Genomic DNA, 144,179 nt, shown 5'->3' with positions numbered 1-144,179 from the left:
CCTCTATCTGTTTGCTCTGTTCCTACTGGGAACAGGACATCACACACACACACACACACACACACACACACTGTTACTTTTGTTAGCAACTGTCTATGTGTGTGAGAGAGAGACTGTGACTGTGTAAACCTGTGTAAACACACGGCCACAGTTTTGGAGGGAGGCTCTCTGCCTCATCAGAATGCACACACACAGATTCCATTCCCTCATCACTGGACGCCCCACCACCACCACCACCACCACCACCTCCGCCGCTGCCGTCGTCACTCCTCACCCCCTCTGTGATTTACAGTTCTCAGCCCCTCCCAACACCTCGGCAGCACATTAAGAGCATTTAAACTGTGGCCATTACTAAACAGGGGTCTTTATGGAGCCAGTCCACACATCTAAAGCCCATTACAGCTACATCAAAGCCGGATAACAATGACTAATGAACAATAGATATCATGAGAGACTGTGCCAAATTGGTATTCACTGTTACACACACACACACACAACAGTGTGTGTTTCTCTGTGTGTGTGAGGCAATCATAGCTCCACATTTGACCTTTTTTCGCTCACTAAATGTGTCTGTCTGTATGACACGTAAATAAAATCATGTATGGATGGATCATTTTATTTTTGACACACCGTCCGCTCAAAAAACCCAACCTCCAACTCCACAATCTACCTGTTGAGCTCACAGGACCTCTGTCATCCCCTCTGTTCTCTGGGATTTGAGCGTGTCTGAGTGTGCAGGTACTCTGTAGGCTTCGGCCGTGCACCGAACGGTGCTGAATGGAGAAAGTGGAAGTGGCATCTGTAATCCCATAATGGCAGCGACATGATGTTAGGGGGAACCTGTGTAATCCTCTTTTAGATGCAGCTATCATTGTCCTTAGCCCTGCCACTTTCCCTACTAATCTCTCTCTCACACACACACATACACACCCTCAGAGAGACTCAGTTGTCATCATGCCATGCATTTATATAACCCAAAATCCACTTATTTATACATATTATGTGCTCCTGCATTGTCTAGTTGCTGTATAATAGTTTTTGTTTCATTTTCGTAGTGTTTCAAAAAGTCATGTAAAATAACATGGTCGCGGGCAGCTGGAAGTCCCCCCTCCTCTCTCTCCGCTTCGTCTGCTACGGCCGCGGTAGCTCGCCCTCTCCCTCGCCGGCTTCTGACAGCTCTACCGCGGCCACAAAGAGCTGTCCCTCGTCCTCACCCTCTCGTTGTCTGAATAAATACACAAACCTCATCTGCTGACACGGAGAAAGACGACGAGGACGACATTTGACCGGCTGAGGATACCATAGCGCTCAGGAAAGGGAGGGGGTGAGCAGAGGAGCAGTTTGTTGTTGTAAATGTCAGCCTCTCCTCTAGATGTCACTATAAACTACTTACTTCACCTTTAAGACTACTTAATACTCCTTCTGCTCTCTACCACAACTCAACTGACTTTTGTGTTTAACTACTGTGACTATGAATATAATGCACCTGATTTATCACAGCCCGGACCGTATTTTAGCAACACTCTTGCCAAATTCACTGTGTTTCACGTATATGTGGTCGTTATCCTGTCCTATAAATGCCTTAGTGTTACACTGAATGGGGAGCTATTACAGAGGAAAGACGCAGGGAGCTAAAACAAAAAAAAAAAAAAAAAAGGTAATCGGTAATGTTGTAAATCAGCTGAATATTCGCTGTCACAAGCTAGGTTTACATGTGCAAAAGTCCAAAACGTTAAGGAATTTAGGATTCCATGGTTTACATGGACACAAAATGAAATGATCCAACTGTGGTGTGCGTACATGTGCACTTAGCGTTCAGTCAGAATGAACTATTTTGAAATGTGCAATGTTGTCTAACTCTCCGGAAGTAGAAGCAAAAAGGAACTATCCATTATTCTATTTTGGAATGGAAATACAGAAATGTGTAATGTTAATGTGAATCGCATCAAATCAGGAAGCCATCGGGTCGGCTGTTTGTATGAACACCAATCCGAATGATGATCAGCATATACCAGCCCTCTGGTGCAGTCTAATCTGCTGATCTGCAGTAGTGTTTGCAACTGCATAGTCTAAAAATACACCAAAACTGATGTATCTTTCAAAGCAGAGATCGTAGTTCGTATAATAGAAATGTCTTCTTTGTGAGTCACATGCACGTTAAAAGTCCAATTTTAGTCTGACTAAGAAAATTATTTGGTTTTCTTAATGTCACGTAAACAAGTTAGTCTGACTAAAATTGAGCTAGTCGGACTAACATACCTGAATAATGCGATTCATAGTCCTATTACTCCTGCATGGATACTGTACACTTAGTTAGACTTGAGACGGACAAAATTTCCTCCCTGGTCTTTGACCTGGAAGTAGAAGGGGACAACATATGAACTGCGGCTTTTCTGGACAACACAGCAACCATAAGAGTCATACTCGATCTAATTTGTATTACAATTAACATGTATTGAAGCACAGCCCGATCCATCTCACTGTTCGCTGTTTGTTTTTCTGTGACATAAAGGTCAGCAGGAAACTGATTCAATTAGCTTATACAGAGAAACAGCGCCACCTACGGAGGCAGAGCCCATAACTAGTATATCGGTTTATTGGCTTCTGCAAGTTGTCCGATTGCCTGTCTTAGTCAGACAATGGTCGTAGCTCGATTCAACTGTGCATGTAAATGTATTGAGTGTCACAAGGCTTGGCCCAAAACACTGATTTATAGGTTTGAAGAGAGTTAAAAGAAATGGCTGCCTTTGGTGTTTTTGCATAAGTGTGGGAGAAGTCAGTTTTTAAGTCACTTTGTATGAAAGTGAGCAAATTTGTCAACGTTCATGCATAAAATCGTGTGTGGAAAGTGAAATTTGTGAGCTGGAGATCTTTTAATTCTTTTATTTGTTGCCTCTCTCCACTCTAGTCTGTGATGTCATCTACCCTAAAAGTGAACCTTTGACACAATACACAGCAATGTGAGACTCCAGAATGAACTGTCACTGTGTAAAGTCTGTGAGGTTCATGAAAGAGATGGATTTTTTTTGTTCATGATGTTTGAATGAAATTTCTACATTACACGAGTGCGTCTGAATGTTTCTGAAAATATGTCATTTCCCAAACTTCTGAATGGACTGAATGATTCTGTTCTGTTGGAGCGGAACATTTTAATGTTCGAATGAAGGTTTAAGTATGTTTAAGTATGCGGAGCTTTGTTTACTAACAGAAAAAATATGAATTGTTGGATTCTTTTATCATTTCCAAAATACTTGCAGTTTGAACAAAGCGTCTATGTTGAAGTGTGTGGAACTATAGGTAACAGATTGAAAAAGAATAAGAAAAGCATACAACTGCACTGAAGAAATGGTGAACTCCAACATGGCAATGACATTTTATTATTAACTAAAACATAATTAGTATTGTACTCTTCTAATATTGTATATTGGTAAACAAAAGTGTACAAAGATTTAACCCTTTAAGGTACGACTCAATCATTTGGATGACCACACTTTAAGTCACTATATCTCATTGAAAAATGCATCAAGCTGAACTCACAAACACTAAATTATTGTTCTGAATGTTGTACTTTATGAATTATACAAACCAGGTTTATTATGAACAGACGTCTCAACCGTTTGGTAGAGGCCTGTATCTGAAATACTGTCGGGTCTAATTTCATGTTATTTTTATCATATGTAAATAAAATAATAACAAATTATTTTGTTTTTTTCTTGGTGCATACCTTAAAGGGTTAAAGAAAAATAGGTATTTTATATATCGTACCATGTTGACCTAATGAGAGGAGGTTCTCTTCTTCTACAGCCTCGTTTGGCATAAAGATGTTTTACCTGCACTTGAAGTTTCAAAGATTGAACTCAAAAACGCCTTAACTCAAGTATTTTTCCTTCCGACTGAAACAGAAATACAAGTTTTGAACACATTGCCGAGCCACACACACACACACACACACACACACGTTCACAAGTAGAGGACAGTCTCTTGTTGACATAAAATATATAATCCTTCCTTCTTTCTGAAATATAGATTTTCAGACACAAGTAAAGGACGGCAATCCTTGACCTAACTACTGACTGCCTTGTTAAATCGGTACACACTGTGTACACACACACACACATTACTTTTAACAGGTGAAACCTGGTTATTCGATATGACATTTCCCCGTCGTGAAAGTGGCTGAGAGGATCTTAACTGATCAAGAGGGACATGGACTGTTCACACCATTATAGAAGTTTAAACAGGGATAAGACTGAGCTTTGCAGAGTCTCTCTCTGTCCGGACAGAAGCTTGTGCACAAGCAGAGAAACTTCGGTCGCTTAAATGAAATCTGTCAACTCAATCATCTCTGTGCCAAAGAAAAAAACCAAAGAATTATCCACAACGTAAATGAATGCTTTTATAATCCCATCCCCTGTGTGTGTATCTGCCAGCATATACTGACCACAGGCTTAGGGATCACTGACCCCTCACCTCTGACCCCCCTCAGCTGGTCAAACTAACCCGGGGACAGATGGATAACGGACTCAGTGTGTTATCTCTTCACGACCACACTCTCCTTCTCTCTCTCTCTCTGCACTTATGCTATAGTCTTTCCTTCCTCTCTTTTCCTTGATCTCCACTGATCTCCTCCTGCTTTAACTGGGCTCCACTTTCTGTGTTTTACATCAGTCTTTTCCCTTCTCTCCTATAACCTGTGCTTACATGTATTTTTTTTTATTATTATTATTTAAAGCATATGGCTGTATACTAGTGATGATTATTTACCATTTAAGGTTTGAAAATGAGTTTCTGTGTCTGTGGTTTGAAGGATTTAATGTTGAAATGAGCTATTTAATTTTCGTCTTCAGTTAAAACTATATGTGCATGCATTTAGATTAGATATTAAATATTAAAATGATCATAGAAGTAGTTTGATGCTGCCCTGTGGGTTGAATTCACCCGTTTGAAAAGTGCTGAGCTAAGTAAATGTGCCTCCGTCATCCACGTTTTATTTGTATTTAAACCTATTTTAAATAATGTTTTCTCTGTCTTTCTCTGTGTGTGTGTGTGTGTGTGTGTGCGCGTGCAGTCTTTAATACACGGGGATCATTATAAACATTTATGCAGCGCGAGGGAGCCTCTCGTGCCAAAGGGGCTGACGCTCAGGCGGATCGAACCTTTCGATTGATACTGAAACAATTTGCATACTGATTCTCTTTCAGTGCGCGCGGATCCATAACGACGCCGGCCAGCGATTCAAATGCGCCTGCATCGCCAAAAGCACGGGGAGACGCTCGGTACCGGAGCAGGAAAATAGTGGCTTTCTTTTTTTCTTTTTTTTCTGGACGGATCATCGTTTGCCTGAGGATTGGGATCGCGCGGAGACGCATGCGGATGTTTACCTCGGTGTAGGATTTGGGGACTCGTGCAGCTCTGGAGGAAAACTGGAAGCCTGGAGGATTGAGGGAGAGGGAGGATGGCGCAGCGGGGGTGTGGGGGGTGGGGGGAGAGAGAGACGCGCGGAGGAGAGAGCGCATCCTCTGCTTTTTTTTCCGGTGTTGGAGTTAAAAGAGTTGATGCAAATTGACGATCAACCGCTGTTGTTTGCATGTGCGGGGATCCTGCGGTAAAGTGGAGGACTACATTGTGTGTGTGCGTGAGAGAGAGGGGAAGAGAGCGTGTGTGTGTGCGCGCGTATGTTGGGGCGTGTGCGTGTTTGTGCGCGGCGCAGGAGAAGAGGAGTTTGAATGTAGACCGTGTTTCTCACCGTGACACCGTGTCGAGAAGAGACCCGGACCCAGACCCGGACCCTCGTCTCTCGAGAAGAGACCCGGACCCGGAGTGTCGTCTGGTTCTGAAGCTGCAGACATGTTTCTCTGCGTCCTGATCCCTGCACGCGCGCACACATTGCACATGTTCCGTCCACGCACTGCTTCACACTTTATGGCCCAACAGTGTTGTCTGGAGAACAGTGTTCTTTAATGAAAGGCCCGACTTCATTACGTGTTGCTGTAATAATGCATTGTCAGTCCCGCAGTGGGCCATTTATAACGAATTACTGATTGATTTTCTGCATAATGCAGCGATCTGTGAGTCTGCCTCAAACTCTGGTGTTTTTTTTTTTTTGTTTTTAATAATGAGGCCTTTGACAGACATCAAATAAGACATTAATATTCGTAATATGTTTGATAAACATGCGAGCAAATTTGTGCGCACACAGAATTTAGAGCTTTTTTTTTGTTGTTGTTAAATGTAAATAAATTGTTTTTTTCCTGACACTGTGGAGAGAAGCCTAAGTGTAGCTCTATATGTGCAAATATGAGATTAGTATTATGTGCACTGAGATTAATGATTATATGCCAGGAAACATGTCAGTCGCCTTATTAGAAACCAGCCCCGCCCTGGTAATGTTTTTCTGTGGGGGGGAAACATGTTGATCTAACTTCATACAAGGTAAAAACAAAGTCAATATTATTATTATTGTTGTAAAATATTATACATTAGGGAGTAGTTATACAGGGTGATTTGCATTTGAGTTCCACTGAAATAATGCGCATTGAGAAGCTAAAACAAATAAAATATACAATATAGTGTAAATAATCAAATGTTTTGTCCACTTGCAAATTATAAAAGAAAGAAAAAGGTATAAACATTTTAGAGCAACAATTATAAAGCCAACTAAACTCTTACCAGATGTTTATTAAAAATAAACAGAAATGGAAGAGTTCAGTGATGTGGACTGAACATTGGGAGCGTGGTTCGACGTGGATCGTTGACACGGTTCTGTTGGAGTCATCACTGGAGTCTCACCAACATTGACGTGCGGTAATTGGGCGCCATATGGACTTTAATGTAAAGTGATGCGTTATTAATTTCACACTCGGGGCGAGTGACGTGGAATAATATTATTAACACGAGGGGAGAAGAGACAGTTGATTTTACCCGTGAGCAAGGCAGCAGGTCTGTGGCACCATGATGGCACGTGTTTATGGATTACTTAAAAATATTATATATGTATTTATATTTATACGTGTGTGTATATATGCATATATACATACACATATTTATATGTGTATATATATATATATATATATGTATAAAACACAGGAGCAAATATAACTTCAGAGTTATATATATGAGAAAATGTAGGGTTCTTTTGCTCTAATACGAGATTATTTTAAAGAGATTATCACTCTGAATATAATATTGGCAGGTTAGTGAGGTCCAAATATATATATATATATATATATTATTTTTATTTTTTTTAAATGACCGTTTATCATTTTTATAAACGTGCTTTTCACCCTCACAGTAAAGTAAAACCCGTCAAAACTTCACTATTTGTGCAGATTTAATTGCGCATAATCAGGCGTGTGTGTGTGTGTTTTCTTTTAAGATTTATATAATATACTTTCAAATAAAAGAACAGCTGTAAGATATGTTAAGTGTGCATAGTATACGACTATAAAATGCCCTACAGTGCATATATATTTTTTTTTTTTTTTTTATTTATATTTTTTTACGTGTATTTCTATGTATTTCTAGCTGTGTTTATCTCACAAATCAAAGCCCTCAGTCTGAGCTCGTCCAAGAATTATAATTGTATTCATTATCGATTGGTGCGGTGTGGTATGTTTTCAAGGCCCATACTTCAAATACACTGGAAAGGCCAGGCAACAACACTGCAATGCACTTTTTTATTTTTTTTATTTTTTTACAAAAGAGCGAAGAGCTGTTCTTATCCTCTCGAATAATTTTAGACACCACATCTGTATTTCTCCTCCTATAATATATGTTTTTATCATTAGCAGACCAGCTGTATTTATTGAACTCCGGAGTAAAAAAAAAAAAAAAAAAGGTGAACCACTGGATTAGTTTACTGATTCAAAAAAATAAAAGCCACACAAAAACAATGCCATTCATTTTCAAAAGGCTAATTCAGTTTCCACGCAATATGATGTGCCCTCGTGCCATCCGCCATAAACGACAAATACAGGCCCAACTAAAAAAAAAAAAAAATCAAGTAACCTCGTTTATAAAAGTTTAGTTTCAGCAGATGTCATTTAGCGGAGGACTCGTGCTTAAACAAGCTGTAATTGTCATTTTGAGCATCTATAAAGCAGAGCAACGCTGTGTCACTTTGCAGAGCTGCAGAAATATTGATCTGCGCCAGGCTTGTGCATTGTTTGTGCCTGGATTTGCTGCGGTGGGCTTCACGGGAATGAAGCCCCCCCACCTCACCCCCCCCCAGATTATTATATAGTCGGTGTTAAATCTGGAAGGAGTTGCATTTCAGCTCTCCATGACCTACAATTTGAAAAAAATATATAAAGAAAGAATACTTCAATTTCACCCAACAAAAAAAATAATCACATCAATATGAACATGTGTGTGTGTGAGGATTTATATTTCTTATTCTCTGCTTCAGAAATGCATCCTCATTTACGCGCGTCACTTATTATTATTAATAATAATAATAATAATAATAATAATAACATTAATTAATCTCTGCAGAGCAAAATGTCACCGCGAGCTCGTGCATGTGTTAAGGGCCCCATGTAGCAGGCCTGTCACATACACACACACATTAACACACGCACACACACACAGCTCATGGTCGTGCAGTCATGGCAGCAGCTTATCGATCCGCATGAGAATGTGTAGATGAGGTTTGCTAAGGCCAAACCTGGGCTTTCCATTTCCCCCTCTCTCTTTCTGCACCTCATCTTTGTCTATAATATAATATAATATAACATAAGTGCAACCACATATATGTAATAACTGATAAAATGCACTTATTAAAAAAGTGGGGGGAAAAAATATGTATGTCATAAGAAATAATTATTTTTATTACCACTAAGCGGATTTGAGATGATAAATTAAAAGGACTCTGTGGTTGAAGTATCACAGTCTGATGAACCTGTTTGAACCATGTAATCACGCTGTTATTGTTGCCCTGTTGCCTGCATCTCAACTCCATTATGTCCACAGCAGTGCACGCTTGGACACACACACTTCGTGGAATTAGTGTCCCCCCCCCCCAATCCACCCCTCTTTTGTCTCGACACACGTCACACACACGCCGTTGACATTGACTTCACATCAGAGACAGTTTAACTTCTTCTTCTTTTCTTTCTTTCCCTTTGCTTTTATTTAACTCGTTCAGCCGAGCGTTGGCTCTATTGTGGGTGGTGGGGCTTCAAGGGGGAAGGTGGTGGTGGTGGTGGTGGGGGGGGGGGGGGGGGGCGCACACCCTGACAGATGCGGGGGCCCTAGCAGGTCCAGGACAGGGAAAAGTCTGAAAGGTTAATCTGTCCCCACCGCAGATGTTGGCTTTGGGAGTCTTGAAGCGTCACCTTTGACATGTGCCTCATTCAGCGGGGGGTCCAGCAGGACACTGACCGCCGCAAGCTGTCACCAAGGCCGGCGGAGGACGCCCTGCGCCACCGCTCTTGTGTTTTAGGCTAAACGGCCTTTTGACAAGTGAGTAAGTATAGAGGGAATGTTTACATTTGGATTACACTGGATTATGTTATTTTTTGTTTGGGATCATTTGAAATGTTTGTCAACAAAAATAAAACTGCATATAAACAATCCATATGTCCCCATATATTTGTTTTCCTTCTAAATCCATACACCACAGAGTTACATGTTTACTCTTAAATGATTTCCTGAACTTGCAGGATTAAATGTGCGCGTGTCCATGTCCAAATAGGACATGCGTGTGCACACACACACACATAGAGTAGTGCTGGGCTTGGTTCGTTAAGCCTAATGGTTGAACAATAGACACATCTGCTCATCCTTTTCGGTCAAAGGAGAAGGTGCCACAGTCTCCTTCGTTTGGTTAAACCGCCACTTACTTGTTGAAGGGTGTGTTTGTGTATAAGGGGGGGGGGGGCTGCAGATGAAATAGCCTAATAATGACAGAATGGCTCTATATGAGGTGTGTGAATACAACACCTATAAGTCAATGAACTAAGTTAAGTCATTACACTCAGCAGCAGCAGCTCCTGGGGCCCTATGCCCCCCCCCCCCTCTCCCTCTTCTTCACAACATTAGACGCTTCTTTGTATCAGACTTCAAAAATCAACTCCAAATGAACCCGGAAGTTTACTTCATTTGCACCTGGTCATTTAAGGAGGACTGAAGTCAGAGCCTCATTATGGATTTAATAAAAAAAAAAAAATAGCAACTAGAATTTGACTGCAGACTGTGTGTTGTTATTATAACACAACATAATTCCCCTTGTTATTATTCTGTGATAAGTCTATGTGACGTTCTGCATATGTTTTGAAGCATTTCAGATGAATATGGCAGAACAGCTATTAGCAGGTGGTTTGATGCCTCCCTTCCTTAATAGGATGGCTGACGTCACAGGAGTGGTGTGTGTGTGTGTGTGTGTGTGTGTGTGTGTGTGTGTGTGTGTGTGTGTGTGTGTGTGTGTGTGTGTGTGTGTGTGTGTGTGTGTGTGTGTGTGTGTGTGTGTGTGTGTGTGTGTGTGTGTGTGTGTGTGTGGAGAGAGAGAGAGAGAGAGAAGTAGAGTACGGGAGGAGACTGCAGTGCGCATGTGCAGACGGGGAGCTGTGCTGCGGTGGAAGAGGGCTGGAGACATACAACCAAAGAGATGGCGCGGCACCCGACAGGAGCGCAAGGACAGCTGGTTAGCGGTGGGGGGGCTTGAATCACAAAATCCAGAAAGAAAGGGGAAAAAAAATACATATATATAAAAAAAATAGATATAAATGTTTGAAAATACGAGGAAAAAGAAGGAAAGGGACTTTGAACTCTGCAGAACAGTGTCAGTATAATCAAATATAGGTGACAGAGCGGAGGAAAAACAGAGGAGGCTGCTGCTGCAAGAAGAAGAGGAAACAAGCAACAAAAGAAAAAATTGAACTTTCGTGGACGCGGGCACTTCTGGACATCTGCTAACGGCGGCAGGTCAGATAGATGGTTTGTCCACAGCGCTGCTCGGACCATGAACGCACAGCTGTCGATGGAGAATATTGGCGACCTGCACGGAATCAGCCATGAGTCTTTGACCAGTCACGGGGAGCTGCTCAGTGGCCACAGTCCACACTCCCGTCCGAGCCCGCGGGGTCTGAGCCACCGCGCTATGGGCATGGCGACCCTCCTGGACAGCGGAGACTATCACCCCAGCCACCCGGGACACCTGCACCCGGCCATCAGCATGTGTGAAGTCCCCCCAGGCATGAGTGCGAGCAGCACCTACACCACCCTGACACCCTTACAGCCCTTACCCCCCATCTCCACCGTCTCCGACAAGTTTCCTCCCCATCACCATCACCACCACCACCACCATCATCCCCACCATCCGCACCCGCACCCGCACCCGCATCCGCACCAAAGGATCCCCGGGAACGTCAGCGGCAGCTTCACCTTAATGCGAGAGGACCGGAGTCTGGCGCCTATGAACAGTCTGTATCCCGCGTACCATCACAAGGATCCGTGCATGGGCCAGAGTTTGTCCCCGCTGTCTGGTTCCGGTCTGGCCAGCATACACACGTCGCAGGCCGGCATCCCTCCCTATGCTCATCCCGGTGCCGCCATGCCCGGGGAGAAGATGCTCACTCCCAGCGGGTTCGAGGCTCACCACCCGGCCATGCTCGGCAGACACACCGAGCAGCACATGAGCTCCTCGGCGGGTATGGTACAAATCAACGGCCTCCACCACCACCCGCACGCCCACCTGAGCGCGCAGGGGCACGGCCAGGGGCTGGGGAACAGCCGGGAGCAGGCCTCCGGGCCCGGGCAGCAAGGGGGCGGAGGAGGTGGTGTTTCTGGGGGACAGATGGAGGAGGTGAATACCAAAGAAGTGGCGCAGAGGATCACAACAGAGCTGAAGCGCTACAGCATCCCTCAGGCCATCTTTGCCCAGCGGGTCCTGTGCAGGTCCCAGGGGACACTGTCCGACCTGCTGAGGAACCCCAAACCCTGGTCCAAGCTCAAGTCCGGCAGAGAGACTTTCCGCCGCATGTGGAAATGGCTGCAGGAGCCTGAGTTCCAACGCATGAGTGCGCTCAGGCTCGCAGGTGAGCGAAGCCTCGGTAAATCCCCCTTTTTTTGCTTTCATTTTGTGCTGAATGTGTTACTTAAAAATAACAAACAATGATAATAATAATAAGTGGGCTGGGAAGAAAGTGATGGTTGCTGTTTTTACCACAACAAACCTAAGTCTGAAACATGTCAAATCATAGTATTTTGGATAAATGTCCAACCATAGACTGGCAAATTCTTCATCATCCTTATATATAAATATAATAAAGTGTCCCCTCTTGTCTCAAGAAAATCTTAAATTACATTAGTTTAAAGGGTTTGGTGAACCTTCATAAATCTATAAACTGCATTAATAGTCAAATTAATGTTTACACTCTGTGTTAAACAACCTTTGAAGCTAACAAGTGTTTCCAGACGAGTTTTCTGTTTGTACACTGATTTTTGGCCGGGCACTCATGTCATTTTACCTCAAAATATCGACCCATCGATGGAGTGTGTGTGTGTGTCTGTGTGTGTGTAAGATGATCCTTCACCCAGGAATCGTTAGGAGTGTGTTTATTTTGGTGAAAATACAACTGGATCAGCCTTTTCTGGTGTTGTAAACAGACAGAGAGCCATGAGTGTGTTCTGTGTGCACGTGTTTCTGTGTGAGTGTGTGCCAAACTTAATGTAGATGTCAAGTGAAGCTGGGGGTCATTTACAGGCCTTCACAACAGAATACAATAATATATAATCTAACCCATTGACACTGAGGTTCCTTAAATGAACTAACAGTAAGATCAAGGGGTCATTAGGGCGCGCATATGCGGCCCAAATCGCGCGTGCGTGCGCCTCCACAGATGACCACTGGATATTTGTAAAAAACGTTTCCAGAGGCTGCATTGTTGGAAAGTGCGCGTACATCTGCGCGTGTGTTTTTGCGTGCATTGCTCGTACGTGAGAAGCCTATAAACGTAATTGATTATTTTTCAGTTTTCCCATCTGCTGCTGCTGCTGTTGTGTGTGTGTGTGTGTGTGTGTGTGTGTGTGTGTGTGTGTGTGTGTGTGTGTGTGTGTGTGTGTGTGTGTGTGTGTGTGTGTGTGTGTGTGTGTGTGTGGGTGGTGGGTATGGGGAGGGGTGGGGGGGGGGGTGTTTGGTTGGTTGAAGGTGAGATGTTATCTGACTTTTTGAAAGCTGGGTTATTTCATCAACATTTAATCATCGTTAATTAAAAGTTCAACTCAATGTTGTTTCAGCGAGATGTACAAGGAAAATACAGTTAGAAATACAGTTAGGGTAGTATTAGGTTTGCCAAATACTGTAAATTCAGCCGTGTAAAATAACTATATATGTGTATATATACCAAATGACATACTTATAATTATTGTTTTATTGATATCTACTTGCGTTTGTTGTAAAAAAAAAAAATTAATTTGAAGGGAATTTTATTGATCCATTCGTTCCGTTGAACTCGATGTGATCGTGTGCTGAAGTAGATGTGATACACCTATTGATTTTGGGCTTCTGAAATTAATCTTGGGCCTATCCTCCCTTTTTCCCACGTATTCAATTACCCCACCTGCATTTTCTAGAATACAATAATAGAAATAGAATATAGGGACATGGCAGGCAGAGTGGGTTCGGCTGGAATAAATTGAGTTTATGAAACGCTGGACTGTCGTCACACTGTGTGGAGTGTGTGGAGTTATCTGTGTGTGTGTGTGTGTTTGTAATGATTAGCTGTGTGTGTGTGTGCGTGTGTGATTCACCTGATAACGAGGCCGCCGCCGTGTCCTCTGGTCCTGGGAAAAGTAGCCCTCTCTGCCCGGGGTCTCCTATGCCGAGGCCCGGCCGCTTTGTGGAGGGAGGCTCCTGCTGTCTGAGTGGCCTTCACTCTTGCTGATTTATAGCCGCCTTTACACGAGGAGCTCTGGCTCTCTGTTAATATTTACCAGCACTGGAGACACCTGGCTGCTCGTACTCACAATTGTGTTTAAGTTTATGCGTTTTATGGCGGTGCAGAAGCCAGCTGCAAACTGTACTCAAGCTCACATGTGGAAGACGAGTTTAATTAATCAGATTAAATCACTATCGTGATTATTTTTGATCTCTTTAATTAAAAAAGAAAAGAAAAAAGCTACACGTGGAAGAACTAAAGATCAATATAAAATGTGAAGACATTTTAAATACACTGGCATATCGAATAATTACGTTTTTATTTGCTGGGAAATTGTATTTGGATTTTTTTTCTACATTTGACTGATGATCAAACCGTTTTTCTGCAAAACAAAAAAAAAATCATCAGGCCAAAGAGTTGTTTTGTGGTCTGGATATTTCATTATTCTCCTCTGACAGTCCATGATGGGCCTTGCTCAAGCAGCTCACGTCTGCCCCCTCCTGGCGTCTTCTTGCCGATTAAGCTCAGATTTGTCTGGCTGGGGAAAAAAACAACAACAACAAACAACAACGATTTAATCAAGATCAGTCGAGCCGAGGTTTTAGATACATGAACAGATTCACCTCGACAATAGTAGATGTGTGTGTCTGTGAATGTTTCTCACAGACGCACAGGTGGTTTTATTGTTGCTTTTCAGCACCATGGACAGCGCATGTTGGCTGACTGGTTCATCTGTTGTTGTACAGCAGGGTTGGGAGATGATTCTGAAGCTCTGAACAAACACGTGAAAGACTTTCATTTTGCTGTTACTTCCCATGCTTACTCCCCAATGGTTTGCACAATAAGATTGTGTCTTGTTGTTGAGAGGAAGTAGGTCTATTATACAACAACAGCAGGCTGCTTAATCGGTTCGGTCTTAGAAGAATTAAAAGGCAGACTCCTATGTCTGGTCATTATGGGTTTTGTGTTAAATGTGATCCTTTTCAATACCAATTCCATTAATATAGTATCTGAGAAGTGAATGTGCTTTGTCCTGTGATGAGCATTCACTTGTTTTTATCAACACTTATCAGCCACATCAACAAATACTGTAGGTGACTGGCTTGAATGATCACTGCCAAGTCATGAAGTCAATACTGAAAGTTCAAAATATGGATTTAAATGGCATTGTTTCAGAACATATAATATTATTCATACCAACTCTTGCATTTATTTGTTTACTGGAATGGAGACGTGCATCAGATGCATATTATTATCACTGTCAGATAATATTGACTTTTTCCTGAAAGAGTGCAGAAGTAAGGCAGAACATTAAAATGCCAAATACCTGTTTCGATAATATGATTCCAGTGGAGCATAATGACAATTTGCAAAACAATTTAGGCGTGAGAAACACAATTATTGTTCAGATATCAGGAAATGTTCCGATTCTGTTGTTATGAAGGTTCAGTAAATATAGAAAGTATATCAATGTAGTGAATTTAAGATGTGATGGAGTGAGGATTCTAGCACCAGTTTGCTGTCAATACACGAGCATCTCCAGCTTCCTATATTGAACGACCCCTTTCTCTGTCTGACTTCTCCACAGCATGTAAGCGCAAGGAACAGGACCATGGCCGAAGCGAGCGGGGGAGCGCGAGCAAGAAGCCACGGCTGGTGTTCACGGATGTGCAGCGACGGACACTTCACGCCATCTTCAAGGAGAACAAGCGTCCATCAAAGGAGCTGCAGCTCACCATCGCCCAGCAGCTGGGCCTGGAGCTGACCACAGTCAGCAACTTCTTTATGAATGCACGCCGCCGGAGCCTCGATAAGTGGGTGGACGACGGATCCGGTCACTCAGCCAACTCTGGCCCTAACTCCTGCACCAAAGCCTGAAGACGGACTGATTTTACCAACTCATGGACTGACTCAATCTCGGTGGAAAAGCTTTAAAACTTAAGAGAAACAAAGAGAAACTTAAAAAAAAGACCTTGAAGCAACATTTTGCCCTTAAACCTGTACTATATTGATATTTATAGTATCCAAAGATGAAAAAACAAACCAAAGACTTATTGTTTGACCTGCTTTAAAATGTTTGTTTCAGCAACACATTTATGTGTAACATACTGCAAAAAGACTATGATTTCACACACAGCCCCTCACACACACTCACTGTCATTGGTCTATAGCTTTACTACGCCCCTCCCCACCTCCCCGCTCAGTATCAATCTATCATTCGCCATCCTTATCTTTAATCTGATTGGTTGGATTTAATGATGGGTCCCCAAATGGAGGTTTAATCAGCCTATTGACAGTGTGATCTGCAGCTGTCCACAGCCTTGAAAAACAGCCAGAAAGTGGAGCTCCGGGTGGGATTGGCCAATCAACTTTAAAGAAACATAATCCTACAGGAGCGACTGGATTGTTGTACAACTGTGTTTGGATTGGTGGTGGTGGACTGTCTTTCTGTCCAGCTGTCTGTCTTTCTATCAAGCATTCCAGACAGACCCGGGGTGGAACGATCACGTGTAGACTGCTAACCCAAAACCAGAATCCCAACCTTGAACCAAACCAAACCAAGTTCCTCAGCCCTCATGGTAGTGCTTTCTTCCAACATGCTGAAGCGTTGAATAAAGAGACATTTAGAAACCAAAGCCTTCTACACCCTGACCCTGTCATACATCCTAGACACAAACCCACTAAAAATGCTATGAAGTTAACTGACCAAAGAGTGCATTTTATAGTGGATAATCTTAATCACTTTTTCCTCTTCAAACAGACTGTTAGTAAAGAGGAGAATTGTGCTGCTCGTGTCCATCTAACTATCTTCATTCATACTTGAATTAATAATATATATGATAATACATGAAAAGTAAGTCTTGAAGTTTGTCTTATAGATGCCTTTTTAAATCAAACTGAAACAGAAATCCTGTTTAATCATTGCAAGTACAACCTTTGTTGTGAGGCTACTGTGCAGGTTTAGATTTCAGTGCCAGCACTCGCACACAAAGACAAATCCACACTGTTGGATCTTTTCTCTGCAAAGGTGAAAACACAAACAGCTGGCACTTCATGTGGTCTTGACACCTTTTTTTGGGGGGGGGATAGAGTGCATCACCACTCTTATAATAAGCGTTAAGCTTCACCGATGTAACTTCATACATATTTGATTTTATCCCCTCGTCATCTACCTCCTCGTGTTGGAGCGAGAGGATGATATCAGCGATCAAATCAATTTCAGGTGCTCGCACACAGCAATGTCAGCTCCTCACCTGAATACGAAAGCACCCCCCATCCCTGCCTGTCGTCAGTGCCCACACACCCCCCCCCACACACCCTCCTTTATCCTGCTTCCACTCCCCCGTGGTAAACTATGCATTTCAGCACTAGGAGGAAAGCACTACACAGGGCTGGCTCAGGGCAGCGTAGCATTAGATATATTAAGCTGGCCCCTCGCCATCATCCTCCTCATGGCCAGGGTTAGCAGCACTACATTCATCAGAGCAAGCGCTGAAGGAGAGGCGAGAGAGAGAGAGAGAGAGAGAGAGCTGCTTCATCATCTTGGAGAGAATAACCAAACACATGACAAGAAACAAAAGGCTTGTGTCAAGACCTTGCTGATGTTTCACAGTGTGAACCAAAGATGCTACCTCACTCAAGTTCCATGTACGTGATTTCTATCACTTCGATGATACCAAAGATAACCAAAGATTTTTTCTCATTGCACGGCCTTTATGAGTGGTGTTAAAACGATGTTATGTCTCCCCCTTCCCCCCCTCATCTCCTTTCCCTTCCCATCTCTTCCTTCTCTTTCTCTCCCCCCCCGCACTCAGCCCATGCCCTAGTGCTATGTGCTCCTGCTTCATCTGTGCTCGGATTACAGCGTCGTAGACAGTCATGCTGATGTATGATGTAGCTAAAGACAGATATGCTGATCGAGCCATAGATACACACAACTGATGGTGCAGGGTACAGAGAATCTCTAATATGATCCGTCTTTGTGTTGCTTATTAGCGACAGGAATGAAGACATTTAACCCTTTAAGGTACGCACCAAGAAAAAAGCAAAATATTTTAATTATTATTTTATTTACTTATGAAAACAATAACATTAAATTAGACCCTACATTATTTCAGATACAGGCCTCTACCAAACGGGTGAGACATCTGTTCATAATAAACCTGGTTTGAATAATTCATAAAGTACAACATTCAGAACAAGTGACATTAAGTGCTTCAGTTTGATGCATTTTTTAATGAGATATAGTGACTTAAAGTGTGGTCGACCAAATGGTTGAGTCGTACCTTAAAGGGTTCAAATGAAAAACGCTACAAAAACATATCATCCCATTGTTTTTAATCAAATCAAAAAATTTGTTTTAAAAGATTTAATTTCATGATTTAACCCTGCTAGAGTGCCATCATTTGGGGCTTTATTCCCACTTGGCCTCAGTGTGTGTATCTATAGTTTGATATTGTTGATCTAACACATCAGACATTTTCAATGGGCAGATGAGCTGAAATAGCCATGGGCGACTCAACTATAGGCAGACATGTCTCTGAAAGTAGAAGCAGACATGTTGCAATCTTTCTTTTTAAAAAGAAAAATATAATAAAAACGCCCAGGACGAGTGCCTTGCTTGAACCAAAGTGTTAAACCGCTGTTGACCTCTCACTTTTGACTCTGTGAATACCTCAGCCTGTAGAAAGGCCACTACTGAAGAAACTAGAAAAAGGTTGTCTTTCTGTTGTTGTTGTTGTTGTTGTTTTTGTTTTGTTTTTTAAATCACAACGTGGCGCTTTGCCAGCGCAACCATGCAATGAAAACATACCAAAGGAATTTCTGTTGTCCACTTTTTACAGATTAAACCAAAGGTCTTTGTTTGTCCTTCTCCTCTGTCCCCCCCTTGAACCCATCCATCCTCCCCCCCCCCCCCAACCGTCCCCATCTCTCTACTATGTGTAGTAAGGTCCAGCACTCTGGCCGTGCATGTCTTTACCAATGTCTCTGAATACCTCATAGTAATAATTCCTTTGAGTTCTGCATTGAGACGTCGATCTGCGATCAAGACAGAACTCCACCCGTGTGGTAATTGTTGTTGTTACTTCAAAAATCAGTACGATTATCTATTTTGTCGTTCGGTTTTGTTTTTGCCTCTGTTTTTAGTCACAGAGGACGCATATTTTTTATCAGACATTGTTTGACGCCATTGTTACGATGGTAGACTATTGCTTTTACAGGGTAAAACCAACTGCTGTGATATTGTGTTCATATTTTCCCTTTTGTCTTCTTCCGTGTTGTGATTTAATTTAAATGCATTTTGTATTGTTTTAACCACTGCTTTAATTTATGCATTTGTAGAAACTCTAGATTTGTACATAGTAGGTTTTTTTGAAAAAAAAACAAAAACAAAACACACAAAAAAAAGAAAGAAAAAAAGACAGTTTTATGTTACAGCCTTATTGCCCACGCTTAGATATGAAAGGAAGTAGTTTGTGTTTTTATTCAGCTAAATCCTAGCCGGCATTTCAATGTGTGTTTTAAACACTGCCAGAAATTCAGACGGTTGATTTGCCAACGCAGACAAAGTCATACAGGAGCTACTTTGTCCAACAGTTGGCAAAAAAAAGCAGTGTGTATGTTTGTGTGTGTGTGTGTGTGTGTGTGTGTGTGTGTGTGTGTGTGTGTGTGTGTGTGTGTGTGTGTGTGTGTGTGTGTGTGTGTGTGTGTGTGTGTGTGTGTGTGTGTGTGTGTTTTTTCTATTCCTTTGACTTTTTAAGAACTGTTATTTTATGGGTATTACTGCACATCCAAAGAATTTTAAAAAACAAACCAAAAATCAGAAAAAAAAAGATGTATAAAGTTGAAAAAGCACTGGCATTTGTGAGGTTTAGACTTGTTGAGTTTTGATTTGCCATTCGCACGGGTATAGAATGTAGAAAGGCGTAGGGCTGCGTAGACGAAGCTTACTCGACCATGTGGGGAATCTCCTGTTCTATAATGTACAATCTGAAGCATCTGCGACGAGGGCTGCAAGTCCCCGCTCACTTTGCTGCCTCATACACCGAGTGAGGTGGAGTGGAGGCTGGGCAGCCGGTCTGCCAGGGGCTGTGCCACGGAACTGGGTCTGTTTTTATTGCTGTGGCACTGCCGCCTCGCTCCATCTAGTATCTGTTCTTTTGGTACGTACTCGTGTAATGACTATGAGCAAAGTCTAATAAAACTGCAAAGAACTTTATCAAGGAATCAGTGTGTGAGTGTGTATGTGTGGGGGAACCATTTACTGAATTTTCTGTTTGAATGAGTGTGTGTTTGTGCCACTGTGTGCGTGTGTGTGTGTTCATCTCTTTTCTGTGCATGTGTGAGGCTAAAAACAACAGTAAGACCGACTCCCTGAGGCCATCAGAGGTTTTACTTATTCCTCTCTGTCGTGCTAATCACTGAAGGTCACCAAATTGTCCATGGCAGAGTTATACAGTCATTGTGCAGCAGAATGGAGACTGTGAATGATTCTCCACAAAGTGCAGGTGCTTACAATATATTTACACAAGACTGTACTTCAGAAAGAATGAAATATCTCCCCCCCCACATTTTAATATTTTCTTCCATTTATTTAGTCCATACGGAGTTCCCATATGATGGGTAGCTTAGCTACAAGTCTCATAACTATACTGCAGCGCCTAAGACAATCATCTGGATCTCTTACGCTGGGCGACGAGTGTTCTCACCCACAGAGGGGGTATCCTCCAGCTGTTCATTTACAAAGATGCTTGAAGGGTTTTGATAAAACAGGCGTATTTGTTGTCATTTAGCCATTTAGGAATAGATTGCAGCAGTAGTTCATCTTGCACTTGCATTTCAAACAATGAAATCTCACCGCTCTCGTCGGGCCTTGTGCTCTCGTCAACTTTGACCTTTTCTTTTCGATCTCCTCCATGGCTCACAATGCTTTGTGTGTGAATGTGTGTGTGTGTGCGTGTGAGTGTGTGTGCGTGTGTGAGTGCCAGAGAGGCAGTGCTGTCAGTGTTACTCTCAGATGTATTACTCCATGTCTCATGACTTGATTTTGTCATTGCTGTTTCCAAAGCTTTGCTACTGCTTTCTCAGTGCCGTGCAATATCATCTGTTGTGATTGCTAAGCAAATGAAAAAAAAAAGAAGAAAAAAAAATGGAGAAGTGATGATGTCATCCAGCTTTTTTCAGTGTTCAGATGTTTCAGCATTTCTGTAGTCAACAAAAAGTAGAGAATAAACTGTTGGTATTTCCAGCTTCTGAATCATGGCTCTCTTATTCTTACTATTATAATTAGTGCACACCAGTGTTTATGTGTGAGTGTGTCTGTGTGCATGATAGATAGATAGATAGATAGATAGATAGATAGATAGATAGATAGATAGATAGATAGATAGATAGATAGATAGATAGATAGATAGATAGATAGATAGATAGATAGATAGATAGATAGATAGATAGATAGATAGATAGATAGATAGATAGATAGATAGATAGATAGATAGATAGATAGATAGATAGATAGATAGATAGATAGATGTGTGCCTCATAATGTGCAGCCAACTCTCTGTTGTCTACCACAATTTTATTTGCTGCACTACTGATATCCGGCCACTAGATGACGCTATGACATGGATTTTCCCAAACACAAGGAAACTTGTTGCAGTTATCAACTTTTGTTGTTGCCACATTAAGAGAAGCATTTTAAGATCATGGATAGTAACAACTTAGTGTGTAAAAAATGGGAATTAATTGAACATGCATTGTTGTTTGGTGTATGTACACTGTGGGTGTTAAAATCAGTGAATTACCCGAACTATGTTACAGGCCACAAATCCATCCCTCAGAAATAACATAGGCTGCAGAACCAATTGGATTATAAACATACACCACTAAAACAATACTTGTTTTAATACTAAAACAGCTTCATCACACGAAGTATCTAGTAATGAACATATGCGTATCAGTGGCTACTTCTTTACACTGCATTTCATCTACAGAAGCCATTATGACTATAATGGGCGTAGATAGAATTGTTTTATTTCTTTGACAACAACTTGAAACATGACTCTAGAATAATATCTTTAACCCTTGGTTGCCATTAAACCTCCATTCACTCCTAACAGGAACATGTGCAACGCTGCCTATAAAATAAAAGCTTCACATGTGACTGGTTTTCTCATGTGCGGGACCACAGTCTGTTTGACTTAAGTTTTATAACTGCTGGCTTTACACTAAGACTCACTTTGTAAACTTTGCTCCTTTTTCCAAATAAAAGTCCATAATTAACTGGTAGATGTTTGTATTAATGTGGACTTTATGACCCTCGATGATCTGGGTCACTTGTTTGTATAGGGCAGGCTATAAGAACCAAAGAAGTCAAAGTCCATTTAAAATTCAACAGCCTGGCCACATTGTTTCCTTTCCCCCTGTGGTCTATTCCAAATGATAAGTACAAAGAAAGTAATAATAATTCTAAATATTATGATAAAAGCTCACTCTGTAGATGTATCTGTGTGCAGCAAACAATAGAAACACACAGCAAGTACAGCTGTCAAACAGATTTGTGAAGCAGATTCTGGAGTCCTCATTTTGGCCTTTGTCTTTTGTTCCAAGAGGCCCTTTTTTATTTGTACCAAAATAACAATGGACCACAGGCTGCACTTCTAAGAATAACAAGTGTTCTAGATATATGTATGACCTGACCTTACATCTCACCAGTCAATCCATCGAGTCAATCAGGTGAAACCCTGTGTGACTTATAGTTTAAATAAAACAAACAACAAATATATTTATGTACACACAGTTACCTAGACGCAGGGGTCTCAAACTCAAATGACCTGGGGGCCAATGCGCATCTATTGTGGTTAAGAGGGGGCCGGCCTAGAGAACAAAAGTGGGGGAAAAAAATCAACTGTTCACAATATTGCATCATGATATCACACGTATACTTAATAATACTATTTATGATGATAAAATTATTGTATTAATATCAAAAACGGACATTTCTTTTAAATTACATAAAAAATAGTGTGGACAACTGTAATTAAAATTCGTACCAGGAGCTGTTTCGGCCACTGCCATTCGTGGCTCGGGCCTTAACAAGTGTATTTATATATGTAATTGAATGTTGTATATGATACATTTAAAGGTGCATTATGTAATAAATCTAAAGCAACTGGACATAAAATCCTCCTAATATGTCACAGAGACTCAGGAATAATGTTCATATAACAAACTGAACTCACCAACAACAACAGTACAGCCAAAATATTTGCATCAAAAAAAATATTTTGCAGACTGCGAATCATGTTTATGTTTTGAAATCATGTTTTGGCATGTGGCGCCACCTACCGCCGTCTACCAATCATTGCAGTCAGTAGAGTCTCAGCCACGGGTTGCCAGTTACGTCAGAAAATGAAACCTAAAAGGCCACATTCTTACATATGACACCTTTAATAATGGGATAATTATGACCAAATATCTTATTATTACTGTTATGTGCCTCAGCTACACACTGTGTTTAAAAGACAGTGAGGCCATGTTTTCATTGTAACATGATATTGAGTGGGGGGCCGCATGTAAGCAATTGTGGGCCGCACGTGGCCCCCGGGGCCGCCAGTTTGAGACCCATAACCTAGAGCAACATTGTTCCTGGAGACTGGTAGATTTAACAACCATCCCAGAAAGAACACAGATTGTCTTTGATGTTACTGCCTCGAGTCAAAAAAGAAATAAGAATAATATCTTTAATCAATATTCATTGTGTGGTGTGGGTTTTTTTTGCCAGGGAACTTGTCAGAGCATGTATAAATCTCTCGGCCAGTCAGCAGCGTGGACACACACACACACACACACACACACACACACACACACACACACACACACACACACACACACACACACACACACACACACACACACACACACACACACACACACACACACACACGAGCGAGGACAAAATGTTCGCCACGGAAAAGAACGAAGGCTCACGTGCGCACGTGAGCACGAACCGGATTCCACTGACCAATCGGAGTGGCTCGTGACTTGTTTGTTCCTCTTTCATCCCTCCGAACGAAGACAGACGTGGACACGAGCGCAACTTATTCCGCTTTATTTGCGTGGTCGCGCAATCAGAGCCTACTGCCTTTAGTTCAGCAGCACACGTTGTTGTTGTTGTTGTTGTTGTTGTTGTTGTTGTTGTTTCCACGGGGGCTAAGTTGGCGGTTGGTTGCTATGGCTGCGAGTTCATGCGAGGCTGCTAGAGAGGGAAGTGACGAGCGGGGCTGTTGTTGGGACACGTGACTTGAGCCGCACTGATCTGTTTTGACAAGCAGCAGAGGAGGGGGGACGTGAGGAGGGGAGACAGCAGACTGTAAGCATCGCGTTCGGGAGCACCACGTCTTCCTCTCTCATCCACATTTCGCGTAGTATCGACGCGGTCCTATAGTTCGTGACAGTCGGCTAATCTGTCTCCACGACTCGCTTCAGTAAAACACGTCGTAGTCGGCGTTGGGCACCCAGAGTCAGACTGTGACTGTTGTGAAAAGTTTTTATGAGGCTCACAAAGGAAGTCCGTTCAGGTGGCGTCTGCAGCGTCAACTAGATGGCGACTTTTCGAGCGCCGTTCTTCGACATTTCGCGACAAGAATGACAGAATATGCGGTCGTCGTAGCAGAAAATACCGAGACCGTCCGTCGGCGGCGTCGGTGTTTATAGCTGCGGCTATACCTGCGCAAGCCTGGGGGGTTGGGGGACGTTTTCGAGGTCGTCGTCGTTGTCGTCGTCACCCTTCAGACGTTTACCCAGTAACGACACGGTTAGTTTGGCTGAGTTTGCTACGTAGCTGCTAGCACTGCTGAGTTAGCACTGTTGTGTTGTCGCAACGTAACTATGGCTCAGGTCGCGTGACGTGAGACGGCTTACTAGTTAAATTACGACTTGTCAGGTTGGCTAGTCGCTAGTTAGCGGACTGACAACTCCAGTACCTGACTCCAAGTGTCACTGGCACTCGGCGACCAGCTGTTTGTTCCGTCATTTGGACAACACAGTGCGACTCGATGGAAGCGTACAGTAGCATGCCAACAAAGCAACGCTTTGTTGTTAGTTAGGGGGCCCCGCTGGTACCGATACACGGGCTCCACAGCTGATATAGGCTCCGCTGCTTGGTTAGCTAAGACACAGCAGGTCTCGATCTCAGAAGACATTCAGACATTGTTGTGTTTGCTGTAAAAGCTGAGTGTGGTTAGAGTCAAGTGAGAAGAGCCTGTGAGGAACCCCGAGGACACCCCGATGACACTGGAAAACATGAAGACCGACCGAGGTAGGAAATATCTACACTCACTGATCACTTTACAGAGTAAAAACCTGTTCTGCTGCTTGTTGATATAATTTGCTCGATACTGTTTATTTTGAAACCTGTACCTTGAGTATCTACTGATACCGATATCAATCCGATAAAGTCCTTAACCTTTTAATGTACGCACCAAGAAAAAAGCAAAGGAAAAATGTTTTCTTTGCATTTTTTATTATTTTATTTACATTTAACGACAATCAATATATATTAGACCCTACAGTATACATGCCTCTACCAAATGGTTGAGATGTCCGTTCATAATAAACCTGGTTTGCATAATTCATAAAGTACAACATTCAGAACGAGTCACGTTAATTTAGTGTATATCCCATTTTATTATCTTCTTTTTCCTATATTTCATTCAGCAATTTTAGCCCGGTTCAAAGTGATTATGATACCAAGTGTTGTATTAGCTCGTCCCCACTTTTTAACAAAAATATAAGTAAATATCAAATCAAAAATCATTTCTTTGCATTTTCTATTCACTTATGATTACATTAATGACAATCTATATACATATATATATATATATATATATATATATATATATATATATATATATATATATATATAAGACCCTACAATATTTCAGATACAGTCCTCTACCAAACGATTGAGACGTCTGTTCATAATAAAAGTACAACATTCAGAGAAGTCACATTAAGTGAAATTTCCTTGATCAATAAATTAAACTACCTTTAGCATAAAATGACAAGCCAACTGTTTGGTAGAGCATGTTTTGAAAAAAATCATTTGACCCTTATAAGACTTATTTTTGTTGAACTAAGTTAAATAATTATGTACCACAAGTCCTCTGAAACGATAATATGTCAACAAAATAGTCTTACCTTCGAAAGTCCCGCCGATATGCGTCATCAAAGGATGTGTGAATTTTCGTTGTGTCACTTGCTGTTTGAGGGAATGCTGTAAAGGCATACTGCTCACAGACGCAATGGTAGAGATGGCTCATTCAGGTTGAGTTCAGCTTGATGCATTTTTCAATGAGATATAGTGACTTAAAGTGTGGTTGATCAAATAGTTGAGTAGTACCTGAAAGGGTTAAAGTGACTTATATTGTGTGTGTGCATCATTGTTGGTAACCAGACAGGTTGGGCTGATTATTTTATATACTTAGGTTTTTGCTCAGTCTCTTTACTGATTTGCTGTGTGTGGGACAAGCTGGGCATTTCCAGCATCAACTGACTCCTGAGAGGTGAATCAGGCCAGAGCATTATGTAACAGCTGGCCAGCCTGGTGATGTGAATTAACAAAGCCTGACCTGAGGAAATGAGGACGTGTATGCGCAACACACATTTTCTCCTCTGGTTTCAGATGTTACCGCGAATGTCAGCTGATTTGTGTTTTCTCCATTAGAGTGCAACATCCGAGATTATCTCATGTCATGTACAGTTCATTCTGCCATTTGCTCTTGTTTTGACAGTCTGTGGCACAGGCTTGCTGCAAAAATGTGCCTGACACCCACCCTGTTGTGAAAAATAAGGCTGCTGCCATATGCTTTGCAACCTGTTTACATGTCACTGCATCTACAGCAAGAGGTAAAACAGGGACATGGCACACTCCCTTGTTTGCTTCAGTATGATTAGACAAATTTTATTATTGCATTCATTTGCCAGGGTTATCTTTTCTCCTGCCTCAAGGGACATTAAGTATTGTATAAGCTCTTTTATTGTATAAACTGACTTATTGTATTTGGTTCTTTGTGATCCAGGATAAATGATGTCTCCTTTGTTAACGTAACAGCCACATTAGGCAGTGCTCAAGGATAGGGATGAGCTCATCTGGTGCTAGTATCAGTCCAGTACTGGTCAAGATTACTGAATCAGTTATTGGGAAAAAGAAGTAAAATCGGATAGGATCTGTAGATCCTAATTGTATAAATCCGTCACTGTTGTGACAAATTGGTGTCCAGTCATCCCCACTCAAAGACCAGTGTTCTCAATCATGATGAGATTTGCTTCAGTCAATCAGGGAGAGTCTGTTTGTTTGAGTAGGTTACGAAACTGCTGACAAGCTGCTGAGTGAGGATCCTACTTCAAGCACAATACATTGTGTTGATAATGGGACTCCACAACACACAGTACACGTATGCCCTAAATGGGCCCGAGACTTTTAACCCTAGCCTGGCCTTGCTTGTAGGGTCCTTTATATAGAAGCACTGACACCAGATATCTGTGTGATGTGATTGGGCCAAGGAAAGGGCACATTGGCTGACACTGTACAATGTAATTATAGTCTAATAATGGAACACAGCAACACTACTGTTGTGTGTTCTGGTGCTGGATAGGATTAGAATGATTTCGAACTAGCAAATACCATGTTTGTCCTGCTTAATATGAGCTTAAAAAAAAAAGAGAAATGTTGGTCTGAAGCGTATTGCTACAGTCTGTCTGTTCTTCGCTCCTCTTGTCACAATGTCACGTTGGCTTGCTCAGTGTCACATCCTAATTATGGAGCTTACAAGCTGCTCAGCTGCAGTAGCACTCATGTTTGGCTGGCAGATACTTTTGGTGCTATTGTTATTTGAGGTGTACTGTAGTGGCGGCGATACCAAATGGCTTATACCTTGCCTCTCCCCTCCTCGCACTCAGAATGAGAGACAGCGGTGGTGAGAGGAGCTGTTTAATCAGTAGCTAAAACCATACAAAGGTTAGGTTCAACACAGATCGGCCAGTCGGACTGTTGCAGGAGTGTCGATCGGTGCGTGTCCTGCGTCTCTGGCACGTTAAAATCTAAAAGGACCCATCCTTGACAACAGTACATTGTGCAGACTTTCATCAACTGTTCCTCAACCTGTTGAACACGATACAAGGTGGACTCGAGCTGACATCATGTTATTGATCCTCTGTCTCTCTTCTCTGTCCCGGTGCGCTCTGATGTGCTCACACACATGCATTCATACACCTACGACTGTTGCAGCAGGGGCCTCAAAACATGTGCTAACTCGTAGGGATGCACCGATTTTTCGAGAATTTTGACCTGCCGATACCGATTTTAGCCGATTTCAATTTTTTTAACCACTTTACAGCATACAGAAAGATATATATTTTTGCATATTTTCTTAAATAGAACATTTTAACATAGAAATACAATCAGTTCACATCCAATATCCAACTAAAAATACAAAAACAAATCACTACCTGTATGTGTAGTTTATTTAAGTTTAAACATATTTCACAACATATTACCTACACACAAATAAGTGAATTAACTAATGACCAAGAGCGCAGATCTCTCTCTCTCCCGCCCCGTGCCAACAATGCCTCTCTCTCTCTGCTCACACTGGTTTAAATGACAAACAAACAAATGCTGAGTGCTGATCAAAAGTTTTGTGCAAGTGATTTAAGGTCCTGACTCTTGTCCCAAATATGCCAGGCTTCATTCAGTGATTGAAACAAATATATAAACATTAATGAAACGTTTACATGCAGAGCGCCGGTCGCCGATTGGGGCCGATCACGTGAAAATCGTCCGGTTCTGGTCACTGGCCGATTAATCTGTGCATCCCTACTAACTCGCCAACTTAACAATGTTAGAAAAAAACAAAACGTCTTGGACTTTAGGGTCTAAGTTCTTGTTTGTTCTATCGCCAGTAATTTTCTTCCTTTGATGTGTGTGTGTGTGTAACAGAGGTGATCTTTCCACATGGTTCTGTATTTTATTTCTCCAAAGCGATTTAAACTATCATTCATCTCCCTGCTCTTTCTCTCTCACACACTCATGCGCTTACTGACAGCTGATTAATCAGCCGTTCTTCTACACGCACAGTGCGTGCAGCCTTTATCAAAAGATAACACGAAAAAAAGCAGGATATCTGGTGCACAGAAAATGGCATCAAAGTAGGGCTGAATGATGTTGATTAAAATATCTAATTGCGATTACGATATGATTCGCGACATCAGAGGAAATGGTCAATCCTACGTTATTATTCTCATTTTCATTCGGAAAACATTTACAATGATTACTGTGTGATATTTGTGCAGATTTGTGAGAAACAAAGACAGTCGGTACAATAAGATGTGTATAGTTCAAGACGATAATCTAAAATCATTTTTGACGCACATTCTGGCTTTAACAAATATTGCGCCTCCTACGATTTTAAATTTGAATAAAAGTGCCGATTAATTGTACAGGCCTATGTCAAAATGTCTCGATTTGCGAGTTAGGTAGAAGATTATCTCCCTCACTGCTGTGTGATGATTATCTAACCAGTTAAGCACTGTTGCAAACAGTGAGCGTGTGTGCTTGCAGGTGCACACATAAGGGGTGGCTGGTCATTGGGTGGGAGGGCAGTATACTGACTACAGTAGACTACACCACTTATATGGACCTGTGCTCAATCACAACTGTTCGAAATGAAGATTGACTCAGAAAAGCGTATCGTATGTTATGAACACAATGTGACATGTCCAGAGTATAAGCCCCCCTTTCACCCTCTGTCAGCTGGGATTGGCTTTCCTGAGACCCTCTTAAATTCAGCACAGGCTGCCAGCATCAAACAGTTTATGAGTTTAACAATACAGTTTCTCAAGAAATAACATTTTTTTATTGGGAACCTATTGAATTTCCCAGGGACCCATACATATCAGGTCCTGGGGCTGACTACATTGAAAACCTATGAACATCACTGCTGATGTTATTATGTTTGAGGGCTGAACAAGTCGAGGCATGTTCCTCTAACATCGACACTCCTGCTGCGACACTTCTCCAAGGCTGTGACCTCCTGATCCAGTCAGTCTAAAAAGCCAAGGTACTGATTTTGGGATAGAATCAGGTTGTATAGACTGTCAGTAAGACTGATGCGGTCACCCATGTAAAACCCAGTCCACACTACATGATTGAGTGCCGACATAATCAGTAGTTTGTGTGAACGCTTCAAAAATATGATTAAGTAGTGTTGGTCTAACTTTTTAAAGATGACAAACCATCATGACCCAAAAAAATGAATCACAACTTAATTATATATCCTGAACCCAATCTCTGAGAATGACTGGATTAGAGAGGTTTGCTGATGCATCAGAGATATTCTGCAGTCGGTGTCTGCAGAAGTTACCAAATATATTGAGAGACAAATTATAGGATTTAGCTAAAGTCTTTGCACACAGGGACACACAGCAGTGCTCTACTGACATTTAAATGTCTTTTTTCATTTAAGGCCATGTTGAATCCCTCAGGGCTAACTACTAAAACAACAACAAAAAGAAAATGTAAAAGATTTTCATCGATATTGGAAGTCTTAATTGCTGACGTACCTTACAAAGTCCAAATTTAGCTGGATGGCTTATAATTTAGCGGAAGTTGTGATGCTCCGTGAGCACTGTTCTGAGTCTTGTTAGACCTGAGTTTCTGATTGGAAACAGAAAACACAGACTTAAGATGAGCAGAACTGTCCTCAAACTTAATGCAGTATCTCTTTGTTGCGATTTGTGAACAATGCTTTTGTTAGAAAGTTAGAAGAGGAGCCATTCGGTGTCCTAACCACAATCATCTGACCCCTTGTTTTTTCTGAGTTGAGCCGTGAGTCAGGATTGCATGTGTGTACGTGTCGGTGTGGGTGAGCGTGGAGAGTGTGGCACAGGGTACGCAACAGCTTGCTTTGGCCTTAATAAGCACTGTGCCGTTGCGCCATGTGGTTCAACTGACAGCTTCTACAGGTCCCCTTAAAGAGTAGCTATGGAAAACACTGAACCTATTCACACCAGCTGGGTGAAACATGGCCTCTTGTATCAGCTTTCCAACTGATCGAGCTGGATTGTGTATTAGCTGGTTTTGATTTGTGTCCTCAAAGACCACGTTTTGATACAGGGTGTTGTCTCTGCATGCAGAAGCAAGGGAAATATGATTCAAAAGTCACACTCGGTTCATTTAAACTCTGCGGTCCCATACACACTTTGTATTAGATGACAATATACAATGAAATGTCTGAGCAAAGGGCTAAGAATTGTGACACGCCGCTTCCTCCTTTAATGCCCTCAAAACACAGCTTTCATTCTTCTCCTTTGTGAGACAGAGGTTAAACGCTATACTCAGAGATGATCTCAGAGCTCGTCATGCTGGCAAGCTTCAGCAGTGTGCTCCGGCTCTCTGTTATGTTATTCCGTGTGTTAGTATGGCAGCGCTTCCTGTCCAGACCTATTAGTCCTCTGAGGAAAAATTTGATACAAGTCCACCCCTCAGCACACACACATATGCAAACTCACTCCTGTGTCTGCCTTCTGCCATGTACTCACAGCTGCCCTGAGATGTTTCAGACACGTGCCAGCAGATCAGAGTTTACACGCTCACCGACGAGAGACCCGAGACCAGATAACACACAGTGACATTAACTTGTGTCCTGTACACCTGTCTAGGCCTGTGTTGTCTCTGCCACCTCCTCTGCAGTGATTTACCCCTGTGCTGTTGCGGAAGAAGGTTGCTCTCCTATGTGTGTTACTCTGCTCACAGTTGGTTTCCCATCTCTATCATTCATTGTTAGTTGATTTTTATCAAGTCTCTATTCTTGTGATGTCACAACTTGTGGTGAATAGTAGTCCCCCCCCCCCCCCCACACGTGTATTTGTACTTTGTAGCATTCATTTTCTGTTTTTATGGCCAGAACTCCTATAATTTCTAAAATATTCATGTTTAAGCACACACTTGTACTATTAATTAGCTTTAGTCGATATAAACTTTTCTCTGTAGTGCATTTTTTAAAATGAAAAACCAAGATCATTTGTGAACCCACTTCCATTGAATGTGGATATCGGAGACATTGAGATTCAGCAGCACTGTCTTTGGTAATGAATACAAGAGTGGGTAAGCATTCAGCTGTGAATTACTGTCCTGGCCCCTGGAGTAATCAGCCTAAATCAGTGCTGTTGTGACAGGTTGGACTGTAAGTAGCCTGGCCTGACCTTGCCTGGCCGCTTCATGGAATGGGTACCCAGTGTTCCCAGTCCAGTCCAGCTCATACGTAATGCTGGAACATTTTATTGAGACCATCCAGTCATTTATTAGGACACAAGTACACTTGTACGTGTGTGTGTACATCCATATATGTATATGTACTGTATATAAAGTGCATAATGCTCAGGGTCATGTGAGCTGTGTAGAGATTTTGTCTTGCGGTGTTAAAAAGCTTTACTAACACACAATATTACACCATCCAGTCTTAGTGCAGGACTGGCAGAAACCGAATTTGTTGTATTTCTGCTGCCAGCGTGCCACTGAGCCAGTGATGTCATAGCTTGTGTGTGTGCGTCACATCCTCCCGCTCCTGTAGCTCTTCATAGCCAACTAGCAGCCAGCTCTGCAGGAACAGGAAGAGCCATCTGGACCTGGTGTTTTGTCTTAATGGGCGGGGTGGGGTGGGGTTATTGTCGCGTGAATTTCTCTTTTTATATTTATGTGTTTTTATTTCTTTCCACCTGCTGTTGTTTGGTAGTGTTGCTTCCCTAGATAGTACAGGGATAGGGGTTAGGGGTTCGATAAATGTTGACGCACCCCCCTAGAATTCTGCTATTACACCATTTTCCATAAGGATCCCACAACATTGCACCCAATATTTGTTCAAGTCAAAATATCTTTTAATTAGATGGCCTGTTTATCATTGTAAATTTTTGTCTTTATTAATCCTGATTTGCATCTTTTTGGCTCTCACTTGTGCAAGTTATGACTCGATAATCACTAGTGGCACATAATGATAATGTGAAATTTTTTAGCAGCAGTGCTCAATAAACAAGCAGCGGTCGGTAGCACACCACCACCACTGTTGCGTAAATGTAGGGTAAACAGTATGTGAACATTTGAATGATTAATTCACACTAATCAAGTGGTTCAATAACTTCACTGTAGGGACTTAATCTCTGTGACCAATTTATTCCAAGTGTCTTTTATAGTGCTCCCATCCTTCCACTTGAGTATTAATCCTTGATGTGACATAACTAGGTCTGTGTAAAGCGTTGTGACTCACACCATTTACTCCAAACCCACAAAAAACACCAACATGCCTTACAGATGTTTCTGAACTGTGTTTTTTGTCGTGCTTCTACCATGTCATTTTTCTTTTTAACCGTGCAACCGAAATGACAGCTTTGTGTACACATCTGCAGTGTTAAGATAGGAGGATGTCAAGATATGTGATTATTGTAAATCTGCAGGCTCTGTGAGTTGGGAAATTGACGGACAGGCAATTTTTGTCTCCCTCTGACCTTGTAGTTAATTAACTGTCCCACTCCTTCGCGCTCCTCTGGTCTCCTCATCGCTTTCCCTCTGTCCTCTCACATCACAAAGACTTGAGTTACTGTAACACCTCAGCACCCCTCCACCACCAGTATCTGCTGATGCTATCCAGAAATACGTGTATTGATGGAAACAGACACTCCGTTGACTTGTTATCAAAACCACTAGAATTGCGCGATAGTAAGGCCTGACAGATTTATCAGTGTATTGATCGTGCAGTGAAATATTTTGCTGATATATAGCTGGATCCATTTATCTGTTGAATAAAGGCAGAGTTAGATGTAGTGCATGGTGTTTGTGGTCCTCTTTTCCATGAAATAGATGGTGCTTGCATTTATTTGTTAATTTTAGCCGATAAAACCGTTTTTAACCTTTTTAATAGCGCTGGGCACTAGGTTAACGCACAATGCATTTTCATGACGACTGACCGGAAAAGGACTCGCGTGACGTCATGTTTACGTGCTGCGACACTGGAGTACAGGCACCGTTTACCAGTTGGCTCCATTAGCTGCATAAGCTCGTTTAGCTATGCTAGCGCGCCCACCGTCGAACTGGGGCGTTAAACACATTCGTTATAAACAACAAGATGAGGCAAACGTAATCTGTTTCTTGTTTCTTTTTCCATCGTCTCACCTCGTCTGTTTCAGGCCAACAACTAGCGGCCTTGGTACTGAGTGAGACGTTTCCACTCTCACCCTCACAATATCTTCATCCTCACACCAAAGCAGCTGACAATCCGTCTGCTTGCTTTGCAGCTATGTTCAGACTTTGGTCTTTTTGCTTGCTCGTCCCAAGCGCTTCATTCCAACCAGCAAACCACCTCGACCTTGCCTGAGCCACAACTGACACACTTTCCACTTGGCCCGTGGAGCAACAGTACTCGGGTTACTCAATTCTAACTCACCTTTCTAGAAGTTGGCATCAGCAGCACAGCAGAGGTTATAGGCCGGTGCATTCATTTTGGACTGCATGGCTCTGGTTACAGACAGAATCTGGTTTGTCCTACTGCCCTAGTGTCCTGTATCCACCAGTAGTCAGCTTGCTGAAACTTAAACTGCTGTAGTAAAGATTTAGTGTCTGATCTTGCCAGTGTATGAGATCAGGCTTAGTTTAGGAGATCCCATCTGCAGGTTTCTTATGTTCCTGCACAGCATTTAAGAGGATAAACATGGGTCGATGGTAGCTCAGTGGTAGCATTAGTCGTCTTTCAAACTTGAAGGTTGTGGGATTGTTTCCCAGCTCCGCTAGCTCAGCAGCAGGCTAGCTCAGCAGCAGCCTTTGTTATGCGCACTTAAAAACATGGCACCACAACAAGTAGCTTTTGCGCCAAGATCTTGAGTTGGCCCCAAACACTTGTGGGCCATCGATTCTCGGCCTTTTGCCGATATGTCCTTAACTCCCCACGTTGATCCTGACTGCTGTACAGGCAGTGTGTGAATGGGTATGAAAGATCAGTGATAGAAAATGTGCTGCACATAGATGCGCTGTATAAAAGTATGAGTGAATGACCAAACTGTAGTGTAAAGCAGCTTTGAGTGGTCATCAAGACTAGAAAAGGGCTATATAAATACAAACCATTTACATTAAATGTGTGACCCTCATGGAGACAATGTTGTTTTTGTGCACTTGATATTAGATCACACTGCATACGCTACTTACTGAGCTTGCATCCTTTGACCCACTACAGTTTCATAATAGACTTGCACTTATCTTAATGTAATATTTGTGGTTGCGGTCACTGTAACGTTTTTTTTAGCGAGTTATGTAACGTCTCTCTTTTTTGCACTCACATTGATAAGGAACTTTGGCTAAAAACAAATAAACACCAAACAGAAATGATTCCTGTGTGACATATTTTAACACCAGGTGAAATAGGACACATTTAAATCACTCACACTTTGCCCACCTGTATTCACTCTATTCCGTGTTACACAACAGTTGTTAGTTAGACAATGAGCTTATAAAGGGCCACTCTTGTCTGAATAACAGGAGCTTAAGGCGCCCGAAATGCAATATGTGCAAGTAAGGCCAAAAGGGGTGTTGTGAGTGCACGGTAAACCCAAGGTCAGTGTGTCTGAACATCATTTTTCTGGCATCTAGGGAAGGATGAGAGGGAGATTAGGAGAGAGCTGTGAAGAGCGGTTACGAAACCCTTAAACAACTCTTCATTTCCCTTTTATCCACATGTTTTGCTTTCCCACTGCAGGGTCCATGGGTATATTTTTGGATTTCTGCACATTTTATCCACACACTAGCATTTGTCAGCCACATTTGCCATTATTTTCTGGAAGTTACCTTGTGCAACCAATCAAAATAATCTTTTATCGTGAACGATGTCTTCACACCCTGTGGATTGGATTAAAAAAACCTGGAGAAAATTGTTCACACTCAGTAGTCTTCCTTTTTTTTTAACTGTTCCAGTCTGGGTTTAAAACAGTGCACAGTACTGAATCTTCTCCGTTAAAGGTCTCTAATGATATTCTTCTGGCCACTGACTCTGGTAATATTGTTGGTTGGTATTATAGATTCCGCCTTGGACTGGTTTCGTTCTTATTTGGCTTAGAGTAGCTTCTGTGACAGGATTGGTTATTCTGATTCCTCTATGGGGGCTCATGCCATTTTCATCCCATAAACCTGGCATGTTGTTCCATTTTTATGCAGACAACTGTCATGATACATTCTTTGTCCAACCTTCATATTGATCTTGGTCTTTTGGCTCCTACCAGGACACTGGTTTTAAATGTGACAAGCAGAATAGCTGTGTTTCTTAAAAAAACAAAACAAAAGCCAGCTTCTTATGATTTAAGGCAAAGATTAAATTGATTCTGCCGAGGCATGACCTTGAAAAACTCTTGCTTGCTCGAGTGGATTACTGTAACACTCTTTATGTTGGGGTTAGCCAGGCTTCCATCGCTCGCCTTCAACTTGTTCAGAATGCTGCCGCACACACACTTTTGACATGAACTTGCAGAAGAGCTGAAACAATTACTCGATTATCAATTAATGAAGCTTTTTTCATGATTAAAACAAGATTTGTGATTGTTTCAGCCTTTTAATTGTGAATGTTTTCTGGTTTCTTTGCTCCATATTACAAAGAAATCATTAAAAGTGAATCATTTTGGTTTGTGGACTAAACAAGACATTCAAGAACATCATCATTTTCAGGTCTGAACAAACGATTACTCGATTAATTGTGAAAATTAATCATAACTGGCTCCCAGCACAATTTGAAGTTATTATTGTTATTGTTGTAAAAGTGTCTAAATGACCTTGCTTTTACCTCTTTGACATACTTACTGCGCTACACTCCTCTTCATGGTCCCTAATATCAGCTGAGCTTTGTCATCCATATAGCAAGGCTGAAGCTCCGGGATGATCAGGCCTTCGCGGTCGCTGCTCCCAAATTGTGGAATGATTTGCCACTTCACATTAGGCAGGCCTCATCACTCCCTTTTTTGTGCAGTATATGTCATATGGTTTGCCTCTCGCCTGTTGTGTGTTGAGCTCTATTTGTGTTTTACATTTTAAAATGTTTGCTTTGTTACTGTAAAGCACTTTGGTCAACATTTTTAAGGATTGGATTGGATAAACAATGGGGGTTTAAGTACTCTACTCAGAAGTTGAGAAAGATGAAGAGAACATTCTGTACCTACAGCATTGTAGCATTTTAAGGAGTTTAATTCATAATTTGTGGTCCGTAGCTGCCTGAGAGTATGCAGCTTTTTATCAGGTTTAAATGCTCCATCAACTGATGATGCAAATCCTGACTGCTTAAAATGACTGATCACCAAACTCACATGACCGAGTGTGCGGTTTCCAGTGAAATCCCGCAGACCCCTGGCAATCCTTCATATCCACAGTTACCTAACCGTGATAGGCAAGCACTGTTACCGGAGCTTTCATCTCGCATAATACTGTATGAAAGAAGAGGTTTTAGTAGGATTCCTGTACATGAACTTAACACAAGGTCTCTGCAGTAAGCACGGGTTTAAACTGGATGAGTTATGCTGCAGTTATGTTGTCGAGAAAGCAAGTTTCGGCAGTTCAGCAAAGGTAGCCACTTAAGCTCGTAGCTACTGAATAGAGTCTTCTAACCTTCGGAGTGAAACCAGCCTTTTAAAGATATTTATACAGGATTCAAGGTTGGTAACATTGGCAGTCCTATCACAAAGCCATCCAACAACAAAGTGTGTGGGATAAAAGTTTATACTTCGACGCAGGACTGTGAGCATTGCTTTTTCCCACATCAGCTGAGTTCTTAAATCTCATTGTGAACAGTCTGTCCATCCAGAGCGTGCTTTCTAAACAACAGCTCTGTGTTTGGCTGACAACAATGGGTTTGAGAGACAGAGAGAGGCTAAGGTAGTTTGTCAGTCAGATTGTGTGTGTTTGGCTGTTGGAGAATAATGGCAGCTGAGCTCACAAAACAGAAGAAGAGTTCTCCTCAGCTGGAACTATACTAACACTTCTCGGCCAATAGGGGCTTGTTGCTATGTGTGCTGTGAATCTGCCCCCTTTGTATTGCAGAGTGGGAGAAGAGGGACTTACAAGACACACACGTCATGATCTCAAGCTTAAATCTCTTAATATTTGAACAAATCATCCAAGTACTTTTTAAGAAGGCAACTATTCAAATGAAAATACTAAAGCATACTTACTTTTATTAAGTAGATGAGAAATGTAATTAATTTACCCCTAGAGGGGTTTAATATGATTTGTTTAATTATCACCATACACATGAGAACAAGTTAAGGAAGAAGTTTTGTCTTATTCATCCACATGATCTTCATGAAAACAACACCCGGGTGTTGTATGTGTATACAACCAATGCACACATTGGAAAAACGATGATGTCATAGCTCTTGCACTCACTCTTGCCATTTTTCTTGTCTTCTTATGTTTGCAGATTGTTTGGTCCATTTGCTTTATGTTCACTTTTATTATTCTTTCCTTATTCCTTCTGGCTTGGTTCATTCCGTTTCTGTGATTGTATACACTGTAAAGTTTATTTTATTCAAAGAAAGCTTTATTTAAAAACAAGAGTTTGTACCTATTTACCCTGATGCTCCACATCTTCTCCCAGGGTGGTTGTTGTTTTTGTGTTGCATATATAGTACATCATTTAGAGTTGTTTTGGGGGGTTCGTATTAGGCCTGGGCGATATATCGATTTTATCTATTAATTAGATTAATTCGATTTTTTTGTTCTGACGATTTTAAAAATAAAAAATTTATTATTTTCTCCTCTTACTATGGCGCACTTTTTTAATGTTTGCACTGGGGAAATGTTCCGGGGAGCGCTCATTCGTGGCACCACCAGTGAATCTCCTCACAAACACTCACCCGGCCAGGGTTTCCCCCAATGCATATTGCTTGTTTATTTACTATACACTTTTTTTATACACCACAGATTTTTCTAAACCACGGAACAAGCGCGCTGCGCCCGCATGTAACCGTCGAGCGTCCCCTTGTCCAGGTGCCGATTGAATCTCAAGTGACACTTGAGAGATTCACCGTAATAATGGCGTATGTATATATGGCCCGAGATCAGTCAGAGTCTGTGCTACGGTCATGGAGGATGTATTTAAAATATTTTAATTAACTGACACTGAAACACTGTGTATGTGTGTGTAAAACGTCATGCATTTACACATAGTACATCATATGAATAATTATTTTGTCTTTAGTAGTTTGAAATAAATAAATTAACAAATTGTTTTAAATCGAAAAATCGATTTTTTATTAAATAAATCAGGGATTTTATTTTTGTCTGGGAAAAAAAACAGACCTGTTCTTTGGCAGACTCTGCCTTCCCTTCCAGTGGATTTAACCTTGTAACACACAAGGCAGACAAAAACAGGAAAGGTGAGCTGGCAGGGACTTGCTTCATGTTGCAAAACACAAGGAACACAAATGACCCTGTTATCAAAGTTAAAGGTTAGCACCAGCACTACCCTGTTGTTGCTGTAGGTCAAAAAAAATAAGAATCACATGCTTCATGTGCCTGCCTGTCCTCATCATGACACCGAGGTGTTAATTGTTTTCAAACACTGCAGCTCATTGTCACACACAATAACACTTATTGGTTCAGCTCATTATTCCTCAATCACCATGACAGGAATGTTCAACACAGTGTCTCGGTTGCCTTGACAACCCCCTTCTCCTCTGGTCAGTCGTGATTGTTGTTTACTGTACTCCACTGGTCCCAGGTCAGCCAGCCAAGGGTGAAATGACTGAAGTCATGTATTATATGGGTGCTTCAAAAATGAAGAGTTATACATTTGTTAGTTGATCTAAGGAAGCTCAACCCTGGAGCTAGGTTTCCAAGCACAATTAAATTAATCTCCCAATGATAGATGGGTAAAAATACACTCAACAAAATGGATTATCTGATGATTTTCCATGAACACAGGATTCAGGAAGGTAGGAGGGCAGTTAGCTGAGCTTCTACTACAATGACTACTTCTATTAGTCACTCAGCTGTTATTTGAGGCCCCTGCTTCTCTAAAACAACTGGTCATCATTTTTGGTATGGACGAAACGTAGACATGGAAAGAAACGGAGAGACCCTAACTCCCCAACAAAGTAGTTGACTGGACACATTTCACACTTTAGTTGTTCTTGCAGAACAGCTGTTCTCCAAATATAGTCCTGCAAACGAGAAAAGATGCAGTTCCCACTGTGGCATAGTCAGGTGCTAGAGCTGCTGACCCTTAGAATCTGCCACCTGCTTTGAAACCGCACTGTATCTGAATATTTTGAAACTTGCTGTGTGTTCTCCCAGATTTGTGAATGCTGCATGTTGATACTCACTCGGCATTAAAAAGCCTTACCAAGTGTTATTCATCCAAGTTGATACCTAGCCTTCGAGAATCAGTTTGTGAGAATATGGTGGTCCAAAATGGCGGCCTTTGTAGAGCTTACCCAGCCCTTGATATAAATATAAAAGGCTCATTCATTCAGTTGGTAATGAAACAACAACAATTCATCCAATCCATTTGTAAATAATAATGTATATTTATTTTAGCTTAAATTTCAGCCAAATGGAAATTATTTCAGCTTAATTTTACACACTGGACCGTTAAACGGATAGTCCACTTTGACATGCAGAATTGGAGAGAAAAACAGTGAAATGAAAGCTACTACGTTGTGTCTATATTTATCTCAGCGGGGGCTGCACTAAGGATCAGTGTAATCTTCTAACCCTCTGCCTTTATATACATTATGTGCATTATATTCCATTATATGCAAGCATTATCATAATGTATGCTATGATAATGGACTGGGAACCATGATTATAGTCTGAATATAGTCTATATTTTGGTTGGTGTAACAATGGCTATACAGGCTTCTGTAGGCTGAGAATTAGACCGTCTTTTCAAGTGATGCAGTCATGTCATTTGTTGATGCAACTTGTGGGAAAAAAAGAATGAGCACTTTATAATATTGACATCCCTAAATGTGTGACCGTTGCAAGAGAAGAATAATAATACTGCAAACATTTCTGTCCAAATGTTTAATCTGACTTGCACTCTGGCTCCTTTGCGTACATTCACATTTTCGTGTTTCAAGGTCACGTCGTTACAACACCCTAGTTCTCTGTGCAATTAGAGTTGAATTAATTGTGCGATCTTACGCAGAGCGGCGACTAAAAAAGGTCTACGTGCATGCAAGGCTTTTACTTTTGCATCTTTTCACGTCGACCTTCATGTGGAACCTGTTAAGAACGAGGAACCGTTTTTGTTCCATTCAGAAGGAGAGCGATATTATAATGTGTTAAGCTGACACACCTCAGCAAGCTCAGCAGACTGTTGCCTCTGCTGCATAGAGGCTGCCTAACGCGCACCTTCCCAGCAGACTGGTTATCTGCAGTCTGCAGGTTTCCAACATTAAATCATATTAACTTAAGACACACACACACAAAAAAAACAAACCTGAAGAGCATTTTTAATTATCTGATATCTTATATGCATGCCCTCTAGTGTCTTTCCAGTGTTGATTGTCATTAAGAAAATGGAGCAACTGAGCAACCTCTGTTCTCACAGTTATACACCATCACAGTTCATTCATTTGTGCCGAGAAAATTGGCTCAGCTCCACTGGAGCAGTTTGGTCTTAAGTGGTTTGCTCAAGAGAACCTCAATAAGGAGCTATTTATTTAGGCTCATAGTCGGTCTAAGCGTGAAAACTGGAACAAAGCAGTCAAATGTCTGTTGTATTAATATTTACAATGATTACAACACCCTTTGATTTTCAGAATCTTCCTGCACACAGGTTTGTTTTTATCATTCCTCATCATGTGTCTTCCTGACTCGTCTGTTAAACCTCTGCTGTTTTTGTTGCCATTCTTTAAATAGCAGACAGCAGGTGCAATTTACACCCCTCAAATTGTACTATTTGCAGCAGGGGATGGTGGTGGTGGGGGCTAGTCATCGTGGCTAATGAGACTCAGCTTCCGAGCTTTCTTGAACTACTTGAATGAGGCAAACAAGTGGTGACACAAAGATAACAAATGGTTAGTCTAGTGAAAACTATATTTAAATCCAACTTTAAAAAAAAAAAAATTTACCCAACCACATTTAACCTACCAAACTGTGATTTTTAAAAAGATAACAGATGAGTCGGCTAAAACTGAAAGGAAGTCAGTTACAGCTTGACCCATTTATTCAGCAGACATTGCTGCTCTTTGTATTGCCTCGCCTCACCTCACCCCACCCCCAACAGCACTATATATACACTATATTTAACACTAACTGGTGCATGGCACTTCTCAAAGGGTGCTTTTGCACAATGCTGTTATGTTATTTTTTCCACAAAAACACACCCAGTGATGGCAAGTAAAACAAGGTGCTGAAAGAGCCAGTGTGTTCTGTAGAGGTGTGAATAGCAATATAAATATTCTTAATGTTGTATAGTTTGTTTTAGTAAGGATAACACACAAAGTCATGATATATGTTCAGTTTAATTCTTAAATACTCTGACTTGCCCGTCCTCCACAGTCTTCTGGGTTTATATATATATATTTTTTGATCTTCATAACCTGTCTCATAAGCAAAGCAAAATAAAAATTAACAAAAATAGCATGTTTCGATATGCACAAAGTTCAATTTAACATACATTTAGCTGATGCAAAGGTCAAAAAGTTTAAACATTTGTATGAAATCCACTTGTCAGACTGTTATCTGGAATTAGAAATGCATTTCATTTATTATCCTTTTAACTTTTTTTTTTGCACATTTCCTTACCTGGCCTTTAGACTACTCGGCTGTTTTCTTCCAATATCTGCCTAGACCTTCTGTTTCTCTCCCTCTGAAATGGATCCCATCCCATCTCTCTCTCTCTGGTTGCCGCTGCACAGCATATATTTTCAAATGATGATCTGTAACACTGATGACTGATAACCAGCAGCCGAGCCTCTGATGAGCTCATCTGTGCAGTGTCCTTTGATCTGTGACTGTGTTGTACATCGTCTGCCACCGCACGGCTGTACACACACACACACACACACATCACTGGTGAGCTAAAGCTAACGAGACATGATCAGTGGTTTGTGCTTCAATTTGGATGAAACATGGTGATAAATGAATGACAGCGAGACTGCAGTGCTGGGTGACCAGAGGAGGATGGGAGCAGTCTTTTGCCATATGGCTACTTACACAGCATTCAAATGAGATGAGAGCACATGGGTGCTAATGTGTTTGAATGAGAGAGAGACCAGGTTTTTGCTATAGAAAGAGGGCCACACGTCACAGAATAATGGGTGAGTTGACATGAATTTGAGACTGTTTCGTCCCTCTTGTCTTTCTCCTTCTATCTTCCAAGCAGTGACGCCGTTAAAATAACGATCACTACATTTCCACATGCTGTTAATCCAGGTTAAGACTTTAACTTGTAGCAGTACAAGCACCAGTACGGGAATCCATTTATCGACTGTCATGTGTCTGTCTCCACTGTAGTAGGCTGCAATATGCTACCGTCTCAGCTTCTTAGTATTCCATTTTACCTTTTACATATAGGCACGTAGCAAGTCTTCCTACATCCGTGAATTTCAAAAGTAAAGTGCTTGCAGCCTCCTTGGTCGTCCAAAATTGTACTGGCCCCAGATTCCACCATGTTTTTCTGGCTGTTGTCTTATTTCTTTGTGTATCACTGTTTTCTTTTATTTCTTGAAAAATAGAGTATTCCAGAGTAACAGTAGTTCAACTTCCAGCTGCATTATCTGAGTGTGTTGGTCCAACTTGTGAGAAGTTTGATTAAATACAATTTCATTTGGGCTAGCATTTTAAGTCTGGTTTTAGTTGGAATAACACAATTATTATATATGGACTTGGGCATAACCTCCTGAGACCCTGCATCCTTATATGAGAGGACATTACATTTAGTATTTCCTGCACCTTCTACTTCATTCTAACTAACTTGGATCTGTTGTCCTCATAACGTTATAATTGCTAATATAGTTTTGAAAACTGTGACATTTGTGGAACTAGTGCAGTGCCTGTAGGAAGTATGTAATCCTATAGTCGGAAAAAGATTCTTCGGTTATGGTAATGCATGAGAAGGAACGTAAAGGCTAACATAATACAAACACTGTGCAACCTCATTAGGCACAACGCAAATGTTTTCATTTTTGATTAGCATTAGTGTAGCTAGCTGTTTTGTGACTGTCAGCCACGCCATACCTTTGTGTTGTGCCTAATGAGGTTGCACAGTGTTTGTATTATGTTAGCCCTACGCTAATGAAAACAGGTTCGCCAAGTCAGCTGCAAAATAGTAGCATGCTAATGCAAAATAAATATGTGCTTGTGTTTTGGTGAATGGACACCGACTTCGCAGTTTCATTATCACACCATGTTCTGCGTTGAACTGTGTGAAAATGTCTTGCCCACCGTGAGGACAGCCTCTTCACTCCCACCTCCCTGCTCCAGACAGCGCAGCCGTTGCTGAAAATTCCTCCTGAAAATCAAGGATGCACACCATCGGGCCATGCTCAACCCATATCCAAAGTCTTAGGGCGATCTGACTAACGGTCAGTGAGATATGCCTGTCACACCGACAGACATACAGATGCAACTTGCTTTAAAGATAGATATTAAGGGCCAAAACTGTCTGGACTCCAACAGCAGCAGCAGTCGGTGGCAGGTGATCACAGGTTGTCTAATAAGTCGCCTAAGTTTAAATCTGATCTGTTACATAATTCATGTCACGTTATCATCAGGAGGTGGAGGAGAGGTCACAGAAAATATCAGTGTGAAATGACGTGCCTTTGTGTTTGGGTTTGTATCTGTAAAGTTACTTAAAGGCTGGACCTAAACCCGATTATGTTTTGTGTTTGCGTTTGTTGTTTGCACTACGCCACTTCTCTAACCGAATGTAAAGAAAACAAAAAAGAAAGAACTAAGGGTTACTCTCTCTAAAAGGCTGTTTATGTCGGTCTCCATCCTGATCACAGCGTTGTTTCTTTGTGCTGTGTGTGTGTGTGTGTGTGTGTGTGTGTATTTGTGTAGGCTTTGTAGGAATGTTGTATTCAGACATAGCACTTCGAAGGAATGAGAGCTCTCATCTGTGCGTACACACACTGAGGCCCCTGATTCAAAGTTGCCATTATTAGTCCTTTGTCCTGCAGTGCACATAATATGTGTGCGTGTTAGAGTGTATGTGTTTGTGTGTATTTTCAGTGGGTTTGCGTGTTTTGATGATGGTAAGTGTGTTGCCTGTATTTGTTGTTATCCGTGTGCCTTTAGGAGCAGTTGTTAGTCGATGTATTCCTGGGTTTGTTTTTCCTAGAAAGCAGCAATCTTGAGTCCCACTGTGCACACATGATTGGGGGCTCTGACTGTGCGTGTTTTTAAGGGGGGGCATGGGGTAACACACCATTTCTCAGAGGCTGTTTTTCCTCTGCTCCATTAATCACTCTTTTATCTCCCCCCACCTTTTCATCCATCCATGGCTCCTCCTTAATTTCCTTCTTGCCTCTTTCCATCACAAAGCATAGGCTTACCTTTAGCCCACATCCCCTTACTGCAATGTCCTCTCCCACTACTGGCTGTGTTTATGCTTTAGCCAACCCCCCCCCCCCCCCCACGGCTACAAATCCAGCACATTCAAGCCAATTATGTAAAGTCTCAGGTGATAAACCCTGAGACTTTAAATCTTGACGTTTGTTGTAATTTACTCTCCCATCTCCCAGTTGCTGTTGGTCGCTTTCTCCCTTTTGTTTAAACCTCTCCGATTCCAGCCCATAAAGAGAAGGAGATTGTCTGTGAATATAGCCTCCCTCTCTTTTCTCTCCCATCTTTTTCACCCTGCACTTATTCAGCCTACAGCTGGCTAACAGGCCCCTTTCCACCCCTCCCTCCCTCCTCCATCATGTTTTGTGTTGGAGTGCGCCTCTCTCCACGTGCAGCAGTAGCTCAAAGGCATGTAGGAGGAGTTCCCTGCAAGGAATGTGCGTGACTGGGTTGCTGCAATACACACACACACACACACACACACAGACACACACACACACACACACAGACACACACACACACACACACACACACACACACACACACACACACACACACACACATACACATATATTCTCACAGCAAAAAGCTTACAGCTCACACTTCTACAGAATCAGCTGAGAGGGGCCTCTGTCCTCGACAGCCCTGCTCTGATTGAGTGAGGACATGTTTTAATTTCTTGCTTTTATGTCCTTATGAGGTCCTGGCTTATAGATCAATTTAAGCATGTAATGTTTTCTCAATATTAGCAGGGACAATGCTCGAGTTTGTTGTTGGAACAGGCTGCTTCTGGACGTCCGAGAGTTTGCTTGTGCTTCAAGTCTCGACACTGCTGTGTATCAGCCTAGGTCCTGCGGGATTCTGGGAGTGTTCTCTGGAGAAGTCGAGGAGACGAAGCCAAGACGGGCTCTTCTACCCTCTGCTAAAAATACCTCACTTTAGATCTTGCCATCATTTATAACACAAACAAAGCAGGGTTTTGCTCATGTTTCCATAGCAGGAGACAAAACAACAACTACAAACCACACCTATAGTCAGATAACATTTGACTGGTGTCACAACACACAAGTGCTGCTCCTTGTAAGAATATCAATCAAAATGAATGTCTTGTGAACCGTGAGCTGATTTTAAATGTGATGACTCTTTGTTGTCTGTAGTTCTGCTTGTGTATCTCTTAATTCTGTGGTTGTTCCACCTCTTCCCTTGTGTCGTGTCTAAACCCCGCCCCAGTGAAACTGTTGAAACAGTGGGTGGTGCAGTGTTTTCATTTTTTGGCACAGCTGTTGTTACGTCAGTTTTTGTTGATACATTTTTTGTCAGTGAGTATGGATGATGACATCATTATTGCTGTCTAGAAACCCAGTGAGTTTCCATGCTCAGTTAAATATGCTGTTTAATATCCCAATATTTAAACACCAGTGGGGAACCAGTTTATTGAATGAAGAGTGTCAGCCTCAGCTCTGTGATAGACACCTCCTTTCAACTTGTTAGTTTAAGGTGGTTTCCGGTTTATCATATGGCTAGCTGTTTGCAGTCTTTTAGCTGATAAAGGCTTCTTCTGGGTATAGCTGGGATGGGAACTGTGGTGCTTTCGCGGGAACACCGAGCCAAGCTCAAAAGTCTGGAGTTTGACCTCTGAAATGCATTATCTACATGTCTTAGTCTGACTGTTAGAAATTCATATTAGTCCAATTTCAGTCAGACTCACATGTGTATGTGTATTTTAAAGGTCCTGTTTTAGTCAGACTAAGTAACAGTAATTATATTTTTTCCGAGCGTCATGAAAATGAGTGTGTGCACAGCTGACACAAAGGAGCTAAATAGCTTCCTTTGAAGAAGCCACACTAGAAAAGTTGAGTCATTAGCTGCATTCCCCAACACCCCTTGTCCAAACAAGCTTTTCTAGCCAGAGCTGAACAGCCTCATCCACGAAAGCACAAAATGTAAATACAGGCGTTCGTGTAATGATCATAGCAATACAGGTTATAATTTCCCCAGCAACAGTCACTCACAGAACTAAGTATTACTTTGCCTGTTTTACTGTTTAGGTGTAGCATGATTGAATATAATTATGACCTTTTTTTTTTTCTGTGTTCCGTGTCTTCGCCTTGTCCAGATGCAACCGAGGAGTTTTTCGAGTATGATGCGGAGGAGTTCCTGGTGTTCCTGACCTTGCTCATCACCGAGGGAAGGACGCCAGAGTATTCCGTGAAGGGGAGAACCGAGGGGCTGCACTGTCCGCCAGCCCAGTCGGCCATGCCGCCTCTTCACAAGCACGAATGCAGCGACAAACTGCCCCAGGTAGTACATGTACAATATATACACACATGCTTTGCTTCTGTGGCGTAAACAAAGAACAAGTCTCTTGACATTTTATTGGAGGTTGTTGCTGCTTCATTTGTGTCATTCAAGTCATGACCATGAAGTGAGGCCCACATGTGAAAAACCTCATTGATATAAATGTATTACACACAGGAAAATGGATTCTTAATAATAAGTGTAATCATGTCATTTAACCACACTCTTAAAAACACTGATAATTTGAAGAAAGCAGCAGGCTCAAAACATTTTTGCACGAATGAAAACATGATCGGAAGCTAAAGCTTTCCATATTACCTTGTGATCTCACTTAATGACGTTCAGCTGCTGTAAGCATCATGTGCCGCTGACTCGGTACACACACGACACACAAAAACACACTACTTATTCAGCTTAACCACAGCTCATTTTCCTTCATTTGAAAGCAGCTAGTCATCAACAGGGCTGTAATGATTAATTAGTCATCAGATTATAAATTAATCATAGATTATTGTGATAATAATTACATTTTTTATTTTTTTTTTTTTTTAAATAAAACAAGCTTTCTGATTTTCCAGCTTCTTAAATGTGAATATGTTCTGGTTTCTTTGCTCCATATAACAAAGTAATCATGACAACAAATTAGTTTTGGTTTGTGGAAAACACTTATTACTGTTTTCCAACCTACTCTGACGTTATATGGACCAAACAACTGATCCGTTTATTGAGAAAATAATGATTAATCACACTCCTTATTGTCAAACTGGCCTTAAGTGCTCCAGCAAGAAACGCATCATAGACTCTTGTACCAAGGCTCCTTTTTATGTCTTCACATAAATGTGTCTATCATATTATATTGCTCAATATTTTTTTTCTTCATAACATTTAACAGTACTGATAATAATTAAAAACAATGAAATGGTGGTCACTGGAATCATGATCGATATTAAACTTCCACATATCGATGATATTTCATGTTGTAAATGACGTGAAATTGATCGGAAAGCCACCTTTAAAGTGGGGACCCATCTGTTTCGCCCCTAAAGTTAAGGTCCCTGTGCTGACATTCACTAATGAACACTAACCCTCCACCTTGTGTGTGTGTGTGACCAGTGTCGGCAGGCTAGGCGAACCCGATCAGAGGTGATCCTGCTTTGGCGGAATAGCATCCCCATCATGATCGAGGTCATGCTCCTGCCTGACTGTTGCTATGGTGACGAGTGCTCCCCGAGTGACCCCATCAGTGACCCAGTCATAAAACAGGATGCCCTGCTGCTGGAGAGATGGACCCTGCAAGCGGTTCCAAGACAGTAAGGCTACATCCACACATGTGTGTTTTTAGTTTTAGAGCACATCGTTTCTGCTGCCTTGTACCCACTTAAGTCTGGAGTCTTTGTGTCTGTAGTAGAATTACCCCTGTGCTCCTCTTTAGTCTGGAAGAGAAGAGAGGGAAACTTGGTTTTATAGTAGATTTCTGCTGCTACAAGGCTAAAACGTTTTTTGTTATGAAGTGTTGTTTTAAAATGGAACGGTATCAGTTTGGATGTAAACATGATATTCCACAGCGACTTTATCCTCCCGAGACTCTGCTCACAGATGTTACGTTTAACGTAATATGAAAGAAATTCTCTATTATATCATTTATTTCCTCCACTCAACCATCCCCATATTTTTCTCATTACCTACATAAACATTGCCTCCCACATTGGGAATCTGGTTTATTTTATCAAAACAGGTAAAAACCATGGTAATTGTTTTGTGAAAAGGGAGAGAGGATTAAATAATAATAATTTAAAAAACAAGTAAACGAATAAGTATAATAAACCTTGAATACAAAGCCATGGCACTGCCTGTAAGACCCAGTGTCCTGGTGGCAAACAATTTACTCATTCTTTCTTTGTTCAAAACATTCATTAAAATTCACTGCAGGTTTTGAGTTTCCTACAATTTACAGTGTTGTAAACGTGTAAAATGTAATTATAGAGCTCTTCCCCACAGGTTCAGAAAGTACCTCAAAAATGAATGCTTAAAAAGCCACAACATTTATAATGAAATAAAATATGGATAAAACCATAATCAGAAAAACATTAAAATTAGCTCGGCACTCAGAGGGTGTATTAGCCTTAGACACATTAGCCCACTTTCCTACTTGCATGTTTTGGAACAGTGAACACTGTGTCGATTAAATACGCACTGAGAACTGTGTTCTCATTAACCTGACATACTGGCACAGTTCCACCTCTTATAACTTTCTTTTTTTTTTTCAAATAGGAGCGGCGATCGTTTCATTGAGGAGAAGACCCTGCTGCTAGCTGTTCGCTCCTATGTGTTCTTCTCTCAGCTCAGCGCCTGGCTCAGTGCCTCTCATGGCATTGTCCCCAGAAACATCCTGTACAGGTCAGTCAACATGCACTGAAGACACCTCTTGGCTAAAGGCCTTTTTACTTGGATTGTTTGACCGGATTATTATAGTGATCTAAAGCTAGATTGATTTCCTCTTCATTGATATTTGTACGTTTGTTTTAAAACTCTCTGGTGCTCTCTCTGATGTTAAATTTAAGAAGTTGGCACCGCAGCTTACTTATTCCTTTGTGTTAAACAGGATCAGTGCTGCTGATGAGGAGCTGGAGTGGCAGTTTTCCCAGCCACCTACAGAGCATATATTCCCCATTCCCAATGTATCTCAGAGTGTTGCACTGCAGGTTCACGTCCAGTCACTCCCCCGACAACCCACCTACCCCACCCTGGCGTGCAGCATTCACACCGGCCTACCTCCTCTTTACAGCAAGACCCCCAGCCTTAACCCGAATCACAACAGCCATGGTGGCCTGCCCACCCTCAAAAAGAGCCTGGACCCAAGCAAAGACGACCTCCATCACAACCCTAACACGTTCAGCAAGAGCACCAACTCCATGTCTGGCCGCCTTCTCAACGGATTTCCCATTCCCAATCTCCCCATCAACAACATCCCCATTAAAAGCCTTCCTCACACTGCCGTGCCGCCTCCCTACAGTAAGAAGAGCCAGGAGCCTGCTGAGAGTCACGCATATCAGAACGGAGACCTTCCACAGGTCAACATTCCCCAACGTCAGGGCTCGCCACTGTTCCACAGATCCACCCACTCGCCTACGCCACCTCGATCCCACTCTCCGTCTCCACTCCCGACGAGTAAAGCAGGAAAGTGGCTGTACTCGGCTCTCAATGGTTCCCCTGACTCCACACAAGTGGACGACTATGGGTCTGGCACCAACAGCAGTGAGAGGTCAAAGGGGCCCATCAATGAGCCCCTGAGGGCTTTTAAGAATCTTTCCTTGGCTGAGCCACCCCGCTGCCCCTCCCCAAGACCCACTGCATCTGAAACAAACCCCCTGATTGGCTCCCTGCTGCAGGAGAGACAGGAAGTTATTGCCCGCATCGCACAGAGGCTCAACTTCTGCGACCCCACAGCACCACCACTCCCTCCCGGCCTTTTTGCATCTGACAACCCTCCGAAAGCCATGTGGGGTAGTAACCATGAAGACGTAACTGCCAGTAAGACCAAAGAGCCTGAGCTACCGCTCTATGAATCTGTGGGGTGTGCATGGTCCAGCCCCTTCAACACACCCGTGACCAACACTTCTTTCAGCAAACGAGAGAGCACCTCTCCTAAACCTGCGGCTTGCAGGAAGCTGAAAATGACTGAGACGAGAGAGAGAGAGGAGGAGCGGAATGGAGAGACTGAACGAGACAGAGAGAAGGAAAGAGACAGAGACGGCTCCCTCATCGCACAGGCAGTACAAGACATCACCAGACTCATCCAGGAGAGGCTATCTGTCCCCTCGCTGTCCCCCAGGCACAGCAGAAGCAGCAGCCCTCTGCACCACACACACACGACCACGGTCACACACACGGTTCGCACATACTCACACGTCCCACACATCACACAGGCATCACACACTGCCACCAACGGCTACACCAACGGGCACATACCCAGCCATGAACCTCACAGGGGCAGCGCGCACGCCGCCGCCTCACATGCATCCGTTTGCACAAACGTGACCCAAGTTGATCAGGGGACCGAACGCCATTCTCCCCAGGCCCAAAATGGTGCTCACTTTTCACTTGAAGAACCCTCGTTCAAAGGTCAGTCCCGCACCCTAGCTAGTCAGTGTTTACGAACTCCCCCAAGCCATGAAACCCCACCTGCCTCACCCAGTGTTGAGAACAGCCCGAGGAATGCCCAGTTTTTCAGTTGGACTAATAACGACGGCAGCCCAGCCACGAACTGTAACATAAACCACAACCACAGCAAGCCTCAGCCTCAGTCCCACATACAGATGCAGAACTGTGTGAGAGCCCAGGCATCTGCCCTCCACGATGAGAACCAGGCACCCCCAGAGTCTGGATGCTCCAGCTCTTCCAGTCCTGATACGACTCCCCATCCTACTGTACTGGTAAGTCCCTCTTATCTTTGAAATGAGCTCCAATTCAGTCATCCACAAGTGCATTACTACTAGGGCTGTTGAAGTTAACAAATCTTTAATCGCTGCGATTACTAGAGCCGAGATTAACGCGATAAAATAATTTAACACTGTTAGCGCACAGTTAGCGACAGTCACTTGCCTGCAGTCGGTCAGATAGGAGAGACAGAGATAGTAGCTGAAGAGGTGAGGGATTGTTGGGCAAAAGGTTTAATTTTTGGTTCTGCGGAAAACCAGTAGAAAAAACACTGGGTGTTACCCTTGTGTCACGGCACAAAAAAAAACAACTGGCAAACTAACAACTCTAGGCACTGATAGTGTCTGTAATATGCCGGCAGCTGTACCCAACGTGGCTGACTGTGATTCCATTCTTATAGCCCTGAGTGTATCTTATTTAATAATATAATAATAATATAAACTCCAAAAATAACAAACTCTCCAGCCACAAAATGTCTGGCACATGATGTCTGGAAATTGTGACTTGTTTTTTGTATGTAACACGATGAGGGATGTTTTTTCTTCAGTCATCTTAACTCTCAGTAAAGAAATGACTTGTGTATTCTCGTATATTTAACTAGTGAACTTACTGAATTCTGTTTTCTTGACTAATCATCTCTCTCACCTCCTCGTCTCTGTGCTTCCAGCGCGCTCACAGCCCCTCCCCCCTGCGTCCCTGCAACAGCTGGAAGAAACAAAATCGGCACTCCTTAGACGCCACGGCAACCAAGGCTTTCCACCCCTGCACTGGGCTGCCGCTACTATCAAGCCCTGTAAGACACACACACACGCATGAATCAGTGTCCACGCAGTTTTTGTTGCCATAACACCACGACATCGCAATATTACTCACGTTTCTTTCATTCAGCCTGTGAATGCTTGTCCTCAAAGGACAGCAGCTTTTATTGCTGCTGGGCTACTGAGAAGTTAGCCCAAGTTGATGTACACTCATAAAGCACACACTCACAGGCAGTTGTGACTCATGTGCCTCATCAGAAAACACTGAGTGGTTGCACTGACTTTGCTATGATCACCACTCGCCTCGATCATCCCCGTTTTCTGTTCTCTCGATTGCTCTCACTTACATATAAACAGTGTAATGTTCCTCATGTCACAACATGTCTGTATTCACAAACACACACCTTTTATACTAATATAATCATACATTTTTTTTATTTATTTTGAAGGAATTCTTCTTTGAAACAAATAGACAGTCAGTCCCACCCTTTCAAAATAAAACTACATATTCAAGCGTTAACCCTGAGGGTGTCATGTGTTTGGCTGCAGGTTCCTCAGAGGAGAACTCAAACGGGTTACTTTGACCTGGACACCTCTCTGACTGGCTGTAAGGGTTTGCCTTGGGCTTCTGGAAAAAGGTAATCATGTTGTCACTGTGTGTCAGTTTATCCACTGACTAAATTAAGATTTTACTGCAGAGTAGACGCCATTTTTGTTTTAGTTCTGACCTTAATACCATCAGGAGATATTAACTCTCTCTCCTTTCTGATTTAAAATGGACTTGATTTGCAACATTTTAGCTAAAACTGTAACGTTTGACTCTGATTTTATTGTGTTGTATAAATACATTTTAGGGTTTTCCCACACTGCCATAATTATAGAGGTTCTAAAATAAAGAAGACTAACAATAGGATAAAGAAGTGCTGTCTGTGGTTTTCAAGAGATCAGACAAATATAGTGTTGTTCTTAGTGGTAAGGTGAGGTCACTCCTGTTCTGTGGTGACTTGTTTTTTCTTACGCTGCCACCTGCTGAAGCACTGCTGTACTGTGACTGAGTCCACAATCGCAAAAAATTCTGCATCCACATGAATTTCTGTTTTTAGTATAAAATATTACAGTACAGCAGACACGTATTACTGTTTTTGTGTCTGGTCCTTTTGTGAATTAACATGTTTGATGAAGATTTTTAAATGGACTTATTGACACATTTCAGTCTGAATATCGTTTAAACATGGGGGAAATACGTTTTAGTTTTTTGCCTTTTAAGCACCTCAATAATCTCTTTCACAGAAAACCCTTTGATCAGGTGTTGTGTCTTTTATCTTTTACAGGGTGTGTCCAAAGAGAGAGGGGTACACGGACGAGTCGCAGCAGCTGTTCAGTGCCAGTGCTCCACCTGCCAGTCTCAGTCTGCTGGGAAACTTTGAGGTATAATATACAAACACAATGGCCCACTCATTTATCAAACCGGTGCAGATTCAGGCGAAAATATCACCTTACGCCAACCAAGTCTTGCGTGTGATTCATGAAGCGTGCATATGCCACTCAATCCAGCAGAGAAGAGTATAATATATAAGATTAAAATATTAAAAACTTGTCACAGTCACAAGAAGCTCACATCTGCACAGTTTGGATGTTCTAAAATGTATTAATAGCACACATCCTACATACACCATAGACAATGACATGTATTTATTTTTAATCAGATGTGGGAGTTGTTTCGCACAGAAACCAGTAAGAGTCATCTCATATTTCTGAGAATAACTCGCTTTTTCCTCATTTCGCTAATGAATCCATATTCAGACCGAGTGGTCGCAAAGGGTGGTCCGTTTGGCTGTTGCTGCTGCTTTTCTTTAGTCCGGGATTTCCGAGACAATTTGCATTTGCAAATGAGTCTGGAGCCATTTTCAGCTTCTGCGGGGCGCCGGGCAAAGATGGACTTAAAACTCATTAGAGCAAAGGAAGCGTGCACGGTAGCACAAAAGAGATGAGGTGTAGTGTGCTGTAGCGTCCATACATCTGTGGAAAACGGTTGTTTGATAAAGTTGCAGTAGCATATTTATATTTCTGTAGATCTTCCATGCATGTAAAGTCATTGTTCTGATCTGTGTCGGTACAAATGAAGATTAGGGGAACTGTGAGAGTAATTAAACATGATTAGTTTCCAGAAGGGGCTGCAACCAACTGATTTAAATAGAATCTACGCCATAGATGGTGAAGCAACAAACAAATCGAGGAGAAATAAAGGATTGAATGTGATTAATGGACTATGCTTCTGCAGGAGTGTGTGCTGAACTACCGTCTGGAGCCTTTAGGGACAGTGGGAGGTTTCACTGCAGAGGTCGGAGCCAGTGGGTCCTTCTGCCCCAGTCACCTGACCTTACCTGTTGACGTGTTATTCTACAGCGTCTCCGATGACAACGCTCCATCACCATATATGGTGAGATACCTTTGATTTGACTGTTGTCTTATTTTCCCACCCTGCATAATTTAGGTGTGAAATGAAAGCCCCTTTTTCGGTTTAAGCTGCTGAGTGTTTAACTTTCGTCTGTGCGTTTGTTGTCGTGTTTTTTCCTCGCAGGGTGTGATCAACCTGGAGTCCCTGGGAAAGCGGGGCTACCGAGTACCTCCATCAGGAACCATTCAAGTGGTGAGAGCACGGATGTAGAAAGTGCAGAAAGATTATTTCATGTCATTGAGGACAAACAGCTGAGAACAAAGAGCTGGAGGGACACAGAGCAGCTGCAGTAATGGGAGACCCCTTGTGGCCATAGAGGGAAATGTATTGGGCATATTTGTGTTCATTTGAAGTGATTATATAAAAACAGAGTGTCTTTTCCCTTACATCATCTGAATGTGCAGTATGTGGTTTCTTTTCCTTCACTCAGACCTTATTCAACCCTAACAAGACCGTGGTAAAGATGTTTGTTGTGATGTATGACCTGCGAGCCATGCCAGCTGGACACCAGACCTTCCTACGCCAGAGGACCTTCTCTGTTCCCGTCCGCCGCGACAATAACAATCAGAGCAGCAGGAGGTCCGCTGGTCAGGGACGCACCTTGCGCTACCTCGTTCATCTGAGGTGAGACGGCTGACCTTATTGTCTTCTCTCTAGAGCTGCACCTAACAATTATTTTCGTAATCGATTAATCTGTCGATTATTTTCTCGATTAATCGATCAATCGTTTGGTCCATAAAACGTCAGAAAATGTTAAAAAACGTTGATCAGTGTTTGTCAAACCTGGAAATGACGATGTTCTTGAATGTCTTGTTTTGTTCACAAACCAAAATGATTAAATTTTAATGATTTCTTTGTTATGTGGAGCAAAGAAACCAAGAAAATATTCACATTTAAGAAGCTAAGACAATCAGAAATCTTGTTTTAATCATGAAAAAAGCTTCAAACCGATTATCGATTATCAAAATAGTTGGCGATTAATTTGGTAATCGATTAATAATCGATTAATCGATTAATCGTTTCAGCTCTACTTCTCTCTATCCTGCAGCATCAGCATGATTCTCACATATTCATTGCCCTTTTTTAATTTTTTTTTTATTATTTTGAACAGGTTCCAGAGCTCTAAGTCTGGGAAGATCTACCTCCATAGCGACATCCGCCTGCTCTTTTCCAGGAAGTCCATGGAGGTGGACAGCGGTGCTGCCTACGAGCTCCAGTCCTTCACAGAGTTGCCCATCGACCCGCCGTTCTCTCCTCGCTGCTGAGCCCCGAACCCCCCTTCCCCTCCCTCCTCCACTGGACAGGCCACTACTGAAGCTTAAATCACACGTCAATGCCAGCGATACTCTAACTGTGTGGTTTGTGTCTGAAATAAGGATTTAGGACAACAGCACTCGCCTCCCCGCTGCCCTAAAATCTTAAATTTCACCTCCTCCTTCTGTCACTCAGAAGTGACAAGGGGCGAGGTTATGAACCCGGAAAGCAAAACCTTGCATGATTTTTGGATCAGAGTTACCCTGATTTAGAAGGCCTTATCAAAAGCGGTAAAGAATCCATTAGTCCTGCTGTTGATGTGTTCATTCCCCTCCATCGACCTGGCAGGAAAACCAGTGATTTTGTCGATAAAAAGCAGTTCAACTTAAATGATCTCAGTTCAGTTCAGGCTACCGTTCTCCTGTTTACTCAAATCAAAGATGTTGATTTGACTTTTACTTGACTAATTGAATAAGTGTTAAAAATCTGATTTTTTTTTTTTCCCTTTCATAAATGCAATACCAAGGCCCCTTTTAAAAGTAAAGGGAGTGACCTGAAGGGTGAACTTGACCTTGTGGATCCTGTGATTTTTGTGCTTGTAGCGGAGGAGGAGGAGGATGTGCATGTGGAAGAGGGCGAACAGGAGAGACCGCACTGCAACACCGTCCTTGTCTAAAAGAACAAAAAACACATACCACGGACCATGTAAGAAGTCGAACATGCAATCAAGCTCAATTCATACGAAACGCAGCGAAGCGGAGCGTCAGAAGTGCACTGTGGATTTTTTTTCTCTCATAACTGGAAACGAAAGAAAATAGTAATATTCTAATACTTTTGTACTGTTACAGAACCACTTTATCGGAAGTGTTGCAATAGAAAAAAAGTAACCTTAGTTTTTAGTGTTTACACATTCACCTTCAGTTTTACTCATCATCAGTTTTATTTAATATTTAAATTAATATTTCAGTTACTACTTGTGGCGTCTGTCATGCTCAGATGATGTAGTGCAAACTGTATATCATAGTATGTATTTTTGACATTAATATTCAAATATGGAAAAAAAAAAATATCTATATATATCTTCTAAAGCAAACTGGAACTCTGCTCATCTCTTTTGTGTTTTGAATTTCCCGACTGTGCTTCTTCATCACCACACACACACACGCAAACACACACACACACACACACAGGATCAAGATGTCACAACTGCATGAAAATAATAACCTGTAGCGATTTAAATCTCAAAGACTTGTTAAAGGTTGGAGAAATTAATTAGGCAGCTGGTTTTCTGCTGAGTCCGGCATTGACCAGTAGTTCTAGGTGATGATGTAATACTATTGGTTTTATTTCAGATCCATCACAGACATTCAGACTTACACATTTTGTAGGTGGATATATCAGGTCCATAAATATTGAGACATCAACACAATTATCTTCTTTTTTGGCTCTATACACCGTAGTGGTGTATAGAGCCAAATTCCAGACCTCAGGCCGTAATTGACTGCAGAGGATTTGCAGCCTGCAAGTATTAAACAATGAAAAGTTTGATTTATGATTCTTTAGTTTATCCCTTTACTTTTGGTCCCTTAAAAAGTGGGAGGCACATATAGAAAGTGTTGTAATTCCTACACCGTTCACCTGATTAGGATGTAAATGCCCTCAAATTAAAGCTGTTTGATTCATTTCAAATCCATTGTAGTGGTGTATAGAGCCAAAAAGAAGAGGAATTGTGTCACTGTCCCAATATTTATGGACCTAACCGTATGTATGTAAATGCATCGTGTTGAAGAATGTACAAATTCAGGATTTAAATATTTTTATCAAAAAGGGAAATAGACCATTTAGGTAAAAGCTTTACGATCTGAATGAATGAAGCTTTATTGACCGTGATCAATGCTAAAAATGCCAACAAGCCTAAAAAATGGATTCAGACTACTTGCCAAGCAATCTGGTGCAATGCAGCTCTAACTTGTCCCTTTACACTTCACACTCAAGACTCGGGCATGTGACTATGTTGATTCTCCAGTCACAACTCTTCTGATAATTGTAAAAATATTCAGTACTGGTCTTTTTTTTTTTAATACTATTTTATTTACAGCTTTTGGGACAGCAAATGAGGTGAGCCTACTCTTTCTGAACTGCTCTAGGATCTTATTCGTCTCCTGACATGCTATGGATTTAGTTGGCAGTACATGCGGAGGTGTTCTCTTTCACTGGATTTAGTTATGCTGAGTAATCATTATATACGGAATTGCTGACCAATGATGCAAAAACAAAAGGAAAAAAAAAATCCTGCCCACTATACTGTTATAGCGCTTGACCATGAAATCTAAAATAACTCCATCACATTATGCTACAAAACAAGGACGACGCAGCAGTTAAACATTTGTGCAAAACTATTTTATTTACAAAACAAAATGGCATAGAGTGACAGCAGACCAGCCACATACATGCACAGCTCAGACGGATGTAGCACTAGCTTAGATTTTTCACGTCACAGGTAAACTTTGTCCAGTCGGCAAGATCCCTGGAAAAGCATCTACACGCAGCCCAGGACAATTTTAAGATAAAACTACTTTCACTTACATTTCACCCCCAAATTTGAACACAATTTATTGGACTCTTTGTTCCCAGTGTTACAAGCCGCTCCCAGTAAACATTTTATTTGACAATAGATCTTTTATTTTATTTTACTCGCAGCACCACGACTGGTCCCTACTGACAGCTTTAGCTTTAGCTTTCATGTCCTGTTTACTACCGCCAACAAGCGTGAGGATGCCTCATTCATGGCAACTTGGAACTAGAAACTTTAACCAAAAAGGAGATGACGACTACATCACCCCCCCGAGGCTAAAATACCTGGCACAACACGAACAGTGCAAACTTTTTTTTTTGAACACAAGTTTCAAGATATTTTGAATGAATCATCACTTGCCGTCCCGAGGATTTTTCACTGCATCCAAGCTTTTAAGCATGTTTAAATGTCTGTTCAGTGCGCCGTAATGAAGTCAAATTAAAGCCCAGACACGTTTGCCTTTGGGAACCCTGCAACACACAACACGTCGACCCCCTCCCCCCTCCCATGTTTCACAATCAATGTCACCAAAACTGAGCTTGGCCTCTGGGTTATATACTATACTCAGTCACTCAAGCATATTGACAGCATAATTCAGAATGAGGATATACAGTGAATGATACAAATTTGATGTTCAACGTACTAAAAAGACTGACATCTGCCGCTGTGTCAAACAAAAGCAAAAACAAGCGCGCGCACACAAATGTACACAGTGGAATCCTGACTATACCAAAAGCCCTCCAATCACACCAAGATGCACCTTTTGCGTCATGCCCCCCTCTCTAACACCAGAGTATTGATCGTCCATCACTGCACAGAAGAGACACAGTCTGTTTGTCACATTCACACTTTGATTTCCTGTCTTTCAGTGTATCTTATACAGAAGTAATGAAAAACAAAAACAGTATTTAAAAAGGGACCATGGATGGTTAAGAGGACAGTGACAGACAGACAGAAAGTGGAGTGAATAGTAAAATGAACAAGATTTGAAAAGTATCAGTTCACTGAGCAAAAAGACGTGGGATCTTGTCGAGTTGGGTCGAGGAAGCTGAGAATGGGGCAGAGGCGGGGAACAGGTGGAACTGTGGGAAGAGGGGGCAGAAGAGTTAGTGTTACAGCTCCGGGGACTTGAGGGGACAGGTTTAGGTTTTGGGTTTGGGAGGTGCTGCAGGGAGATGTCACCGTGGCATCAGCCTGCCAGTTTACTGGCCACCAGAGAGGGTTTCCTTTGGGGCAGGTCCTGGGGGGTGGGGATGTGGTCGCCCGTGATCTCGGTCTTCTCTGGTGCAGCAGCTGTTGGCAACTGTTTGTTCTTGATTTTTGCTTTAGCCATGTTGTAGTCGCCAGAGTCAAAATACTTTTGCTGTAGAGAGACAAAGGGAAAATTCAAATGTCACGGTTGCACAAGAAATCCACTGTATCTTCAACACAAGCAGGTTTGCTGATATTTTATCTAGTTTGAAAAGCAATGCATACAATCTAATTATAAGTAATAAGTCTGGTAAGCAGACATTTATTTCCTCAAACAGGATTAACTAAAACTAAACCATGACCATAAAACTGACTTATATCACCACATGGCAATAAAACTGTCCTCTGGTGAAGCCAGACTATGCAGCAGACAAACAAAAGATAACTCACCCCCTTTTGGAGCCGTTTGCGGAGCAGATCAGAGCCTCCAGGTTTATTCCCTAAGTGTGGGTATCGGACTTTCAGTTTAGCCTCCTCTGCCTTTTCAGGACTGATCACCTTGTCCTGAACCTCCTGAAAACAAGCACAAGCAATGAGACACTGAGTGAGAAACTGCACAGATAATGTACATAAGTACTGAAATAATCATCAGAGGCCAGAACGCGGGAGAGAAACGACCTGTTTATGAACTTAGTCATGCATTTCCCACAGTCTTATATACAGAAATAAGATCTACACAACAAAATACTGCCTGTCCAGATATTCAACCATCTGCTCTCTTAAACAGGAAATGTTTTACTGTTTCCAAAAATTGACTAAATCAAAATAGTTGATGATTCATTTAGTTGTTTACTTTTCATGAGCCCAGATAAACAACCAGTGTGCAGCTTTATATCCCGATATGGCCTAAAAATGTCGAGATTATATTTATACACCATGTCACTCAGCCTTAGGGGGTCACTTTTATCGTGATATAACATAAATATTGAATTATATATCGTGACAAGACTTAAATAAAAATATCCAAAAGAGTGGGCATTGATATTGTTTTGATACCAGTGATCAGAGGTGATTGGTTTGAGAAGACAGAAAGGTCAGAAATAACTAAATTAGCCACGCCCAACCAAAACTCTGAACAACATTTACAACATGTCAACTGTATCAACTAGAAATATAGCGGTATCAGCATTTAATGGCTTAATTTGTATTAATGAATATCTGCTGATATGACTACACCAGAAGGCTATATAGGCTGCTATCTGCTTCTATGCTGGTGCCCTCGATAACTATTTTTTTAAACATTTATTTATTTTGCTCAAGATAGAAAAACATATATACATCTGCAGTAACATGAGTATGAAAAATATTATGTTAATTCTACTACAAGAGACTAAATGACCTCTGCAGTTGGATGCAGGGAAATGTATATTGGTATTGGTTATCGGCCCAAGCGCTCCCCATATATCGGCATATCTGCAAAAAGTCCAATGCATCCCTAAAAACAAGAATTTGTGACAACAGTATGTCAGAACATACAATATTGATCACAGAGCACATTCAGTTGCAAATTAGCTTGGCTGTGTGGCTCTAATAGACTCTGGAATCGGCTGAGATTATCTGCAACCAGTCGGTGTGAGCGCTGGCAGCACTAGCATACTGGTACAGTAATAAGGCTTCAGCCTTCAGGGCCACAGTACAGGCATTTACTGCTAACGTTAGCTGCTGAGCTAACAGTCTGCTTAGCACAAATGAATGTGTGAATGTCATGACAGTTAGCTTACAGATGCTGAGCTAACATTAGCACACAGAACCGCTGACAATTCCACCAAACATCCAAAACACGCGATGTCGACAACAAAATCGCCTAAACAGCGAGACCGTTACACAATATTTTACATGTGTTTGAGAAATGAACAAGGCTTTGTGACTGGTATTGGGTGATATGTAAAAAAATAACGAGCGCGGGACGAAGAAGCTAACGCTATTTAGCGTAGCGTTAGCCATAACAAAGTCAATGGTGCCTTCGCACATTTACCTTCTCGTCCACTGAAGTCTCCTCCACCGGCTGCGCTTCGTCGTTGAGCACCGACATTTCTAATGTGTCGTTATCTCCTCAGACCAGAGAATGGTTCACCAGTCGGGACGAACGATCCACAGAAATCCCCAGAATTCTAGCTTTTCCCTTCCCATACGAATGCTGCTGACGCTGCCGTGCGCTCTCTCTCCAGGGTCCCGCACAAGAAATATACGTCACATGCGGAGTCACCACCGGGCGCGCTCACACGCGGGCACTCTCGCCACGCAGGCGCGCGCCCGCTCAGTGCTGAGATTGGATCTTGATTGCGTCATAACTCGATCAGCTGTTGTCCAGCGGTTTTTTTCCCCCTCAGGTGGACGGCCTACTTTCTTCTATAATCCTAACTCCTCACTTTTTAAATACTTTTACTTAAACAACTTAAGTACATTTAGACCAGAAATTTACTTTTGAAAAAGTACTTAAAAAGTACTTTTTAAGTACGGTAAATGTCATATACTTAAAGACTTTTACTTAAGTAATATTATAAAAAAAGTGATTTCAACTTCTACCAAAGTAATTTTCCGGTAAGATACTTTTACTCAAGTATCATGTACTTTACTCAGACTGCAAAATTAAACCTGACTTTAATCTCAGATTCTAGAACTCTGACTTTAATCTCAGAAGTCACGCTATTATATACATACATATATACACACGTATATTTACATATATGTATATATATACATATACGAAGTAATATATATAAAAAAATTTTTCGTATGATATAATGTAGCACAACATTTCAGAAAATTTCAGAATTAATGTCCTGTGTTACGTTTAGGCCTGCGGTTGGGTCTCTGCTACAAACACTGCTTTAAATTGTCTAACATACAACTAAAATTGGATCAGAGTAAATTTTACTAATTTATTTAATTAAACTTGGTAATCTTTGTGCTCAATTTTATTAATTTTAGTCACCTTATTTGTTAATTTTCTTTATTTCTCCCTTCTTTCCTACAGTATGTCCCTGTTGTCTGACACCCAATGCCCAATCTGCTGTATGTTTGCATTGTGTCTGTACATGGAGACAAAACAAACATCCACTTTCACACTCACACCTAATCAATTCAGAGTGTTCAATAGCCTAATCCTTTTTGCAACATGCGTTAGTTAATCTGTCAAAACAGTTAAACAGTTGCTTGGACTGATACCGATCACCCGCTCATCGTTAATTAACTCTGAAGAGTTTTAATTAAGCTTTTTTGGAAACTGGGTCATGTTTCTTTTTTTGTTGAACCCCCCCCCCCCCCCCCCAAAAAAAACTACCCCCTTACAATTTTAAAGCCTCCTCAGTGGTTTGACTCTGGTGAAAATCCTGCCAAATGCACTTTTAAGAAGAACAACAAAAGAAAACACAAACACATTGTTGGTGTATTACTGAGGCATGAGCGCCAGGTGGCGCACTTGCCAATGAGCAGCAGCGGTAGCAGTTTGATTGGCTGCTGAATCATTTCATCCATCGTACCCAGAATGCAAAGTGAGACGCCGAAACCTCGGCAGCAGCAGGAGTAGGAGCAGGAGCAGGAGCCTGGAGCGGTACAGGTTATCATGGCGATAAGATAAAAAAGAGTCACCTCTTCCACTACTAGTCACACAACAATAACAACAACAACAACAACAACACCACAGAGCTCCGGAGCAGAGCCGGGACGTTAAAGCACGTTTGTCCCCACAGTGAGCGGAGAGAACCGGGGACACCGTAGCAATGGCAGCGTCGGAGCTCTTCACAAAGGTAAAAACAAGCGTGTGGTGCTAGCAAGGGAGGCTAAATAAATAAACGTCCCTGTAGCGTTTTTTTTTTACAGAATGTCTTCCTTTCATGTTGTGGCGGTTATTTTGACAACGAACAGGAACAGAGATTATTCGCGAGGGAACGTCTCTCTCTGTGTGTGTGTGTGTAAATGACAGCATGGGTTTGGTGACGCCGGCTGTAAATGAATGAAAACGGCTGTGGAATAATCTGCTGTTGTATATGATATATATATATGTGTGTGTGTGTGTGTGTGTGTGTGTAGACGTAAGGTGGGCGCTGAGATGCTGCAGCTGACACAAAGATTACCTCGGTGTTGTCCTCACATCAGCCCTCCGCATCTCTCTCTCACACTAAGAAATAAACCCAGCGTTATTATTATTATCATTATTATCAGTAGTATTATGAATGTTTTTTTCTGTTGTGTTCTTGTCATCTGTCGTCTTTCCTCTGGCCTTCATGTTTCACATCACCCGTTCACTAGCTCCGGGGTTGGGGGTGATGCAAAGGCGGTGCCAGCCGTCGCGGTTTAACAATAACGCCGCCTTTTAAATCACAATATTTGGCTTCGGCTCAAACCTGCGTGTGCATCTCCACGTCAATGTGTGAATTATTTAATATTGAACAAGGAATCGTTTAAATCAGTTATGTGCGTCGTGGAGCCGAGTCCTTGGGTACCGTTCACAGATGCTGTGTGCAGCATCCGGACAGTGTAGCATCATCACCATCATCATCCCTCCTGTTAACATCCGGGATGTTTGGACCAGCGGAGGCCCTGAAGCCTCAGCTTGTGTGTGTGTGTGTGTGTGTGTGTGTTCCCAGTGCTCACTGAGGAGAATATGACACTGCTGCTGAACAGGCCCACTGTACTGAAGACTTACAAGGTCATCAGTATTCTTGCTGCTGCTGCTATTGTAAAAATGTCTATGGAATATCCACACTCTCTGTATTTATTACCTCATTCTGACATTTTTCTGGCATGAACACTGACCTTGTTGGGACCAGTAGTCCTTACGGAGACTACTAAAGATAGGCAGATGGTTGCGTTTAGGTCTGAGATTTATGATTAGGTTCAAGTTAGGGCTTCCAAATGAATGGAAGTCAATGCAGAGTCCTTTAAATGATAGCTGTGCAAACTGTGTGTGTGTGTGTGGAGGGTGATGAGTCACCCACCATTCAGCTTGAATAACAAAAAATATACGACTTTTTCATCTTCTGTCTGAGCTGCCACTGGGGCTCAAGGATTGGGGGAGTCTGACAGAGACTGTAGGAAAGGGTGATATGACCAAATATATTAATATAACAAAAAAAACTAGAAAAGCACTCGGAGAGTGCAGACCTCCGCCAAGGCAGCTCAGCCCCCCACAAAATAGCGATAAAAAAAGTGATAACGGATCTACGGATCACGCCCAAAATGTAATCACTTGTTGCTGGTTTCATTGCTGACATTTCATGAAATTTTCATCCAAATCCGTCTGCGACTTTTCAAGTTATGTTGCTAACAGACAGACAAACAAACAAACTCCGGCGAAAACAAAGTCGATATCCCTAACTATCACAATAAATATCGTATAGTTAAAAACTGAGTTTTGCACCCAAGTTTAAATTGAAGACAAAGTACATTGTAGTTTTGTGGCTGAACATTGAATAATCTAATATGCAATTATTTTTGACTGAAATAAGATTTGCGATATTTGAGGGAATGGTCATTTTTACATAATTAGGGTCCGAGCACAAGGGAAACTGAAGTAGTTCCTATTCTTCTTCTTATTCCCTCAAATAAATTGCGTTTTTGAGGCCTTTAGGAAAGTTGAAAAACACTTTCATCTGGTGATTTTTTTTTAAATGTTTCATGTATATGAATGAAAGGTGGTACACATGTATCATGTCACGTTGGCCCATAAAGTCAATATGGACTTTGCTGTAAGTCCAACAGGAAGGCTGCCAACTTGGGTTAAACAGCCATTTTTAGTCTCTATTTTAAATGATTACTATGAGATATCTGAGCATCCTTCTGTAGAATATGATGTGTATAGGTCAGGACAATCTTTGATTTAAAATAGTAATTTGACACACATTTTGGCTTCAAGAAATATTGTACTTCCTGTGATTTGAAATTTGCAGTAAGCTAACAATTCAATACAATTAATTGATCAGCCCTAATACACAGTGTGTTATTTCTACCTCTAGGGGTCACTTGAAACAATAACAGAAGATCTAATTTTTATGGTGATGTGAAGCAAGCGTGGATTCAATGGAATTGTTGTCCTTTGAGAGCATTAGTGATGAATCACACAATAAAAAGCTAAAACAAAAGACAACACACTGGCTGACAAGCAGTACATAATTTTTCCTTCCTCTCGCTGATGTGTCATAGGTGCTCTGTCTTTGAAATCTTTGAAGTTGATACACAGGAGCATCATAGAAGAGAACACAGGAGAGTTGAGTGTGTGTCTACAGTGTGACCTTCATCATCTCACAATAACACTGACAGTAAAGTGGATGATGTCATAAAAAAGATGACCAAAATGAAGCAGTCTGGTACCTTGAATATAAATACGACTTTCTATGGGTAAGAGAGCCCGAAAATATTTGGCTGATGTAAGTACTCACATTTAAAAAAACAAAACAAAATAACAATGTCATTAATCTTGGATTTTTTTTATTTTTAATACAGAAATGTTACATATTGGTTTTAAATGTTCATTATCAGAAAGTGACAAACCGAACCATTAATCTGAGGCAAAAAACTTTTATACCAATTATGGGTTCTGTAGCAAAGCATAAATAATTTTGACAATGATTGAACCATTGAAAATTCTATAATGATACAGTATATTGCGATTTAGCTTTTTAAAGTTGAGCATCACTTTAATACTTAGTGTAATAGCATTGAGATTTGTTAGATAATTATCACATGACACTATCAAAATATTAATACTGCATCATCTAATGCAAGGTTGAGAATTAAAATCTATCTATTCAATAAATCTATTGTTTCAAACGTATTTGTATGTTTTTTGTTTTTTTTTAATTGCGACTGGAATTAGGGCTGCAATGATTATTCGATTGTTAATCGATTTCTGAATGGTCAACTATTTCGCCTTTTGAGCTTCTTAAATGTGTATATTTTTTAGTTTTTAATTCTCCATATAACAAAGAAATTATTAAAACGGAATAATTTTGGCTTGTGGACAAAAACGATACATTTGAGAACATCAACTGTTGCCAGGTTTGTTAAACACCGATCAATCATTTTTCTGACATTTTTACAGAACAAACATGTAATCAACAGATTAATCGATTATGAATATAATCCTATTTAATTCTAAATTATCATCTTGGACTTGAGGAACTTATGATCTTCATGGTTTACCAATCAATTAGTGGATCAAACAATACTCCTTTCTGTCAGATATTATCTATCTCTCTATAAAGCGTCTGTGACAGGCATATCTCGCTGTTAGTCAGATCGCCCTAAGACTTTGGATATGGGTTGAACATGGCCTGATGGTGTGCATCCTTGATTTTCACATTTTTTGGAGTAATTTTCATTTTCATTGATTTATCACATTACACCAGGCAGGCAGCAGCTCATCAGCAGCAGCTGTGCTGTCTGTAGCGGGGAGGTGGGAGTGAAGAGGCTGTCCTTACAGTGGGTGAGACATTTTCACACAGTTCACTGCAGAACATGGTGTTATACTGAAACGACGTATTCGGTGTCCATTCACCAATATGCAAGCATAGATTTATTAAGCATTAGCATGCTACTATTTTGTGGCCAACTTAGCAAACCTGTTTCCAAAGGTAAGCTAGCGAGGCTATGATTAGCATTAGTGTAGGGCTAACATAATACAAACACTATGCAACCTCATTAGGCACAACGCAATATTTTAAATTTTTGATTAGCATTAGCGTAGCTAGCTGTTGTGACTCTCAGCCACCTTAGCTTCCTTATCATGCATTACCATAGCTGAAAAATCTTCTTCAGCTCCCACTATAGGAATACATACTTCCTACGGGCACTGCACTAGTGCTACATAAAACAGGTTTCTTTAATTAATTAATTAATTAATTAATGTATTAATTAATTAATGATTAACTTAAATGAATTAAAAATGCTTAAGAAACCACATAAAACAGACTGGACTTACCAGTGTGTATTGTGAAAATAATTAGATTCAGCCCTATATGTTAAAGACAAACAAGGGTTTCTTCCTGCCCTCATTCACGTAAAAACAACAAACAAAATGTATTGAATTTGGCTGGTCTTGCCTCTGCCAGCTGGATTTGGTTTGTTGCCACATATGAATCTGTCCACTTTGTTCTATAGAAGTGTTGTTGTGTGTCATATGGTTTGACTTTCAAAGAAATAATGGTGTATGTGTGTCAGTGTGGCGAGGAAACCCTAAAGTTAGTCCCCACCTTTTGAATGGTAGAGTCTGTTTTAGAAGTCAGCGTCTGATGTCAGACCCCTCTCTGTGACTTATTTTTCCGACACAGTGGTAGAAAACACAGTGTGTCCTTTGTGTGTATGAGTCAGCTTTATAGAAGTGTACTGAGTGGGACTGAGCTGTGTGGTTAACACCAGCAAACGTACACAAATGCACAGAGCAAGACATTCTGCGCCGTTTTGACTTCAAGGCTAAGATAAAGTGGGAGCCAAAAACGATAGTTAGAGGTGGTGATTGAGCAGAAACCAGTGCTGGTGAGAGAAGAAGCAGAGGCAAGGGAGAGGGGAGGATATTCTCCTTGAAATAGAAGTGGGATATTGCTCCATTAGACTCATGACTCAGAGTTGGAAAGGCTTTTCCAGGCTCCAGTTTCAAAAAACATACATGTTTCCTTGAACCACGATTAGAGCATGTGCTGTATTTTAAGTATCACATGACTCAGGGTGAATTCATTGATGAACCTCAGCTGAGAAGAAAATCTGCAGATTATGATGTAGGAGATCGAAAAATCTAATGGCTTGCCTCTAGTTGCACCTCAACATGCCACAATTGGAGAGTTCATCCATTTATTTATTTGGTGAAAACAAGCGTGGACAATAACATTCACACTTACTTTTACTAATATTATTATTTTACTTATTCATAGATTTATACAATTTTATTTATTTTCTTTGTTGCTGATGTTTATGTGAGTTATGCTCATTTAATTCCTTCTGGTTTTAGTTCTTCTTTGTCAAGCAATTTATACACAAATGATCATTACATCATGTTATCCAGGGCTGTTGTTAGTGATATAGTCACTTCTGGTCAATATTTCTGTTTAATGGATTTAAAATATGAAAGAGCATTACCATCATAATGTTAACTTTTATAATGTAATGCTGGGATGAGACTTCAAAGATTTGTTTCTTATGTGAATGTATTACATAAATCGGTGAAGTTGTATGTTGCATCTGAATATCCCTCACCTTTCTATTCCAAGTTGTCTGGTTTCCTCACACATTCCAAAAACCTGCTGGTTTGGGGATTAGGCAAATTGGACACTCTACATTGACTGTAGGTGTGAGTGTGAGCGTAAAGCCCAATTTATACTCCTGCGTAAAGTGCTCTGCGTAGCTACGCAGAGTCCTCTGCGTCGACGCAGAACCTGTCGAAGAGCCTCTGCGTCGTCTCCGGGTGCACGGAATATTTTTTAAGTGTCCGTCACTCCGTCAAGGGACTACGGAGACGGCAAGAGCTGCGATTGGTCCTCAGGACAGGCCGAGCTAAGCTGCTCTGTGCCGGCTCTCAGTGCGCTCCGGGCGTCCTGACAGAGGCGGAGCTGATCCCCGCCGATAACGCCGCTGCCGAACTATAAATACGTCATATCTTAACACACACAGCACATGTTTAGACTCTAAATGGCCAATTTCTCGCCTCAAATTATCTTAAAACTGCGTTCCGTGACACAGAAAAGTGAGAAACGGCCACTTTTTCAACAACAACAGTCTTTCTCTCTCTTTCTTTCTCGGACGCCATTGCTCACTGTAGCCAGAAGCACAACAACCTTGCGCAGCGACCCCTACTGATCGGGCGGGAAATTGCAGCGAGTGTCCGTCACCACGACGCAGAAGTATAAATGCTCGAGGCGTCTCCGTGGTGACGCAGACGGATAACGCATATGCAGTCGGAGAAGTATAATGTGGCCTTGAGAGTGGATGGTTGTTTGTCTCTATATGTGACCCTGTGATGGACTGTTGACCTGTCCAGACTGTCTTCTTTTGTTTCCTTTCCCACCTAACCCTGTTCTCTGTATCCTCCTCTCTCACACCAACTAACTTCATGTCCTCTTTCACTACATCCATAAATGTTCTCTTTTGGTCTTCCTCTAGACCTCCTGCAGTTCCAACCCCAGCATCCTTCTACGAATATATTCAATATCCCTCCTCTGTACATGACCAAACCATCTCATTCTGGCCTCTCTGACCTTATCTCCAAAACATCTAGCATGTGCTGTTCCTCTGATTAACTAATTCCTGATCCTATCCATCTCTGTCACTCCCAAAGAGAACCTCAACATCTTCATCTCTGCTACCTCCGGCTCTGCTTAACTGTCTTTTCCTCAGTGCCACTGTCTCTAGAGTACCATACAGCTGGTCTCAGCACTGTCTTGTATATCTTTCCTTTCATTCTGGCTGATACTCTTTTATCACATTATTACCCTTGACATTTTTCTCCACCCGTTCCAACCAGGGATTGTCACCAGCGTGACCCTCATGTGGAGGATACAGCATTAGAAGATGAATGAATGACTGAAAGAATGAATAAATCACAGCATTTGCAATTTGCTAATTCCTTGTTTCACGTTGCAGTTTTGATTTTGACATGATGTTTAATGCTCATTTTAATATTAACTAGACTGTCAGTATGTTGCTGTGTATCTATGAAGAACTGTTGGTTCCCTCTGATGGAACAAAGGAAACACACCCATGGTTTTTACTACTGCAACAACCTACACATTTCTCTTCATTATCTGCACAGAAATGAGAGTGATAGAAAACATTACTGAATTCATAAAGACGAGAGACAGTTGTGGATTTTGAGGCGTAATGGATCGTCCACTAATTGGAAGGTCAGTGGTAATGTGCCTCCTCCGGTCCACGTGTTGATTTGTCCTTCAGCAAATGACCAATAAACCTCAAAGTGTCCTACAGGCTGTACCATCAGAGTATTTGTGTGAGTTAAGGGCTGCGAGTGATCGATTAGAACATAAAAATTCTATATTAACCGCAGTGAATGAAGTGAAAGGTTCTCATGATGATGCCTATACCGTTTCAATCCAAGAGAGAGAGAGTGCTTTATAGTTGTGGTTTTCTTTTAAATAAATTAAATTGCTTGAGTTAAAATTACACTGAGGTGTAATGACCCGACAGTAAAAGTAGAGTTTTGAATGACTAAATCAAATGTTGATGTAAGCTCAGTGTCCACTAATCGCACGGTAGATGGTTGCTCTTAAGGTTGTATTCATAAACGAAACCTCACCAGATAAACACAGCGTCATTACAGAGTCTTGTATTTGACAAACTCCATGTGATATCTGCATACATTTTGTATTATAGCTTTATCACGTGTCAAAGAGTGGACCATTCTTGCTTTGTTTACTCGAAGTGTCAGATTTTAGGTTATCTAAAACCAGCGATTCATTTTCTTCTTCTCAGATCCAATTTGGAGCATGTGCATTAGATTACTGTCATAATCCGGTTAGCATAATTGCACTGTCATCAGGCCAGTAGTCATTGCCTTGTCTAACAACGTACGGACAGAGCGTAGGACTGAGTCTGCTGAGCTTTTTATGGGAACAGAAATTAAAACAATTGTTACACATATTTCACACAGACATTGAGCTTCTCTAAAACATGAAAGTGTGTGTGTGGATAGTAGCAGGGTTTGGTTTACTGTCACACTCTGACTCGGAGCCATTGGTTGTGCTGTTTGCAGGCTCTGAGAAGTACGTCAGCTTCAGAGCTCATGTGATTGAGGAGGGAAGCCTAGTTATATGATAGACATGAGGGCGTCATCTGTCACAAGGTGAGGAACTTGTCTGCACACAGTGGGATGGTTTCATCCACCAGCGAGTTCTGGATCTCAGCGCTCGATCAGTTAGTGGTTAGGTCTTGTGGCTGGAGGCTTTCAGAAAGAACAGAAGACTCAGACACAGAATGAGCTAGTGGCTTGATAAAGAGACAAGATGAACCAGGAGTTGGAGTATATGCTTGTAAAAGTAGGTTTTTTCTTTGCTTCTTTTAAGTTGTTCAATTTATGTAGCGAGTAGATGTTTTGCTGAGTGTGTGAATGTGTGAAAGAAAAATTAAATGAGAACTGGTTGATCTGTTGAAAGAGAAGCTACTGTGTCTTTTAAACATATACTTTATGCAGTTATTGGACAAGAAGTTTTGGTCTTGAGTTTGGTGCGGAGTCTGATCTAAGAAATCATAGCCACAGGCCAGTCCGGACACACCCTGCTTCTGAATTAAGTAGAAAGTGGTTATGTCACTGAAACCAGCTGGTTGGTATGAGAGATTATAATAAGCAACAAATCATGTTTCATCCTCAACTGAAATAACAGTAGAATATTTGTCAAAATTCAACCAGGGGAAGTCAACTTAAGTGTTGCTGCTATACTTACATGGCTGTGCGCCGCCTGTGGCAGAAGATAATGCTTGTACTGTAGAGATCGTACCGTAAAAAATCTCTAGTTTGGTGTCATGCCAGATATTTTGGGTGTACGAGAGTTAATGTCTCATTCTTGGTTTGGGTTTTCAAAGATGTCTAATTTAAAATATTCCAGTCAAGATTAGTCTAAAATGTATCTGTGGTGGATCTGCATGAATCTTTAGCCATGGTAGTCACTAGTCAAGCATGACGAGCAACCATTTCTGGCCAATGTGAGACAAAAACATGGCAGAAGCTGCTCCATTGAAGTAAGATGTAAGATGACTAAAATGTCATGACATCTAATTCTCTGACTGTCCTAAATAACTGACAGCTGAGTCTGATGCATTTTCCATACAGCATATGCAAACGTTTCCCAAACAGCGTTGTTGAAAACTGGCTTCTGAAGCCTCACTAATACACTTTTTTACAGTGCAAACATATCAATGAAGGGACAATCTCAAACCATGTGCAGATGTGAAACGTTGCATCACACAAGTTCTCCTCTGATAAACACTGTATTTAAGTGATAGTTCAGTGTTTTTGAGGTGTGGTTTTATGTGGCTCTGACACATAGCACCGGCTAACCAGCACACAAGGTAAAACAGCTATTTGCCACTTGACAAAAGACTCTATTAATAAAATATACAGTATTCCTGTTTAAGTCTACACCATCTTAATACTGAATTTTCACAACTAAATCTCCCCTCAACTGAAGTTTATATCAGTTTGCAAACTACTCACTCCCCACATCAAGTCCATAGAGAAAATCGGTGATTTTACATCACAGGATACACAGGATTTTATTAGGTGTGCAATATTATTGGCACGATATCGGCATTGGCTGATATTGCCTGGAAAATGTGTTATCATATATGGGCAAACACACCGATATCTGATATCTGATATGACCACAACAGTAGGCTAAATGAGCTGCTACCTCCTTGACTTCTATGCCAGCGTCCTCTACAACTATTTATTTTGCTCAATGAAGAAAACTTATCTACATCTGCTGTGACACGAGTAGGCCAAAATATTATGTTCATTTCACTACAGAATAGATTAAATGACCTCTGCCGGAAAAACATACAGTATAGTATATTGGTATTGGTATCAGATATCAGCTCCTCATATATCGGCATATCAGATATCGGCAAAAAGTACAATATCATTAGTATAAAAGTATAAGTTTGAAATCCTTAATTTAGGTTAACTGCATTAAATTAAAGGTCCCATATTATACCCTATTTCTCTAAGTTAAACTAGTTCTCTGGTGTCCTAATGAACATGTCTGTGACATGCTTTGGTCAAAATACCATAAGGATGAAGCAGCACAGCAGTTCAATCACCCTGCCAAAACAACCCTGTTCAGAAAGCTCTGTTTAGTAGTATCTCTTTAGGTCCACCTTGAAAAAAAGTAAAACTAAACTTAAGGGACAGGAAATGACATCAGCCACAGAGGCTACTGGGAGCTAACAGCAGTTAGCATTTGGAAAAGTGTTCATTTGCAGGCTCTAGCAGGCAAATTGACGTCATATATAACATGTATCCACTGGACAGATAACTCCTCTGAGGCTGGAAGTTTGTGTAGAACTCTGTGCTGCACTGTGGAGCCAAGAAGAGAACTTTTCGCAGACTTCTGGTTTTCGGATGCCGTTCCCCTCGCCAACACTCTCGCATGTATTACTGACAAAGCGGAGCTCCGTGAGACAACAATTCCAGGAATTTAGCGCATTGTAACGTCCCAATGAGCGCGGAAGTCAACATTACGGGTTTCATCTCCTGTACTTAGACTGATGAGGACCACAAAAACATGAGTGAGTCATCTTTTTTCACAATTTGCCGACTCATAGGGCCTCCAGAGTCCCAAATATAAGGATTTAAATGTTTAAAAAGTTGATTTTGCATAATATGGGACCTTTAATAAACGAGACAGCAGTAGCTCCTATGCAAGTTGCAAGTTAAAAATAATGCTTTTCTCTGTGGGCTTTGGTGCAGGGGAGTGAGCGGTTTACAGAAATTGCTGTCTCGTGGCAACACACTCTGAAGATGTCGTTGGCTTAATCAAGTGAAGAGCTTGTGTCTTACATGAGTCTCCATAGTGACATTTCTTCAAGGGAAGTTGTTGATCACAACACTTCACCTTCGGCATTTTAGGAGTGCATTCTTAAAAGAAAAAAAGAAAATATTTCAAAAATGCACCTGTGAACAAACACTGAAATGATTGTGCCTAATAGGCCGATTATCTGCTTTAAACAAACCAAAAAAATTATAATTTTATTGTGGGCAGCCCATTCTTTTATCACCTACACATGTGATGAGGGGCTGAGCAGCATTACAAACTCCTAGTACAAGACTCTGATCTTTGCCAATCACTGGCACCTCTGCCTGCAGTCATGTTCGGTAACACCTGGGTGTAGTGAATCTCTCAGTGCTTTTGCCAACCAGGCTTTCCACATGCACTGACTGAAATCTCTAGACCTTAGCGTCATGATGTGTCTGCCCAGCTGAGCAGAAAAACAGCAGATTCTCACGAGTGGCATCATGTGACGAGGCCTCTGCACTCTGAGACTCTATTGACTGCTTTACTGGGAATATGTGGGCAAAACACTTTTCACATTCCACTGCAGACGTCCAGACAGTTGCCTCTACCACCCTGTATAGTGTTTTAAGGTTTTAATCTGTTTCCACTTGGTTCCACTGAATTCCTTCCATTGTTCTGTTCAGTCAAAGAACAATATTATTTTGTCAGTTGCTCACAACTGAGGAGAGGATTCCTACAGTTATGCAGTTACATTCAAACCATTGTCAAATGAGTTCAGGCAATGATGATTAAATTATCTAAATTAGGAGCATTTTCCATGTATGATAAGCATTTATCGAGCCTGTTGATGGTTCGATCAGTAGGAGAAAACCCTGTAAGAGTTCAGAGAAGGCACACACACAGCTACCATAACCCTAACTTTAACCCTACAGCTATTCTTTTAAAGACAAACAAGGTCAGTGTTGCACACATGTACGCACACATGCACGCGCATACTAGGGATTGAATGATATGGGATTTTCTATGGCTGATGCAAATCTTTAGAAATCAGTGCAGCCAATGGCCAATAAATGATACACTCATAGAAATTGCTAAGTAGAACCATATAAGGTTTTTCAGCTTGTCCTCATAGGAGATCCCTTTTTGGCTCCAGGTAGAACCAACCCTTTTGGAGGGTTCCACCAAGAACCCATTTAAAATCCTTTATTCGGGAACAGGGTTCTAAAGGGTTCTCTGGATCAAAATGGTTCTTACTGAAACCTTTAGTGTTACCAAGAACCCTTGGAAAACCCTTTCTTCGGGAAAGGGTTTTTCAGAAGCAAATGGTTCCAGGTAGAACCTCAGCCCTTGTAGAAGAACCCTTTTGGAACCCTTATTTCTAAGAGTGTACCAAGTTGTTTTTGGGCTCATATTTTGGCTGTTTTTTTAACCGATGATGCACAAATTGCTTAACTTTCATTACTATTTAGTAGACTATTTATTGAACAGCACTGTCTCGTTACTGTCAGTTAATATCTGCAGTTTGTCAGCTTGTATAGCTTCAATTAAAAAAAAGTAAATATTGAATACTTGAAACATGTAATCAAAAAATAAATTAACATTGTCAATAATCTTTCATACAGTTTTAGTGAACAGCGTTTATCTAGTTTGTTATTGGGTTTATGAAGTTTATGTTCAGACATTAAAACCATCTTGTGTTTATGTTGTGTTTTGTCTATGGTTCACGACCAGAATTAGACAGAAAATATTTGTTGTTGTGTTTGCAGCAGTAGTAGCAGTGGTACCCGATATAATCCATATAATGTGAATGTAATGGAAACTGTGGGTTAGTTGACTGGAATAAGATTAACTAATACTAAAACACTGAGCTTTCCTAATCAGTTCCTGATCCTTTGTCTCAGTTAAACGAGGATTAGCATTTAACCCAACTGTATGTCCGACAATGAAGAGCAACCTTTTCCTGCTGTGAACTGTCCTGCTCTGTAGTGAACTGTCATTTTTCACAACCTTTTAATTATTTTTAATCGTTTGGTCAAAAAAAAATGCCAGAAAATGTTGAAAAATGTGGGCATCAGTGTCCACCAACCAAAAGGATTCCAATTTTGAAGATTTTGAATTAGCCCTAATCTGAATATATTTGGGCAGTGGTCAGTTGGTCAGACATAACATAATCTGGGATGTTTGACAGTATTGATGGTCATGATTTGTTACCTGCAGCCGTAGACCAAAAATATCTTTATTACTTAATTTTCCCAACGTTTCTTATGTGAATCTGTCGACTTACATTGATAGACGTCCAGTACTAAATTGCCAGAATGCCCCTTTTATCTAGAAGTCACCTTAATGTGTCTTTTTTGCTGCCTCTCTGGAGGGCAACAACAGCAGTGAGTTGTATGCTCAAGGTGGGATCACACTGTATACATCGAAGGGCGTCTGTTCTGTTACTGACTGGGTGCAGATTAGAGGAGCTGAGGAATGCGTTGTGTGCATTTTCTCCCAATTGTAATAGTGGATATGCAATGCAATGCATGCATTTGTTTTGTTTTATCTAAATATCCTCTCTGTGCACACAGTTTATATTCACACAAATCCATCATATAGAAATCACATGAGTGATAATAAGAGTGTTAATAAGCAACAAAAATAAGTCCAGAAATGGCACACCTGCAAATAAATTTGGTCAGCTCTGTCTGCTTGAGTTTAGTCATGTCATGTGATCTCTGATGTCACACTGTATTATGTCATCATCCATTTCTCTGTTAGGTAGAGACGAGGCTGCTGTTCTCTGACTCATCAAAATGTTCTCTCCAGTTTTAAAGTGCTCCATCTTATGTTACATGGTGGAGGGTGCCAGTGTGTTTCTTTGTATGTTTGGACTTGACAGGACCAGTAGTCCTCATAGAGACCAGAACCTGGTCCTATTGTGGCAGGTTCTCAAGTTTGGGGCTAAGATTTTAAATGAGGTTAGGTTAAGTTTGAGGTTATGGTTAGGTTTAAGGGTTTGGTTAGGTTTGTCCAAAAGAAAGGAAGTCAATGCAGTTTCCTCAGAAGAGTGTGTGTGTGTGTGTGTGTGTGTGTGTGTGTGTGTGTGTGTGTGTGTGTGTGTGTGTGTGAGCTTTGTATCCCTGTCTTTTCATTAGCTTCTCAATCATCACCAATGAGAATTTCAACTCGTATTCTAATCTAGTTCTAACCTGATTCTTAAATCCAGTCAAAAACTGTCCACAATATTATCACTTGTTCATTATATGAAGTCTAGAATTCAAAATGATCCTCACACACACACACACCTACATCTGTTTCACATGTCAGTAGGTGTCGATGCTGAATTATTTAACACTACAATGTGTGTGTGTGTGATTACCACTGTTTTGCTCAGTAGCACAGTGATGTCTCTAACTCAGTAGTGCTATTTTTAGCTTTCTCCCTCCCTCACCCTCCCTCCCTCTGCCTCTCGCTCCTTTTCCTTGTTGCTAGGAGGCTGCAAGGACCGTCTCCTAAAGGGACCAAAAAAGTGAAACTGACTAATGAAATGGTGGAATGCAGAGGGAGGGAGCAGTTTGCTGTTTCTTTACTTTTTTTATATACCCATTCTAAGAAAACAGTTTGGAGCTGGAGCAACACAAATATGCACATGAGCAGATAAGGGCAGAGTTTTAAATGGAAGTTGCATAAAATTATTTCTGATATAAGGCAGAGGCTGCTGTGAACACTATGCTCTCTTATAAATACATATTATATATACATACACTACAAGTCAGTGATGGTTATTTAACCTCTTAGCATATTTCCTTTCCATATTTCTTACTTTAAATTGCTGCAGTGCCATTCCTATCATCTTAATTTACAATGTAAACAATATATTTTGTTTTAGCTTGGAACCAGACACCACACATTAATAGTGTACTTAAAATCCTAACCCCTTAAAGTGACTGAAGATGAGATATACAGCATTAATTATATTTTCATTGACAGTGTATCTATACAACACAGTTAAGTTAGTTTATAGTTCATATTTTAATGGTCTAACTGAAATAGTTTGTTAGTGTTATTTGTCAGTTGAGGCAGAGATTTTTACTGTTGGAACCTTTGAATTTTAAATGCCAGTGAACTGTTTTCTTTTCATTCATTGTCCATTAAGGATGTTGATATTGACAGATATTTTAGCTGTGTTTATTTGTGTCTATTTAATTTTCGGTTGTGATCTGTGGTTTGATGATACTGACCGTTCCTGTGGGTCTTTTAGTTGTTGCACTCTTACTCTGCAGATGCACATAAACATATTCAGTTTATGTCTTACTAAAGCTCTCTAGCAAAGGTATAAAAGGGATGATTTATTCCTTTAATTTCCTTCTTTCTTCATTAGTTATTATTGGATATGTCTGGAGTTTTGATCTAAGTATTCTTGGGGATGGGGCACTAATAACTAAGAAGGATTTTTTGCTTATTTTTATCGACCACTCTGGTGTTCCCCCCCTTAGATTCCGATGTTGAATTAAACGCTCTCACAGCTCGATTTTATGAACTCAGCATATTTTCTGCTTGCTCGTCTATCCACACAGCCAACGACTTTCCAAGACAGCAGCCACAGAACCAAACTACCCAGCTGCATCTCTTCAGCACTAATTGAGATTCTAAATATACTCTGCTGTGTGAGATGAAGCTTAAATGCTTCCATCACCCGCTGCAGTGATGTTCCTCTCCAAAAATGACTCCTCCTCCAAATCTCATTTTTACAGTGCCCTTGACAATGGCCGACACAATGTCATTGGACTGAAGGTTGATTATGACGAACACTGCTTTGGTAACTTATGAAAGCTGCTTTCAGCGCCAGGCATCAGGCATCAAGCACACCACCACCACCAAGAGTTAAGCCATGTGAACTTGTCAGTGCAATGTAAAGGAATCACTATATGTGCTTAGGAAATATTTACTGTGCCTGTGTGTCTTCAAACATAATATCAGAGAGCATCTTTCTTCTGTCTGTCTCACTCTCTCTGTTTCGCTTCCTTCATTATGACAGCAGAATGAATTGGGATGGGTGATGTAGAGTGAGGAGAGATGCTCCATGAGTAAATCAATTGTGCATGGTCTCCTTCTCTCAGACAAATGTTTATGTTTGAGTACATGTCTATTGTAGGCTGTGTGGACCAATTGTTAAGGAAACCTTCTTTGTGAGGACATTTTGACCTTGTGAGGACATTTTGACTAGTCAAACAACTTTAACAGGCTTTTTGAGGATTAAGACATGGTTTTGTTGTTAGGGTTGGGTTTAGACACTTAGTTGTGATGACTATGGTTAGAGTAATGTGCTAGGGAATGTATTGTGTCAATGCATGTCCACACAAAGGATGCAAAACCAGCGCACATGTGTGTTTATACCTGTTAAGTCTATCAGTAGGATAGGAAACACTGGTGTGTATGGCTGCCCTTACAGACAGTGTCACTAGAGGAATCACAAGGTACCTCGCAATACGATATGCGATACATGGTCCATGATACCAATAATGTTATTTGTGTTTTCTTTGTCAAAAGTTGTGAAGGGTACCAAAAATAAACATAGATCCATATTCTCCTACTTGTTGGTACCCTTCTGTTGAGGTTCCGAGCACAACAGTCTGGCTCAAGGTTTGATGAAGATGATTTAAGGTTGCTGAGTTTTATTTCCGTGTAACTCTTCGTGTAAAATTCTTTGAGGCTGCAGCTGATATTTCACACCATGAATCATATGAGAGACAGAATGAGGGAGTAAGGTGGAGGCTGCGTTTGTGTGGTGAGCATGTCATGATTCAGATGATCGGAAGTGAAGCAGCAGACCAATTTGATTAACAAGCTTCTCTCCTCGTCATACTCCACAATAAGGTCCTGTCATTGACTCTGCGAGACTGTCATCAGCAGTTTATATAACTAACCAGAGAAAAGCCATAAAATTGTTGTTGGTGCTCCTGAAAGGCTATGTGCTCATTGTCATGTGCTTCAGTTATAAGAAGATGACTTTTTATCTGAAACAAAGATGCCTCCTTCATTTCATTTTGAGGAGAAAAAGATGTAGAATTGGGCATAATTGCATCTGTTTTAATGTTTTGTTGTTCAATAGATATGTTCTGGGAGAAGCTAGTCCTGATAACATGAATCAGAGTAGTGGTACAGAGTCAAAAGAGAATGCAACTTTGACCTCAAATTACTTAAAAGATGATTTTGTTATAATGGCTTCTTATTCACAGAGTTAACTAATTGGCTACCAGCCATTTTCAGCACATAAATGCCAAGCGTTTTACAGCATTTTGACTGATTTTCCAAGACCCACAAAACGTTAATCGTCAATGTAAACACAGAAACTACCAAAAGAGTAGCCTCTTCTTTCATCAGACGTCATGAGTAGCGAACGATTGTATATGAATTGACGTTTATAGACGTCATTGGCAGCCAATGAGTTAATAACAATAAGAAGGATAATACATTTTATTTATATAGCACTTTTCATGAACTCAAAGTCGCTTTACATTAAAAGCACAAGAATGACAAAGACAAATAGGTTAAAAACCATGGCCTTGAAGAGGAATGATTTGAATGAGGAAAGGTCAGATTAGTCGGAGATGGAGTTCCAGAGGGTGGGGGCTGCAATGGAGAAGGCTCTGTTTTGTGCTTAATACTGTATATTCCCAACATTTATATATGTGTGTATACATGTATATATATACGTATACACACACCCTTATGGCAAAAGCACAAACGTAATAAACTTGGTACGCTATACTAGTGGGACACAAACACTTACAGTATCTGTAGAATTGAAACTTTTGAACTTTACAGCTGTTGGAACACTAACTTTGATTATACCCATGCTACACACACACAGGCATGTAGTCACTGCACGAGTCTCTGGGTTACTAAGGTTATTTCTTCATTCAGGAGACAGTCATCCGATAAACCCTTAGAAGTCGGGCCTTTCAATGTGTGTGTGTGTGTGTGTGTGTGTGTGTGTGTGTGTGTGTGTGTGTGTGTGTGTGTGTGTGTGTGTGTGTGTGTGTGTGTGTGTGTGTGTGTGTGTGTGTGTGTGTGTGTGTGTGTGTGTGTGTGTGTGTGTGTGTGTGTGTGTGTGTGTGTGTGTGTGTGTGTGTGTGTGTGTGTGTGTGTGTGTGTGTGTGTGTGTGTGTGTGTGTGTGTGTGTGTGTGTGTGTGTGTGTGTGTGTCTGCATTTGTCATGCATACCTTTGTCTGCTGGATTCCTCAGCCATGTGACCGGCAGTGATCATCGCTGTTTTTCCCCTCGTCTGTGATCAGCTGATAACCTCCAGTCACAAGTCTGAAGCTTCATAGTAATGTGTGTGTGTTGCTATTTTATGTAATGACCATAGAACCTCTACAACCGCATTCTGCTGTTTTCTCTTCAGCTACTATTTGTTCAACATTTAATTCCCACAACTTCATTGACCATTAGAAGACATGTGCTCATGATTGTGGAGACACAAAGCCCAGTGTTTCTCCAGGACATTGTGAATTAAATCATAGAGAAAAGTAGTATAAGCAACTCCCCGTCCATTCTCCTGTCAAACATATTCTGCAAAATCAACTTTTTAATCATATAAATCCTTATATTTGAGACTCTGGAGGTCCTATCACTCAGCAAAGTGTGAAAAAAGATGACTCACACATGTTTTTGTGGTCCTCAGTCAAAGTACATGCGCTAAAACACGCGAGAGTGCTGGTGAGGGCAACAGTATCTGAAAACCGGAAGTCTGTGAAGTCTGCGAAAAGTTCTATTCTTGGCTCCACAGTGCAGCACAGAGTCCTACACCAACTTCCAGCCTCAGAGGATTTATCTGTCCAGTGGATACACGTTATATATGACAGCAATGTGCCTGCTAGAGCCTGCAAATGATCACTTTTCCAAATGCTAACTGCTGTTAGTTTCCGGTAGCCTCTGTGGCTGATGTCATTTCCTGTCCCTTAAGTTTCGTTTTAATTTTTTTTTAGGTGGACCTAAAGAGATACTACTAAACTGAGCGTTCTGAACAGGGCTGTTTTGGCAGGGTGATTAAACTGCTGTGGTGCTTCATTCTTATGGTATTTTGACCAAAGCATGTCACAGACATGTTCATTAGGACACCAGGGAACTAGTTTAACTTGGAGAAATAGGGTATAATGTGTCCCCTTTAAATATGCTGACGGTGGAGCAATCCAGTCAATTTATCAATGTTGTAACCTTCTTGGAAAACTCCATGCAGCACTTTATCACAACAGGATTTTCCGTAAAGGAAGCCAAGGAATTGTCAGTAAAGTGTACATCATATATAAAGCCTGCACCCCTGATACTTAGTGTAGTTAAATTTCTGTTTAATACTACTTTTCCTTGAATCATGTTTTAAACCCTGCTATTGTTTTTTTCTCTCAGCGTGCTCGGGTGTGGATCCCTGATGCCGAGGAAGTGTGGAAGTCGGCTGAGCTCGCCAAGGACTACAAAAATGGCGACACCTCTCTGCAGCTCATGCTGGAGGATGGAACGGTGAGATTCTTCCCTTTATTTATTACTTCCTTCATTAGCTCATAGCTCACTTTGAAACCATGTGGACTTTGTTTTACTGCTAATACATACCTTTTCTGACTAACCTAGTTTACTTTACCTGGCCAGCAACTAACAATCACAAACTAGTATTATACAAGAAAGTAAATGCTAGACCAAAATGTATATGCAGCTTGTGGATTTACCATTCATCTTGAAAAGTCTCTGCTTATAGACAAAATCAATGAAGTACCATAAGTAAGTAAAGTTTTATCACTGCAGTGGTATCTCCACTCGCAGTGTGAATACAACCTTCCTCTCACGGTTAAACTGCAGACTGTAACCAATGGAGGACTCCTCTGGTCACGAAAGAACATCAGGGAACTATGGTGGCCTTCATAACCATAGTTACTAAATTTACTATGCTTTTTAAACAGTCAGAGCCAGAAAACCTATTGAAGGATCTATAAAAAATTATTTATGAAAAGGAAACTTGTTCACTGTCAGCTAGGGATGCATGATTTTGGAATTATTGCCAATATCTGGTATGCTGATCTGTGCCCAACTGCAACAGTCATTCAGTCTCTTCTGTAGTATAATTAACACATATTGCATGAGATATACATTTTCTTCATTGTGCAAAAATTAATAAAGGCAAAGAAACAATAGTATGAGAGGCTGCAAGCATAGAAATCGGTAGGTCAGTAGGGCTCTCGATGTATTTGCCGATATTCAGTACTACATTTTAAAACCAATATCAGCTGATACCGATATCGTGATATAATATCAGCTACTGAATTTATGATCTATGGAAGATCAAAGTGGGTATTTCTTTTTTATATTTACCATGTAATCCCAACACAATGTCTGCATCTCTGTTACAACTCCCGTGGTGTGTTTTTTTCCTGATCGTCCCCAGAACATTGAACACAAGCTGGACCCTAAGACGAAGAACCTGCCTTACCTGCGCAACCCTGACATCCTGGTGGGAGAAAATGACCTCACAGCGCTCAGCTACCTCCACGAGCCGGCTGTGCTCCACAACCTCAAAGTCCGCTTCATCGACTCTAAGCTCATCTACACTTACTGCGGTAGGAAGTCGCTCCTGTAACAAAACCGAAACTGTGTGTTGTCAGTTCTTCAACTGAATTTTATGAAATGAAAACAAGCGACACCAACTGTCATTTTTACAGAACATGTATACTACAACTGTGCGATGAAAACATGTGAATATGTTATTGTTATATTTTGAGTGATCCACTACTATACACATGTTTGAGTGTTTGTAATTGTGTTTATGAGACAGCATGGATGATTTTATAGTTCATACGTTTAACACTGATTTCATGTCTGTGACATTTGTTGTATTTATGCTGCAAGTCATTCCTTGTTATTTTTTCGTTCAGCATTCATCTGATGTCCTCTGCCAATATTTTTGCACTGTTATATGAAGCTAATTTAAGGGCCTAAATACATTTATTTTTATTTAATTTTTGGAAAATCTCAACTTGCCACTTGTGTTGGTGTTTGGAATTTATTGTTGGTGGAAAAAAAGTCACTTTATAAGTCAGCTCAGCACAATGTAGGTTTCAGGGTCTCTTTTTATTCACTTTTTAGTTTTGACTAGTGCAGTGCCCGTAGGAAATCTGTATTCCTATAGTGGGAGCTAAAGAAGATTTTTCAGTTATGGTAATGCCTGATAAGGAACATGAAGGCTAACATAATACAAACACTGTGCATGGCTGACAGTCACAACTTCTAGCTACGCAAATGCTAATCGAAAATGAAAACATTTACGTTGTGCCTAATGATGTTGCACAGTGTTTGTATTATGTTAGCCCTACGCTAATGCTAATCATAGCCTCGCTAGCTTACCTTTGGAAACAGGTTCGCCAAGTTAGCCGCAAAGTAGTAGCATGCTAATGCAAAATAAATATAATTGCGTATTGGTGAATGGACACTTCTTTGTTTCAGTATAACACCATGTTCTGCGGTGAACCGTGTGAAAATGTCTCACCCACCGTGAGGACAGCCTCTTCACTCCCACCTCCCTGCTTCAGACAGCGCAGCTGCTGCTGATGAGCCGCTGCCTGCCTGGTGTAGCGTGATAAATCAGCGAAAGTGCAGCATGATTAAAATTCCTCCAAAAAGTTTGAAAATCAAGGATGTACACCATCAGGCCATGCTCAACCCATATCCAAAGTCTTAGGGTGATCTGACTAACGGTCAGCGAGATATGCCTGTCACAGACAGACAGACACACAGACAGACACACAGACGCAACTTGCTTTATAGATAGATGTTTGTTTTTCAACATGTTATTGGTATACTGATTATTATTCGATGTCTGTGTGATACCTGGTGAATGCAGCCCAATCAAGCTGCAGGTGAGGTCATACCTTTTTATATGTGTCACAGGAATCGTTCTGGTGGCCATCAACCCATACGAGACCCTGCAAATCTATGGATCAGATATCATCAATGCCTACAGCGGTCAGAACATGGGAGACATGGACCCACATATCTTCGCTGTGGCAGAGGAGGCTTACAAACAGATGGCCAGGTCTGTGTGTGCGTGTGTGTCAGAGAAAGAGAGAGTGTGTGTGTGTGTTACCTGAGTAGCTCTCGTTCCATTCTCCTTGTTGCTCAGCCCCCCTTCTCCCTTTAGGGTTTGTGGGTCACCACGAGACAGAAATAGCCTCAAAGTGGTCTCACCGTCTCTATTTCTCACTCACTTTGCATACATGCATGTTTTTTTCATCAACATCCATCTAATCGATCATTGTGACCCCTTCTGTGTGTCAGAGGCACAGAAACAAATACTGCAAAAGTGGTGATTTGGTCACTCTTCATTACTTTCAGACTGATTTGGCTTCTTCTTCTTTTTTACTCTATTTTCAAAAATGAGTCAAGCAAACATAACAATATTAAAAGTAACATATAAAGTTTGACACTTGCTCTGATTTAGCCACCATTGTTAAATAAAGGCTCTTTGTGCTAGCAAAACTCGAAGACCCTGGAAGTAACTCCGAGCCGTTCCTCCGAATGTTAGCCTTACCCTGAGGATTTTACAATCATGCTACTTTTACCACAGACATTCATTCTGTCTGCGGTCACCTGACGCTTTTTGTTTAACTTCTCAGGGACGAGAGGAACCAATCAATTATCGTGAGTGGGGAGTCCGGAGCGGGAAAGACGGTATCAGCCAAATATGCCATGAGATACTTTGCCACAGTCAGTGGCGCTGCCAGCGAGGCCAACGTGGAGGAGAAAGTCTTGGCTTCCAATCCCATCATGGAGGTAAGGACTCGATTCTGAGCTTTTAGATGTTTTATTTCACTCACTGAACTCAACTGTACAAACAACATTTACGATTACAGGCGATAACACTTAAAGAAATTAGTTGTGGGTTTGTAGAACAAGATGTGACCTCTTTCACCCGTACTGCTGTCATCAAAGTGAAAGCACTCCTCCCTTATCCTGGCATTTTGTGTAAAGAAATGCTTGCGTTTCATGGTCCAATAACACTACAGTATATTCACAAGCGAGGTTGATTTGTGAATGATATCGTTTGTGGTCCTTCTCTCATCTCTTCTCCTTCTGGCCTCAGGCTTCCCGCTCACTGTGATAATACAGCTCTTATGTGTGTGACTGTGTACTTGTGTATATCCTCCTGCAGAGTCATAGGGACAGGAGGAGCTGGAGCACTCTCCTGTGCACATATGTCACTACCCCCACTTCCATCCCCCAGCACTGCTAACACGAGTCTCCTCCTCTCACCCACCACTTTGACCTCAAGCCAATCAGCAACAAGCTTTCAGAAATGAAAAGAAAGCTTTCATTATATTGCAGTGATGTCACCGCTGCCTTTAAGCCTGGATGCATAGTAGATGTTTGCATCGACCTTTGCTGTATTACAAAACCCAGGAGTGCAGGAGAGAGTTTGTGCTTCTAATTCCTGTTTCATGTGAAAGACACTTTTTCTCCAGTGAATGACAGTTTGGCTTTCAATAAGGACATTAAGTGGTGTTACACACACAATTTAAATGTGTTGAAACCAGTTGATTGTGTAGCTAGCGTCTGTGTGTGTGTGTGTTTGTACGCAGCCTCACCCATCAACAGACAGTCCCCAGTGACACCACTGGTGAGACCTACAGTATATATTGAACCAAGGCTGCTGCCTGCAGATGATTTAACTCCTGTGTGTGGAAGGACAGAGATCCACGAAGTGCTTTGTCCAGTGTGGACCTCCAATAAAGATTGTGGTGTGATTGTGTTATAGAATCAGCTTAATATGAGGATATAGAGAGGGAAAAAAATAGGGATGAGCTGATAAGATATTTGGTATTGGTCCGATACTGGTGAAAATCACTGGATAGGATATCAGACGGATAAAAATATAAAATCCAATACAATTTAAAAAAAAAACTATTATCTCATGCTTTACTATGCACATATCGGTACGGTATCGGTACATACTCTAGTTATATACTAGTTTTTGATATCGGAATCAGTATCAGGCAGGAAAAGTGGTATCATGCCATCCCAAGAAAAAAACGTATATCTATGCATTTATATTATAATATTTGTATGTAGGTACTTCATTATCACTGCACATTATAGCCCCATAACACTTCTTCTTGACAGTTGATGCATTTCACATGTTTACTGTGTCTGGTAAATACCTACTACCATTTACCATTTTGGACCAGTCACCTCAGGTTGGTGGATCAAACCCTGGTAGCATCGTTCCAAAGCTGTAGAAAAATGTTACCTACAGCCTCTCTGCTCAGCATGAAAGTAGAGGTGTGTAAGTACTCAGTGATAAGTACAGTGTTAAAGTGTCCAGTATTTAGTGTGACTTACACACTTGAACAATAACACATTAGCACTTTTGCGCAGTACTGTATCATGAACTGGCTGGATGCTCTGTCATGGAGTCTACTCCTCTGAGTGACTTTTGACTGATGTCTACAGCTTCATATTTACTGGACAATATGACACGGATTTCCTCATCTAACTCTTGATGAAGAAGCCTTTTATCCAAAAGGTTGAACTACTTTTCTTATTCAAGAGCCATATTATTCTTAAAAATAATTTCCACTGTGACATTGGGCCCTTTCGTATTGTAAGTATTGTATGTATTGTAAGTTGTGTTTAGGGCTGCAACTAATGGTTATTTTCATAATCAAGTCATCGGTCATCTGATTATTTTCTCAATAATCATTTGGCCCATAAAATGTCAGAAAATGTTGATCGGTGTTTCTGGAAATGATGATGTTCTCAAATGTCATGACATGGAGAGAAGAAACCAGAAGATTGTTGCAGTCACAGTTTGATTTGTGATGACATTTTAGTTCAGTATTCACATCCCTAACCCCAACCCTTAATAAGGTAATAATAAGAATAATGAATATGAATAGGTCTTTCTTTTAACAATCTCTGATATTAAAAGCTCTTGTGATTTGCTAATTTCACTGTTTCAAATTGCACTTTCAATTACATAATGATCAGTTGTTCAGGCTTAGCATTCATACCCACAGATAAAATTACCACTCACTCGACTGTTGTGGTATTCTGCGACACCTGGAACTACCCCTCGCCAAATATTCAATTTTAAATCAAATTTATTTAAAATAAAACTGAACCTCTGCACCATCTGCGTTGTGTTTCACTTTAAACGCTGTCACCTGAACTGTGTGTTTTTGTGTTTGTCACCCAGGCCATTGGAAATGCAAAGACCACCAGGAATGACAACAGCAGTCGTTTCGGCAAATACATCGAGATTGGCTTCGACCACCGCTACCGCATCATAGGCGCCAACATGAGAACATATCTGCTGGAAAAATCACGAGTGGTCTTTCAGGTGAGCGCACAAATGCACACCACGAGATCACACTTCCATAGTGTTTTTGTTTGTTACATTGACTTAGATTTATTGCATTTCTCACTGCAGTTTCAGAGATAGTTGACCAAGCATGAGTCAGAAGATCTTGATTTGTTATGGCATTTGTCAGTCTCTTTACATTATCTTGTTTCCTTTAAATTATTTTATGTTCGTCTAATTAATAAACATACTGTTTGTTGTGATTAATACAGACAGAATGAAGAAATCAGTTTAAATATAACAGCTGTAGCTACTGATGCCATGTTGTACCAGAATTACTGCTTATACAAAAACCACATTTGTGACTTTAAACTCAATTATGGACTTATTTCAGTAATTACTTGCATCATGTTTTTTGCACCTGGACTTTCCTTTCAGTGAATGAATGACACACAGAAAGTATTAGATATTTACTGTATTACATATTTACATATTATGATACACTGGTCTGTTCTTCCTGTATTAGCTCTTGAAGGCAACAGACAGTCATGTATTTGCATCATGCAGCTCTACAACTGCACTATGACACAGAATATTTTTTTGTTTTTATGTGTTTATATATATTAAGCCCAACTACACGCAAACACATTATATCACTATGCTGGTGACTGGAAATTTTTTACTGACTGTAGAACCGATGCACTTTAAATTTATTGAATTTAAATCGGTTTGTTTGGCAGGGGCAGTGTATATTTCTGCAAATGTACCAGAGTTTGCCAAAAGGCTATTTTTCATCTGCAGTTCCTGGACAGAAAATAAAAACAGCAAGATAAAATATCAGATATGTACAAACGACAATGAAGATAGTATGAACAAAAGACTGCCAACAATCCCGTGAGCAGACAGAATAAAAAAGACAACAATACGATAAATGACAACAAACACAATGAACACCAATGCTGGCTAAGACAAGATGGCCAAGACAGTAGGACCGTAAGGTTGGACAGGACACACTTACTGAAAATATATATTTTAATGTTGGAATGTCTGACTATTGATGAACCACGCACCTGCACACAGTAAATATTTTATCTTTGCCATATAATAATATGTAACATCAGACCACACTAGGCCACATGCTGGACAGGAAATGACTGCTCTCACAGTAGACCTTTCTTTTAGCACTATATATCCACGATATGTCACCAGAACTACATAATCAATACAATACTTTTAATTACTGATCTTAAGAAGATTGCACATTTTCTCTCCCTGCTCCCGTGCAGTCACTGCCTCACTGATTTTCATCAGCTCACTGAGCAAGTCCTGTTATACCCTTGTGTGTGAGCCCCTGTGGGTGTGTTTGCTCACTGGTGGGGCAAGAATGTCTTAAGTAGACAAAGTAAAGGGGTATGTTACTTTTGAACACATGCTCTCTCACTCTCTCTATTGTCATAGGACAACAGTGTTGAGGAATGAGGAAGTTGTTGCAAAGATGTGCTCACTTTCCTACTCGCATTTTTCACATGTTTGTCTCCAGTACCACCCATTTATAGGTGTGTGCGACTGTGTGCATGTGTGTACTGTATGTCGAGGAAAAAGTGAGTCTGGTAAAATGAACATTTTGCATCGGTTACATCTGTTGATTTGCCTTTGAGTAGTAACAAGCAGACACAGTTAATATTCCCTTCATTTTAAACATTTAACCTGTGATAAGAACCTCACAAAATAATTTTTTGTCTGATCAATAACATTCACGTGGTGTATATGAATAAACTGAGTCTACTGCTGGTGGATATGCAGCTTTTCCCTTTACATTGTATCTGCTCCATGTTCTCTTTCAGGCAGATGAGGAGAGGAATTATCATATCTTCTATCAGCTCTGTGCATCATCACATCTGCCTGAGTACAAGACTCTGAATCTGAGTAAGTGTCTCTCCCACACACTCTCTCTCACTCACACACACATTTCATTTTCCCAGAAAACAGATTTTCATGTTTGTCACAATCTGTCATTAATTTCATTGCCAAAATTAACTGAAGTTAAAATGAATAAAAAGTACAGGATAGTGCAGATTTTTCTTGTTACTCTGAGTTGGATTTTCATTCATGGACATTGCCAAGAAATTGAGTTTTAGCACAATTTTTTCATCACTTCCCACAAACATGCACCTACTCCAACATGTGCCATTCATCAGCCTTAAACCAGCAATTTACTAGTCAAACCCACATGTACTAACAAACCTAAGGTTCAAATAACAATCTAATGTTTATTTCCCTGCATTGATGCCTCTCCACAGCATGAAAACTGCCGAGCAGTGAAAATCCATCATCCCTGTGATTTGCTCAGCCAAGCAAAAAGACACTTAATGTTTAATTGCCGTTGTCTCTGATGTTATGTATCCTGGTCAGGGCTATATTTAAACTGCATCGGCACCCGGGGATTTACATGCTGCTTTTCGTAAGATAGAGCCAGCCAGGGTATTAACAACAACGTCCCCCCCTTCCCAAACATCTTAAAAAAAAGAAGAAAAGCTTGACCACAGCAAGGTGTCTGAAGTGCACTGATCACATTTGTTAGTTCCAGCAAATGCATTGAGTCTGTGGTTGAACAGGCTCTCAGTCAGTGCAGTGCACTCCCACTGTGAACTCGCACCTGCTCTTCCTAGTCATGGGACGGACGGACGGACGGACACGAACACACACACACACACACCCCCCCACACACACACACACACACACACACACACACACACACACACACACACACACACACACACACACACACACACACACACACTGCTGGCACTGTCTCTTACAGCAACTCAGTTGGTTCACACACTCACACTCTCTTAAACACACACACACACACACACACACACACACACACACACACACACACACACACACACACACACACACACACACACACACACACACACACACACACACACACACACACACACACACACACACACACACACACAGCTGCTCTCTTTTCCTCTCCTGTTGACTTCCTGGCTCTGTAAATGGTGTGGTTGTTACAGCCATGTCAGTGCCTCTTGTTGCCAGGCAACACGCCATGCCTTAATTCAGTGTGAAGTGTGTTTGAGGAAAGTGATTATGGTAAATGTGACATAGTTGTGTGTGTGCGTGTCTTGTCTTGTCGTGCTTGAAGTTGTACCAACTCTTCTGGCTTAAACACTGACCTTGTCGGGACCAGTGGTCCTCATGGAGACCAAAACCTGGTCCTAACAGACAGAACCTCATTTCTGATGCTAGAGTTAGGCAAATGAATGGAAGTCATTGTGCGTCCCTAAGAAGATAGCATCACAAATGTGTGTGTGTATGTGTGAAAATCAGCTGCTTTCAGACTTCAGACTTTTCTGTGAGTGAGTCAGACTGTGATAATTAGATTGGTGTCATGGTAGTGTAAGTGCCTGTAGAGCCGGATTGTATTTACACCTCATTTGAAGCAGGTGATAATGAGCAAGGGGAAAAATGATCCTCAAGTTAGCTTTTATTTTTGTCTGCTGGTAAAACCTTGCATTCCTTTTCTCTCAGAGCAACCATACTCAATGACTGAGAATGTCAATAAACCCCTTGTTTCCAAGGTGCAGATGCTTTAAAAATAACAGTAAATAAACTAAAATAAGATATTTAACGTGGGATGTGTCGTAGCAATAAGCAGTACCAAGAAGTAAATGATTTTATTACATCATGTTATAATTTAATTCTGTCATAAAAAAAAAAAAAAGAAGAAGATAAAATTGTCATGGTGATGTTTTGCAAATATATTAACGTTGTGTGACTTTCCATCAGGCAGAGCCAACGACTTCCTTTACACAAGACAGGGCCACAGCCCCGTCATCGAAGGTGTGGACGACACCAAGGAGCTCCGCGCCACACGCCATGCCTTCACACTGCTCGGTAACTCACTTCCTTACAAAACACACACACATGCACACACAGACATCTGTCAGTGTTAAAGATGAAGATACTGTATTTGTAACGCAGGAAAAGGTCAAAGTCTACAGTACAGTCAGGTCCATAAATATTGGAACATCAACACAATTCTCTTCTTTTTGGCTCTATACACCACTACAATGGATTTGAAATTAAACGAACAAGATGTGCTTTAACTGCACACTTTCAGCTTTAATTTGAGTAGGTATTTACATCCAAATCAGGTGAACGGTGTAAGAATTACAACACTTTATATATGTGCCTCCCACTTTTTAGGGGATCAAGATGGAAAGCAGTCACTCATTGTTACATCAGTATAAGCTAAGTGTCTGTGTGTTTGTGTGTGTGCATTTGTTGTCTGCAGGTATTAATGAGTCCTATCAGATGGGTCTGTTTCAAGTTTTGGCTGCAATTCTTCATCTTGGAAACGTGGAGATAAAGGACAGAGATTCAGACAGCAGTATCATTGTTGTGAGGATAAAGTTATTTAAATTGGTGTTATTGTATTACCATTGCCATTCTGCTCGATTTCTCCCGGTAATGACTTTAAATCTCATCTTTTTGCTCAGCCCAACAATAAACACCTGATGGCGTTCTGTGAGCTGGTGGGCGTGACCTATCAGGACATGTCTCACTGGCTGTGCCACAGGAAGCTGAAGACTACCTCGGAGACGTACATCAAGCCCCTCCCTCGTCTGCAAGCCACCAACGCCCGCGACGCACTTTCCAAACATATCTACGCGAAGCTCTTCAACTGGATCGTAGAACACGTCAACAAGGCTCTGATCACCAACATCAAACAGCACTCCTTCATTGGCGTCCTTGACATCTACGGGTACATCTGTGATTATTTTCTGATGCATATTGAACCAGTATCAGTTTATGTCATCCGTTTGATAAATTCGTCAATTTATTAAAAGATGTGTATCATCTGCTTTTTCCTCCTTCTCTTCTCAAGGTTTGAGACATTTGAGATCAACAGCTTTGAGCAATTCTGCATCAACTATGCTAATGAGAAACTCCAGCAGCAATTCAACATGGTGAGCAGCATGTCTTATACCTGTGTTGGATGACACGTCATTTCCACAGAGGTGAAATATTAGACTATAATGATTTAACCCACCCACTGTTTGTCTCTGTCTTTGCACAGCACGTGTTCAAGCTGGAGCAGGAGGAGTACATGAGGGAGCAGATTCCCTGGACTCTGATAGACTTTTATGACAACCAGCCCTGCATCAACCTCATAGAAGCCAAGATGGGGATCCTGGACCTGTTGGACGAGGAGTGCAAAGTACTTTTGATTTATTTAAAAAATATATTTAAAGCTGCATTAGGCAGAAACCGTACATAAATTGTTGTGTTTAATGAGCAGGTCATTAAAATATACTATAATTTATATAATATTGCGGCTTCAGTCCTGAGGTCGTTTCATCAGATGGCCAAAGGGATTTTTTTCATCTCTGAATCTCTACTGAAAAAGACACCTGTTTAACTGCGGATATTGTACAATTCTTTTAATTGAATAGGCATTTGTTGCCTATACAGTAGTGTTGAATTTCCCTGTGATTGGTCACTGTCTGCTGTCATCTGTAAGGTTGGTAAACAGACACTTGAGGAGTTGCACAAATCTATCTAGTTCCGTCCCAGATAATTTGATTAAAAAAAATAAAAAAACTCCTCTACAGGTGTGAAGTATTTAGCGTGATCTACCCTTACACTTGAACAATAACACAGCTCTGTTAATACTGGAGTGGTACCTTAATTCATGTTACTGGTAAATCCGGTGTTTGACCTACTATTTCATTTAAAGAAATATCTGCTGTAAAAAAAACATCTATTACGCCAGGTTTATTCAAGACATGCTTGAGCATTACATACACATGTTGCATGAGTTAAACTCATTGACAGCTCACTTATATATAAGAGCAGCTATACGTCACATCACTTAATTCCAAATTCCAATGATCACAGAATTTGTCAGACAGAAACACAATCGTTTCTTTGCTTTGTTTCCAATTTTGCACAGGGAAACTATCGTAGACAGACACAAGGTTATCCGAATGTTGTTTTTAGGGAGCTGTTATCTTGAATAATACAATGTATTTGTTTGTAAAAGCTGAGATAAAACTGGTGCTAATGTTCCATTCAATGTTAGTGTAATGTTTTGGCAGGTGGAGATCACTTTAAACACACAGTCAAAGTTTCTCTATATCTGTACCACAGACATTCATAGCTCAGATAACTAACAGTCTTAACTAATCTACCTGTGGCTCACCTGAAGGTTGTTTTATAGACTGTTGACTTTTGAGGTGGGCCGCAAAGCTCACACTGTAGCAGGGAAATAATCAAAAAATCAAAAAGATGTATGCATGCATTGAGTGACAGGCATAAAAGCAACACATATGAAGTTTAATTTATGTTGTGTTTTTTTTTAACAGGTTTTCTATTATATTTGTCACTGATATGTGCTGTGAATACTATTTTGATTGATTGCTCTGTGTTTTCTCCTCTTGTTTGCCAGATGCCAAAAGGTTCTGACGATTCCTGGGCTCAGAAACTGTACAACACCCATCTGAAAACCTGCTCCCTGTTTGAGAAGCCACGCATGTCCAACCGCGCCTTCATCATCCAACATTTTGCTGACAAGGTGGGCCTGAAGGACGCTGTATTTGTGTCAAGTGTGCATTAATCATAGGCGTGTAATGTCAGTCATTAGTTTGGCACTTTAAATGTCAAAAGTTGTTCTTTTCATATGTAGCTGTTCTGAAAGATTAGTGTTACACTTTTCCTTTTGAGCGACACAGATATTGTTTCAGGACAGGCTGTGGCTGCAGTGGCTGCTGCAGTGCTGGTTTGAGGTATTTTTAGAATTTTTAGCTGCAGGAAATGCTGCTTCTTCTATTGTTATCACCGTTTCCAAGCAAAGAAAAAGGCATTTTCCCATCTGTGAGCATCTATACAAGTCTTATACGTTCTACTGAGGTGTGACAAAGTATAGGAATCACAATACATGGTTATACTTAAATAGGTCAAGGACTCATGTAGGGCTCTTGACATGAGATGAGATTACAACATCTCTAACTAAATATTTGGAATGTTTTAGGTTAGTATTGAAATTGGCATCCAGAATTTGGGTTGAATATGAGCTCTGTCTGAATAAAAATAATGAGATCTTCATGAATGATGAGAACTTCACATAATTTGAAACCAAGTCAGTTTAAGACATTGAAGGTTTAGTCTGCTGCTCATCTGTGGAAAATAAATAGAAGGAAATCAAAGGAATCATAACATCCTACCAGTCATGTGGAGGAAATTTTATGTTGGCAGCATTAGAAGATTTTTACTGAATACAGACCCTGCATGTTTGTGCTGTGTTGCTGTTGAGCAGGTAGAGTACCAGTGTGATGGTTTCCTGGAGAAAAACAAGGACACCGTGAATGAAGAACAGATCAATGTGCTGAAGGCCAGCAAGGTGAGGCACACAAACACAGACACACATTTACTGTACATCACAGTGTGCAAAGTCAAGCGCAGATCCTGTAGAGGCAGTTGAGATACAAGCGCTGTCAATTATGTGGTACAAAGCTGTGGCTGCTGATCTCTGGGATGAAACACATGGCAAACGATTAATTACTGACCTGAAGGATTAGGGAAGCAGTGCCCTCTACTGGTCATACAGATGTTGTGGATGTTTGATCCCAGCTCTGACACTGATTGGTTCAGTGGGTTAAACATGACTCACTGAGTACAACATACCATAACCTCTCATTTTATCATTTTATGAAGGGTGATATCACACTTTTAAAGTGATCTAACACTATCAACATGAAACTGAAAAATATGATAATTAATCATAACTTAATACATATTTTACTTTTATATGTATTTGATTAGAATACTGCGGACTATAGTATACTACTTCAAAAGCATGCATGCACTATTAACTCTGAAGAAATCAGATTACACTGACTGACTGACTGTGTGTGTGTGTGTGTGTGTGTGTGCACACACTTAGTGTGTGTGCATGAGTATGTGTGATTAAGTCTTAGTTACACCTCCACTAGGTCAAAAGAACATAAGCCTTTTAAATTTTTTAATAAATCCTTGCTGATAGTTTAGGATTAGGATCACGGCTGCACAGGCACAAAACACTTGTGAACACACACACACAGACACACAGAGGTGTAGCACATTTATCCCAAATGCTCAGTGACCTTTGACTATTCTCTTGTAGACGCCATCAAGAGCTGAACTGGGTAAGGGCTGAAATACTTTCTGCTCTAACCTCTAACAGCCACGTAGCAATTACACACACACACAAATACTGGTACATGGAAATATAGTCTGTTTCCATGGAGATTAGTGGGAATTAGTTGGTAGTAAACAATATTGTCCTTTTTAATGAGATTTACAAAAAGTGGTGGTAAAATAATATGGATGCATATCATGAGAAAATATTTTAATTGAGGTAATTGTGAGGTTGGATTTTGGTGAATGTATAAGCAAAATATATAACATAAAAACATGACACATTTATATCCTCATGAGTCGCTGAGCTTGTCGACATGCACCCTCTGTTTTTTTATCCAGTGTTGACAACCATCAACTGACAACTGACTACTGTCAAGCTTGATAGTTGATAGAATATTCCAAACTCTAATGGCTCCAGGTGCCGGTGGTCACGTTACAACTCAAAACTGCATTACTGCATTTCTATCAACCACTCTTTTGTACCTGTGTTTCAGTTGGAGGCATGATGTATTTGGAAATCCAGTGTTTTGAGTTGAATCTGAAAAAAAAAAAAAAAGAATCATTGTCCCTCCATCACTGTGCTGTGTGTCTTCATCTTAAGTCTGCCTGGTTTTTATTTCCTTTTCAGTTTGAATCAAAGTTCAAGGTTTTGATGGGGATTGCAATGATTTTGAACTTTTGGTTTTTGGTTTCCTTTAACCTGCCCTTTTATTGTCATTGTGTTTCTGTTGTCAATGTCTCCATATGTTGTTCATGTATGTTTGGTTTTGTCCTCATCATGACAACCCTTCCCTGCCAGCAGAAGGTAAACAGAGGCGTTCTGACGACACTGGGCTGCCTCTAGCTCTTCCTTTAGCTGCTTTTTTTTGGTCTTTTATTGTTCCTCCTTCTTTGTCTCCCTCTCATCTCTCTGGCACTGAGCTATTATCACTCCTAACACCACTGAAGAGATTTCGGGTGTGTGTGTTTGTTGCATGGGAAACACTAAGGCACTCGGGGATGACGTGGAAACAAGAGACAAAGGAAGGAGGGAATTAACATTTTCAGAATAATAAAAGCAGCACGGCTCTGGCTGTCCTGCTTAATGAAGGCGGTGAGAGAAGCAGCATGACACTGTTCAGAGCACAGCAGGAGGACCTGAAGCTGCACATGACACAGCATCCTCCTCATATAACCACCGTGTTATATGAAACATGAGTGATATGAGTGCATGCTCTACTAAAGGCATTCATTTTACATGACAAGATCTGTCATTTAACAATGCCATGCAGTCATATATGGAAACATCATACCGTCATATATGACGACATATAACCCTTTTTTTTTAAAATTCCATTGGATTCATACATTACATTTTATCAACTCTCTGTTATTTTAACAAATTAAACTAACACTAATCGACAAATCAAGCTCATCTACTTAAACTGTCTGACAGCACTTGGAAATGTTGAGGTATTTAACTCGCATGACAAACTGTCGTAATGTTCAATAATTAGATGATTATGGTATGTAGAGCTAGACATTTTAAGAGGTAAATCATCATTATCAATGTGCAGAAAGTATCCATCCTTTGTCTGTATGTACTACACAGTAAGTAAGAAAAACCCAAACACACAGAGGAGGTGTGATTTATAGTAGATTAACTGAAGTGTACTTTAAATGCTTTGTCATCAATTTGTTTCTCAGCAAGTCGATATTGCCTTTAGTGGCTCGTGCTTCCATCAGCTACAGTTTCTGACTGGATTTGTTGCTGTACCCAGTTTGACCTCCTGGTGGAGCTGTTTCAAGATGAGAAGAAAGCAACCAGTCCCACAGGTCAGGTTCCTGGGACTGGAGGCCGGACCCGCCTCAGCATCAAACCTGACAAGAGTCGGGAGAAGAGCAGCAAGGATCACAAGAAGACTGTGGGCTGCCAGGTCTGTTTTTGTTATTAAGAGTGGTGCTGCTGTTTAGTCCAGGTCATTTTATTAACTCTGTCAAACAACTCCCACGGATTATTCCCTAATCTTTACGATCAGCGTTTTAAACATTGATCATAGATTCATTATAAGGTTTATTTTATTGACCAAATCTGATTTTTAAACACCTCATAGGACAAAAAGTGTGATGATGATCATGATGATGATGAAAGTGATCCTTTTGTTGTAGTTTCGTAACTCTTTGCAAATGCTGATGGAGACACTGAATGCTACCACCCCACATTACGTCCGCTGCATCAAACCCAATGACTTCAAGATGGCCTTCTCGTGAGTCTGCTCTGTTTTACACATCTATGTCTCCTTTTTGTAATTGACAAAATTCAAGAAACAAGCTTGTGATTATTACAGTATATCTCAATTCAAAATGTATTTGTGACAAATGAAAAGTCAATCAAAAAATCAAAAGTGAATAATGGTGTACTCGAGGAGAGTAATTCAAAGTGGTAATATTCATAGTCCGTATCTGTTCTCGACAGCTTCGATCCTAAACGTGCAGTGCAGCAGCTCAGAGCCTGCGGTGTCCTGGAAACCATCCGCATCTCTGCTGCAGGCTTCCCATCCAGGTGCAGTACCATACATCACTGCTATTGATTCTCTTTTACTCCAATATGTTTACTGTGTGTTCTGCATCCACAAAGAAGTTTTCTGAGATGGCGTCACTGTTATCTGTAATGTTAGCCGAGTTAGAAAAAAGGTTTTACTTGGCGTTTTTTTCCTCAAACGGCTAAGTCACCAGTTTGCCTCCTCCTTGAAAATTTGGTCTTGGAGCTGGTTATGGCACTTTTTCTAAATGCTTGTGATTGTGTGTGTCACAGGTGGACGTACCAAGAGTTCTTCAGTCGTTACAGAGTGCTGATGAAGCAGAAGGATGTGCTTTCTGACAAAAAGTTGACTTGCAGAAATGTTCTGGAGAAACTAGTGCAGGTCAGACTATCTGAGTTTTAACATTGTCACCGTTATTGTTATTTTTGTTATCTATGGATTGCAAATTTGATTTTACTTTGGTCTTTTTTTGTCGATCTAACCTGTCTTAACCCTCGTGTATTTCCTCAGGACCAGGATAAATACCAGTTTGGTAAGACCAAGATCTTCTTCAGAGCCGGACAGGTTGCATATCTAGAGAAGTTGAGGGCAGACAAGTTGCGCGCTGCATGCATCCGCATCCAAAAAACCATCCGCTGCTGGCTGGCTCGCAAGAAGTATCTGCGCATGCGCAGCGCTGCAATCACCATCCAGAGGTTCACCAGAGGATACCAGGCACGCTGGTGAGTCGATGGAACCTGATGTTCTACTTTCTTCAGCCATTCAGGACCATAACTAACACACATGTTTGACTTTGATCAGTTATGGGAGATAACGCTACTACAATGTACAAAGTAAATGTCAGGTTGTATTGAAAACAAGGTTTAATTTGTTGTTTACATCTCATCTCTCCTCAGCCTGGCCAAGTTCATGCGTCGCACGCAGGCGGCCACCGTCATCCAGAAGTACCAGAGAATGTGTGTGGAGAGAAAACGCTACAGGCAGAAGCAGGCTGCTGCCCTGGCTATGCAGACTATCCTCAGAGCTTATATGGCCCGACAGAAATACCAGATGGTAAGATGATGCTATAGGAAAATAGCCTGAAAGAATCTTTTAAATCCCTTTCGTCACGTGCGTTCTGATTCACTCTTTCCATCTGTATCTGTAGCTGCTGCGCGAGCACAAGGCGGTCATCATTCAGAAGCGCGTTCGTGGCTGGTTGGCTCGCTGCTGGTACAAGCGCTGCCTCGAATCCATCGTCTACCTTCAGTGCTGCATCCGCAGGATGAGGGCCAGGTGGGAGTTGAAGAAGCTGAAGATCGAGGCTCGCTCAGTGGAGCACTTCAAGAAGCTCAACAGAGGCATGGAGAACAAGATCATGCAGCTGCAGAGAAAAATCGACGAGCAGGTGATTTGTACTTTACAGTTGTGCTGTAAACATACACCTTTTATTTTTGTTTTATTTGTTGATTCATCTTATTTTTTCTGTATGACCGTCAATCCAGCACAAGGATAATCGGTTACTCAATGAAAAGCTTTCTGGTCTGGAGACCTCCTACACAACAGAGAGTGAAAAAATGCGTGGCGAGCTCAGCCGACTGCGTGGGTATGAGGAGGAGGCCAAGAACAAGACCAACCAGGTGACATCGCTGCTGGAGGAGCTGGAGCGGCTGAAGAAGGAGCTGAGTACAACACAGCAGGAGAAGAAGACCATCGAGGACTGGGCGCAGACGTACAGGAGCGAAATGGAGAAAGTAAGACGTGATTAAAGTTCACATACAGTCACATCTGTTTCCTGTTGTTTTCCCTCTCCTCAGTTTTTCTCCTCGTTTAAGATCAAGACTTGTTTTCTCAATTACCCTTAAACAAATCACTTTCTATCTTTAATTATTAAGCTTTAAAGAGGCTATGATTATCATTATTTTACAAATCAAGCTCAACAGAAATGGCTCCTTATAATTAGAGTCTCCCATATTTCCATTGAAATACACAATAATTATTATAATTATTTAATATTATAGCTGTGAATGGAAAAACAGGTTTCCCTCTGTCTAGGAGCAGAGCAAACCGGGGGGGGAATGACACATGAACTCAATGTGTGTGTTTTCTGTGTCTACATCGTTGTGTGGAGTTCTTCATCATTACCAGTCGCCAACAAAACTGCCATTAAAAACTATGAAATGTCCAAAATACGTCAGTATTCAAAGATACAGTAATAGAAAAAAAAAGATTTTTCAATTTAGTTGAAATATACCAGGAGGTTTTTACTCAGGGAGAACTAAGCTTTTCAAAACATGCTACTAAAATATGATTTGCATGTTTTCAGATGGTCTCGGAGCTGAAGGAACAGAATGGCTTGCTGAAGAAGGACAAGGACGACTTGAACAGGTCGATTCAGGAGCAGAGTCAGCAGATGACAGGTATCCAAACATGAACCGTGCTGAGTTGCTGCAACGCACCCATCTTTGTCATGCATGAAACATTTTCACAATTTAGCGACTCTTTGTGTCATCAGCGAAAATGGCGCGTGCGATCGCGGAGGAGACTCAGCAGCTGGAGACGGATTTGAACGAGGAGCGGTCTCGCTACCAGAATCTCTTGAGGGAACACCTCCGCCTCGAGGAGAAATACGACGACCTGAAGGAGGCGATGGTTCTTTCCTCGGTTAGTGACACGTTGTCATAAAACCAGTCATCATATACGAGTGCTTTAACTTATTTGTGTCATCTCTACATGTTTATGCTATCCTACTTGTTAAAATAGACAATGACACAGCAGATGTTCTGAATAATGTTTGGCATTTTCCCTTAATGGTAAATAGTAAGGAGTTGTTAATATTCATTACAGCAGGTAGAACACATGATTTTTCTTATATTCTACTGTAATTTTTAGTGTTAATTATCTCTTATCTTAAGAACAAGCCTGGCCACAGGAGAACAGATTCCACCCACAGCAGCAACGAATCAGAGTACACCTACAACTCAGAGTACGCTGAGACGGAAGAAGGTTCTCGTGCTGCAGAAGTAAGTGTTACGAGTAATTCTGACACACATCACTGTTACAAAGCAAATCTGACATTAAAATGAAACGATGTGTTCATCAGAACTTTGGAGTTTCAATGTCACTTTCTGTGTCATGTAGGATGTGACGCGAGGAATCGACACCTCGCTGACCCTGAAGCTGCAGAAACGTCTCACAGAGCTCGAGCAAGAAAAGCAGTCACTGCGCAACGAGCTGGAAAACAAAGAGGATCAGTTCCAACGGGCCAGAGCCAGGGTAATTAATTAACACATTATATAGCAGTTAATGTGATATAGTGAGTTAACCTGTTCTAACATACTAGCATATGCATATCCTTCATAAGAATGAACAAACTGAAGTTGAATGAATTACATTTCATGATTCTATAAAGTAGAAGACCCTTTTCAACACGTCATTAAATAAGAAATGTATAATCCATGTCATTGTTGGATTGATGGTTTATGGCCAACACTTTTCCTCATCACCATGATATTGCATATGATTTCAGGACAATGCAGAGTTTAAAAAGGCTCGTGGGGCAGAGTTGGAGTACGAATCCCTCAAGGTACGAATTCAGAATAAAGTAGACAAGTATCCACAGTAAGACACTCTTTGACTGATTTGTCAAATGTCAAATCTCGAATGCCTAATCATCCATGTCCTTTTGCAAATGTAACGCTGAGTCTTTTCCTTTCTCAGCGCCAGGAGCTGGAGTCAGAGAACAAGAAGATGAGACACGATCTGGCAGATATGAGACAAAGCCTTCTGGGAAATGCAGCTGCAAACACCGGGGCGCCAGGCTCCCCTGCTTACAAGGTGCTGCTGGACCAGCTCAACTCCTCCTGTGAGGAGCTGGAGGTCCGCAAGGAGGAAGTTCTGATCCTGCGCTCCCAACTGGTCAGTCAGAAGGAAGCCATGCACCACAAGGTAAAGACAGAAATGACCTTCCTTTGTTTGATTATCCAATTAAAATTTAACATTTAGCTTGGACAGAAAAACAACCGACTAACCGATAAAAAAACAAAATGAATACATCTAATGATACATCACAAATACAGTATTTACAGGCCTGACTGGTGACAAGATTTTTAAAATAAAATAAAATAAGCAAGAAGAAAAAGATCAGTAAAAAAAATCATTTAATTAATTCACAAAATCATATTTTAACTAAATAAATGTTTTGTTCCATCCCTCTGCTTCAATAAACGTACCATATAATAATTAAAAAAAGATCGTTATTAATCTTATAAATTGATAAATCTGGTCTCTCCTCTCCTCTAAAATTAAAAATATGTCCTTATTATGTCCAAATTAATTTTGTGCTTCTGATAAAACTACAGACTTCTCTCCTTGTGACATTAGCAGAAAAGATCTTTACAGAACATCAGTGCTAACTAAACTAAAACGGTATTTTTGTCTTTGTTCACGATAAACATTTGATATTTCTGCTCACCGGCTGTCATAACAGCAGTTAAGTTGTCAACACCATTCATCTTCTGCTGCGCACGTCAGAGCTTATGCTTCAGTGAACTGATCAAAACTCACAAGATTCCCATTTTCACAATTAACGAAATGGACATTATTGTAAAATGCATTTTTACGATGCCATTTTTTTTTTTGTCAGGATCACATTATTATTCATAAATACCTGTAAACAGTGCCTGATGTCTGAGACTTCCTGACTTCCCTGTTTAGAAATTAGTTGTATTTTCTTCATTTGTTAGATGTAGACTATGGAGTTAAAAAAACATTTAAGATTTCCATAATGTGTGTTGGAAATATTGTCCCTGTATCCTCTGTGTGTCTAACTCACCTGTCTGCACCTTCTCTCCTCCATCCATGCTTTCCCACAGGATGAGAAGGTAGAGTTGAAAAACTGCATCAAACACGAATATCACTACACTTTTCCAACATTGCGTCATGTCTTTAAAATCTCCACAGGGAAGAAATCAGATGCCGCAAAATCAGAGATATAATTTAAATGATCCATGTACAGCAGTGGTTAAAAGAAAGTAAATCTCTGTTGTCTGGGCACTGTGAGGAATCATACATTCTCTTAACAATAATAAACAGAGAGGGTTGAGAGAAAGTGGCCACCACAGAGAGTTAAATCTGAACACATGATATTGTTTAGAACCCATAATGAAATTATGGAAATTGTCATTATGAACAATTTGTCCTTGAATCGCATAATAATGAATTATGGCATACTTGAAACAACAACAAAACAAACTCTGAGTCTTTTATGCTACTTGTTGAAATAGTACAACACTAAAACATTTGGTAGTGGAGTAAATGTGTAGCCAATAAGTACGTGGCTTGCTGTTTGATCAAGATCTAACCATACTCAGCCCTAGACAAGAATAGGATTTCAACAAATGGATAAAAGAGAGTTTCAGACACCAACTACAGACAAGAGCTTTGCATTGATTTATCTGATTCCAGATCAGCAGTTCTTCCTGTAAGAGGCTTTACATGTAGACTCTGTCCTCTCCTCGCCGTAGTTTGATTCTCTCATCTGTCTCGTCCTCTTTGTCTGGCTCAGGGCATTCATGGACTGTATGGGTGCAACCACAAAATGAAAGCACATGAAAATGATCCTTGTCTTCATATCACAGTGTCACATGGATCCTTTAAATATCAGTCCATGATACCGATCAGCAGAAACCTTCTGTCTTTTAGAAGCTACAGAAAAAAGGCCCCTGCTGCGATGTTCCCTGGAGATCATCAGCTTTCACTGAGGAGCTGTCATTTGATTTCTTGTCACTGCAGCAGCCTGAGGCTCCAACTGACTCATGGTTGTCAGTGTAAAATGACAGTTATATCCAGCAGGCAGACTGATGCTCGCAGGGAATCATTATGAAAGCACATTAACGAAACCACTTGCCTTCATTCATACGTCGAACCTGTATGAAAGTTAATGGTGATGCTGTGGTTAATGATGCTGCTTTACACGTAGTTGTAGCATCTATGTAAATTCTATTCTGTCTCATCATTGCTCCACCAGCTTCCACAAATGTCTCCTCTGCTTTCTCTCCACTTCTCCTAGGAGACCATGACAGAGCCGTCTGTCTCTGTGCAGGATGTGTCCAAACTGAAGGACACTGATGAAATCAAACAAGCCTACATAGGACTCAAAGACACCAACAGGTACTTGGTTCACAGCCAGCAGCACTCCTGTCCTCCATGTCCCAGGCTCCGTTCATTTTTGTTTATCCATTTTAGACTAAGATCCACTTCCATTGCAAATATGATATCCATCTGTGTGGTGTGTGTGTGTGTACTGTTGATGTGTGTGTTTGTCCTGTGCAGATCTCCTCAGTTCATGCGTAAGCCGCTGGAAGTCAATGATCTCCTGAGTAGGCTCAGGTAATGGTTGAGACGTGGCCTATGCATCGTAAGAGCGGCGCATGCATGGCCACGCTGTCGCTGAACTGGGTCGAGAAAAGTGACCAAGTGACTGATATTACTGAAGCTGGAACAGCTGATTCCACAGCGTGCTGCTGCTGATAATGATGAAAGCTTGGGTAGCTTTGCGTTGCATTTTCTGCCCTAACGGCATGATAAACCATCTAACCACAGGAGCTTAATGTCAGGCCTCACTTGCTTTAACAGCAGGTGTTTCATACTTAGAACAGTAAATAATGTGTTTAAGACTTTCACTTAAAGCTGCAGTGCGTAACTCTTGTGCCTCTGGTCCTCATGAGCAGAAATTAATATGAAAAATATTAGTGCTGGGCACTAGGTTAACGCGTGTTAACGCATGATGCATTTCCATGACAACTGACCGGAAGAAGACTTGCCTGACGTCATGTTAACGTGCCGCGACACTGGAGTCCAGGCACTGTTTACCAGTTGGCTCCTTTAGCTGCATTAGCTCCTTCCTGTGTACTGCGTATGTGTGCCTTGTTGCGGAGATTTGATTATTTAGTGAGTCGACCAAAGATGGAGTTTCCTGGAGTTAGATATGAGTTAAGTTGAAAAGCTTTATTGCAAGCAACCCAGATCTGAGGAGAACTGAGACGATGCCGAACATAAAACAAGTATGTTAACAATTGGGCATCCTCTAACAGTCTGCCTGTGAGTCCCATAGTTAGGATATTAAAAGGTGTTACATTGAGCTGCCCTTGGGGAGGACTGCGCAATATCGTCAGTCATCTGCCCCAGTCCGTTTAGGCTCAGCGAAAATATGAAGAGACAAATTCTGTGGACAACAGACTGCTGCCAGTGCACCAAGGCTGCTGTGATTAGATAGTTGTGGCACGCACCGTCCTGAATTGTTTAGGCTCGTGCTTAGGAATGGGAGCTGATACCTTTAGAGAAGGTATAATAATGTTTTTCACTTACATGCCTCTGTTTTTAAAGTTTAGCGTTACTTTAGAGACTCATTTTAGAGAGACTCCGGAGTCATGTAAACATGACGTCACGCGCATCTTTTTCCGGGAAACGCACCATGCACTACAAAATATATTTGTCTTGTCAAACTGCTGAATTCAATTATTGTCTTTGCAACTGTCTCACTTTACTAGAGCGATGTTGCTGTTGTCTCCATCTTTCTTGCTATCAAGCAAGTCATGCCCTCCGTGCAGCGCATGGATGTCACTGGGCAGCAAAAAAATAACAACAACTACACTGAGAGTATTGCGTGAACTAATTTGACAGTGTTAACAGTCACATTTACAGTAAAAGTTACGCACCGCGGTTTTAAGTCTTGTACTGAAGTGTCAAACTCAGAACAGCAATAACAGAATCTTTTTTTCAGTGGTTTAAGCAGCTCTGGTTGGACTTCTGAAAAGTTGCAGAACTCTTTGCAGTGCAGTTTTTAAAGCTGCGGCATGAAAGCATGGAAATGTCCGAGTTAAAAGTGTAGCCGAGCTGTAGTTTAGCTTTTGTTAACACATTCAGAAGAGCCACAGAGTGATTTCCTCGCACACTGGCCGCGCAAAAGGCTTTGTGCCGTTGTCGGAGGCCTCAGCTCTTTGAAATGAGTCTGGCATGAGTAGAGCATGAAATAATCCTCTAACTGTGTGTTTTATATCCTGTTTTTATGTTTGCTGAAGCAGATGTGCAGCACAATTTACCAGGAGCATTTCTCTTTATTCACACTCAAGGGCTGTTGTTGCTATTTACCATGTTTTCCATGTGTTTTTTTTGTTCGTTTATTAATTTCACTTTCTTCTATTGTCACTTAGTATGCAAACACCATCAACACATTATAATTGCAAGTCTACAAGAGCAAATAAGAAGATATTATTATAACAGCACACACTTATACCAGTGTGAATAAGCAACACTTATTTGACAATAAACACATCATCATCTCTTTGCTTTTTAATTAATTCCACAGAGCTTCTTTAAGGATTGTGCTGTGCATCCCTGCATTTATCCCCCTTTTTTCCTCTGTTGCTCTTTTTGTTGTTTGTGTCATTCACACGCTGACATCAGATTTCAGTCTGTGGATCTCAGTAAATGCAGGAACAGACTCACTCATTCATTCATTCATAGGAAAAAATACCAATAACAACATACACCAGGCTTTGAGTACATGCAAATGCATGCATCAAAGCTTCAGCACAACAGCACAAAGTTTACACATTTAGACAAATAAACATTTAATCAATAAAACAAATAAATTAAGAGTCATTAGAAGTTAGATGGTAACATAATTCTCTCTCACACACAAACACATTGTCTTCTGCATCTCCCCCCCCCCCCACCCAAACGTCCCACATTTTCTTTTGTTATTCATGTTGTTCATGTTCCTTTTGTGTTGTGTGTCGGTCAGATCTGCCGCTCCAGACTTCCATAAGCTGAATGAGGACGGAGAGCTGTGGCTGGTTAATCAGGGCTTAAAGGAGACCATCAGGTGTTATTGTGTTTCAAACACCAGAGTGAATTGAATTTTGTTGAGCATGATATGTTTTGCCTTTTCTCAGGGAAGGATGGGCGCTGCTGTTTTTTCCTCATGTTTACCGACCTGTCACGAGTTTGCTCAGCAGTTGGCGAGTGTAGACCACTTGTTTTTCGGGGAAAGTCTTATTGACTTATCAGAGTTTGTTAGAGATCCATTAGTTTAGTCTTTGCGGAAGACACAGCTCTGAGGCTTTTAGTTTTTATGAATATTGCCAATTACACGTATATTTCATAAAAATTCAATGAAATTTGGTCGATTCCATCACGTATACTATTATACTGCAGTGTTATGGTTTCACATTTAGATTTTTGTTTCAGCTAGAGCTGCTCATTCTGTTACTAACCTAATTTTACTCACTTATAATAGTAGTCTGTCAAATGTTACAGCTTCACGTACCTCCATATCTGCTGAGCTTGCTTCAAATTGTATTTTATTGTGTGAAACTTGTGCACTTTATTATGTTTTTACTCGTCTACATCTCTTCTTCTTCTATGTTACACTTGAATTAGCCAAGTCACCTGTCATGTTTCGGTTTACTTGCTCTAAATTCAGAGGCGGAAATTCAAAACAAATCACTAACTTAGGGGTTTGTTTTGAATTGTTAAGAATTATTCACAAAATCTGATGACTCAGTGGAATAAAGAGGCTGCGCTCTGGGCTGCTGGTACTTTCTGTATAGCATGCTGCTGTCCGGTGTCACCACACTACCACCGTGATCTGATTATTTCATCTTCTCTCACTGATGTCGTTTTCCTCTTTGCTCTTTATTGTGCATTACAAAAATATTCCCTCTCTACGTCAAACTCTGACCTTCTACCACATGGCCCTCTCCCTATCTTCTACCCTCACATCCTATCACTTGAGACATTCTTCATTTCCCTTCATTCCTTCCTTTTATCTATTCTTTACACCGTGTTTCGTGTTTTGCACACGGGGCAATGTCCTAATCTCTTTTTTTTGTCCCCCAACCCCCTCATGGACTCATCTTGGTCCAAATCCTACACCACCACCACCTCCCAGGCTACTGGAACACCAGCTGCAGACTCAGCGAAGAACTCACGACAGTGAGGTGGAAGTGATGCGCGGCGAGCTGCAGAGTGTCAAGGAGGAAAACAGTCGTCAGCAGCAGCTCTTGGCCCAAAACCTGCAGCTGCCTCCAGAGGCTCGAATCGAAGCCAGTCTGCAGCATGAGATCACCCGGCTCACGAACGAGAACCTGGTACGCTGCCACACAACATACACATGCACTTTTTTGTTTCAGGATGTGGAACCCAAATCCGCATTGTTTGCCTTTTTGTTGTGAATGGCTCATCCACAGAGTGGTAAAGTCAGTAAATCGCATCTTGTTGTTGTTTGTGTTGAGTCATTTAGTACTGATTAATCAGTGAACACCCATCTTCAGATAATACAGTAATGTAACAGTAAGTGGCAGTGACCAGACGAGATTGATGGTGCCACATCATCACCTTTCTATCATACAGAACAACGTATTAGTGCAAGAATGATTGATATCTGGCATTAAGGGAAGTGTTGTGATGCCAAGAAACTACACCAACAACACTGATACACGTATTATATGCATTATTAAAGGGGACATATTATGCAAAATCAACTTTTTAATCATTTAAATCCTTATATTTGGGACTGGAGGCCCTATCAGTCGGCAAAGTGTGAAAAAAGATGACTCACTCATGTTTTTGTGGTCCTCCTCAGTCTAAGTACAGGAGATGAAATACGCGATGTTGACTTCCACACTCATTGGGACGTCACAATGCGCTAAATTCCTGGAATTGTTATCTCGTAGACCTCCGCTTTGTCCGTAAAACACACGAGAGTGCTGGCGAGGGCAACAGTATCTGAAAACTGGAAGTCCGTGAAAAGTTTGTAGCAGTGCAGCACAGAGTTATACACAAACCAGCCTCAGAGGATTTATCTGTCCAGTGGATACATATTATATATGACGGCAATGTGCCTGCTGTTAGCTCCCAGTAGCCTCTGAGGCTGATGTCATTTCCTGAATAAGTTTTGTTTTACTTTTTTTTAAGGTGGACCTAAAGAGATACTACTAAACAGAGCTTTCTGAACAGGGCTGTTTTGGCAGGGTGATTGAACTGCTGTGGTGCTTCATCCTTATGGTATTTTGACCAAACCATGTCACAGACATGTTCATTAGGGAACTTGTTTAACTTGGAGAAATAGGGTATAATGTGTCCGCTTTAAAGTCTTTTTCACTATAAAAATGTATTCTCTCATGTTCATATTTGGGTGCTCAGCGAATAGAACAGCCACAGTGGCGCAGTGTTATACACACTTATGTGTGGATGGTGTCACCTGACAGGAACTCTTGGCCGAGGACCCTGCAGCATCCAGAGAGGCTCGCGTCATCATTTTACGACGGATGGTTGTATGTAGAGACAAGAGTGTGTTTGCCTGTGTGTGCATGCGCGTGTGCTTGCATGTGTTTTAGAACTAACTGAGGTTGCGTGATCTAACCCTCTACAACAGTGTCTTCTAACTCCAAGCGGAGCAGCTCTGCACGTTTTTCTCTTTCCTAACAGCCAGCGAGTCCTGAAACTTCTCTTCTCTGAAAAATCAGCACAGCAGCTTTGAATCTGCCACAGTCTCTTCTTTGTTTACTTGCTTTTCTCCACCACTGAATCTCTCTTTCCTTCTCTCGCCAATAAATAAGTTGTTGAATTGAGTAACTAAATCGATTTAATGAAGAATTCCCAGAATTGAAACCATGTTGGAGTGACATTGTGATGCAGTCTGAATCAGAGGAGGCTTGCCATTTTCTCCTCACTATTCTTCCTGTTGCTCCTTCTCTCTCCTTTAGTCTTTTTTTCTGTTTTTATTGATTCCTCCCTCATCGCTCCATGTTGACAGCTCTCCGTATTGTCTGTTTCAGGATCTCATGGAGCAGCTGGAGAAGCAGGACCGAACCATTCGCAAGCTCAAGAAGCAGCTGAAGGTTTATTCCAAGAGGATTGGAGAAATGGGAGGTAAGAGCCACATCATCATCATCATCCAACAGTCGATTGAGAAATGTGATTGTTTTTCTCTATTACCTCACATGTGTGTATGTGTGTCCGTGTGTGTTCTAGCGGGTCAAACTGAGGGACAGACATCTCCAGGACAAATGGTGGAAGAGCCGATTCATCCCGTCAACATTCCCCGCAGGGAGAAAGACTTCCAGGGAATGCTGGAGTACAAGAAGGAGGATGAGCTCAAACTTGTCAAGAACCTCATCCTGGGTGAGAAAATGTGTTTGTGATTTGTTTAGCAAAAAAAAACAAAAAAACACCCAACATTGTCATGTTTTTAAAAGTTCAATTTGATGTACATTTCTTTAAAAGGGAGCAAATACGGAGGAATATAATCCATTAAATCTTAGTCCAGCCCTTAACTCATTTGTCCTGTGTTGTCCAGAGCTAAAGCCGCGTGGCGTCGCTGTGAACCTGATCCCGGGTCTGCCCGCCTACATCCTCTTCATGTGTCTGAGACATGCTGACTATGTCAATGATGACCAGAAAGTCCGCACTCTGCTCACATCAACCATCAACAGTATTAAGAAGATACTAAAGGTAGTGTGTGTGTGTGTGTGTGTGTGTGTGTGTGTGTGTGTGTGTGTGTGTGTGTGTGTGTGTGTGTGTGTGTGTGTGTGTGTGTGTCGGTGTGTGTCGGTGTGTAAATTTGAACTCCTGCATCATAGTCTTAGTGGCACATTCACCTGTGTACAAAAGGAGTTGAGCTGAGAAGATCTCCTATATAATGATTTTAATTATTCTGGTTCAAATCCAGGTTAGACCAACAAACTTAAATTTATGCCTGCAGCGTGTCACCTGTACTACCTCTGGGTGGCAGCATTGTCACAGTTAAAGGGAGGTTCCACTCAGTTAGAGCGTGCCTCTAATCAGTCCCTATCCCTGAGTTACACTGTGTCCTTCCTCTTCCTGTCAGAAACGAGGAGATGACTTTGAGACGGTCTCTTTCTGGTTGGCGAACACCTGTCGCTTCCTGCACTGTCTGAAACAATACAGCGGAGATGACGTAAGCATGACCTTAAATTTGCATTTTTTTATCTGATAATTCTCTGTTGTGTTTTAATGAGAAAGCAGTAAAACAGACCTTTATATCACAGTATTTTTAAGTTTGTGTGTGTGTGTTTGTTTGTGTGTCACAGGCTTTCATGAAGCACAACACATCGAGGCAAAATGAACACTGTCTGTCCAACTTTGACCTGGCGGAGTACAGACAGGTGATCAGTGACCTGGCCATCCAGATTTATCAGCAGTTGATCAAATGCATGGAGAACATCCTCCAGCCCATGATAGGTGTGTGCAAACATTTGTCTTTGCGTGTGTGTATCCATACAGTACTATTACTGTTATATTATATGATATACTTTACTTAAAGGTGCATTCTGTAATAAATCTAAAGCAACTGGCCATACAATCCTAATATGTCACAGAGACTCAGGAATAATGTTCATATAACAAACTGAACTCACCAACAACAACAGTACAGCCAAAATATTTGCATTCAAAAAAGTCTTTTGCACACTGCAAATCATGTTTATGTTTTGAAATCATGTTTTGGCATGTGGCGCCACCTACCGCCGTCTACCAATCATTGCAGTCAGTAGAGTCTCAGCTACCGAGCAACCATGGGTTGCCAGTTACGTCAGAAAACCAAACCTAAAAGACCTCGGTATTTTGAATGTGAATGTAGTAACCGTTTTTGGCCACATTCTTACATATGGCACCTTTAAATGATTTATTCCTAGCATTTAAGCAGGCAGCTATTGGTGACCTCGTAGTCGGTGGTCTTCCGTACGCAGACGACTTAGTCCTCTTTACCAAGACAAAGGGTGATTATGAACTGTTGGTGTAAAATTGAATTTCAGGGGGAAAAAAGGGCAGCTGTGATCTAAATTTTAATTTAATTTTGGCTTGACACCTCTCATTAAGTATTACAAATATTAAGGACTAGCTTCAGTTGAGCCGCTCACCTTTGAAGAAGGAATAACAAACATCTATCAGACTTTAGGAGCTGTTCTGAATAAGGTTATGTCCACACCATGGATATAAAACTTATACACAGTTATATAAATCTTGTATTTATCCTCTTTTAGGCTATGGTGCAGGGATTTGGTGATACTGCAAGCAAACCACCAAGTGATATAGTTAAAACAGAGCAATTTTTCGTTTTAATCTTGTGTTATGCGGTGATATGGGATGGGAACCATGAGAAATGAGGCAGGGTGACATGCTGTGACTGTGAAACTAATGAATTAAAATGCCTGATAACAGACAAACCAACATGTTCAGTTGGGATTCATCAAATTTCTCCTCCTGGGAAAAAAACAGTCAATCACTCATGCTTAATATACTGTTAGAGCTTATTTGTGTGTGTGTGTGTGTGTGTCTTGGCTGCAGTCTCTGCCATGCTGGAACACGAGACCATCCAGGGCGTGTCGGGGGTGAAGCCCACTGGTCTCCGCAAGCGGACGTCCAGCATCGCTGACGAGGGCACCTACACCCTGGACTCCATCCTGCGGCAGCTCAGTGCCTTCCACTCCACCATGTGTCAGCACGGCACTGACCCCGAGCTCATCAAACAAGTGGTGAAACAGCAGTTCTACATCATCGGCGCCGTCACCCTCAACAACCTGCTGCTACGCAAGGACATGTGCTCCTGGAGCAAAGGCATGCAGATCAGGTGAGAGATGGGACAATAGATTATATTATTGTGCAGAATTTGCATTATTGGAATGTTCATAAATTGAGTTAATATTTCATGAGATTTGAAACGATGAGTTACTTTAGTGCCACAAGGGGGAGCCAGCATCTAAATAGTCACAGTTACTGTATACTGATCTTTTTAATGATGTTTAAAGATTCTTGTTTTTCTCTTTCAATGTTCACTCACTACACAAAATATGTATCCTTTTTAATGTTAGTGTTGTTGTAACATTAGTAACATTAGTAACAACATATTTAATCTCTCTGTAAGCTATGAAAATGTAAACAAGAACAGACAGATGTCTGAGTATGTTACATTTGGGTAATGTTTGTGTTATTCATGACCGTTATACTGATCATATATGTGTGTGTGTGAAGGTACAACGTGAGCCAGCTGGAAGAGTGGCTCAGAGACAAAGGTTTGATGATATGTGGAGCCAAGGAGACTCTGGAGCCGCTGATCCAGGCAGCTCAGCTGCTGCAGGTGAAGAAAAAGACGGACGAGGACGCCGAGGCCATCTGCTCAATGTGCCAGGCCCTCACCACTGCTCAGGTAAAGCTTTTTCAAAAATACTCCTCCTGAGTGATTTGTGAAGTCGTGTTTGAAATCTTGTCGTCTCTGACTTTGTGTTTCTTCTCCTTCAGATCGTCAAAGTCCTGAACCTCTACACTCCAGTTAATGAGTTTGAGGAGAGAGTGTCTGTTGCATTCATACGAACTATACAGGTAGATTTATCTTTACATCTGAATGTACTATTTTTACTGTCTGTGTCAACAACAAGGACATTTATGCTCTATGTAAACTCTGTTTTACTATTCAAGTTTTACTATTCAAGCCTCATTTACCACAGTTGAAAAGATTTTATTCAAAAATAGCTGTACTATATACTACTCTTAATGTCTTGTAAACAAGTTAGCCCGACTAAAATCCAGCTAGTCTTAATGAGACTAATATACCTGGATAATGCAGTTCATAGTCGGACTACTCCTGCACGGAGTTGGACTGCGCATGCGCTAAATGTCCTCCCAGAATTAGGAGATAACACAGCCACCACATGATCTGTATCATGCACAGCAGGTACGAAACATACAGAACCGCAGCACGATCTATCTCGTCGTTTGTTTTTCTGTGACATAAAGGTCAACAGGAAACTGATTCAATACGCACTAGCTTATAGAGAGATACAGCGCCACCTACAGAGACAGAGTCAGACGTACACGGCCAATAAATAGATTTTCTCGGCTTGGCAATTTGTCCGATTGCCTGTCTTAGTCTGACTACGGCCTTCGTTTGTGCATGTAAACGGACTGACTGAGTGGCTTGAAATCAACATATAGATTACATTTAAAGGTCCCATATTATGCAAAATCAAATTTTTAATCATTTAAATCCTTATATTTGGGACTCTGGAGGTCCTATCAGTTGTCAAAGTGTGAAAAAAGATGACTCAGTCATGTTTTTGTGGTCCTCCTCAGTCTAAGTATAGGAGATAAAACACATGATGTTGACTTCCTCACTCATTGGGACGTCACAATGCGCTAAATTCCTAGAATTGTTGTCTCGCGGAGCTCCGCTTTGTCCGTAAAACACACAAGAGTGCTGGTGAGGGCAACGGTATCCGAAAACTGAAAGTCTGCAAAAAGTTCTATTCTTGGCTCCACAGTGCAGCACAGTCCTACACAAACTTCCAGCCTCAGAGGATTTATCTGTCCAGTGGATACATGTTATATATGACAGCAATGTGCCTGCTCGAGCCTGCAAATGATCACTTTTCCTAATGCTAACTGCTGTTAGCTCCCAGTAGCCTCCGTGGCTGATATAATTTCCTGTCCATTAAGTTTTTTTTTTTTTTTTTTTTTTTACCACTACTAAACAGAGTGTTCTGAACAGGGCTGTTTTGGCAGGGTGATTGAACTGCTGTGGTGCTTCATCCTTATGGTATTTTGACCAAAGTATGTCAAGTATGTTTTAATCTCATGTGTTCTTTTCTTTCAAACCCTCAGACTCGATTGCGAGACCGCTGTGAGAGTCCCCAGTTGTTGATGGACACAAAGGTGATATATCCGGTCACCTTCCCGTTCAACCCGTCCCCCCTCGCACTGGAAACCGTCCAGATCCCCGGCTCACTCAACCTGGGCTTTCTCACCCGAGTTTAAACCGAGGCCATACGGGGACAGCTATAAGAGTTTTTCTTTTTCTGTTTGGCTCCTGTTGGAACCTCAAGATACATGACACCCACTGGCCCAAAAAAAGGCCTGTAATTATCATCACATAAACACATTTTCCATCACAAACATTCAATAATTATGATCTCTACGAACACAACTTCAGTGTGTTATGGTATCCTGATCTCTAAATTGTCCCTGGTCTTAACCTGGACACACGAAACACACAATCCTCATGACAAGCTCAACTTTCATCGTGCATTTCAACATCCACTAAACATAGACACGCATGCCTTTGCTTGCCGTGCACCACACACACAAAAAAAAAGTACAGGTGCACACAGTTGCTGTAAAAACACCATAATCCGCCCCAGTGCTTGTATAAACGCCTGCCTCTTAGAGAAGCCTCAGGACCTGCTCAACGCCCTGCAGCGCTCACTCTCCAACGATGCCCTGGTGTGACTCTGCTCACCTCAGCGTCCTCCTCCTCCGTCTGTGTCTCAGCTTAGTTACAGCTCTCGTCTTTGTCCGTGACCCCCCCCTCCCCCCCAGGCAGAACTGTTCGGTCGACTGTGTGCTAACGTTAGCTCGCTCTCTCTTTCCACCATGTAACCATGAACCAACCGGCGTTCTGTACGCTGTTGTTTTCCTCGTCGAGACAAGCCAAGACAGAGCTCATCATTTGTACTATATTAGTTATACATATATATAATATAAATATAATAATAATATATCATGTATTTTATTTATTGCATATGTCTCCGTCCCCGCCCTCCATTTTTATGATGAGAAGCTTAATCTTTGCAGAGAAATGTGTCCAGTATGAATATATGATGGGACCATGATTTCCCCAAGATGAACAGCTTTGTAAAGGGCGTTTTAGTTCCAGTGTAGGTTATTTATGTCCGTTATATCAGGTAGTTAAACAAGTGCAGGCACAGATGATTGTTTGTTAGTTTACTGCTTTTGTTTGTAACACCGCTCCGGGTTTGTGGCAGATAAAGTGTAGCAAGAGTTTTAACTGATGGGGGAGATATGGAAGGTTTAAACTGCTCCAATATTTTACTGTTTACAGCTTTAGTCAAGAGCTTTGAAAATGCTTCACTGGCATCGTGCAGTTAATTATTTCGGCATTGGCATTTCGTATCACGCAACGAAGAGAAACGGTTTCACAGGTGGACAGCGCGAGGTACAAGTTGAAGCAAAACACGTGAATGCATCTTGAGATCTGATCACAAAAACCCACATTCTGAGGCGAATGTTTCAAATCGCATTTCATGTCACAGCAGCGTGAATAGAGCTTTCAGCTTCTCCTGAAACACACACATGAATTTTGTCCTCGCAAACGGACATGACGTATGCATATTAAGTGGTCACAGGAGGAGCATGTTCATGTTAAGGTCCACTTTAAACTTTTCTCAGCATTTCTGTTCAGCTGGTTTTTAAAAACCAAATCACACGCACATCATCGTTGTTGTTGTTGGTTTTTTGAATGTTTTGCTCCAGATACGAAGACTTATTTAGTTCTTGAGTCAGGATGTTACACTGTGTACAGCTACTGCTGAATCGCCTGTTGAACATGCATGGACTTAGCTTTATAGCTGAACCGCCGTGTTACTGCTGTTTGATTTTTGACCACAGAGAAGCCGTGGTGTTCACTGAGTTTTTTTTGTTCCCCCTTTTGTGCCATTAGTATTAGCAGTCAACCAAATTTGCCTCTTGTCCACAGATGAATCTTATTTTGCCTCACAACCTTATTCCTGAATGATTTTTTTTAATTGTTTTGTTTACATACAGCAATTGTGAATGGTCACCAAAACAGAACTCTTTGTGTTTGTGTGTTTAATTTAAAGTCGAAAGCTGAATCTTCTGAAAGGAACAAATGAAGTAAAGGATGGAAAATAATTCCAGTGGAGAGTTAAACCAGGGAAATGTGAACATGCTGAGAGAGAATAGTATCTCAATAAAATGCCGTGAAGCAGACAAGCCACAGATGAAGTGGAATATCAACTTCATGTGTAATAAGGAGGTGTTTGTGTTGCACACTTTTTAAATCAGCCTTTTTTTGTTACATGGTTTGGATTCATAGGTAGTTTAAAGTGCGGTGAGTGTAAAGAGTTTAAATGTGAGGACAAAGAGAGAGATAGAATGTGAATGTTTAATATATAGTAAAATGACGTCTATCAGGATTCCAGCTGCGTGAACAAAGCCTTATCGGAGTTATTTGCTCTCTGAATGACTTGCACACATCATTGTGGCATTGTTTTCTTTCTGTTGCAGTATTTTTTTTTCCATCGTGAAATTAGTATAAGTTGTTAAATGTGTTATTGTTGATTATTTTGTCCTACACTTGGTGTCACAAATAGCCTCTTTTTTTAAAAAAAGATTGCAGAGGATGGCGGGTAAATCATAGATCATCTCGACCGTAAAGAGAAACACTTGACACAATACTTCTCCTCTGCCACATTCCCTCTATGATTGGATGCTTTCTTTTCTTTTATTTATCAGTATTTGTTGTTGTTGTTGTTGTTTTTCCTGTTTTGTTTAAAGCTAAATTAAGGCACGATGCCACAGGTAAGAGAACACGGCTCGTGTTAAGTCTCGAGGACGCTCAGCTCCAGCCTTCTCAGAATCAGACTGTCCTCGTGGATGTATCGCTGAGCAGAGCGGTGGCGTCTCGCTCTCCTGGGCTTCTCTTTGGAAACGCATCATTCCTTCACTCTGTGTTTTCACATCCAGAGAGAGACTGAACCACCTTCCCCCTCTACACCCACGTGTACATTTGACAAACTGGACTGTTTGTAGTTTCTGGTAGCCATGCGTAGTGAATGTGTTCACTGTTTAGAAACTAAGAAACTTGGAATAAATTGTCAAAAGTGTAAAAGTAAAATAAAAGAATTCAAGCACTGCTGCATTGTCTTGGGGATTTTTGTTTTGTTTTGTGTTTTTAGAAAATTCAAGTAAAACAAATTGTGTAAGAAAACTATATACACTCAACAAAAATATAAACGCACGAAAAAAAACTTGTAGTTATTGTTATGTGACAAAAACAGAGTAACTATCCAAAAATAGCAGTACAACTTTATCAATAAAGTGGCTTTAATTTGCGAGCATTAGGATCAATTTCAAAACAAAAGTCCTGGAGTAATGGCAGGAAGAACACAATGGGGGTCGATGATCCAAGTTCACAAACTTCAATAACGTTTGTGTCCACCTCACGCAGAGCGCTACACCGGCGACTGTGTACTGGTCACGCATATTGACCACCACTCTGCCATGCTCCATGACTCTGGTGAGCTGAAATACTCAATCTGAGATTGTAGTAAATAGGAGTGGCCACGTGACACTGGACTACTGGGTTTGAACAAAACAAATCATTCCATAAACAAATGCATCAAGAATCTGAGCAAATGTGACATGCTATTGTTGTTCAAGTTTGTGCGTTTATATTTTGATGAGCATAACTACAGTGCAATAAATTCAATTGTTTTTCCCTTTAATTCATTATGCTTCATTATACAACAACTAAAAATCAATGGATTAGACCGTATGGACGTGCTGCTGATGCAGCGTGGTGGAAGTATGAAGCATGAAGGTAAAAACAGAGCAGTGTTGCAGCTTAAACACTTGACTAAGAAGCTTACAGTTCCCTCTCTGTCCCTCGCTCACAATCCTCTTCAGTGGAAAAAAAAAACGCAGCTTAGATCTTCAGCGACAAATACTGTACCAGCTCCACAGAGGAGGGGAAAAAAGGTTCTCTGCTGAAGTAAGGTTTATCCTCAACTTTTATTCATTTATTTGTTTAGCTGTTACTGTATAGCTGCTACCTGCAGAAATATTGTGATGAATGAAAGTGGACTTTAAAGTGTTAGTCCTGCTGTAATCATTCATTTATAACCTTGTGTTTGATCGTGCTGAATAGGTTTTGATAAATGTATCAGAAGAGAATGGTTTCATGGATTTAAAATGTTATTTACTTTTAGTTAAAGGTCTCACTTTATACTCCTTTTTTAAAAAACATAATCTAGTGTCACACTTTTCCGACACACTTCTAAATCAATAGGAGGAACTTAAATGTTTAATATCGCACTTCAGACTGTAGTTTGTCATGGAGGTTTTGACATAACTGATACATGGATGTAAAATGACTTACAAGAAAGAAGTTATTGCATTTAAATGAAATAAACCACAAGTAGAGGACATGTGCAGTAGAGCTTCAGCTGTGCTGCATTTGCCTCCTCTGGAGCTCAAGAGAAGGCTGTAGGATCAGGCTGCAGTAGATTACTGACTACTTATCTCCATGCTCTCGCTCTCTCTTACACAAACACAGGCTTCAACCTCAACCAAAGCTAAAGCCAAAGATTCCTCTAACCTCTCCTCAATGAATTGATCTTTGTCATTTCGTGCGTCCCACAGGTGTTTGTGTGTTTGTGTGACCACCTGCTGCAGCCATGTGTGATCAGACGTTCGTGGCGGTCACCTTTGGCCCCTGTGACAGCTGCACCAACCCCAGTCCTCTGATGAACATCTACATCAAGAGTGAGGCCATCAACTACTGCTCCCTCTGCGTGGAAATGGTGTGTATGACGTTCGCTTCTTTCCAGCCTCTGAACGTGACACGATTCCACTTGCAAAACGCGTTGTGGCAACGTTTGCAAGTGTTTCTGAAAGCTTTAATCGTTAAAGGTCCAGTGGAAGAGTTAGTGACATCTAGTGGTGAGACGACAGTGTGTCAGGGAACCTTCACACACTTCCTTCTTCCCCCTTTGTTGTTGGCTTATGCATCACATGTACAGTATGTGTTTGTCAGCCTCCGTTTCACAACATGAAGTGCACATCAGTTCAAACACTGAGAACTTCTGAGAAGCAATGCCTTAAAGGGCTGTTTCACCCATTTTTTTCCCCACTTGGTCAAATGAAGAGTAAACTTCAAACAAGTGTGATGCTGCTTTGTTTGTTTAACTCACGTTCTATTGTTGGAGAGATGGATTTAGTTTAACCCGTTTTAATTTGACCATGTGTATGTTTTCGATTTAAAAAAAACAACAATTTGTTGCTGTGGGAATGAGACATGGACGTATCTCAGATCTACTGTCTGATGATCTAATAACACATTTATCTCTGGAAATTAGTTTTAAAAAGTACTACAGGGGCAGTGTTTAGCTCAGATGGTAGAGCACCTGACCTGCCCCATATGCTGAGGCTATAGTCCTCGCTGCAGGCGACCCTGGTTCGAATCCTGCGCCAAGCGGTCTTTTCTGCATGTCATTCCCCACCTCTCTGTTTCCTGTCTCTCTCCACTATACTATCCATTAAAGGCAAAAAGGCCAAAAAAAAAAAAAATACTTCAAAGATGTATTTTATTTAATCCATATTAATATGATTAATATGTAAAAGTCATGTTCCATTCTCTCCTCTGACAGTCAACCTTCTGTGGGAAAGTGGTGTCAGTGACAAGGAGGTGCAGATTAGGACAGACCTTACTGTGTGTTCTTGTACTTGCGGCGTACTGAGGACCAGTGAGGGTTTTTAACCAACAAAGTGAGGACATTTTGGCCGGGCCTCACTTTGTTTTTATTGAAATCCCTTCCTTAGGTTGTAAACAAGCTACACGGTGTTTTTAACAGAGGTCCTCAATTTGGTACAAAACCCTGTTTTCCAGCCCTGGTGTTTCACACACTTTTTGCTCTGGGGTGCCACCTGCAGATTATTATGGTACTACACCCAGTAGTTCTTTGTAGATGTCATTCATGAAGTAGATATTTGTAATTGTGTTGATTTGTAAAATGGAAATGCTGGTCCTCAATATGCAGCAAGTACAATCGTGTGTGTGTCTTTTTTGACATTAAACACTGATCTTGTTGAGACCAGTTGTCGTCATGGAGACCAAATCTGGTCCTAATGAGGTAGAACCTCCTGGTTCTAGAACTGGTTAAGTTTAAGGCTAAGATGTGAATTGTGGTCAGGTTAAGGTTTGGGTTAATCGTTAACTGGTTGTGGTTAAGGTTAGGGATAACACTTTGTTTAGGCTGTGTCCTCAGAGGAATGGCTGTGTGTGTGTGTGTGTGTGTGTTAGAGAGAGGAGGGGGATGAGCAGCAGCAGCACACAGTGGTGTCTCCATCACAGTCGCCTCACAGTCACACTTGAGCACAAACCACTAACCATCAACCAACGAGTGTCCTGTTCCCTGTTAATCTGTCCTGTTTGTCCCTGGTTTTCCTTCCCCTGCTCTTCCTCTTCCTCACCTCCCTCATAGATGGCCTGTCGGGGGCTGCAGAAGGGAGAGAGCCTGGCTACACTAAAGACAGAGAGCGAAACTCTGAAGAAGAAACTAGAGGAGGAGAGAGGCAAGCTGAACGACGTGGAGTGTGAGTGTTCGAATAACTCCGCAACTACACACACACACACACACATAAGTTTCACTTGAAGTAGTGGTGTTGAAATATTGTGTGTGTGTGTGTGTGTCAGTGCACCAGGTGGCTGAGAAGATCGAGGTGTTGAACCCTCTCTCCGTGAAGACGAGGCGTGTGATGAAAGGTCACACCAACAAGGTGCTGTGCATGGACTGGTGCAGTGACAAGCGTCGCATCGTCAGCTCTTCACAGGTGCACATATATATATATATATATATATATTATATTATATTAGCAGATACAGGCTGCAATATTAGTAGCAGTAGTTGTTGTTTACTAGTATATTATGTTTTCATGTGATGCTGATTTACGTCCTCTCTCGTGTAGGATGGAAAAGTGATCGTGTGGGATGCGTTCACTCTTAATAAGGTGAGAAGAAATCTGTTTATACTTCAGCGTTTGTGTGAGACTCAGAGGAAATTGTTTTTTTTAGGAATAAAGGACAAAAAATTCTGTTTTTTTGATTCTTTGGAAGGGAAACAATTACAAAATTTTCCTCAAATCACTTACATTTGCAGACATACACGTACTGAACATAATCCTTATGGATGTGTGTGTGCGTGTGTGTGTGTTACAGGAGCATGGCTTGGCTCTGCCATGTACATGGGTTATGGCGTGTGCTTATGCTCCCTCAGGTTGTGCAGTGGCGTGTGGGTGAGTACAAACACTTTTTCACATCACATTCGCTTCTGGAAATCAAGTTAAATAATATAATAGTTGGAAAAGGTTTCACAAATAACTGACAAATAAAAGCCTGTTACAAAATATATTTGTTTAACTTTGAAAAGCAGACTTAAGTTATCTTGACAGGCAATATGTAGGTCAAAATGATCATTGTTATTGTTGTTATTATTAATAATAATAAGAGGAAATTATACATTATCCAATTACATATTAAATTATATTATACCATGATATATTATATACATGTGTTATTGTAGTTCAATTATAATATTGTATCATTATTACTGTTGGCCTTCACTTCAGGATGAGAATAGTCACTTCTTTCTCGATTTTTTACCATTTTATTATTTTTACTATATTACTTTACTTTAAAAAAAACCCCATAGTTTTCATGTTTTTTACCTTGTTGTTTTATACTTTGGTCAACCATGGTTGTTTTTAAATGTGCTCTACACTCTTAGAAAAAAGGGTTCCAAAAGGGTTCTTCTACAAGGGCTGAGGTTGAACCATTTGCTTCTGAAAAAGGCTTACCCGAAAAAAGTGTTTTTCAAAGGTTCTTGGTAACACTAATGGTTCCAGTAAGAACCATTTTGATCCAGAGAACCTTTTAAAACCCCTTTCCTGAATAAAGGGTTTTAAAATGGTTCTCGGTGGAACCCTCCAAAAAAGTTCCAGGTGGATCCTTTATAAAAAGGTTCTACCTGGAGCCAAAAAGGGTTCTCCTATGAAGACAAGCCGAAGAACCTTATATGGTTCTACTTAGCACTTTTATTTCTAAGAGTGTAGAAATAAGGTTGACTTAACTTGCTTATGATGCCCACTTCAATTGTCTGCATCTGTGTTTGGTTTCCCTAAATAGTGAATTGACCTCTTTTGTTTTCAAGTGGACTGGATAACAAATGCTCAGTGATCCCGCTGTCGCTCGACAAAAACGAGAACTTGGCCGCAAAGAAGAAGTCAGTTGCGATGCACACTAACTACGTGTCAGGATGCACCTTCACCAACTCTGACATGCAGGTAAACACCAGTGTGAAGCTCTGTGATACTCTACATGATCCCTGTGTCACTCTCCTCAAAACTGCCACACCATCGTACCCCGACAACCGTTTTCAGGGAGGCATTCATTTTATTTCTAATTATTCTTTCAGCATAAACCACAAAATTTATTTTCCTAATATTGCACAGCCATAATTTGTATATAAGACAATACAATTTCCCTTGATTATACATTTTACTTGATCTGACTAGAATCTATTGCACTGGAACCAAGAATAACACCTACAGTGCCTGCTTTTCAAGTCTCTGCTGTATAACAAAGCAAATATAGACACTTTCATGAGTCTATATGTTGCCGTCTTTGCTTGTGACTCGCTCATATGAGGGAATGGAGATGTTGCGGAGGTTAAAAGTGAGAAGGAGAACACGAGGGACTGCGATGTTAAGCTTCAATAATTTACTCCATTCTGGCATTGGCGAGGCGGAGGAGCATGATGGGACTCGAGGTAAGAGGAGGTGAGAGGAGAGAGGAGAGAGGAGACAGATGACAGGACAGGAGGAGAGAGGTGGTTGTTGATGTCGCATGTATTAATAGATGCTGAGTGGCTTTTTATCTCGGAAAAGAGAGGAGAGCACTGACCAGAGGGCACAACACACATTATGTACAGCAACTCTTAGTGAGGACATTTAGACGCAATGAATTCTGTAGCTTTAACCTTAACCTTAACCACCCCAACTAAATGCCTTCCCCTAAAATAAGTTATAACCCTTAAAAATATCTTTAAAAAAAATATCATATTATGCAAAATCAACTTTTTAATAATTTAAATCCTTATATTTGGGACTCTGGAGGTCCTATCAGTCGGCAAAGTGTGAAAAAGACTCACTCATGTTTTTGTGGTCCTCCTCAGTCTAAGTACAGGAGATAAAACATGTGATGTTGACTTCTGCACTCACTGGGACGTCACAATGCACAAAGTTCCTGGAAAGCTCCGCTTTGTCCATAAAAGTTCTGGCGAGGGCAACAGTATCTGAAAACCGGAAGTCCGTGAAAAGTCCTATTCTTGGCTCCACAGTGCAGCACAGAGTTCTACACAAACAGCCTCAGAGGATTTTTCTGTCCAGTGGATACATGTTATATATGACGGCAATGTGCCTGTTAGAGCCTGCAAATGATCACTTTTCCAAATGCTAACTGCTGTTAGCTCCCAGTAGCCTCTGTGGCTGATTTCCTGTCTTAAGTTTCGTTTAACTTTTTAATTTTTTGTTGAAGAGATACTACTAAACAGAGTGTTCTGAACAGGGCTGTTTTGGCAGGGTGATTGAACTGCTGTGGTGCTTCATCCTTATGGTATTTTTACCAAAGCATGTCACAGACATGTTCATTAGGACACCAGGGAACTAGGTTCACTTGGAGAAATAGGGTTTAATATGGGAAATGTATAAATACCAACCAAAATGACTATATACTACAGACATGTACACACACATTTTTCATGCTGCATCTCACACACAGAGACACGAGCATGCACGTGAGCGCACTGTCACGCTTCCAGCCTTCATTAAATCAAAACAGACCTTCAGGACTCAAACCCTGGACCACATACAGAGATATCTACTACTCATGTAACTAACAAGACACCATCAGCTAACAGAGGGTGCAGGATGATATATATATATATATATGAGTGTCAGTAATTGTGGTGTACTGATAATTGCCTTTAGGTTGAAAGTGGAGCTAAAGCCCAGACAGTACAGGCAGGATGCGGTGTGTGTGTGTGTGTGTGTGTGTGTGTGTGTGTGTGTGTGTGTGTGTTTTTGTGTGTGTGTGTGTGTTTTTGTGTGTGAGGTCACGCAGCCAGAGCTCTCTAATCCAGCAGGGATCTCTCATGTCTGCATTTGTCTCTAAGTGCTCATAATCTGTTTCCATCACGGGAGTCACTGACATTTTGTCATTTGGTGTTCTTTGCGTGTGGCTGCATAATGCACAGTAAGATTAATGTGTTCCCGCACAGAGCTGCTGACCTTTGGATTCCACTGCGTGACGTCAAAAACGTCCTCGCGCCTGACAACTGTGTGTTCTTGTTGTTTTTTTAGGTTTTCGTCACCGTTTTTTTTTGTTAAATTTAACCCGTTCTTCACGATTAACTGTCGAATACGAAAATGGAGAAGTGAAAACAAAGCCAAAGGTCCATGACAGACACATTTCAACAACAATAATAAGAAGAAACCAAGCTACTGTGTCTGGGTCATGGAAATGTGTCTTGATATTTGCTTTAAATGAGATGCATGTTTGAGTGAATGAAATATATATGTGAAGAATTATTTCACTTTTAAAGCCAAATATCCACCTCATGTTAAAACAAAAAGAACAGTGAGGGCACAAAACAAAAGGAAGGGAAACAACCAAGCCTTATCACAGCACCTCCTCACGTCATAAAAATATGTTTTTGTTTGAATTGATTTACACTTGTGCTTTCCTTGTGTGTGTGTGTGTGTGTGTGTGTTAGATGCTGACCTCCAGTGGTGACGGCACGTGTGCCCTGTGGGACGTAGAGAGCGGTCAGCTCCTGCAGAGTTTCCATGGTCACACGGCCGATGTCTTGTCCCTGGATTTCGCCCCGTCTGAAACTGGAAACACTTTTGTCTCCGGGGTGAGAAAAATGTGTGTGTGTGTGTGTGTGTGTGTGTACATATGTCTGTAGTAGGTTGTGAGGACAGGTTTTTAAAGAAATATATCTTTAAAAAGGGCTTTTTTAGGAATAATAATTAGGGTTAGCATTTGAAATGGGTTTACGTCAGGAGTTAAGGACTATGAAATGTATTATGTCTATTACTGTCCTCACTTTGTATACTGTACACGAGTGTGTGTTTGTGTGCGTGCATGTGTGTGTGTGTGTGTGTGTACAGGTTCTACTGATGTTGTGGGGACCTAAAACTGTTTACACAGTCACTTTATGGGGACTTGTCTTCCTTGTGGGGACATAATGTCAGGGTTAGGCCAGTAGTAATTATGGTTAGAGTAAGTCTCCAGGAAATTAATGTAAGTCTGAAACCATGGAAAGGTGTGTGTGTGTGTGTGTGTGTGTGTGTGTGTGTGTGTGTGTGTGTGTGTGTGTGTGTGTGTGCGTGCGTGCGTGCGTGCGTGCGTGCGTGCGTGCGTGCGTGCGTGCGTGTGTGTGTGCGTGTGTGTGTGTACTCAACGGGAAACCCTGAAACTCATGTTTTCACTTTGTCTTTAGTGAAGAAACTGGAATTTAATATGAAGACAATAATATTCTCTGTCCTCTCAATGTGTGTGTGTGTGTGTGTGTGTGTGTGTGTGTGTGTTTGTGTGTTTTCAGGGCTGTGATAAGAAGGCCAACGTGTGGGACATGCGCTCTGGACAGAACATTCAGTCTTTTGAGTGCCATGAGTCTGACATCAACTGTGTAAAGTGAGTTCACTTCTCTCGTGAAAACAAAGGACCACCTTGTTTCTCATGTTTATCTTCAGTGCAAAAAAGTATTTGGAGAATTTCTGCTGGTCCCAAAGAAAACCTGACTGAACCGTACATGATAATTCAGGACATTTGATCCATGTTTAAGTACATGCTCATTCTTGTAAAATATCTGTGAAAGTTTTCTGTCTAATATTTTATGTTTTATGGTATTTTTTATACTCCCCCTCCATTTCCAAAACTTTTAAACAATACAATCCCCTGATCCTGTGTGTTTGTAGGTACTATCCCAGTGGAGATGCTTTTGCTTCTGCTTCTGACGATGCCACAGTGAGTGATGTCACATGACCTGCTCATGTGTTAGTGATGATCTGTCATCAGCGTGCCTTAAAGTGAATTTCTCAAAGTCACACTGATTTACCACAGTGATTCAAGTTTATTAGTAATATATTCTCAAAGCTCAAAAGTACGACAGAGTATTAGGGCCAAACTGAAGATATATATATATATATATATATATTTTAATCTAAGTCGTAATATTATGAGAATAAAGTCGTAAAATTATTCAAGCAAAATCACAGATGATCATCTGCAACCTGCGTCAAGATGAGTATCCTAATATAACAACTTTATTGTCCTAAAATGATGACTTTATTCTCATAATATTACGAATGCATATCTTGTAAAATTACAACTTTATTCTGATGATATTAAGACTTTATTCACATAATATTATGACATTATTCTCAAAATATTACAACTTTATTCTCATAATATTACTTCTTTATTCCTGTAAAATTGACTTTATTCTCATAATATTACAACTTTATTCTTGTAAAATTATGACTTTATTCTCATAATATTACAACTTTATTCTCGTAAATTTACGACTTTATTCACATAAAATTACGACTTTATTCTCATAATATTACGACTTTATTCTTGTAAAATTACGACTTTATTCTCATAAATTTTTTTCTCTTCAGTTTGGCCCTGATACTCATAAAGGTATTTTCTGCGTGCATATAGCCACTAAAAGAAACCCCATCACCAATAAAAATATCTCCACCGTAAACTATTTACAGACTACAAATACTTGTCAAAGTACAAATCTGTGTCCTGTGTGTCGGTTTGTCTTAGTGCCGATTCTACGATCTACGAGCTGACCGCGAAGTGTCCGTCTACAAGAAGGACAGCCTGATATTTGGTGCTTCCTCTGTGGACTTCTCTCTGAGTGGTGAGGGTTTCACGAAAAGCACTTTACGTCACATTATCACATCAGTGGTGAAACTATAGTTTCTGAGTTAAAAGAGAAAAGTATCTGGACCTTGTTGATCTTGACTCTTTCTAGATCATCAGCAATCATTCATTCATCTTCTACCACTTTATCCTCCACATGAGGGTTGTGGGGGTCGCTGGTGCCAATCCCAGCTGACATAGGGCCAAAGGCAACCAACCATTCACTCTCAAACTCTCACCTACACTCTTAGAAATAAGGGTTCCAAAAGGGTCCTTCTACAAGGGCTGAGGTTCTACCTGGAACCATTTGCTTCTGAAAAAAACTTCTTGGTGGAACCCTCCAAAAACGGTTCTAGGTGGAACCTTTATAAAAAGGTTCTAGCTGGAGCCAAAAAGGGTTCTCCTATGAGGACAAGCCGAAGAACCTTATATGGTTCTACTGAGCGATTTTATTTCTAAGAGTGTACAATCTAGAGTGTCCAATTTGCCTAAGCCTCAAATCTGCATGTTTTTGGTCTGTGGAAGGAAACCGGAGAACACGGAGAAAGCCCCCACACACACACAGGGAGAACATGCAAACTCCATAAAACACATTTTTACTTATTCAAGGGGGAATTTCGCTCCGTACTTTACAGTTTCCACCGATAACGCGTTCATCCGTTCTTCTCCTATTCCAAATAATTCCACTTCCTCTTTCTCTTGCCCGCTTCCTCCCACCCACACACCCGCAGGACGCCTGCTGTTCGCTGGTTACAACGACTACACCATTAACGTGTGGGATGTCTTGAAAGGCACTCGTGCCTCCATCCTGTTCGGTCATGAGAACCGCGTCAGCAAAGTCAGGCTGTCACCTGACGGCACGGCGCTCTGCTCGGCCTCCTGGGACAACACCTTGAGGGTGAGCAGAGGTTTCCTGGCACAGAATAACGTCACCATATGAATATCAGTGAAGCTTTACAACACAATCCTCTACGATTGACACTTTTAATACTCACATCTCTCTTGCAGATCTGGGCCTAGTTTTCACATGACGGATGTGATCCAGCAAAGACGGCACCAGCGTCACATGACAGCCAACACTGCAGGTCGTTTACTAAAAAAAATAAACACACAAAAAATGTATCATGAGAAAGCGTCACTCTAATCGACTGTCGGGACGTGTATGCATCTGAACACACATTTCAACAAGTTCAGATATCTTATCTTTGTTGTTGATAGCTTGACATGACTGATATTGTGTAACTTCACAAGTGTTGCTAATATAGTGAGAAATAATAATTCATTGTAAAGAACCACAATAAGCTGTAGAAGTGTGTGCAGTGTAGACAACACACCAACACACACACAATAAGAGTAAGAAATGAACATTGGTTTATTCCCGTCAGCTCCCATGAGAGAACCACATCTCTCCACAATAATGCTCCAACACTGTTATGAGTAAGTTTATGTTGTATATATGTATGTATAAGTGTATGAAATAAAAATAATTTCATTATAAGTCTTAGAACAAGCCTTTTATATATGTACTTTAATGGGTTTTATGAAAGAATTGATTGTATTCAGTCGTTAAATGATTAGGGAAACATTTAACTGAAATAGCAGTTTCACAGATTCACAATTTAAAGGGGACATATTATGCAAAATCAACTCTTTAATCATTTAAATCCTTATATTTGGGGCTACAGTGGATACACGTTATATATGACAGCAATGTGCCTGCTAGTGCGTAAAAATGATCACTTTTCCAAATGCTAACTGCTGTTAGCTCCCAGTAGCCTCTGTGGCTATTTGTAATTTCCTGTTCCTTAAGTTTTGTTTTACTTTTTTTTTAAGGTGGACCTTTAAGGTGGACCTAAAGAGATACTACTAAACAGAGCGTTGTGAACAGGGCTGTTTTGGCAGGGTGATTGAACTGCTGTGGTTCTTCATCCTTATGGTATTTTGACCAAAGTATGTCACAGACATGTTCATTAGGACACTAGGGAAATAGGTTAACTTGTAGAAATAGGGTATAATATGACCCCTTTAACATTTAATTTCCAACCTACAAGTTATGTTTGTTAGTGTGGAAAAAAGAGGTTCTGATTCTTACACTCTGGACCTTTGAGAAGGAAAGTTTTTAATGTAACCTCTTTTTTTCTATTTAACCTCAACAATGTAGGGCTAATATACCATGTACTTCATCATGTAAAATATACACTCTCTGTGATAATAGCTAATCTACATCAGCGTCTTCATCAAATCACGTTCATGTGGGAGAAGATTAAAATCCTGATCAGGGATCAGTTTGTTTCTCAAGACTCTGTCTTCACTGACTTGACTGTACTTTTGGATCAGTGACAGTTTTATATCTTACAGCAGGGGTGTCAAACTCATTTTCACTGAGGGCCACATCAGCATAATGGTTACCCTCAAAGATGTAACTGTCATACAGAATAAATGTAACTAAATGTAACCAAATATAATGTAAAATAAAGGTAACAACTCTGTAAAATATTGCGAAATAACTTTATTTATTTATTACTTATTCAATTTCACTCGTCGCATGATGCATATACAATGATACACTGTGATCTAGTGGCGGTGCCGTCACTTTGCGGGTCACACAATCGCCATGCATTGTGGGGAATGTATTTTATGGTCAGCGCACGCCTTAAAGCAGCATAGACCTATTTTAACACAGATTTTTAAGACCAATTAATCACTCGCGGGCCACATAAAAGGACGTGGCGGGCCACATCTGGCCCCCGGGCCTCGAGTTTGACACGTGTCTTATAGTCTTATCTCTTACATTCACAGATTACACATCGTGACTTCATCCTCAGTCTATAATAACAGACTTTTGAAGAGTCTGATATATTTATCTTCAGCGCACTATTGACCAGGAAGTCTCTATCTATCTCACACGTCTCTGTTTTTATTCTAACAGCAATCAAAGTTCAGCTGTTCTGTGACAAGAGGCACCAAAACGTGTCCATGCAGGACAAGAGATTATGTGTCTCTGCAACGGGAAGTCCTCGTTCATTTACGGTGATAAAAACTTGTAATAGAAGTAACAAATCTGGTATAATACTATGAGCTTCTCTGCGACAAATCAAATGAGTTCTGTCCTTTCTCTTTTCTAAGAAAGTGAGAAGGGGAAATAAATGATGTAAAAGCAGATGGGAATTACCATATCTCTGTATAGAAAGTACTACATCACCTGATCCATTCATGTTATTACAAAGAAGGTTTTCCACTTCCCCTTGTGTGCAGTCTACGCGGCCCACGCCGAGAGTGAGCGTTGTGAGAGTGATTGTAAAAACCCCATGTGCTCATTAAAGCTTTTTTCAAAGTTGTGGTGAAAGGGAAACATGGCTTGACCAAAAAAATCAGACCTATTATTAGTACACGTCTCCCCTGAAGGTCACAAATGTAAATACGTACTGTAAACATGAAGCGTGAGAGAGTTCCATTAAGTTCGTCGGTGAGCAAGTGCGTGAGTAAGCACAAACACCCTTATGTACAGTAATATCTTCCTGCCTCCGTGTCCGCAGCTGGTGGTTATTTATTTCTCAATAATTAGATTATTTTATTGCCGTTTCTATTAGTCGGTTGGGCTCTTTGCACAGCAGCCATTGTGACATGTTTCGGCTTGAAAAGCACAGGTGTTCACATGTGAATCAGGACAGTCTCAGCTGTCGTTAATGAGATTATTTACACCTGTGATTTTCTGACTGTGACCTGGCAACATGGCTGCTGTGCAAAGAGCCCATGGGTTTGGAAAATGGTAGAATAGAAGTAGAAAAGTAAGGCTGCCATAATCAGAATTATGGTAAATATGAGTTCCCACGTCGTCGTGATTTCCAGCGGTAAATTAGGAGATAACCTTTGACATTTCAAGATGGTGGAGAGGAAGACAAGATTTATCATGAATGGTAAATAATTCCTTTATTCTCATTATTATACTTTCCTTATTGTTGATTGTGTACACAATGTTAACCCTTTAAGATACACACCAAGAAAAAAGCTAAGGAAAAATTATTTATTTGCATGTTTTATTTGATTTGATTTACTTATGATAACAACAGCAATCTATATATATATATATATATATAATATATATATTTTAATAAAAAACATTTTTTTTTAAATAGACCCTACAGTATTTCAGATACAGGCCTCTACCAAATGGTTGAGACGTGTATTCATAATAAACCTGGTTTGCATAATTCATTAAGTGTCAGTGAGTTCAGTTTGATGCATTTTTCAATGAGATATAGTGACTTAAAATGTGGTCGACCAAATGAATGAGTAGAAGCAGGTATGGGTGAACCGTGTGTGTGTGAGCCATGTTTCATTTCACCCCAACAACAAAAGCACTTGAACGTTACACACTCACAGTACAGTAGTTCTGATTTCACAAATGGGAAGTCTCGTCTCTCCGCATAAGCCCATGCTTGTTTTGTCAGCGAAATAGCCCCAAAATCCTGACATAAGCAGCCATTTTGAGTTTAAAACGGGGAAAAAAATTATCCATAAGTGTCAATAACAAGTTCCACTAAAACAGGACAGAACCTGTATGAAACTGAAACTAAATCATTCATTTTCGACTGTGACCTGTGAAAACACCTGCTATTAAAAAGGAGAGCGTAAACAGAAACCAAATAAGTACCTCTAGTTTTTGTTTTTGCTCGTTCATTTAATTAACTGATGAATCAACTGCATGTAATGCACTTTAATTTGTAAAGGTTTGCCTTTAATTAAAAACAATTCATGTGAAATGTGTGTCCCCCTTGTCCTTGTGCTACACAAGAAAGAACCCCAACCTTGTTTAAAGCAGTACTTTCATTTGTACTTAAATACAAATGTTATTTAAAAAAAAAAAAAAAATAGTGGTACTTTTAGTTGAGTATAATATTTCAGTACACTTTCCACCTCTGATAATAAATACTGCAGTGATTCAGTGAAGTGTGAGTTGCGATTGCACGAGAGGTCATCAAAAATAAATTAATTGTTGGTTTGCAGTGTTGTTATTAAGCTTTAACTATCTTATACTATTAATGATCAGTAAAAATGACTTGTATGAAAAGTAATAACTCATTTCAGATGAAGTTCCGGTCAATTAATCAACCAATCGGTACTACTTAAGTGATTGAACACAAAGACGTGGATTGTTGCGAACTTCATAATTAATAATGATGATGATGATGATTATTATGATGATGGTAGTTTTTTTTTTTTATCACATTTCCTCCTTCACGTCGGGATTTTTGCGGGTATTTCAGTGCGAGCAGCAGACTTACGTAGTGGAGCGGGGGCGGAGTCATAAGATAAACGCGGCGGTGATGCGGCCAGTTGAAGGGAAGCTGACAATGAGCAGCCGACGAGCGTCTCTTTCCGCTGCCGCCTGTACGTGCACTGAGCTGACTGATATCGCTGGGAGGGTAAGTGTTCGTTTTTCCCTCACCTAACAATACATCATGTATTTTATTTATTTGTATGTATTGTGTGTTCTCGCGGAAGCACACATCATCTACCACGCCGAGTTGTGTGTTGTGTGTGTGTAAACGGTGATGTGAATGAGCTGTGTCCGCGGCGGTGGAGTCGTTGTGTGAATGTGCTCCTTTGTGTCCTCCATAACTCTGGTGACAGATCGGTGGTAAGAAGAGAAGCTGCTCGGCCGGATAGTTAACCGCGGGTCCACATCCTCAACACGCACTACAAAACACCGACAGTTCACGTTTTAAAAGCCCCTTCCTATAGCTTCACCGCTCTTTGTACGGTCTCGTTATTTCGCTGAGTAGCAAACGGTCGTATGTTTAGCATTTAGCATCTCTGTACTTGATGAGAGGAGCTAACTAGCGTCAGTGTTCCGCCGTACTTCGCCAGGCTTCTTGTGTCGTTGGTGTGAATAAAACAACAACCAGTCTCTGCCAACGACTTTTTATTCGTGTGTTTTGCAGCTTTTATTACAACATTTGAAAAACAACTTGACATGAAACAATTTGACAGGAAGGCTAAAGCTAACTGCGAACAACGTACTGTTGGTATCGTAACGGCAGGATGTGCTGATTGGTTTAAATGGCCGAGGCCTTTGATAAATGTAGTCCCCTTCAAACGTAAAACTCAACAAAACGATTTTCGTGCCGTTAGGATTTAGTTGTTATTGACAAACATAATGGCTGAGGTTTTAAAGCGTCAAGTCATTTACTCCCTGACAATAAACCCCATTATCTCATATCGAAATTAAAAGTGTCCACTGTAAGTTGATCGTATTAAATTCCCATGATCACATTAGAATAAATATGAATGCAGAAATCCATCTTTATTTCACTCAAGTGACTTGAAAATGCTGTCTAACCAACACACGGCCCTGGTGATTTATTTATATATATGTATATATAATAAAAGTATTTTGCATCTTTTACAGATGTACCAGGTAGTGATGAGTGATGCAATTTTTCCATGTCTGATACCGATATCACAAACTTGATTATCTACGGTACTGATCTCAGTCCGATACTGTTATTTTAGACTTTTTAAATTATTAAGCTGATAACAACACATTTGTGCCGAGCCATTTTAATCTATTTCAAGGAAAACGTAATTATCCAACAAAGATATAAATGCTGTTGCTAATTTTTATTGACCTAGGAGTTTAGGAGTGTATAAGCTTTTACATTTTCATCTGTCTGATAGCCGATCCATTTTTTTTGTCACATTTTACCCTTAGCCTTTATCTTTTGTATTGTCAGTCATGTTCCCGGTAACATTTGATTTCCTCATTTGTTCAACCTACACATTTTCATCTATATTTGTGCTCGTTTTCTGAAAGCTTTTTGATACAAAGCAAATATTTCTCACTGACATGATTTATTGTTGGTGTTTGTTCCCAAGACTATGGCCTTATTTGCCCTTGTTTGTTATCACTTTACTGAAATGATAACAACTTGTTTTTCTCTTGTTAGAAAATGTCATGTGGGCTGTGGAAAGAGACCCTGGCTTTGGCGGAGGACTACCTGTCCCTTTGCTGCACAAGCCTTCGGCCAGCCCCTCCACCTCCCAGCGAGTCAGCTGCTGCCATGAGACGCCTGGCCCAGGACATGGAGAAGCAGCACCAGGCTCGCTTCCACTCCCTCGCTCAGGACTTTCTGCGGCAGTGCGGGTCGGACCCCTGCTCCAGCCTCAGGAAGGTGATGGAAGAGCTGGTAGGAGACGGACACTTGAACTGGGGGAGGGTTGTTTCCCTTTTCACCTTTACTGGGGTGCTGGCCAGACAACTGCTGGGACAGAACGGGACTGAGCTGGGGCTGGAACCCGGGCAGGAACCGGGACAGGCGCCTGGGAACTGCAGGGGACTGGCAGAGACCATAGCTGATTACCTAGGAGAAGAAAAGAAAGACTGGCTTCTGGCGAATGACGGATGGGTAAGTCAAAACATGTCTGCTCCAAAGCTGATTGACTCATTCAGCTGATACTGCTGAGCTGAGTCAACACAAATGCTGTAGAAAAAAAACAAGTGGTTGAAAATAAAACTGACTTAAAAGTAAAAATGTCTCTTTTCCCTGCTGCGAGCAGTGGAAACCACCTAGTTTTGATATAATCAGGTGTACTTCCTGCTTGGGTGTATATTTATACACAGGCTTCATATGGGTGTGTGAATTCCTTTTTAGAAATGTTTGAATGTTGCGTTGGCTTGATATAATCAGTTTGCTTATTAGATAAGGGGAAAACAAACTCAAACAACTGCTCAACCTGGACCATGTGTGACCATGACTCGGTACGATTTGGGTGTTTTAAGTTGCGTCAATGAAATGATAATATTTATAATCATCATCATTTGCATGTGTTCATTTGAATTTGCCACATTTGCAAGTGCTAGAAAAATGTGAAAACTGCACTTCACTTTGACTTTGGAAAAGGTGTATGACCCTGTATGGTAGAGTTTTGTGTAAAATATGGCCAAGCCTTTTGTTAAAATGCAGATTGTTTCCCTTTGTTTGCCAGGGTCATAAATGTTTCTGTTATGATTGCAGGAACAGTAGAGAAACAATATGTGGTTTTAATTTACTGTAAATCTTAGATAATGATATATGATAGACTGTGGTGAACAGTGAAATCTACACTGTTTCTGCTTTTGTGAATGGACTTGTCCTCGTCCTCCCTCTTCATCACACAGATGCACACAAACACCCTTTCTCCCGCTGGCAGCTGGTTTCACCAGACTCTCGGGCAGATGGACTTTGAAGTCGCATTATAAGCTTCATTGTGTTGAATTTAGCAGCAGTCGTACACAAAGTTAGTGTGGTGTGACTAGAAAAACAAGCAGCCACAGCAGCAGAGAGCAGGTGCTCTCTTTTGTCAGATTTCAATTTTGAAAACATGTTTGAGAAATGAAATTCTGAGCATCTGTCTGTTGAAAAATTCACCCTCTTGGTTGGTGTATATCTACTTTACAAAGTGTGTAACTTGACGTAAATATGTTGACACTGTAGCAGTCTGCTATAAAAAACTTCTCAGAGAGCTACAGTTGAATTGTAGTATTTTTTTCATTTTACTTTAAATGCAGCATTTTTGCAACTAGCTGTCAGCCCCTGTGAGTTGGGAGACTTTGGCAGCTAAAACTTGCTTTTATTCTGTGAAACTCACAGTACATTGAGGGAAACTAAGCGTTGCTTTTTTTTGTGTGCGTTTCTTGCAGGAGGGCTTCTGTAATTTCTCCCGCACTGCCAGAGAGGTGAGCCAGGACTCGTCAATGAAGACCGCTCTGTTTGCTGCTGCTGGCGTGGGCCTCGCCGGACTCACCTTCCTCTTGGTGCGCTAAGTCAGCTGCGTCCTTCTAGTCCATACTCTCATTTCATTTGGCACAATTAATTAGACATTTGAATTTCAACGTCAATGCTACAAAACAGGGCTTAATCTGTAGTAAATTCAGGGTTGTTATCTCAAAAAGTCATCAGCTGAATGTTTGCACATATAGACCACCCCCCCCACACACACACACACACATGTTAATCCTGACATTTTGTCAGTTGCTCCCTTAAGATTGTAAAATGATCTAAATGCCTTCATGAATTTTGGAGTAGGTGCCATGTCAGTGTATTTTCAAACAGGTTAATTCCTAAAACGGATCTGTGCACCGAATCATCTCCTTCTCAAAGTTTAATTTTCAACTGTGCAGCTAAAGAAACTTTAATTTCCCACAGATTTTGGTTTTGATTTTATGAAAATTGTCAGCTGCCTTTTTATTCTCCTGTTTAGCTCGGTTGTGTATGTGGTTTTATAGCCACCCTAGTGTACAATGTATAAATTAATATATTATATTTATATAAACTGAAACTGTAAGGCAATGGCCTTTTTCTAACCGATCCACAGCTAATTCAGTCGTTTCATTGTTAAAAGTGTGTCTTACCTTCTTGTGAAATTACACAATGAATAGAGCTGATGACAGCGCTGATGATGAACACACAACGGTGCTATGAAATGTTGTGAAATGTTTCTCATATCAATCGACCAAACCAGGGACCAATCTGACTTAAAACGCATTGCTATTACAACAAACCATTGCTATGGCTTAAACATTATATTTTTACATTGTTTTTGTTTTATTTATTTGTCACTGTTTTTGTAATAAAAATCAAACAAAGACACTCTTCGAGTTTGTGGGTTTTGTGTCTGCACAAAATGACTGACAGAATTACTGTAGAGCTCAGGATATTACTATTAGCAATTTGTCTTTTCCTGAAAGTCTACATGCAGGTAAGGAGTGTGGAGCAGAAAATAAACCTCCCTCCTGTGACATGCAGACATGTTGTCATAAATAAAATATGTTGTGCTGTCTGTGATGCTCTGAGCGCTGCAGAGCTCTCGTTTCTCAGAAGGAATTGTATTCACAGCACACCCTAACAAAAGTAGGGTGACAAAACTTAAGTTAGGTCACCCTACTTTAACCCTACTCTTAAGAGACGTTAACCCTTAATAGTTCAACTTTAATCAGTATCATTAGCGATGAAGCACAAACATTTTCTGATTTTTATCTAATCTGGTTCTTTATTTCTTTAAAAATAGTCATATATAACTATTTTTTTTCAGCGCCTTTCAGCAGGTGCTCATTATATTATATATATATATAATATTAATATTATATTATATTATTTTATTTATATCTTGTTTTTTTTTTACTCCAACAGTGAGTTCCAAACGGAGCATTATACAATCAGCAGACAAATATGTCATCCTCATCATCTGTTAATCAGGATTAAATTGTGCAGAGATTGCATAAATGTTGTTCTTTTTCTCCTGTGACTGCTTTAAAACTTAGTCTAGATCAGGACTGTGCTGTGACCGTGTGATGCACTGAGACCTGTGGCCACTTCACCACTGATTCCCTGGAGGCTGCTTGCTTTATCATGACCATCTGTTCATGAGGTTACTGTTAAATGTGATGAACACATGAATTAGAGTTGAATATATGTTGAGTGAAAGAATCTGGAGTTATAAAATTACTTTATTTTTATTTTTTCTAAATGTATTTTTTGGGCCTTTTTGCCAAAGTATGACGTTTTGGTCACATTTTGGACTAAAAATTTCCAAAAAATGTCAGATTTTAGACGAAATAGTGTAGTATGACATTGTGGTCGACGACACAGTATAGTATGACGTTTTGGCCACATTTTGGAGTAGAAAAAATGTTTATAAAAAATTTTCCGATTTTGGACGACAGTATGACGTTTTTGTCAAATTCTGGACCAACATTTTTTTGAAAAAAAAATGATAAGATTTTGTACAAAATAGTGTAGTATGACATTTTGGTCGACGACATAGTATAGTATGCCGTTTTGGTCACATTTTGGACTAAAAATATTTTTTCAAAAAAATGATCTGATTTTGGACGACATAGTATAGTATGACGTTTTGTCAAATTTTGGACCAAAGTTTTTTTTTTTTTTAAATTGTCATATTTTGGACGAAATACTGTAGTATGACATTGTGGTCGACGACATAGTATAGTATGACGTTTTGGTCACATTTTGGAGTAAAACAAATGTTTCTTAAAAAAAAATTCTGATTTTGGACGACATAATATAGTATAAAGTTTTTGTCTTATTCTGGTCCAACATTATTTTTTCAAAAAATTGGTCAGATTTTGGACGAAATAGTGTAGTATGACATTGTTGTCGACGACATAGTATAGTATGACGTTTTGGTCACATTTTCAGTCCAAAATGTGACCATAAAAATTATCCGATTTCAAACGACATAGTATAGTATGACGTTTTGTCAAATGTTTGACCAAATTTGTTTTTTGAAAAAAAAAATTCAGATTTTGTACGAAATAGTGTAGTAAAACATTGTTGTCGACGACATAGTATAGTATGACGTTTTGGTCACATTTTGGAGTAAAAACATTTTTTCAAAAAAATTATCCGATTTTGGACGGCATAGCATAGTACGAAATGTTTGTAAAATTTTGGACCAAATTTGTTTTTTCAAAAAAATTATCAGATTTTTGACGACATAGTATAGTAAGGCATTTTTGTCTAATTTTGGACCAAATTTTTTATTTAAAAAAAATGGTCAGATTTTGGACGAAATAGTGTAGTATGACATTGTTGTCCACAACATAGTATAGTATGACGTTTTGGTCACATTTTGGAGTAAAAAAAAATTTTCCCAAAAAATTATCCGATTTTGGACGACATAGTATAGTATGGCATTTTTGTCTAATTTTGGACCAAATTTTTTATTTAAAAAAATGGTCAGATTTTTGATGATATAGAGTAGTATAACAAATTTTGGACCAAATTAGTTTTTTCAAAAAAATGGTCAGATTTTCCACGAAATAGTGTGGTATAACATTTTGGTCGGCGACATAGTATAGTATGACGTTTTGGTCACATGTTGGAGTAAAAAAAATGTAAAAAAAAATATCCGATTTTGGACGACAGTATAGTATGGCATTTTTGGCTAATTTTGTACCAAATTCTTTTTCCAAAAAAATTGTCAGATTTTGGATGAAATAGAGTAGTATGACATTGTTGTCCACAACATAGTATAGTATGACGTTTTGGTCACATTTTGGAGTAAAAAAATTTTTTCCCAAAAAATTATCCGATTTTGGACGACATAGTATAGTATGGCATTTTTGTCTAATTTTGGACCAAATTTTTTATTTAAAAAAATGGTCAGATTTTTGATGATATAGAGTAGTATAACAAATTTTGGACCAAATTAGTTTTTTCAAAAAAATGGTCAGATTTTCCACGAAATAGTGTGGTATAACATTTTGGTCGGCGACATAGTATAGTATGACGTTTTGGTCACATGTTGGAGTAAAAAAAATGTAAAAAAAAATATCCGATTTTGGACGACAGTATAGTATGGCATTTTTGGCTAATTTTGTACCAAATTCTTTTTCCAAAAAAATTGTCAGATTTTGGATGAAATAGAGTAGTATGACATTGTTGTCGACGACATAGTATAGTATGACGTTTTGGTCACATTGAGGAGTAAAAAATTTTTTTTTAAAAATGATGCGATTTTGGAGGACATAGTATATAGTATGGCGTTTTTGTCAAATTTTGGACCAAATTAGTTATTTCAAAAAAATGGTCAGATTTTGGACGAAATAGTGTGGTATAACATTTTGGTCCACGACATAGTATAGTATGACTTTTTGGTCACATGTTGGAGTAAAAAAAATGTAAAAAAAAATATCTGATTTTGGACGACATAGTATAGTATGGCATTTTTGTCTAATTTTGGACCAAATTCTTATTCCAAAAAAATGGTCAGATTTTGGATGAAATAGTGTAGTATAACATTTTGGTCGACGACATAGTATAGTATGGCGTTTTGGTCACATTATGGAGTAAAAAAAAATTCAAAAAATTATCCGATTTTGGACGACATAGTAAATAGTATGACGTTTTTGTCACATTTTGGAACAAATGTTTTTTCAAAAAAAAATCTGATTTTGGACAAAATAGTGTAGTATAACATTGTTGTCGACCACATAGTATAGTATGACGTTTTGGTCACATTATGGAGTAAAAAAAAAATTCTAAAAAATTATCAGATTTTTGACGACATAGTATAGTATGGCATTTTTGTCTAATTTTGGACCAAATTTTTTATTTTTAAAAAATGGTCAGATTTTGGACGAAATAGTGTAGTATGACATTGTTGTCCACAACATAGTATAGTATGACGTTTTGGTCACATTTTGGAGTAAAAAAGTTTTTTTTCCAAAAAATTATCAGATTTTGGACGACATAGTATAGTATGGCATTTTTGTCTAATTTTGGACCAAATTTTTTATTTAAAAAAATTGTCAGATTTTGGATGAAATAGAGTAGTATAACAAATTTTGGACCAAATTAGTTTTTTCAAAAAAATGGTCAGATTTTCCATGAAATAGTGTGGTATAACATTTTGGTCGGCGACATAGTATAGTATGACGTTTTGGTCACATGGAGTAAAAAAAATGTAAAAAAAAATATCCGATTTTGGACGACATAGTATAGTATGGCATTTTTGGCTAATTTTGTACCAAATTCTTATTCCAAAAAAATGGTCAGATTTTGGATGAAATAGAGTAGTATGACATTGTTGTCGACGACATAGTATAGTATGACGTTTTGGTCACATAGTGGAGTAAAAAAAATTTTTTTTTAAATGATGCGATTTTGGACGACATAGTATAGTATGATGTTTTTGTCAAATTTTTGACCAAATTTGTTTTTTCAAAAAAATGGTCAGATTTTGGACAAAATAGTGTAGTATGACATTTTGGTCCACGACATAGTATATATGACGTTTTTGGTCACATGTTGGAAAAAAAAAATGTAAAAAAAATATCTGATTTTGGACGACATAGTATAGTATGGCATTTTTGTCTAATTTTGGACCAAATTCTTATTCCAAAAAAATGGTCAGATTTTGGATGAAATAGTGTAGTATAACATTTTGGTCGGCGACATAGTATAGTATGACGTTTTGGTCACATGTTGGAGTAAAAAAAATTTAAAAAAAAATATCCGATTTTGGACGACATAGTATAGTATGGCATTTTTGTCTAATTTTGTACCAAATTCTTATTCCAAAAAAATGGTCAGATTTTGGATGAAATAGAGTAGTATGACATTGTTGTCGACGACATAGTATAGTATGACGTTTTGGTCACATAGTGGAGTAAAAAATTGTTTTTTTTAAAATGATGCGATTTTGGACAACATAGTATAGTATGATGTTTTTGTCAAATTTTTGACCAAATTTGTTTTTTCAAAAAAATTGTCAGATTTTGGACAAAATAGTGTAGTATGACATTTTGGTCCACGACATAGTATATATGACGTTTTTGGTCACATGTTGGAAAAAAAAAATGTAAAAAAAATATCTGATTTTGGACGACATAGTATAGTATGGCATTTTTGTCTAATTTTGGACCAAATTCTTATTCCAAAAAAATGGTCAGATTTTGGATGAAATAGTGTAGTATAACATTTTGGTCGACGACATAGTATAGTATGGCGTTTTGGTCACATTATGGAGTAAAAAAAAAAATTCTAA

The 144,179-nt window shown here is 40.6% G+C and overlaps 6 protein-coding genes across 7 annotated transcripts; 5 read left to right on the top strand and 1 right to left on the bottom strand.

Annotated features, from left to right (window-relative positions):
- Positions 1-10,960: 10,960 nt before the first annotated feature.
- Positions 10,961-15,755, top strand: onecut1 (one cut homeobox 1; the record flags this gene model as incomplete). The annotated part of the gene is made up of 2 exons (XM_083900454.1): positions 10,961-12,035; positions 15,466-15,755. The coding sequence occupies 2 exons, from the start codon at positions 10,961-10,963 to the stop codon at positions 15,753-15,755; spliced, it is 1,365 nt and encodes a 454-aa protein (XP_083756580.1).
- An 8,481-nt stretch (positions 15,756-24,236) lies between these two features.
- On the top strand, positions 24,237-57,708 carry atosa (atos homolog A). The gene is made up of 12 exons (XM_083900480.1): positions 24,237-25,197; positions 47,591-47,775; positions 48,886-49,082; positions 50,044-50,169; positions 50,375-52,205; positions 52,877-53,002; positions 53,517-53,605; positions 54,299-54,395; positions 55,249-55,407; positions 55,549-55,617; positions 55,856-56,049; positions 56,537-57,708. Exons 1-12 carry the CDS (start codon positions 25,167-25,169, stop codon positions 56,688-56,690), a joined length of 3,258 nt encoding a protein of 1,085 aa, XP_083756606.1. The 5' UTR covers positions 24,237-25,166; the 3' UTR covers positions 56,691-57,708.
- A 1,349-nt stretch (positions 57,709-59,057) lies between these two features.
- Positions 59,058-62,667, bottom strand: arpp19a (cAMP-regulated phosphoprotein 19a). 2 transcript variants are annotated; one of them, XM_083901234.1, is made up of 4 exons: positions 62,481-62,667; positions 60,896-61,018; positions 60,437-60,617; positions 59,058-60,336 (listed from the first exon to the last, which is right to left on the bottom strand). In XM_083901234.1, the coding sequence occupies exons 1-3, from the start codon at positions 62,535-62,537 to the stop codon at positions 60,444-60,446; spliced, it is 354 nt and encodes a 117-aa protein (XP_083757360.1). In that variant the 5' UTR covers positions 62,538-62,667; the 3' UTR covers positions 59,058-60,336; positions 60,437-60,443. The 2 variants fall into 2 exon arrangements, with proteins under 2 accessions (XP_083757360.1, XP_083757359.1); XM_083901233.1 differs by having other exon boundaries at positions 59,058-60,617.
- Positions 62,668-64,124: 1,457 nt separating this feature from the next.
- On the top strand, positions 64,125-119,763 carry myo5aa (myosin VAa). The gene is made up of 42 exons (XM_083900877.1): positions 64,125-64,254; positions 83,357-83,467; positions 84,384-84,555; positions 85,883-86,027; positions 86,608-86,764; positions 89,187-89,330; positions 91,136-91,217; positions 93,114-93,221; positions 93,622-93,728; positions 93,827-94,092; positions 94,216-94,297; positions 94,408-94,548; positions 95,779-95,904; positions 96,646-96,729; positions 99,269-99,424; positions 99,657-99,754; positions 99,964-100,050; positions 100,303-100,411; positions 100,541-100,752; positions 100,927-101,083; positions 101,178-101,417; positions 101,515-101,763; positions 102,336-102,429; positions 102,525-102,673; positions 102,925-103,032; positions 103,151-103,285; positions 103,539-103,595; positions 103,730-103,957; positions 106,080-106,180; positions 106,343-106,399; positions 108,816-108,896; positions 109,965-110,163; positions 111,283-111,348; positions 111,853-111,946; positions 112,049-112,198; positions 112,374-112,528; positions 112,905-112,994; positions 113,128-113,278; positions 114,383-114,665; positions 115,067-115,241; positions 115,334-115,414; positions 116,693-119,763. The coding sequence occupies exons 1-42, from the start codon at positions 64,228-64,230 to the stop codon at positions 116,843-116,845; spliced, it is 5,667 nt and encodes a 1,888-aa protein (XP_083757003.1). The 5' UTR covers positions 64,125-64,227; the 3' UTR covers positions 116,846-119,763.
- A 1,542-nt stretch (positions 119,764-121,305) lies between these two features.
- On the top strand, positions 121,306-130,646 carry gnb5b (guanine nucleotide binding protein (G protein), beta 5b; the record flags this gene model as incomplete). The annotated part of the gene is made up of 12 exons (XM_083900555.1): positions 121,306-121,431; positions 123,112-123,223; positions 123,324-123,460; positions 123,596-123,637; positions 123,846-123,922; positions 124,837-124,969; positions 127,459-127,602; positions 128,293-128,384; positions 128,669-128,717; positions 129,528-129,624; positions 130,358-130,524; positions 130,635-130,646. 12 exons carry the CDS (start codon positions 121,306-121,308, stop codon positions 130,644-130,646), a joined length of 1,188 nt encoding a protein of 395 aa, XP_083756681.1.
- Positions 130,647-135,043: 4,397 nt separating this feature from the next.
- Positions 135,044-139,132, top strand: bcl2l10 (BCL2 like 10). The gene is made up of 3 exons (XM_083900955.1): positions 135,044-135,052; positions 136,577-137,035; positions 138,310-139,132. The coding sequence occupies exons 2-3, from the start codon at positions 136,580-136,582 to the stop codon at positions 138,430-138,432; spliced, it is 579 nt and encodes a 192-aa protein (XP_083757081.1). The 5' UTR covers positions 135,044-135,052; positions 136,577-136,579; the 3' UTR covers positions 138,433-139,132.
- Positions 139,133-144,179: the final 5,047 nt, after the last annotated feature.

Source organism: Microchirus variegatus (assembly GCF_963457635.1).
Source record: "Microchirus variegatus genome assembly, chromosome: 14".
Classification (NCBI taxonomy): Eukaryota; Metazoa; Chordata; class Actinopteri; order Pleuronectiformes; family Soleidae; genus Microchirus; species Microchirus variegatus.
The sequence above is the reverse complement of the archived record's forward strand: the minus strand, read 5'-3'. Positions and strand labels throughout refer to the sequence as shown.

Coding starts and splice junctions, on each gene's coding strand:
- atosa (XM_083900480.1), top strand. CDS start 25,167: ATGACACTGGAAAACATGAAGACCGACCGAG. Junction 49,083..50,043: donor CTGCAAGCGGTTCCAAGACA/GTAAGGCTACAT, acceptor TTTTTCAAATAG/GAGCGGCGATCGTTTCATTG. Junction 56,050..56,536: donor CGCTACCTCGTTCATCTGAG/GTGAGACGGCTG, acceptor TATTTTGAACAG/GTTCCAGAGCTCTAAGTCTG.
- myo5aa (XM_083900877.1), top strand. CDS start 64,228: ATGGCAGCGTCGGAGCTCTTCACAAAG. Junction 100,051..100,302: donor GCTGCAGGCTTCCCATCCAG/GTGCAGTACCAT, acceptor TGTGTGTCACAG/GTGGACGTACCAAGAGTTCT. Junction 101,418..101,514: donor AGAGAAAAATCGACGAGCAG/GTGATTTGTACT, acceptor CCGTCAATCCAG/CACAAGGATAATCGGTTACT.
- bcl2l10 (XM_083900955.1), top strand. CDS start 136,580: ATGTCATGTGGGCTGTGGAAAGAGACCCTGGCTTTGGCGGAGGACTAC. Junction 137,036..138,309: donor TTCTGGCGAATGACGGATGG/GTAAGTCAAAAC, acceptor CGTTTCTTGCAG/GAGGGCTTCTGTAATTTCTC.
- arpp19a (XM_083901233.1), bottom strand. CDS start 62,537: ATGTCGGTGCTCAACGACGAAGCGCAGCCGGTGGAGGAGACTTCAGTG. Junction 61,019..62,480: donor AGACTTCAGTGGACGAGAAG/GTAAATGTGCGA, acceptor GCTTGTTTTCAG/GAGGTTCAGGACAAGGTGAT. Junction 60,618..60,895: donor GCAAACGGCTCCAAAAGGGG/GTGAGTTATCTT, acceptor GTCTCTCTACAG/CAAAAGTATTTTGACTCTGG.